Source organism: Piliocolobus tephrosceles, chromosome 7 (assembly GCF_002776525.5).
Source record: "Piliocolobus tephrosceles isolate RC106 chromosome 7, ASM277652v3, whole genome shotgun sequence".
NCBI classification, from domain to species: Eukaryota; Metazoa; Chordata; class Mammalia; order Primates; family Cercopithecidae; genus Piliocolobus; species Piliocolobus tephrosceles.
In genome coordinates, this window is record NC_045440.1 from 74,201,961 (window position 1) to 74,346,139 (window position 144,179).

Consider the following 144,179-nt stretch of genomic DNA (forward strand, 5'->3'; position numbering starts at 1 on the left):
CACACATTACCTCAGATTATACTTAGGCTTGTAGAGCTGTAGGAAAATTACAGACTGATGTCTCTTTAGTTTCAGATAAAAACACAGCACAAGCAAAACACTTTCAATAATCAAAAAGCATTCCTCTCTTTACACATCTATTTTGTGTAGATATCAACTTGTATTCCAAGAACTATAAATTGTGCCTGTAACCATGAACACATACATTTTCTCTGTTTAGCTTAATATTCTGGTGGGATCAGCAGGTACTGATGGCAATTTCTATACTTCTTTAAACATAAGCATCAATCAGGGTACAGACTGTAAGCACTTTGAAAATGCCATACATTAAGAGACAAGAACTGCTTGAAGAATCACAAATATTTATTCTAAAGCAGGTCTTAAATTCAGCTTTCTTCTGACTTGGGCTGTCTGCTGAAATCTGCCCTGCACTCAACACTTTAAGCCCATTCAATTAGAAGCCAGCTCTTCATAATTCCAGGTAGCAGTCCCCCTCATTTTCAAATGCAGAAAAATTCAGACAGAAAAGCCAGAGAAATGTTAAGCACTTGAAATTCTATGGCTGATTATATAAGTCCACAATGGACATAATGGAGGTTTGGAAAGTGTTCCTGACAGCAGCGCGCTGTGGAGAGCTGCCACCTAGAAACCACGTGACACCAAGGGAGCCCCTGGACTTAGGAACACACTTTTGTCTTTATTCACGAAATCACTCATATGTTTTCGGTTTTTTTAAATAAAAACAGCATATTCTTTATTTTGCATACTTTAAATTCAGAACAAAATGAACAAACAATAAAACCACAATACGTAACATCCAATCCTGTTGTCAGAGAAGGGAGGGAATGGGGCTTGAGGCCCTTGTTTCCTGCCTTAGTCACAAGGACAGGAGAGGAAAAAACACTAGACATTAGCAGAGGGAGCCAAATAGGACAAGGCACTCAAGGCTGTGGTGAGAACCGTGGGGACACTATATGAAGACCCAAGGTATAAACTCTTCATCTTCTTCGATGCGAGATGCATTCTCATTGCCCTCAAAACTGGAGAATCTCATCAGAAACTGCAGCACTGGGTTCCTCTGCTGCCACTTCATCCTCGATAGACCTAGCCTGATCCTGCAGTCGATCTAGTTGGAGTGAGTTTGGGGATCCTCAAGGAGGAAGCCAGAAGAGAGCAGCACGGTTTCAAACAGCAGCACCATCAGGTCCTTGACTGCCTTGCTGTTCCTGACAGCCTCAGCCTTCTGCTGCAGCATCTCCACAATGGGGTGGTTGGGGTTAATCTCCAGGTGCTTTTTGGCCATCATGTAGCCCATCGTAGAGTTGTCCCGAAGTGCCTGGGCTTTCATGATCTGCCCCATATTGGCTGTCCAGCCACAGGTGCTGGTCACAGTGCAACAGGGTGAAGACACAAGGCTATTGAAGATGGTCACCTTCTCAACCTTTTTATCTAAGATTTTTTTCATGAGCTTGCAGAGGTTCTCAAACTTTGCCTTGCTCTCTTCCATTTTCTTCTCCTCCTTATCCTCAGGTAGCTCCAGACTCTCCTTGGTGACTGAGACCAGGCTCTTCCCATCAAACTCCTTGAGCTGCTGCACACAGTACTCATCAGTGGACTCAGTCATAGAGACTACCTTGAAGTCCCGCTTCCACACTCAGTCCACAAAAGCAGAGTTGGCCACCTGCTCTTTGCTCTCACCAGAAAATTACCCATATGTTACACCCATGTGTAACTTCATTGTCCAAGGTTGAAATGAAATCATGTGATTTGAATGTTTCCCCTTCAAAATTCAGGTGCTGCCAGTGGGATAGTATTAAGAAGTGGAGCCTTTAAGAGGTGATGAGGCCATGGGGCTCCTCTCTTGTGAGATTAGGTGCCCTTACAAAAGAGATTGACAGAGGGAGTTCATCCCTTTTACCCTTCCACCTTCAGCCGTGTGGGGAAACAGCACTCCTCCCCTCTGGAGGAGACAAAAATGAGGTGCCATCTTGGAAGCACAGACCAGGCCCTCACCAGACACTGAAACTGCCAGCACCCTGATCTTGAACTTCTCAGCCTCCAGAACTGTGTGAAATAAATTCCTGTTTTTATGAATTAGCCAGTCTCAGGTATTTTGATGTAGTAGCATAAAACAGACTAAGACCATGATGGAAAACGTTTATTAAGCCATAAATAATTGTACAGATGCCAGTAATCACTAATATTTTAAACTATTACTTAGGGTTCTACAATATTTTAACCTATTTTCTGAGATATGGAAGCTAGACTTTTCCTCCTCTAAAACTTGAGGCCCTCAATGGGATGAGGAAAGGGAATTAGTGGCAATCAATTTTGTATCCACAGCACTAATTGAATGCCCAACACAAATAGCCCATTAATTATAGGCAAACCTCAGAGATATTGCAGGGTCAATTCCAGAACACCATGACAAAGTGAGTCACACAATTTTTTTTGGTTTCCCAGTCATATAAAAGTTATATTTACACTATACTATAGTATATTAAGTGTGTAAGAGCATGTCTTTAAAAGTGAACATACCTGTGATATTATTTGATACGGTTTGGCTCTGGGCCCCGCCCAAATCTCATGTTGAATTATAATTCCCAGTGTTGGGAAGGGACCTGGTGGGAGGTGACTGGATCATGGGGGCAGGTTTCCCCCATGCTGTTCTCATGATAGTGAATGAGTTCTCATGAGAGCTGATGGTTTAAAAGTGTGTGGCACTTTCCCCCTCGTTCTCTCTCTCTCCTGCCACCAAGTGAAGAGGTGCTTGTTTCCCCTTCACCTTCCACCATGATTGTAAGTTCCTGACACTATCTCGAGGTAGATAGTGTCAGAATTAAATCAGAGGACACTCAGTTCATATCTGCAGCAGAATTGATTGCTTATGTTTTGATGGGGAGAAATCCCCCACATTTGGTCACAGAAGTTTTTTGTGTTGATTGTTGTTGTGTTTTGAATGAGAAAAGAGGAAAAACATGGTTTGAATTGTTCCCTATCTTAATTAAAAACTTTTTTTGCTAAAAAATGATAATAATCATCTGAACCTTCAGTGTGTCATCATCTTTTTGCTGGTGGAAGTTCTTGCCTTGATGCTGACGGCTACTGACTGATCAGGGTGGTGTATAAGGTGAGAGTGACTATGGCAATTTCTTAAAATAAAACCACAATAAAGTTTTCGCATTGATTGACTATTCCTTGATTGAGTTCTCTGTAGCATGAGAATGCTATTTCATAGTATTTTCCCACAGGAGAAATTTTTCTTTTTTAAAAAAAAAATTGTTTCAGTTTTTTTATATTCCAGGGTACATGTGCAGAATGCAGGTTTGTTACACAGGTAAATGTGTGCCATGGTGGTTTACTGCATCTATCAACCCATCACCTAGGTATTAAGCCCAACATGCATTAGCTCTTTTCCCTGATGCTTTCCCCCACCCTCCCCTAATAGGCCCCAGTGTGTGTTGTTCCCCTCCCAGTGTCTATGTGTTCTCATTGTTCAGTTCCCACTTACAAGTGAGAACATGCCATGTTTGGTTTTTTATTTCTGCATTAGTTTGCTGAGGATATTGGCTTCCAGCTTTATCCACGTCTCTGCAAAGGACATGATCTCATTCCTTTTTACGACTGCATAGTATTCCATGGTGTATCATTGAAGGGCATTTGGGTTGATTCCATGTCTTTACTATTGTGAATAGTGCTGCAATGAACATATGAATGCATGTATCTTTATAATAGAATGACTTATATTTCTTTAGGTATATACCCAGTAATGGGATTGCTGGGTCAAATGCTATTTCCGGTTCTAGATCTTTGAGGAATCACCACACTGTCTTCCACAATGGTTGAACTAATTTGCATTCCCACCAACAGTGTAAAAGCATTCCTGTTTCTCCACAACCTCACCAGCATCTGTTGTTTCTTGATTTTTTAATAATCACCATTCTAATATGAAATGGTATCTCATTGTGGTTTTGATTTGCATTTCTCTAATGATCAGTTATGTTGACCTTTTATTCACATATTTGTTGGCTGCATATATGTCTTTTTTTAAAGTGTATCTGTTCATATCCTTTGCCCACTTTTTAATAGGGTTGTTCATTTTTTTCTTATGAATTTGTTTAAGTTTCTTGTAGATTTTGGATATTAGACCTTTGTCAGATGGATAGACTGCAAAAATTTTCTTCTATTCTGTAGGTTGTCTGTTCACTCTGATGATAGTTTCTTTTGCTGTGTAGAAGCTCTTTAGTTTAATTAGATTCCATTTGTCAATTTTTGCTTTTGTTGCAATTGCCTTTGGCAATTTCATTGTAAAATCTTTGACCATGTCTATGTCCTGAATGGTATTGCCTAGATTTGCTGCTAGGGTTTTTAATGGTTTTGTGTTTTACATTTAAGTGTTTAATCCATCTTGAGTTAATTTTTGTATAAGGTGTAAGGAAGGGATCCAGTTTCAGTTTTATGCATACGGCTAGCCAGTTCTCCCAGCACCATTTATTGAATAGGGAATCCTTTCCCCATTGCTTGTTTTTGTCAAATTCATCAAAGATCAGACAATTGTAGGTGTGTAGCCTTATTTCTGGGTTCTCTATTCTTTTCCATTGGTCTATGTGTCTGTTTTTGTACCAGTACCATGTTGTTTTGGTTACTGCAGCCTTGTAGTATAGTTTGAAGTTGGATAGCATGATGCCTCCAGCTTTGTTCTTTTTGCTTGGGATTGTCCTGGCTATATGAGCTCTTTTTTGGTTCCATGTGAATTTTTAAATAGTTTTTTTCTAGTTATGTGAATAATATCAATGGTAGTTTAATGGGAATAGCATTAATCTATAAATTGCTTTGGACAGTATGGCCATTTTCACAATATTGATTCTTCCTATCCATAAGCATGGAATGTTTGTCCATCTGCTTGTGTCCTCGCTGATTTTATTGAGCAGTGGTTTGTAGTTCTCCTTGAAAAGGTCCTTAACTTCCCTTGTTAGTTGCATTTCTAGGTATTTTATTCTCTTTGTGGGAATTGTGAATGGGAGTTCATTCATGATTTGGCTCTCTGCTTGTCTGTTGTTGGTGTACAGGAATGCTTGTGATTTCTGCACATTGATTTTGTATCCTTAGACTTTGCTGAAGTTGCTTATCAGCTTAAGAAGCTTTTGGGCTGAGTCGATGGGGTTTTCTAGATATAGAATCATGTCCTTTGCAAACAAAAACAATTTGACTTCCTCTCTTCCTATTTGAATACGCTTTATTTCTTTCCCTTGCCTGATTGCCCTCACCAGAACTTCCAATACGAAGTTGAATAAGAGTGGTGAGAGAGGGCATCCTTGTCTTGCGCCAGTTTTCAAAGGGAATGCTTCCAGTTTTTGCCCATTCAGTCTGATATCGGCAGAAGGTTTCTCCTAAATGGCTCTTATTATTTTGAGGTACGTTCCTTCAATACGTAGTTTATTGAGACTTTTTAACATAAAGGATGTTGAATTTTATAAAAGGCCTTTTCTGTAGCTATTGAGATAATTATGTGGTTTTTTGTCTTTAGATCTGTTTATGTGATGAATTATATTCATTTATTTGGGTATGTTGAACCAGCCTTGCATCCTGGGAATGAAGCCAACTTGATCGTAGTGGATAAGCTTTTTGATGTGCTGCTGGATTCAGTTTGCCAATATTTTATTGAGGATTTTTGCATCTATGTTCATCAGGGATATTGGCCTGAATTTTTCTTTTTTTGTTGTATCTCTGCCAGGTTTTGGTATCAAGATGATGCTGGCCTCATAAAATGAACTAGGAAGGAGTGGATCCTTTTCAATTGTTTGGAATAGTTTCAGGAGAAATGGTACCAGCTTCTCGTTATACCTCTGGTAAAATTCAGCTATAAATCCATCTGGACCCGGGCTAGGCTATTGGTTGGTAGGCTATTTATTACTGTCTCAATTTCAGAACTTGTTATTGTTATTAGTCTATTCAGGGATTCAACTTCTTCCTGGTTCAGTCTTAGGAGGGTGTATGTGTCCAGGAATTTATCCATTTCTTCTAGATTTTCCAGTTTATCTGCACAGAGGTGTTTATAGTATTTTTTGATGATTGTTCATATTTCTGTGGGGTCAGTGGTGGTATCCCTCTTATCATTTCTGATTGTAAGTAATTTGAATCTTCTCTCTTTTCTTCTTTATTAGTCTCATTAGCAATCTATCTATTTTATTGTGTGTTTCAGAAAACCAGCTCCTGGATTCGTTGATTTTTTGAAGGATTTTTCATTTCTGTATGTTCTTCAGTTTTGCTCTGAGCTTTCTTATTTCTTGTCTTCTGATAGCTCTGGGGTTTGTTTGCTTTTGGTTCCCTAGTTCTTTTAGTTGTGACGTTAGGGTATCAATTTGAGATCTTTTTAGCTTTTTGATGTGGGCATTTAGTGCTACAAAATTTCCATCTTAGCACTGCTTTAGCTATGTCCCAGAGATTTTCGTATGTTGTCTCTTTGTTAGGATAACTTTTTTCAAAATTTCAGTCAATTTTCTTAAATCTTGCTGCTGCTTTATCAACTAAGTTTATTGAACACTCTAAATTTTTAATTGTCATTTCAACAATGTTCACAGCATTTTTGACAGGTGTAGATTCCATCTCAAGAAACCACTTTCTTTGGTCATCTATAAAAAGCGACTCCTCATCCATTCAATTTTGTCATGAGATTGCTGCAATCTCATGACAAGTACCACATCTGCAGTTACTTCCTCCACTGAAGTCTTGATCCCCTCCAAGTTACCCTTGAGAGTGAAAATCAACTTCTTCCAAACTCCTGTTAATGTTGATAGTATGACCTCCTCTTGTGAATCATGACTGTTCTTAACAGTATCTAGAATGATGACTTTCTAGGAGCTTTCCAATGTACTCTGCCCAGATCCAACAAAGGAATCACAATCTATGGCAACCAAAACTTTACTAAATATATTTTTTAAATAATAAGACATAACTCAAAATTACTCCTTAATCCATAGGCTGCAGAATGGATGTTGTGTTAGCAGGCATGAAAACAATGCTTATTTCCCCATACACCTCCATCAGAACTCTTGGGTAACTAGGTGCATGGTCAATGAGCAGTAATATTTTGAAACAAATCTCTTTCTTTTTTTCTGAGGAGTAGGTCTCCATAGTGGACTTAAAAAATATTCACTAAACCATGCTGTAAACACGTGCTATCATCCAGACTTTGTTGTTCCATTTCTAGAGCACAGGTAGAACAGATTTAGTATAATTCTTAAGGGCTGTAGGATTTTCAGAATGGACAATGAACAATGGCTTCAGGTTAAAGTCACCACTATATCAGTGCCTAATAAGAGAATCAATCTGTGTGTTGAAGCTTTAAAGCCAGGCATATTAGGCTGTTCTTGTGTTGCTATAAAAAAAAAACATACCTGAGACCGGGCGCGGTGGCTCAAGCCTGTAATCCCAGCACTTTGGGAGGCCGAGACGGGCGGATCACGAGGTCAGGAGATCGAGACCATCCTGGCTAACACGGTGAAACCCCGTCTCTACTAAAAGATACAAAAAATATCTAGCCGGGTGAGGTGGCGGGAGCCTGTAGTCTCAACTACTTGGGAGGCTGAGGCAGGAGAATGCCGTGAACCTGGGAGGCGGAGCTTGCAGTGAGCTGAGATTCGGCCACTGTGCTCCAGCCTGGGCGACAGAGCGAGACTCCGTCTCATTAAAAAAAAAAAAAAAAATACCTGAGGTGGCTGGGCACGGTGGCTTACACCTGTAATCCCAACACTTTGGGAGGCCAAGGTGGGCGGATCATTTGAGGTCAGGATTTTGAGACAAGCCTGGCCAACATAGCAAAAAACCATCTCTACTAAAAATACAAAAATTAGCTAGGTGTGGTGGTGCCCATCTGTAATTCCAGCTACTTGGGAGGCTGAGGCAGGAGAATCACTTGAATCTGGGAGGTGGTGGCTGCAGCGAGCCGAGATTGCACCACTGCACTCCAGCCTGGGTGACAAAGCAAGACTCCATCTCAAAACAAAACAAAACAAAACAAAACAAAACAAAACAAAAACAAAACTGAGGCTGGGTAATTTATAAAGAAAGGAGGCCTAATTGGCTCACAGTTCTGCAGGCTTTATAGAAGCATGGTGCTGGCATCTGCTTGGCTTCTGGGGAGGCCTCAGAAAACTTAAATCGTGGCAGAAGGCAAAGCAGGAGACAGAGAAGGCAGGGGAGGTGCCACACATTTTTAAACAACCGGATCTCGTGAGAAATCCTTCACTATCACAGGGACAGTACCAAGGGTACGGCACTAAGCCATTCATGAGAAATACACCCCTATGATCCAATCACTTTCCACCAGGCCCCACCTCCAACACTGGGGATTACATTTCAATACGAGATTTGGGTGGGGGCAAATATCTAAACTATTTCACCAGACATCAACTTCTTATTTGTAGCTATGAAAGTCCTAGATGGCATCTTCTCACAACATATGGTTGTTTCATCTACACTGAAAAATTTGTTGCTTAGTGTAGCCACCTTCATCAATGATCTTAGCTAGATCTTCTGGATAACCTGCTGCCACTTCTCTGTCATCACTTGCTGCTTCACCTTGCACTTTCATGTTATGGGGATGGTTTCTTTCCTTAAATTTCATGAACCAACAACCTCTGCTAGCTTCACACTTTTCTTCTGCAGTTTCCTCACCTCTCTCAGCCCCTACAGAATTGAAGAGAGTTGGGCCTTGCTCTGGCTAGGCTTTGGCTTAAGGGAAGGTTGCAGCTTGTTTGATCGTTTATCCAGACGCTAAAACTTACTCTGTATTAGCAATAAGACTATTTCACGTTTTTACTGTTTGTGTGTTCAGTAGAATAGCACTTTTAATTTCCTTCAAGAACTTTTCCTTTGCATTCACAGCGGGGCTAACTGGTGCAAGACACCTAACTTTCTACTTATCTTGAGTTCCGACATGCCTTCCTCACTAAGCTTAAACATTTCTAGCTTTTGATGTAAAGTAATAGACATGTGATGCTTCTTTTCAGTTGAACACTTAGAAACTATTGTAGGGTTATTAATTGGCCTAATTTCAATATTGCTGTGTCTCAGGGAATAGGGAGTTTGAGGAGAGGGAGAGAGATGAGGAATGACTGATCAATGGAGCAGTTGGAACACACACAACTATCAATTAAGTTAACCCTCTTATGGGGGTGCAGTTGATGATGCCCCAAAACAATTACAATAGTAACATCAAAGATCACTGATCACAGATCACTGTAATAGAAATAATAATAAAGAGAAACTTTGAAATATTGCAAGAATCATCAAAATGTGACACAGAGACATGAAGTGAGTACATGCTGTTGGAAAAATGATGCCAATAGACTTGCCCAATGTAGGGTTGCCACAAACCTTCAGTGTGTAAAAACTGCAGTATCTGCAAGATGCAATAAAGCAAAGTGCCATAAAATGAGGTGTGCCTGTAAATGTTGCTGAGTGAATGAGTATGACTGGGGCAAGCAGAGACGTGCCCATGAATCAGGACTGCAGAAGAGCACTTTTTGCATGGAAAGGACATCAGAAATGAAATATTCAAAGAGAACTGCATTATGAAGGAGAAACTTGGATTTGGGATTCAGGCAAGTCCAGGTTCAAATCCTGGCTCTGCAATTTACCAGCTGTGGAAACTTGGGTAAGTTACTAACTGGCAATTTATTTACCTATAAAATGGGGGAAAAATTCCTTCATCTTACCAGTCACTGTGAGGATTAGAAATAATGCATGTAAACATTAGTTTTAAATTCCTAGAGTCACCAAAACCTACAAACATAAACTGGTTGGCTTAAAACAACAGGAATTTATTCTCTTGAAGTTCTGGAGGCCAAAAGTGTGAGATCAAGGGGACATGCTCCCTCTGAAGGCCATAGGAGAGAATCACTCCCCTCTTCCAGCTTCTGGTGGTTCAGATCCCTGGCTGGTAGTTGCATCACTTCAGTCTCTTTTCCTGTCTCCACATGGTCTTCTCCTCTTCTCCTGGATCCCTTTATCTATCTCTTACAAGGACACTATACTTGTCTTTGGATTTAGGGTCGACCCAGATAATCCAGGATGATCTCATTTTGAGATCCTTAACTTAATAATATTTGCTAAGGCCCTTTCTCTAGTAAGTTCACATTCATGGGTTCCAGGGGTTAGGATATAAACCTATCTTTTGGGAGGGCCACGATTCAAAGTCACAGTAGTACAGGTTGAGTATCCCTCATATTCAACCTGTGGAAATGAGTTGGGACCAGAAGTGTCTTGGATTTTGACTATGTTCAGATTTTGGAATATTTGCATTACCCTATGGATACCATGCAGCCTTTTCTGACATTTTCAACAATATCTTTATACCACAGAGCATAAGCCAAAAAACAGTGAGCAATGCACGTCAGCCTTAGCCCCACGTGGGGCATTGTGGGGAAGCTGCTGTTGGGGTGTCCGGCCTGCACACATACCATTTTATTACTTTTTGTGGCTGCGCTTGCATGGGGAAATTTGAGTCTGCACAGATATATTGCAGCTGAAGCGGACTGGGTCTTTTTTTCCTTGGGGACACCGAATACACTGTGTCACACACCTGTGTGTTGACTGTGATCCATCACATGAGGTCAGGTCTGGGATTTTCCACTTGTGAGATCATGTCAGTGCTCAAAAAGTTTTGGATTTTGTAGCACTTTCAGTTTTCCGATTAGGGATATTCAACATGCATTTAATATGTACCTGACATACGGTAGCCACAGAATAGATGAACCACTGCTCAATAATAGCCCACTAGAGTAATAATTATTATCACTATTTTTCATGTGGAAGGACAAGGCTTTTCTCCCTCACCCCCCCCTGCCCCCCCCCCCCCACCACCCATTTTTTGGCTCCTGCCCTCACCCTTGCTTGGAAGGAAGCTTCACTTGAATCATCAAAGAAGTGTGTGGGAGTGGCCTCATTTGCTAGGAGGGAAATGTGTTTGTCTTGTAGGTGGTCCACTGTGAAAAGTCTAAAAGACCAGGATTACCTCTAAGGAGAAGGACCGTTTACAAGCTGCTACCATCCCATCTCCTTGGGAAAAATAATCTCCAGAACTTTGATCTCCCCTGCCAAGGTGGGGGAGCAGGGAAGCTCAGAGGTTAAAAACAAAGGGAGGACACCAGGAAGACAGGATTCCTGGATGCCCAATTCACTCTGACTATATGAGTAAAGTCAAAAGCATTTTCCACTACCACTTGGGCTCCATAAGTGTTGAAGTGTTGATAACCGGATGCCCACAAGACATTTTTACGGTGACGGGCAGTGACACATGGCCTTTCCATAGGAAGATGTTGCTCCCCATCCAGCCCAACTCCTTACAGTAAAGGTTCCCTGCTCTCACCACTCCCTCTCCCTGCATTTCACAGGTTGTTCAGGCTGAATGGCACATCCAAGTTCACTAGTTCAGGTGCCCCTGGAAGGAAGATCTAGTCCTCCATCTGATGTCTGTGTTAGAGACCACAGCTAGAACCAAACAAAAACAACAGACTTGGTGGGACTGGAGGCAACGTCAAATGGCCTCAGGGTTTTGAGTGGGTTTCATTGAGTTTTTGCTTCCTTGGACATCATATTCTCCTCCATGTCTCTTTTCCCCTCAGTCCCTCCTACCTTCCCACCTGGGAACACTTAGCACGCCTACCACTCAAAATTGCCCTCAATTTTGCATTCAATCCTCACATTAGGGAACCACCCCGGACTCAGTCGCGCCCAGGCTCTACTTCAGCCTCAGTCTCAGTTAGTAGAAAACCCTGGAAGGCAGAGTAAAGTAGCATCTTAGACGCACCCCTGGCCCCTGGTTCTAATCGCTGTACTGCTTTTACCTTGTGATCTCTGCTGATCATTCTCCATCTCCTTACCCACATCCACTCTCTGTTCACCCTGCTCTGCACCCCAAGAAGCTGACTCCTGTGGAATGCAGGACCTCCATTATCAACAGACTGTGAACTGGGGTTGGCCACAGGAGGCACACAGGCAGGAGGTGGAAAGAGGGGGTAGAAAGAGTCAGGAACTTCCCTGCTCCCCATGCAGCACCATATCCGGCATCCTGCATAACCACAGCTCCTACCAGGCAGCGCTTCCGCAGTGCCTGTTCCTACTGACTCTGCGTTTGGCCCTTTAGCCCTAAGGATGGCAACAGCTTTTCACTGTGTTAGTCTCCAGGTACATCACAATCGTGTCTGCTTCTTTAACCCTGTCCATAAACAATCTTCATTTGAGCCACTTCTTAACAGGAGCCCTACCAATACATGGTCAAGCCATCTTCTTCTATTCCTGGGTGCTTATCTTCATTCCTACCTAATACGGTACTTCGGTTTCTCTGGGGAGAGGTGTAGTGCGTACTATAGTGTGCCATCCAGATTGCCCCCTGAGAGCTGCAGTACTTGCTCCTCAGTTGCTGAGAGTGTTCACAGGAGAGGCCCTCCTGAGAAATTTCCCTCAGCAGAAGAGATCCACCTTGCCCAGGGTCGCAGCCCACGATCCATGATCCCATGATCTTGTGACTGACCAGTGCAGGGAGGGGTGGAGTTTATAAAGGTGAAATCTCCTTGTCTCAGAGGAGGAAAACCCTGAAGGTCTTTTCCAGTTCCACAGATCCATGTGGGATTGGAGGAAGCCTTCACTGAGGCTGCACTGCAGTTCAAGTCCTCTGTCCAATCATTTTGCTGGCCCTCCCTCCTTGGAACTGTTACTGAAGGCGCACCCAGTAAAATTCTTGCACATGTATCTCCAATTTGGAGTCCCCTTCCCTGGGAACATGTCCGTAGGCAATGAGTTCCTGACTAAAGACCAGGAAGTGGTCTCTCAACTATATGCTGCTAGTCTTTGAAGACAGGGCCTGCCAGACTAGACTCAATTTCCTTCTTCCATCCGGTCCTACCCTATGTTTGCCACTTAGCTGTCCAGGTCTCCTATCTGTTCTCTACCCTTTGGAAATTCCATCCCATCTCCCTCACCTTACTCAGAGTCCAGCATCTCTGATCTGAACCATCTCATCACCAACTGACATCCTTTCTTGCAAAATAATAAAGACTCTTCTCAGTTCACACGAGGTGCTGGGGACAGTGCTAGGTACTAGGAGCAGAGAAATGAATAAGAAGTAGTTTCTGCCATGGAGGAGCTTGAATTTTGGCAGCTGTACACTTTGTTAAGGAGAATGAGAAGAAGTGGCTTGAAAAGTAAAAGGAGAAAGAAAATAATGCTCTGGAAGCCTCCTCAGGGAAGAGAGATCCACTGTGTCAAAAGGTGCTTGACAGGGCAAATAAGGACTGAGAATTATCACTGGCTTTGGTCACACGGAGGTTACCAGAAACCTTGACAAGAGCTCTTTTAGTACAGTAGTGACACCAACTGCCTAATTGGAGTGGGTTCAAGAGAACCAGGAAGTTGAGGAAGGAAGACTGAGTACAGGGCACTCTGGAGTTTTGCTGTAAAGGGAAGCAAAGAAATGAAGTAGCAGGTGACAAGGGGGATGCTTGTTCATTTAAGACAGATTTTGTAGCAAGTTTCTATGCTGGTGGAAATGATCAAATTAAGAGGAAAACTGTGATGGTTTGGGGATACATTGCTGCAGCAAGAGGAGATCAAGATGTATTTGGTGCACAAGTGAAGAGGTTGATCTTGGGAATGTGGGTGGTGCACGTCCAAGAACAGAAGCAGGTAAGGTTATAGATTAGCATTTGGGGTGCTGGAAGTTCTCTTCTGACTCCGTCTATTTAATATTTTCTTAATGAAATAAAGAGATAGGTCATAAGCTCAGAATAGGAGGCTGAGGGAAGGCACTGGTGATTTGAAAAGAAAAAGAGGTGCCTAATAGTCACCCAGGGGAATGGAGTAAGGATGAGTTGACTAGGAATTGTAAAGTTGGGTTGCTGGGAAGTTTCAACAAGATAGTAGATAAAAAGCATTTAGTGCAATGGCCTGTACATAATTCGCCTGCAAAAAACATTAGTTATTATTAAATCAACCCAGTGATGATCATGCTGCCTGTAAACAAAGTGTTCTGAGAACAGAGAAGCATCCACTTTAGGAAGAATTAGGAAACTATCCCCAGAGGCAGTGAGTTAAGAGCTGGTCTTGAAAAGAGGGAGGAGGACGATTACAATTACTTAAAGAACACCATGTGCTAAACATACTACTGCCACTGAGAATGAGTGAGCCAGCGGCTTGTTTTTGTAAATAACATGTTATTGGAACACAGTCATGCCCGTTAATTTACAGATTGTCTATAACCATTTTCATGCTACAATGTCAGAGTTAAGTAGCTTCAATAGAGACTATATGGTCAGCAAAGCCTAAAATATTTACCCTCTAGCCTTTTACCAAAAAAAAGTTTGCCAATCCCTGGACATAGAACTAAACAAAGACTGACTGTAGATCTAAGAAAATAAGTTGGACTCACAATATCATTACAGAATTAATAAATTAGAAACAGCAAGGAAGAAGAGTCACAACTAGAAACTGAACTGTTGACTTAGAAGAAATTGGCCCCTCAGTGTAGTGTACGGGTTGTGAGCACAGACTTTGGTGCCAGCTTGCTGGGTTCGAATCCTGACTTAGAAGAAATGCTAAGATAATCAATAGTGAATGCACCTGTGGGAGAAAAAAATTCCACAGATTCAAGGAATCAGAAAGAAAATAGAAAATATTGACAAATTCTTATTCTCCAGTTCTCTAGATATTTAGAACAGATGAAGATGATCCCAAATAAGGATATTTGGGGTTCCTGAAGTAGAGAACTCAAAAATATGGAACAGAAAGAGTAAGTATTCAAAGATTTAATAAAAGAAAAATTTCCAAAAAATGCAGAAAGAATTAACTCTACAGCCTTGAAAGAACACACCATGTTCCAGGACATTTTGAACTGGTACAACCTACAGTGAATCATACTCTATAATTCAGTTTCAAGAATCAAGAAAATCTTCAGAAACAGCAAATAATATACAAGGGATAAAACATGGTGAGGAATCAGATTTCTCCATGGTAACAATACCAGAAGACAACGGAAAACATCCATGCAGCTCTGAAGGGAAGAAAAACGAGACGGAGTTTCGTTCTTGTTGCCCAGGCTAGAGTGCAATGGCACGATCCTGGCGCACTGCAACCTCTGCGTCCCGGGTTCAGGCGATTCTCATGTCTCAGCCTCCTGGGTAGCTGGGATTACAGGCACCCGCCACTATGCCCAGCTAATTTTTGTATTTTTAGTAGAGGCAGAGTTTTGCCATGTTGGCCAGGCTGGTCGTGAGAAGAGCTTTTAAAAATAACTCCAGTTCAAAAGGCCACCCCAATCCAATTAGATCAGAATCTGTGGGGGTAGAACCTGGACAACGGTAATTTGCAGATGTTCGCCAGGTGATTTTGAGTGCAGATGATTCTCAAGCAGGTCTACGGAAAGTGTGGTCTGTGGACAGGCAGCATCAGCATCACCTGGGAGTTTGTGAGAAACGCAAGTTCTCAGACCCCGCTCCAGACCTACAAGAATTTGGATTTTAACAACCTCTCCAGGAGATCTGGAGACATGCTTCAATTTGAAAAGCCTTACAGAGGAATATTTAAGGAAAGAAGACCTAGATCTAGGTTTGGAGATAAATCTAAAAATTGATCTAAATATGAATTTATAATATAAATTTTAAAAGTAATAATATTTGAATTTAAGCAAGGTCACATTTTTACTGAAGTTTCTCTTACAGCAGAGTAAAAATTAAGTTGAATAACTTTTAAGTATAGCATACATAGAATCATCCCATTTTAAATGACATCTGATGTTATTTATGAGTGATGAGATGTGAGGTGCTTTTTAGACTTCTTTTTTATACTATTCCACATTGCTGAAATTCCTAAAAACATCTATTATTTTTCAAAATTACTAAAGTGATTTTTCTCATTAAAAAAAAAACCCCTCTATATGTTAATCTGATGAGGATGATCATGATCTGTGTATCAATTCATACCAACCAAATTCAGAGACTGTGAATCAGAATAGCAATTCATTAATTAACATACTCAATCCCAGATCTAAAACATGTCATGAAGAGAAAGCATCTGATTTTTAGTGGACATATGTACTCAAGAGTCTAAATTACACACTAGAAGGCTGCTTGGTAAGCAGAGAATTACAGAAAAGGAAATGAGTTTTCTTAGGAAATTTCTTTGAAACTATCACTACTAATGATTTGTCCTTCACCAAAGTAATTATTCTTTGTAAAGAACTGTTTTTCAGTCTAAGATCAGGAGTCCATCTTCCCATCCTAAATATTTATCATAAGGTACAGTTTCCCAAGGTTATGATTGATATTGCTTACACTGGAGGAATTTCTAAACCACAAATGCAGAAGAGTCATTGTGTTCCATCCCAAGGATGAACATCCACAGCAACTGCAATACCAGAAGTTGGCATCTCATGCTTATCTCTAAATCTTGAGTTTATCTTACTTGAGGGTGATTTGAGCTTTCTGTGAATAAAATATACACTGGTTTTTCGTAAAACTTCATGAGAAATGAAAAAAGTAAATGTGGGTAAGGAAGTAGAGCTTGTGGTTAAAAAAAAATAATAATGAAAAACATAAATCCAATCCCAAGGCTAAAAAGGTGATTAATTATTAATGTCAGCACATCCTGTTTATTAAAAAAGAAATAAACATTCCATAAACATTCCACTCCTTTCTTGAATTGGTTTCAGTTAACTCTTTCCTAGGGAAGATTAGGGCAGGGAGCAGACATAATTACTCATGTACACAATCCCTGCTTTCCATTCTACCAGTGTAAATGCTCCATGATGATGTGTTCGTGACAGGAACTCAGCTCAATCTTCAGATTTTTTTTTAAAGATAATCTCTCTCTGTCGCCCAGGCTGGAGTGCAGTGGCACAATCTTGGCTCACTGCAGCCTCTGCCTCCCAGGCTCAAGCAATTCTTGTGCCTCAGCCTCCTGAGTAGTTGGGATTACAGGCATGTGCCTGCATGCCTGGCTAATTTTTATGTATTTTTAGTAGGGACAGGGTTTCTCCATGTTGGCCAGGCTGGTCTCAAACTCCTGGCCTCAAAATGCTGGGATTACAGGCATGAGCCGCCTCCACCACCACCACCACCAGTCCCCGTGAGAGATATTTTTGTCTATGAAATGAAACTGACCCAATGGTCCCATAGGTAATTTTATTGTGGAAAAACATGGAAATTGATCCTTCTAGTCTTAAAACTTGAAAGTTACATTTGTTTTATCTGAATTCCTTTCTCAGGGAAGGACCTTCAGGCATCTCAAAACAGAAAGTATCAAAGAACCGAAACTCATCAGATCACCACATCCAGACAGTGAGTCTGGATCACTCATTCATGGTGATTGGTTCCATGCTCCTCCCTAGTTCCTAGTTTCTGTTTTCTTACACATTGTTACATTTCTTCCCTGCTATATACACCTCTAGTTTTAGTAGGTCAAGGAGATGGATTTGAGACTGAACTCCCGTCTCCTTGGCTGTAGCACCCTATTAAAGCCTTCTTCCTTCATGATAATTCTTGTCTCAGTGATTGGCTTTCTATGTGGCGAGTAGCAGGATCTAGACCAAACCCCTGGAGTTTCAGTAACAGAAGTACTATCTTGCACTAAATTTTAAGTTATTAAACCATTATTACATGCATCAGCTAGGTTTAAGGTTTTAACAATTATTATTCCATGGAGTTTATTATATGAGCTTTGAATCCTAATAGATTGAAATCCTAGTTCTCCCACTTTCTGGCTAGAGACCTAGTATAAAACACAGACTCCAAACTTACCTTATTTATGAAGCAGAAATAATATCACCTACTTATTTTTAGGGTTTTCATAAGATTTATAAATAATACTAAGAGTACATAGTAGGAGTTCAACATTAAATCCATCTGATAATCAAAGATGTTTAAGAGTGTTCATCCAAAAAATAGTTAAAATTTTCTTTGAAAATTTTCTCCTGCTTCCCATTTCTTAAATCATTGGCCACACTTGGAAGAGGTGATCAGAAGAGAGAAAGGTAAATCTAAATCATTCTTAACCAAAATTCAGATGTAAGCAGAAACATGTCCATTTAATTATTCTCCTAGGAGCTAATGTATCATAATGTATACAAACATATGTGTATTAATGCATTATGTATAAATTAATATAAAGCATGCAAGGACATAGAATACACTCATTCTCCTATATCTGTGATAGCTGCTGCTGCTTCTCCTTCTCCTTCCTTCTTCTTCTTCCCTTTCCCCCTCCCTCTTCTCCTCCTTTCTTTCTCTTCTGTCTTCTATGTCTTCTGTCTTCTTCCTATTTCCTCTCATCCCTCATGAATTTGGACTCCTTCTCTTTCTACATTTTTATCAGGGAAAACTCAGTCTTTGCTGTGCAAATGTTTCTCAGAGTTCTAACTCTAGTCAGTGTCTTTTTTCCATAACTATAGAGCTGCTTTTCAAATACCTGCTTGGCATCTCTATGTGGACATCCTGACGGCACCTTAAACCAAATATGTCTGAAGTTGCATTTATGCTCTTATTCCCCACCAAATTAGCATATCCTTCTGAGATTCTTATCTCTAAGATTGGAAACTTGAGCTACTTTTGATTCTTCCTTTCTTGATATTCTATAGCTAAACAATTAATCTTAAGTCCTCTCCCTTGATATCCTAATTATCCAGTCCCTCCTTCCCATTCCTGCTTCCCAATGGTTTCTCAACCTTCAACGTCTCCCCGTTACCATCTAGCCTACAAATGATGAACCTTCATCCTTAATCACAGAAGCAATAACTTACTTGCATTCTCAAAATCTCCCACTGGGAAAGATTAAATATAAATTCATGCCTGGCATCTGAGGCTCTCTACCACAGATGATCAAGTTATCTTTTGGGACCTATTGCCCTCTATTCCTTTGTCCCTGAGGTTGTGCATGAATCACCCCACAAAGCCAGATCTAGCTTGCATATATAATTTTCTTTGGGAAACACAATGGCTTTATAAATTTTGAATTAGTTGCTTATTTCAAATTAGTTGCTAACATTTATACATTGGAAGGTTTCATGTAGAAATCCAGATTCTGGCTTCTGGATCCCAACATGAAAAGCTGGGATGTCTGGCAACTTTGAACCTGCATGGCACAAAGGGCTGAGGCTAGCCAACTAGAGCCCTTTGAAAGGCAGAAATAGGCCCCAGTTCACTACAGCCTTCACCTGACTGGTGTCACTCAATCTGGTGCTGCCTTGGTGCCTGCAGGCACATGGATTTATGACACTTGCTCTAGAATACCTAGTGCTCCAGCCAAGTGTGACATTCCTGAATGCACAGCATCTTTACTTCTATTTCCCCTTCTTTCTGAAAATGCCCTCTTTCCTTCTTTCCTGTCTTTACAGCCCATTTCCAACACCATATCTTCCTTGGAGCTTTCTGTGAGCACCCTGCTGGATGTGACTTCCCATTTGTAAACCTCTGTAACATTCTGTGACTCTCTTATGGCCCAGAGCCCACCCTCCTTGGCATCACAGTCATATCTTTGCTTTCTCCCTGTGTCTCAGAAAGGGATAGAGATGTATACTTTTCCCCACTCCTCAGGCTTTTTCAAAGAGGGGTTTTCATCTTGACCTAGACTTTCGTTCTCCTCCCCATGGAGATGAAGAGCATTTGTCCCCACCTCCCTTTTCCCCTCAGGGACCTGCCTGTCTACACAGTGAAGAGGCCCTGTTATAGTTGGCAGTAAAGGAACTGATGTGCAGGTGAAACTGAGGGTGTTCACACTACCTGTGCGTGTTCATCTGCCCGAATCTGAAGGCCAGTAATGGGAAGCCCCCTTATTGCTACACATCTAAGACAGGGCTTCCTATCCTGCGTTGATCAGCAAACCAAGCTAAATTTTCATCGTCATCTGCTTGAATACTTATCTAGCAACTGTTTCCAAACTCAAGCAGGGAAAAAGAAGAAATTTTTCTGACCTCAATAGTAAGACCTCACTTCTTTAAAAATTATTATACTTTAAGTTCTAGGGTACATGTGCACAAGGTGCAGGTTTGATACATAGCTATACACGTGTCATGTTGGTTTGTTGCACCCATCAACTCGTCACTTACATTAGGTATTTCTCCTAATGCTATCCCTCTCCCAGCCCTCCATCCCCCAATAGACTCGTGTGTGATGTTCCCTGCCCACTGTGTCCAAGTGATCTCATTTTTCAATTCTCACCTATGAGTGAGAACACGCAGTGTTTGGTTTTCTGTCTTTGTGATAGTTTGCTGAGAATGATAGTTTCCAGCTTCACTGATGTCCCTGCAAAGGACATAAATTCATCCTTTTTTTATGGCTGCATAGTATTCCATGGTGTATATGTGCCACATTTTCTTAATTCAGTCTATCACTGATGGACATTTGGGTTTGTTCCAAGTCTTTGCCACTGTGAATAGTGCCACAATAAACATACCTGTGCATGTGTCTTTATAGTAGCATGATTTATAATCCTTTGGGTATATACTCAGTAATGGAATTGGTGGGTCAAACGGTATTTCTAGTTCTAGATCCTTGAGGAATTGCCACACTGTCTTCCACAATGGTTGAAATAGTTTACAGGCCCACCAACAGTGTAAAAGTGTTCCTATTTCTCCCTATCCTCTCTAGCATCTGTTGTTTCCCGACTTTTTAATGATCGCCATTCTAACTGGTGTGAGATGGTATCTCATTGTGGTTTTCATTTGCATTTCTCTTATGACCAGTGATGATGAGCCTTTTTTCATATTTCAAAATGTCTTCTTTTGAAAAGTATCTGTTCATATCCTTTGCCCACTGTTTGATAGGATTGTTTGTTTTTTCTTGTAAATTTCTTTGAGTTCTTTATAGATTCTGGATATTGGCCCTGTGTCAGATGGGTAGATTGCAAAAATTTTCTCCCATTCTGTAGGTTGCCTGTTCTCTCTGATGGTAGTTTCTTTTGCTGTGCAGAAGCTCTTTAGTTTAATTAGATCCTATTTGTCTATTTTGGCTTTTGTTGCCATTGGTTTTGGTGTTTTAGTCATGAAGTCCTTGCCCATGCCTATGTCCTGAATGGTATTGCCTAGGCTTTCTTCTAGGATTTTTAAGGTTTTAGGTCTAACATTTAAGTCTTTAATCCATCTTGAGTTCATTTTCGTATAAGGTGTAAGGAAGGGATCCAGTTTCAGTTTTCTACATATGGCTAGCCAGTTTTCCCACCACCATTTATTAAACAGGAAATCCTTTCCCCATTGCTTGTTTCTGTCAGGTTTGTCAAAGATCATATGGTTGTAGATGTGTGGTGTTATTTCTGAGGCCTCTGTTCTGTTCCATTGGTCTATATCTCTGTTTTGGTACCAGTACCATGCTGTTTTAGTTACTGTAGCCTTTTAGTATAGTTTGAAGTCAAGTAGCATGATGCCTCCAGCATTGTTCTTTTTGCTTAGGATTGTCTTGGCAATGTGGGCTCTTTTTTGATTCCATATGAACTTTAAATTAATTTTTTCCAATTCTGTGAAAAAAGCCATTGGTAGCTTGATGGTAGCTTGAATCTATAAATTACTTTAGGCAGTATAGCCATTTTCACGATATTGATTCTTCCTATCCATGAGCATGGAATGTTCTTCCATTTGTCTGTGTCTTCTTTAATTTTATTGAGCAGTGGTTTGTAGTTCTCCTTGAAGAGGCCTTTCACATCCCTTGTAAGCTGGATTCCTAGGTATTTTGTTATCTTTGTAGCAATTGTGAATGGGAGTTCACTCATGATTTGGCTGTTTGCCCCCTACAAGAATGCTTGTGATTTTTGCACATTGATTTTGTATCCTGAGACTTTGCTGAAGTTGCTTATCAGCTTAAGGAGATTTGGAGCTGAAAATGGGGTTTTCTAAATATACAATCATGTAATCTGCAAACAGGGGCAATTTGACTTCTTCTTTTCCTAATTGAATACCATTTATTTCTTTCTCTTGCCTGATTGCCCTGGCCAGAACTTCCAACACTATGTTGAATAGGAGTGGTGAGAGAGGGCATCCTTGTTTTGTGGTGGTTTTCAAAGGGAATACTTCCAGTTCTTGCCCATTCATTATGATATTGGCTATGGGTTTATCATAAATAGCTCTTATAATTTTGAGATACATTCCATCAATACCTAGTTTATTGAGAGTTTTTAGCACGAAGGGCTGTTGAATTTTGTCGAAGGCCTTTTCTGCATCTATTGAGATAATCGTGTGGTTTTTGTCATTGGTTCTGTTTATGTGATGGGTTATATTTATTGATTTGCATATGTTGAACCAGCCTTGCATCCCAGGGATGAAGCCAACTTGATCATGGTGGATAAGCTTTTTGATGTGCTGCTGGATTCGGTTTGCCAGTATTTTATTGAGGATTATTGCATCGATGTTCATCAGGGATATTGGTCTAAAAATTCTCTTTTTTTGTTGTGTCTCTGCCAGGATTTGCTATAAGAATGATGCTGGCCTCATAAAATGAGTTAGGGAGGATTCTCTCTTTTTCTATTGATTGGAATAGTTTCAGAAGGAATTGTACCAGCTCCTCTCTATACCTCTGGTAGAATTCAGCTGTGAACCCATCTGGTCCTGGACTTTTTTTGGTTGGTAGCCTATTAATTATTGCCTCAATTTCAGAGCCTGCTATTGTTCTATTCAGTGATTTAACTTCTTCCTAGTTTAGTCTTGGGAGAGTGTATGTGTCCAGAAATTTATCAATTTCTTCTAGATTTTCTACTTTATTTGCATAGAGGTGTTTATAGTATTCTATGATGGTAGTATGTATATCTGTGGTATCGGTGGTCTATCATTTTTTATTGCATCTATTTGATTCTTCTCTCTTTTCTTCTTCATTAGTCTTGCTAGTGGTCTATCAATTTTGTTGATCTTTTCAAAAAACCAGCTCCTGGATTCATTGATTTATTGAAGGGTTTTTTGTGTCTCTATCTCTTTCAGTTATGCTCTGATTGTAGTTATTTCTTGACTTCTGCTAGCTTTTGGATTTGTTTGCTCTTGCTTCTCTAGTTCTTTTAATTGTGGTGTTAGGGTATTGATTTTAGATCTTTCCTGCTTTTTTTTGTGGATATTTAGTGCTATAAATTTCCCTCTACACACTGCTTTAAATGCGTCCCAGAGATTCTGGTACGTTGTGTCTTTGGTCTCATTGGTTTCAAATAACATCTTTATATCTGCCTTAATTTTGTTCTTTACCCAGTAGTCATTCAGGAGCAAGTTGTTCAATTTCCATGTAGTTGTGTGGTTTTGAATGAGTTTTTTAATCCTGAGTTCTAATTTGATTGTACTGTGGTCTCAGAGACAGTTTTTTTTTTTTTATTTCTGTTCTTTTACATTTGCTGAGGAGTGCTTACTTCCAATTATGTCGTCGATTTTAGAATAAGTGTGATGTGGTGTTGAAAATGTATATTCTGTTGACTAGGGTGGAGAGTTCTGTAGATGTCTATTAGGTCTGCTTGGTGCAGAGTTGAGTTCAAGTCCTGGATATCCTTGTTAACCTTCTGTCTCATTGATCTGTCTAATATTGACAGTGGGGTGTTCAAGTCTCCCATTATTATTGTGTGGGAATCTAAGTCTCTTTGTAGGTCTCTAAGGACTCACTTTATGAATCTGGGTGTTCCTGTATTGGGTGCATATATATTTAGGTTAGCTCTTCTTGTTGAATTGATCCCTTTACCATTATGTAATGGCCTTCTTTATCTCTTTTGATCTTTGTTGGTTTAAAGTCTGTTCTATCAGAGACTAGGATCGCAACCCCTGCTTTTTTTTGCTTTCCATTTGCTTGGTAGATCTTCCTCCATCCCTTTATTTTGAGCCTATGTGTGTCTCTGCACATGAGATGGGTCTCCTGAATACAGCACACTGATGGGTCTTGACTCTTTATCCAATTTGTCAGTCTGTGTCTTTTAATTGGGGCATTTAGCCCATTTACATTTAAGGTTAATATTGTTATGTGTGAATTTGATCCTGTGATTATGATGTTTGCTGGTTATTTTGCCCATTAATTGATGCAGTTTCTTCATAGCATCGATGGTTTTTACTATTTGGCATGTTTTTGCAGTGGCTGGTACTGGTTGTTTATTTCCATGTTTAATGCTTCCTTCAGGAGCTCTTGTAAGGCAGGCCTGGTGGTGACAAAATCTCTCAGCATTTGCTTGTCTGTAAAGGATTTTATTTCTCCTTCACTGATGAAACTTAGTTTGGCTGGATATTAAATTCTGGGTTGAAAATTCTTTTCTTTAAGAATGGTGAATATTGGCCCCCACTCTCTTCTGGCTTGTAAGGTTTCCGCCAAGAGATCCACTGTTAGTCTGATGGGCTTCCCTTTGTGGGTAACTCAACCTTTCTCTCTGGCTGCCCTTAACATTTTTTCCTCCATTTCAACCTTGGTGAATCTGACAATTATGTGTCTTGGGGTTGCTCTTCTTGAGGAGTATCTTTGTGGTGTTCTCTGTATTTCCTGAATTTGAATGTTGGCCTCCCTTGCTAGGTTGGGGAAGTTCTCCTGGATAATATCCTGAAAAGTGTTTTCCAACTTGGTTCCATTCTCCCCATCACTTTCAGATACACCAATCAAACATAGATTTGGTGTTTTCACATAGTCCCATATTTCTTGGAGGTTTTGTTCATTTCTTTTTACCCTTTTTTCTCTAAACTTCTCTTCTTGCTTTATTTCATTAATTTGATCTTCAATCACTGATACCCTTTCTTCCACTTGATCAAATTGGCTATTGAAGCTTGTGCATGTGTCACGAAGTTCTCGTGCCATGGTTTTCAGCTCCATCAGGTCATTTAAGGTCTTCTCTACAGTTTATTCTAGTTAGCCATTTGTCTAACCTTTTTTCAAGGTTTTTAGCTTCCTTGCAATGGGTTTGAACATGCTCCTTTAGCTCGTAGAAGTTTGTTATTACCGACCTTCTGAAGCCTACTTCTGTCAACTCATCAAAATCATTCTGCATCCAGCTTTGTCCCATTGCTGGCAAGAAGTGGAGGAGAGGCACTCTGGTTTTTAGAATTTTCAGCTTTTCTACTCTGGTTTCTCCCCGTCTTTGTGGTTTAGTCTACCTTTGGTCTCTGATGTTGGTGACCTATAGATGGGGTTTTGGTGTAGATGTCCTTTCTGTTGATGTTGGTGCTATTCCTTTCTGTTTGTTAGTTTTCCTTCAAATAGTCAGGTCCCTCAGCTGCAGGTCTGTTGGGGTTTGCTGGAGGTCCAATCCAGACCCTGTTTGCCTGGGAGGTCCACTTCAGACCCTGTTCACCAGCGGAGGCTGCAGAACAGCTGCAATAGCTGCAGGTCTGTTGGAGTTGGCTGGAGATCCATTCCAGACCCTGTTTACCAGTGGAGGCTACAGAACAGCAAATATTGCAGAACAGCAAATATTGCTGCCTGATCCTTCCTCTGAAAGCTTAGTCCCAGAGGGGCACCTGCCTATGTGAGGTGTCTGTTGGCCCTTATTGGGAGGTGTCTCCCCGTTAGGTCACACAGGGGTCAGCGACCCACTTGAGAAGGCAGTCTTTCCATTCTCAGAGCTCAAACACCATGGTGGGAGAACCACTGCTATCTCCAGAGCTGTCAGACAGGTACATTTAAGTCTGCAGAAACTGTCTGCTGCCTTTTGTTCAGCTATGCCCTGTCCAAGAGGTGGAGTCTTTAGAGGCCTTGCTGAGCTGTGGTGGGCTCTGCTCAGTTTGAGCTTCCCAGCTGCTTTGTTTACCTACTCAAGCCTCAGCAATGGCAGACACCCCTCCTCCAGCCAGGCTGCATCTTACAGTTTCATCTCAGACTGCTGCCCTAGCAGTGAGCAAGGCTCCATGGGCATAGGACCCACTGAGCCGGGCACAGGAGAGAATCTTCTTGTCTGTCAGTTGCTAAGACTTTGGGAAAGCACGGTATTTGGGCAGGAGTGTCCCATTTTTCCAGGTACAGTCTGTCATGGCTTCCCTTGGCTAGGAAAGGGAAATCCCCCAACCCCTTGCACTTCCTGGGTGAGGCAATGCCCTGCCCTGCTTCGGTTCACCCCCCATGGGCTGCATCCACTGTTCAACCAGTCCCAGTGAGATGAACCATGTACCTCAGTTGGAAATGCAGAAATCACCCATCTCCTGCGTTGATCATGCTCGTTGCTGCAGACCGGAGCTGTTTCTATTCAGCCATCTTGCGCTGCCCTCAAGACCTCACGTTATCTTAAATCTTCCCTAGCAGCTAGCCAAGGTCATTGCACAAAATAGACACTCAAGAGTATCAAATTGAATCAAAACACACAATCAATGTATGTAAAACTCATGGAATAAAATTTATCTTATGCTTATTTTCCCATAAACCAAATTTATAGTCCTTCAACGTAAATAAGGAAAAAATATAACTTGTCTCTGTAATGTTAACAAAATACAATGACTCATCTATAACATATTTATTTCCTATTTACATTTCCATTTTTATATAAATCATTTTGCATCATATCACATAAAAAAAGAAAATCTAAAGCTTAAAAGTCACTGAAGAAAGCATCACACTGTACGACATTTCTCAGCAGTCTTGGAGCTCTCGTTTCTTGCCTTTTTTTGATTTTTTGGTTGTTTCCTGACGAATGGTATCATATTCCAATATGGCTATTTTGGAAAGTCTCTCTAAGTATTGAGATGGTGCTCCAGTGAGAGGATCACTGAAGCCAGAACCTGGAGGAGGAGGCGGGGAATCAGCTATTAAAATGAATTAAGCACACACGAATAATATTCTATTTAATATAATGTGACTGAAATATTTCTTCCACAAATGACTATTACACACTACCAGTTCTTACACTACTGAGGTATATCAACCCAGAAAAAGCATGGTACTGCCATAAAAACAGACACATAGACCAATGGAACAGAATAAACCATGCAGAAACAAATCTATACATCTATAGTGGATTCATTTTCAACAAAAGGGCCAAGAATAGAAACTAGGGAAAAGACAGTCTCATCAATAAATGGTGCTGGGAAAACTGGATATTATGGATATTATAAAACTGGATATTATGCAGAAAGATGAAACCACATCCCATCCCTCACCATATAAAAAAAATCAAATCAAAATGGATTAAAGACTTAAATCTAAGATCTCAAACTATGAATACTAAAAGAAAACATTGGGGAAACTCTCCAGGATATTGGAGGGGTCAAAGATTTCCTGAGTAATACCCTAGAAGCACAGGCAAACAAAGCAAAAACGGACAAATGGGATCACATCAAGTTATTAATAAAAAGCTTCTGTACAGCAAAGGAAACAACAAAACAAAAAGAACCTACAGAATGGGAGAAAATATTTGCAAACTACCCATCTTACAAGGGATTAACAAACAGAATATATAAGGAGCTTAAACAACTCTACAGGAAAAGTCTAATAATCCCATTTTAAAATGGACAAAAGGGCTGAGCAGCGTGGCTCATGTCTATAATCCCAGCACTTTGGGAGGCTGAGGTGAGCAGATCCCTTGAGCTCAGAAGTTCAAGACCAGCCTGGGCAACATAGCAAGACTCTGTCTCATTTAAACTCTCATGTTAATAAAAATTAATTAATTAATTAAGTGGGCAAAAGACTTGAATAGACATTTCCAAAAAGAAGATACGCAAACAGCAAACAGGCATATGAAAAGGTGGTCAACATCACTGATTATCAGAGACATCAAAACTACGATGAGATATCATTTAACCCCAATTAAAATGGCTTTTATCTAACAGACAGGAAATAACACATGCTGGTGAGGACATAGAGAAAAGAGAACCCTCATTCACTGTTAGTGGGAATGTAAATTACTACAACCACTGTGAAGAACAATTTGGAGGTTTCTCAGAAAACTAAAAATGGAGCTACCACATGGTCCAGCAATCCTATTGCTAGGTATATACCCAAAAGAAAGGAAATTAGTGTATCAAAGAGGTATCTGCACTCCTATGTTTACTGCAGCACTATTCACAATAACCAAGATTTGGAAGCAACTGAAATGTCCATCAACAGATGAATGGATGAAGAAAATGTGGTACATATACACAATGGAGTACTATTCAGCCATAAAAAAGAATGAGATCCTGTCATTTGCAACATTATGGATGGAACCGGAGATCATTGTGTTAGGTTAAATAAGCCAGGCACAGAAAGACAAATTTCACATATTCTCACTTATTTGTGGGTGCTAAAAACTAGAACAATTGAACTCATGGAGATAGAGAATAGAAGGATGGTTACCAGAGGCTGGGAAGGATAGTGGAGGAGAGATGGGGGTGGGGGGGAAGTGGGGATGGTTAATAGGTACAAAAAATACAAAGAATGAATAAGAACATGTATTTGATAGCACAATAGGGCAATTATAGCCAATAATAATCTAATTGTACATTTAAAAATAACTAAAAGAGTATAATTGGATTGTTTGTAACACAAAGGAGAAATGCCTGAGGGGATGGATACTCCATTCACCCATATGTGATTATTACACATTGTATGCCTGTATCAAAATATCTCAAATACCCCATAAACATATACACCCACTATGTATGCAGAAAATTAAAAAAAAACTACTAGTTTTTGATATAACACATATTTTGAATTAGAAATGCCATGTTTACTTTCTTTTTTTTTTCTTTTTTTGAAATGGAGGATGGAGTCTCGCTCTGTCGCCCAGGCTGGAGTGCAGTGGCCCAATCTCGGCTCACTGCAAGCTCCACCTCCCAGGTTCACACCATTCTCCCGGCTCAGGCCCCCAAGTAGCTGGGACTACCGGCGCCTGCCACCACGCCGGCTAATTTTTTGTATTTTTAGTAGAGACGGGGTTTCACAGTGTTAGCCAGCATGGTCTCAATCTCCTGACCTCGTGATCTACCCGCCTGGGCCTCTCAAAGTGCTGGGATTACAGGCGTGAGCCACTGCGCCCGGCCTATACAATACTTTTTAAAACATAGGACAACTGTGAGATTTATTTCAAAGCAAAAGGCATCATCTCCACAAATAATTAACTCATTTCATATTTTACATGCCTATCAAGTTATTTTATTCCAGTAAAAACATTTATCATAAATGCTAAGTGAAGTAAAATTGTAACGTAAAATAAACTTATTCACTTAACTGAAATAGCATTAAGCTTCTATCATAGGGTGGCAGTAATGCAACAGATAGCATTTGTTGAATGATCTTTGTCAAGTATTTTACATCTATTTTATCCATACAACACTACTATGAATGAGTCATCTGTACTATCTCCAGTTACAGATTTTAAAAAGACAATTTAAGGATGCTAAATAACTTGCCCAAGTGCACATACTTAGTAACTGTCAAAGTCAGGATTTGAACCCAGATTCATCAAAGTTCAAATCACTACATATTACCCCTAAATACATAAATATGTAGAAATACTTCTATTTAAAAACATATATGGAGCGTTGAAAATAATATACTGACCTATATTACTTTAAAATATTATTATTTAACTTCAGTTTCAAGTGTCAAAAAAAGCACTATCATCAATTCTCCAATGTAGTTGTTATTTTTCTGTTTGTTTTGTTTGCAGGGGTAATATGAGTGAGGAGTTCAGAGAGAAATAGCTGAGAGTTAAGAATATGATCAGGACTTCTGTTCTTAGCAGTACAATGGACTTGACACTTTAAAAGACCCTCTGGCAGCAAAATAACTAGATTGCAGGCATTAGGCAAACCTGAAAAAACTTCAAAGAATCAGTATCATACACACAAATGCAATTAAGTTGGAAGTTGTTAATAATAAGATAAATTTAAAATTCTGAAATATTTAGAAATGTATACACATGTGTTAGTCCATTTTTACACTGCTGATAAGGACACACTGAGACTGGGTAATTTGTAAAGAAAAAGAGGTTTAATGGACTCACAGTTCCGAAACCTGGCTGGGGAAGCCTCACAATCGCCAGAAGGCAAAAGACATGTCTTACATGGCGTTAGATAAGAGAGAATGAGAACCAAGCAAAAGGGGTTTCCTCTAATAAAACCAACGGGCGCGGTGGCTCACTCCTGTAATCCCAGCACTTTGGGAGGCCAAGACGGGCAGATCACGAGGTCAGGAGATTGAGACCATCCTGGCTAACACAGTGAATCCCTGTCTCTACTAAAAATACAAAAAATCAGCCGGGTGTGGTGGCGGGTGCCTGTAGTCCCAGCTACTCGGGAGGCTGAGGCAAGAGAATGGTGTGACCCCGAAGGTGGAGCTTACCCTGAGCAGAGATCGTGCCACTGCACTCCAGCCTGGGTGACAAAGCAAGACTCCATCTCAAAAAAAAAAAAAAAATCAGATCTCCTGAGAATTATTCACTACCATGAGAACGGTATGGGGGCACCACCCACATGATTCAATTATTTTCCTCTGAGTCCATCCCACAACACATGGGAACTATGGGTACAACAATTCAGGATGAGATTTCGGTGAGGACACAGTCAAACCATATCAACACACTTTCTAAATTATCAGTCAAAAAAGAAATCATAATAAATATAAAATATTTGTTGCTAAATGATAAATATCACAAAAGTTGTGTAATGGAGCAAAAGAGAGAGGTTTATATCCTAAAATGTCTATGTTAGAAAAGAAGGTTGAAAATTGAAAACATAGGTATTAGATACACATTAGGAAAAGAGTAAACCCAAAGAACATGAAGGAAAAAGATAATATAGGAAAGGGGAGAAATCAATGAAGTAGAAAACCAAGTTACAATAAAAGAGATTTTTTACAAAGACAAAAGCTCTTCATTGAAAAAACTAATAAAAAAGGAAAGCTTCTGGTGACATTACTCAAGACAATAAAAGAAGGCACAAATACATAATATTGGGAAAAGAGGAACAGAATTACAGATAAAGCAAAGACTAAACTTAATGCTAATAAATTTTTAAAACTTAAGACAAAATGCAAAAGTTTCTAGAAAATATAACTTTCCAAAACTGATTGAAAAATTAGAATACCTTAAGAGCCCTAAATTTAAAATGATTTAGCCAATATTAAAAGATTTCTCCCAAAGAAAACAAGTAACCCAGATGAATTTTACAAATGAATTTCCTCTAACTTTTGAGAGAAAAATCATTCCAATTTTAGGTCGTATCCTTCAGAGAGTAGAAAGAGAAGGAATAGTCCCCAATTCACTCCACAAGACCATTATAATGTGGACACTGAATCCAGACAAGGACAGAACAAAAAAGAAAATTCATGGCAATCTCACTCTCCTTACCAGTATAGGCAAAAACTCCCAAGGGAGATATTAGCAAATTAAATATGGCAGAACATAAACAAATAATAAATCACTTCTAAGTTGGGTGTATTTCAGGAATTCAAGAGAGACTTAACATTACAAAATCTGCAAATGTTATTCTTCACATTAAAATATTAAACAAAAAAATATGATCACCTCAATCAGTTCAGGGAAATTATTTAGTAAAATTCAACTTTCATTTAAAAGAAAAAAAACTCTTAGCAAATTAAAGGGAACTTCTTTAACTTCATTAAGCATATCTGTTCAAAACCCAAAGCAAGCATCATTCCTTTTTTTTTTTTTTTTTTTTTGAGATGGAGTCTCGCTCTGTCGCCCAGGCTGGACTGCAGTGGCTCAATCTCAGCTCACCGCAAGCTCCGCCTCCCGGGTTCACGCCATTTTCCTGCTTCAGCCTCCCGAGTAGCTGGAACTACTGGTGCCTACCACCACACCCGGCTAATTTTTTGTATTTTTTAGTAGAGACAGGATTTCACTGTGTTAGCCAGAATGGTCTCCGTCTTCTGACCTCGTGACCCATCCACCTCGGCCTCCCAAAGTGCTGGGATTACAGGCGTGAGCCACCGTGCCTGGTGGCAAGCATCATTCTTAATGAACAAACATTAAAGGGATTTTCTCTAAAATTAGAAACAAGCCAAAGATGCCTACTATTCACTTCTACTCAGCGTTGTTTTTGTGGTTCTAGCCAGCTTAGTAAAAGAAAGAAAGGCGCCGGGCGCGGTGGCTCAAGCCTGTAATCCCAGCACTTTGGGAGGCCTAGACGGGCGGATCACGAGGTCAGGAGAGCAAGACCATCCTGGCTAACACGGTGAAACCCCGTCTCTACTAAAAAAAATACAAAAAAAAAAAAACTAGCCGAGTGAGGTGGCGGGCGCCTGTAGTCCCAGCTACTTGGGAGGCTGAGGCAGGAGAATGGCGTAAACCCAGGAGGCGGAGCTTGCAGTGAGCTGAGATCCGGCCACTGCACTCCAGCCTGGGAAACAGAGTGAGACTCCGTCTCAAAAAAAAAAAAAAGAAAGAAAGAAAGAAAGAAAGAAAGGTATAGAATTTGGAAAGGAGGAAACAAAATTGACATTATTTATAGATGATTATGATAATCTACATAGATAATTCAAAATAATCTATTTAATAATTACAAGAAATAATGTGTCTTTGGCAAGGTAGATGACTGTAAGACCAAATGACAAAATTGCATTTCAAAATACCCATAATAGAAAGTTAGTCATTTTAATTTAAAAAGAATTGTGGCAAACTATTAATCAATCTCTTAAAACCTTTTACCTCTTCTTCCATAACAGAATTTTAACTGGGCACATGGTCATCCAGGTATAGATTACATTTCTCAGCTTGTTTTAGAGCTAATTATTGCCTTATTACTAAAGATACTAAATTTGTATTATTTATAAGCTACCCAGTTTACAGTATTTTGTTATAGCAGCACAGACTAAGATGCTCGTATTATTTATGGGTCTGCTTCTGTTGTCTGTTTCTCCTCTTACTTTTTGTTATTCTTCTATGCCTGTTAAGTTTTGACTGGATGCTAGACACTGTGTATGAAAACTTATAAGGCTCTGGTTCATCTTATAGTTCTCCAGAGAGAATTTCATTTTTTTCTGTCAGGAAGGTCAATTTAATCCAGTCAAGACTGGGTTTTAGTTTTTTTTTTTAAGCTAGTCTATTAAGTCAGGCATGGTGGCTCATGCCTGTAACCCCAGCACTATGGGAGGTCAAGGTGGGCAGATCACTTCAGGTCAGGAGTTTGAGACCAGCCTGGCCGTCTCAAACTCCTGGTTTCCCTTACCCTGCTCTATTTTGTTGTTGTAGGTATGTGGCCTTATTTCTGATCTCTCTATTGTGTTCCATTGATCTATGTGTCTGCTTTTGTACCAGTACCATGCTGTTTTGGTTACCACAGCCCTGTACCATGGTTTGAAGTCAGGTTGTGTGATACCTCAGCTTTGTTCTTTTTTTTTAGGTTTGCCTTGGCTATTTGGGCTCTTTTCTGGTTCCATATGAATTTTAAAATAGTTTTTTTCTAGTTCTATGAAGAATGTCATTGGTAGTTTAATAGGAATCACATTGAATCTACAAACTGCTTTGGGTAGCATAGTTATTTTAACTCTATTGAGTCTTCCTATCCATGAACATGGAATGTTTTTCCACTTGTTTGTGTCATCTCTGATTTCTTTGAGCAGTGTTTTATAGTTTCCTTGTAGAGATCTTTCACCTCCCTGGTTAGCTGTATTCCTAGGTATACTATTCTTTTTGTGCCACTTGTGAATGGGATTGTGTTCATGATTTGACTCTTGGCTTGACTGTTGTTGGTGTATAGGAATGCTATCAATTTTTGCACATTGATTTTGTATCCTGAAATTTTGCTGAAGTTATCAGCTTAAGGAGCTTTTGGGCCAAGACTACGGGGTTTTCTAGATATAGGATCATGTCATCTACAAACAGGGATACTTTGACTATTGAGGGAACCCGCCCCCAATATTTCAACGTAGGTTCTTTCTATTTTCCGTAAGTGTCAGCCGACTGAGAAATAAAGAGAGACAGTACAAAGAGAGAGGAATTTTACAGCTGGGCCATCTCATATAGGTAGAACCATGATGCCCACCTGAGCCTCAAACCAGCAAGTTTTTATTAAGGGTTTTAAAAAGGGGAGGGGGCATAAGAACAGGGAGTAGGTACAAAGATCACATGCTTCTGAGGGAACAGGACGAATTGCAAAAGCAGAACTACTGATAAGGGTTTATGTTCAGCGGTGCACATACTGTCTTGATAAACATCTTAAAGAACAGAAAACAGGGTTTGAGAGCAGAGAACCAGTCTGATTGTTTTGCAATCAATTTGTACAGTTAACACAATTATCACAGTGGTCCTGAGGTGAAGTACATCCTCAGCTTACGAAGATAACAGGATTAAGAGATTAAAGAAAAGACAGGCATAAGAAATAATAAAAGTATTATTTGGGAACTGATAAAAATCCATGAAATCACAATTTATGTTCCTCTGCTGTAGCTCCAGCCAGTCCCTCCATTTGGGGTCCTTGACTTCCTGCAACATTTGACTTTCTCTCTTCTTATTGGAATGCACTTTATTTCTCTCTCTTGACTGATTGCTATGGTCAGAACTTCCAATACTATGTTGAATAAGAGTGGTGAGTGTCTTGTGCTGGTTTTCAGGGGGAATGCGTCTAGCTTTTGCCCATTCAGTATGATGTTGGCTGTGGGTTTTTCATAGATGGCTCTTATTATTTTATGGTATGTCCTTCAATACCTAGTTTATTGAGAATTTTTAACATGAAAGGGTATTGAATTTTATCAAAAGCCTTTCTGCATCTGTTGAGATGATCATGTGGTTTTGTCTTTAGCTCTGTTTATGTGATGAATCCCCTTATTGATTTGGATATGTTGAACCAACCTTGCATTGCAGGGATCAAGCCTACTTAATTGTGGTGCATAAGCTTTTTGGTGTGCTGCTGGATTCAGCTTGCCAGTATTTTGTTGAGGATTTTTACATCAATGTTCATCAGGGATACTGATCAGAAGTTTTCTTTTTTTGTTGTATCTCTGCATATTTTGGTATCAGGATGATGCTGGTCTCATAGAATGAGTTACAGAGGAATCCCTCCTCCTCAAATTTTTAGATAGTTTCAGTGTGAATGGTACCCACTCTTCTTTGTACATCTAGTAGAATTCAGCTGTGAATCGGTCTGGTCCTGGCCTTTTCTCGGATGTTAGGCTATTTGTACTGATTCAATAAAAAGCTTAAGCTTTTAAGAAAATATTCGTTGCACATAGGGAAAGGATGAATCATTTGATAGACTGAAGGACAAATGGCAAATAAAATATACCTTAGTACCATAAACCCTTTTAGTCACCATGAACTTAGGAGTAAGTTGACTTAAGAGTAGTTTTTTGGGACCAAAACTGTTGGTATATAGATAAGTTTCTGTATGAGAAGTCATAAGTACACAGGATTCACAAAAATAGCAATTAGAAGATAAAGCTAGAAAGGAAAGCTGAGGGAAGATGGTAAAGGGTTCAATGTTAAGCTAAAGAGTTCATACTCAGTCTGTGGGTAATGAGGGAGTCACTGTTTTTGAAGAAGAGAGTAATGTGATTAGAAGTCAAAATTTTAGGCTTTTTTGTGGCATTGAAGGATTTCAAAGATCAGACATTCAAAACAAGAAGACCAGTTTGCAGGCACTAAATGGCCCAAGTGAGATATGATGAGGGCCTACCCTAGGGTCCTGAAATTATAAAAGTATGTTTATAACGGACCCAACATCCACTTAGTTTATAAAATAAACAAAGTGTAAAAGAAGTAGTAATAAAACAAAGAAAGTTAAATCAATGAAAAGAAAGGAATTTTATTTTTTTAAAAGATAAGATATATGACACCCAAGACAGGTGGTAGAAAAAAGGACGAGTCAGCTTACCTTTTGATTTCTCCCGAAGTGGTGCCACACTGCATGTCTCCTTAGTCTTCTTTAGCCTGATTATATATTATCATAAAATTACTTACATAAAAATTCAGGGTACAGTGAAACTCACTTGTTGAATAACATCACATGGACATTAAATAAATGTTAAGGAAAGGAAAGTGTTTCCATTATAACTAATTCCATCAGAAGCAGATATGAGCCAACCCAACATCTTGCTAGCAAATTTTACCAGTGGCTGAGTGCTAGGTCTAACTTCTCCCACAGACCTTTATCATACCTCTGACTAGTCATGACTCAAGCAATGCTAAGTGGGAGGGAATCAAGATAAACAGGCCATTTTGATATGTTGAATACCAACTATCACTTTTTTGTACACTTTTTACCTATCAATCACCTCTATCTGAATTTTGTCATAATTCTGTTCCCACTGAAATACATCTAGATAATAAGATTATTAGGGAAAATATATCATGATTGAATCTGCTGTGGGTGAAATAATCCATTATAAAAATCTCAAATTTCTTGTAACAATATTCTTTTTGAGACAAGGTCTCACTATCTCCCAGGCTGGAGTGGCACAATCATATAACTCACTGTAACTTTGAACTCTTAGGCTCAAGCAATTTTCCTGCCTCAGCTTCTTGAGTAGCTGGTATGGTAGGTGCATGTCACCACACAAGCTAATTAAAAAAAAAAAAAAAAAAAGTTTGTAAAGACGGGGTCTCACTATGTTGCCAAAGCTGGTCTCAAACTGCTGGCCTCAAACTGCTGGCCTCAAGCAATCCTCAAGCCTCAGCCTCCCAAAGTGCTGGGTTTCCAAGCTTGAGCCACCACGCCCAGCCTCTTGAAACTATTTTACACTTTAAAAGTCAGCAGCCACTTTTAAGTACTCCACCTCTAGGATTACTATTGTTATTTGTATTACTAGAGCGTGCTTTGAGAATCACTAAAAAATTTTGCTTACCAATAAGGAAATTTGAAAAACTATTACACTTTCAATCAAATATTCACACAAGGAGGGGAGAAAAGAGAGTAAGGGGTTGTACATAAAATGAACAAAAATGAGTATTTCTCTGCTTTGCCAAAACTGCTCCTTCACAGGGCGCTGTGCAATGTGCGCAGGAGAATAAAATACTTGCAGGCAATTTGACATGTTCTCACTACAACAGCTAAAATGAAGACACTTCAGTTAAAGGCAGGGAAAAGAACTAATGTTTATGTTTGCCAAGCACTTAATATATATTATGTCACTTAGCCATTACTATTCCACTTTATATATGAAGAACACTTGTCATAACATGAATAAAATATATTCAATTATCTTTCATTGACTTAAGTAAATTCACACTCAAATCAATGTAAAATGTTTAGAAATAATTTCACAGTCAAATCACAAATGAAAAACAGAAACAAACAAACAAAAACCTGAAATAGAGTGGAAACAATAAGAAGCAAAATAAAGACTCCAAATTTAGAGTCAGAAAGGGCTAATTCATGGGTGTTTTCCAGGCTTCCAGTATCTTTAAGATGATCATGTGTATCGAAGGAAGGGTATAACAAGACGGGTTCATACTGATACAAAGACCATCAGCACAGGCAATCCTACACACTCCTGCCCCCTCCCCAAAGGGCGCTGTGACCTTTGATAAAAATGACCTAAGTTGAGAGTCAGGGACACAAGTGTCTTGGTTACAATGTAACTGACTGCCCGTAGTAGCTTTATAGTCATGTTTCAAACAGTCCCTCCTTTTTCTGCATCCCCGCCATTTTCCACTTTGACTTAAGTTACCATCTAGTAGCGACTCCCTCTCTCTTCCATTTCTTTTTTTTTTTTTTTTTTTTTTTTTGAGACGGAGTCTTGCTTTGTCGCCCGGGGTTGGAGTGCTGTGGCCGGATCTCAGCTCACTGCAAGCTCCGCCTCCCGGGTTTACGCCATTCTCCTGCCTCAGCCTCCCGAGTAGCTGGGACTGCAGGCGCCCGCCACCTCGCCCGGCTAGTTTTTTTTTTTGTATTTTTAGTAGAGACGGGGTTTCACCGTGTTAGCCAGGATGGTCTCGATCTCCTGACCTCGTGATCCGCCCGTCTCGGCCTCCCAAAGTGCTGGGATTACAGGCTTGAGCCACCGCGCCCGGCTCTCTCTTCCATTTCTAATCCTACCTTATTTTATTCTAACCTTACTTGAGAAAGAACAATTCTGCGTTTTATATTTTTATAGCTTGAAAATCTTTCTTCAGATAATATTAAAAATGATGAGAAAAGCTATATGTATGATATTGTTTATTGTGGTGTTACTTAAAAACCAAAAAATCAAAGCATTTAAAAAATCCAACAATAGGAAGTGATTAAGTAAACTGTGGATCCATCAGTGAAATATAATGTGGTTGGTAAGACTGTTTAAAGAACATATAGTGGCATGATGAAATGCATATACATAAAATTTTTAAAAAGGCAGGATAAAAATTTTAAGTACACTAAAATCACCACGAAAATGAAATCCATAAAAGAGAATTTTTTCTTTCTTTTGAAAGAAGGGAATATCCAACAATAAAAATGGATATGTTATGATGGGTAGATTATCAAATAATTATTTTCCTTTTTTTCTGCAAAGTTCTTATTCTTATTTTCATAATTTAAATAAAAATTATCAACTTTTCATTTTAACCTGTTCCAGCTCTCTATCTATATTACCAGAATTTATTTCAAGAGTACTTAAAAAGAACAACAGTATTAGCTGGAAAACTCAAGAAACATGTTTTGAAACTTCAATCTTGTGTGCTAGGCATGACTGGATGACTTTAAAGTTCATTATAATAGGAAGATAATATAAAAATGTAAATCCTTCCCTAAAGAGAGTTGCAACTCAGAATGCTATAAGTGCTTCACCTTTTTAAATACTACCAGAGTGAATAAGAACTAGACATTCATCTGGGCGCGGTGGCTCACGCCTGTAATCCCAGCATTTTGGGAGGCCGAGGCGGGAGGATTACGAGGTCAGGAGATCGAGACCATCTTGGCTAACATGGTGAAACCCCGTCTCTACTAAAAAAATACAAAAAATTAGCCGGGCGTGATGGCGGGTGCCTGTAGTCCCAGCTACTCAGGAGGCTGAGGCGCGAGAATTGCTTGAACCCGGGAGGCGGAGCTTGCAGTGAGCCGAGATCACACCACTGCACTCCAGCCTGGGCGACAGAGTGAGACTCTGTCTCAAAAAAAGAAAAAAAACTAGACATTCAACAAATATCTGAAGAACAAATAAATGAACCAAAGCAGAAGCTGAGTAGAATGTGAGACTATCTTATTAACTTACAGATCTCTTTGGAGAGTTTTAATGGTATGTCATTCAGTCTGATTTCTAGCAGGAAAAGTATTCGTAATAATGTTTCCAAATGTCAGTGTTCAAAGTCAGGGAGACTTTTCTGGCTGAAAAATTCATTTCTGATAGTCAATGCAGGATGTTAATTAGGCCAACATCTCATTCAGAATCTCCCTTCACATTACTTCAGTCAGACCAGAAATGAAGTACAAGGTTGTATATACAGGGTACAGAAACTTTTTAATATTGCAGAGAGTTAATTTTTTTTTTCTTTCTAATACTAAATATTCCATTGTTCTCATGGGGATGATTTAGGCTAGGGCAATCAAGATTTTTTAAAATGCCCTTAAATCGGGGCCAGGTGCCGTGGCTCACGCCTGTAATCCCAGCACTTTGGGAAGTCAAGGCAGGTGGATCACGATGTCAAGAGATCGAGACCATCCTGGCCAACTTGGTGATACCCCATCTCTACTAAAAATACAAAAATTAGCCGGACATGGTGGTGGGCGCCTGTAATCCCAGCTACTCAAGAGGCTGAGGCAGGAGAACACTGGAATCCGGGAGGCGGAGGTTGCAGAGAGCCGAGATCATACCACTGCACTCCAGCCTGGCTAGAGAGTGAGACTGTGTCCAAAAAAAGAAAAGAAAAAAGAAGCCTTAAATCTTTTCTGGTAACAACATCCGAAAACAGAAAAGCACCGAGTTGTCAAACTGAATAAAATGGCTTCGATTTTAAAAATTAAATCCTTTATGTAAAAAAAGAAACACAAAAACCGGCAACAATGAATTCAATTCACTGGCCAGAAAAACCTCTACATTCAGCAGTATTACTACAAATACACATTCAACACATGATAATTAAATAGCAATGATCTACCTGATCGCAGACACCTCGGCATCAGCACGTGGCAGTCTTTTAGGAACCTCTAGTGGAGTTGAACTTACACTTTTTTGGTAACTTTGTAGTCCTGGTAAATATGGCATTTTGATACATTCTTTGAGCTCTCCTAGACCAAATGCTGTGGTATATTCTGGTTAAAAATATATAAGAATCATCTTGATTAAATGTATACTACTTGTTTTACTACATACTAAAATACATAATAAAATACACAAAATCAGTTATTAAGTAAAGAAAATTAAGCAACTGTAATTTATCTAGCTTCTTTCCCAGGAGAATGGCTTTCATTCTACATCCTGACTATAGGGACTGCAAGAAGGAGTCGATTAAGAGGCTAAGAGTGGAATAAGGAAAAAGAACAGCTTCACAGATCTTCCACAGTCGTCACTATCCTCTGCCTTTATTATTTTATTTAGTTCGAATGCCCAGAATATTAGATACCTTCACACTGAAATAAAAGGCACTTTCAAGAGTCTGATATTATCTAGCACTTAGAGTCTTTCCATTTTCCTGCTTTTATGTAAATAAGAGGTGCAAACACATGATCATCTGAGCTAGCAATGAGAGTCAAAGAATTCTACTTGAGGCACTGATTTTAATTTTGTGTCCACAAAATTCCAGACCAAATCTGTAAACCGTAACATTGAAGCACCAAGATTGTTTCTTCTACTAGCCTCACATATCCATTGCACAGAGAGATGGTCAAATTATTTTTTAAAAATTTCAAGGCATTAAATGAAAAGAAAAAGGAGATTAAGAGGTTAAAGGTTTGGGTGTTCTTTGAACTAAACATAGTGAATTTTTTTAAAAAAATATTCTCTACAAAGCAAATGTACAGCAACAAAAATGGTATTCAATGGGACTAAAATTATTATATTGAATGTTCAAAATGTTATTTTCTAACTTTTGATTTTTTCCTCTTTTGGAAAAAATAGTTTCTCTTGGTCAAAAAGCATATAGACTCTCTTTTCATCTATTAGATTTGGGGAGTAGAAGGGTGGATAAACTGTTGTCTGAGTACCTTTAATGGGAACCTGGTAAGAAAGTTGAAAAAAATATATAGCAACACATTCAAAGCCAAAGAGGGACAAATCATTGAGTAGTTTGCATTTTACTATTTTCAAGAATTACTGGCTGGGCGTGGTGGCTTACGCCTATAATCCCAGCACTTTGGGAGGCCAAGGTGGGTGGAGCACAAGATCAGGAGATCAAGACCATCCTGGCCAACATGGTGAAAACCCATCTCTACTAAAAATACAAAAACGTGCTGGGCATGGCAGCACGTGCCTGCAATCCCTGCTGCTCAGGAGGCTGAGGCAGGAGAATCACTTGAACCCGGGAGGCAGAGGTTGCAGTGAGCCAAGATCGCACCACTGCACTCTAGCCTGGTGACAACGCTAGACTCCATCTCAAGAAAAAAAAAAAAAAATTATTATTTCTCCATTAATAAAGGTGGAAGCAAATTCAGAATAAACAAGAAAATATCATTAACTTGAAAGTTAGGGGGAATAACTATTAATATATTCATCTACATGTCAAAAGTTCTCAAACTAGTCTTCATTGAGCAACTATGGGATTTAAGATACTCTCCACATAACTCACTCAAAAATAAAGTTTTGGTTAGAATTTTTTTTTTTTTTTTTTTTTTTTTGAGACAGGGTATTACTTTGTTGCCCAGACTGAAATACAGTGGCATGATCATGGCTCACTGCAGCCTCACCCTCCCCAGGCTCAGGTGATCCTCCTACCCTCAGTCTCTGAGTAGCTGGGACCACAGGCGCGCAGCAACATGCTCAGCTAATTTTTGTGTTTTTTGTAGAGATGGAGTATCACCATGTTGCCCAGGCTGTCCTCTAACTCCTGGGCTCAAGCCATCCACCTGCCTTGGCCTCCCAAAGTACTCAGATTACAGGCTAAGCCACTGCGCCTGGCTTTGGTTAGAATTATTAATATATAAAAGCATTGTTAAAGATTTGGATGTCTTAAAATATAAAAATCACCTTGAGTTATTTTAAGGAAAATGCCATTTATAAAATGGAGTGCGATTCAACAGAGACAGTACTGCAATGGATATTAAGAAATGCAGTTTTTTCAGACAAATTTGAGTTTAAAAAGAAGAAATGCAGCTCTTTACAATTTGTTTCCATCATGAGTCACAGAATTGCATTAATTAAATCAATTTTAGTTTGCTTCCATTTTTCATTTTCATCAACTTAAGATATAATTCTTATATAAATGTCACAGAAAATGTCTCTTGCCTGATGAAAAATATACATGTAAATTCAAGGCACTATTTGTATTTTCTTAAAGAAAATAATAACAATAAAATTACCTTTCTCAATCTTTTGTGTCTCTAAAACTGCTTTCTTCCAACTACTCTCAAAAATGAAACAACTGCCAAAGGAACTTCTGGTGACTTTAGAAGTCTCACATTTGATTTCAGGAGATGGCACTGACATGCTGTCTTCTTTCAACAGTGCTGCTGAGAGGGAGATGCTGCTGCAGAGACAGGACACAAAATACAAAGAAAACAAGGCACGTCCGAGGCAAGGCAAACAAATGTGTCAGAAAGTTTCTCTTTCAAACTGTGAACATTTTAATGAATTCTTTCAAACTCCAGGTTACAGATATTGGGTAATATTTTAAAAAGTAAAGTCCAATAGCAAGTTATCACCTACAAGACAACGGAATACTTGGATTGTCTCAAAAACATTATCATTATAAAATGCATTTCCGCCTAAAAAAAAAAAAACAGACAAATTTAATGCTCCATGGAAAATAAACATGTTCTCTAGATAATCATCACCTTTATTCTAAACATGGACACAGAAGGAAAATCATGTACCCTGCTTACTTAATATATTAAACACATATTCAATTCAGTCATATACATTACCTATCACAAGCAAGGCATGACTACATCCAAAGAGTACAACCATGAGCAACTCTGAGGAGTCCCATGGGAATGGTGAGGAGTGACACCACCATGACAGCTACCATTTATGAAATGTCTATTTTTCCAGGATCCTTGCTGGGCATTTTGCATCCATTTTTTCCAGTGATCACAACAAAGAATTAGAGATAGCCAGATTCAGCTATGCTTATTCATTCATGCAAAATAAATTATTATTATTATTATTATTATTATTATTATTTTGAGACAGAGTCTCGCTCTGCCGCCCAGGCTGGAGTGCAGTGACCGGATCTCAGCTCACTGCAAGCTCCACCTCCCGGGTTTACGCCATTCTCCTGCCTCAGCCTCCAGAGTAGCTAGGACTACAGGCGCCCACCACTTCGCCCGGCTAGTTTTTTGTTTTTGTATTTTTTAGTAGAGACGGGGTTTCACTGTGTTAGCCAGGATGGTCTCGATCTCCTGACCTCGTGATCCGCCCGTCTTGGCCTCCCAAAGTGCTGGGATTACAGGCTTGAGCCACCACGCCCGGCCCCAAAATAAATTATTTACTGAGTGCTGATTTTATGCCAAGAATTACACAAAACCTTAGAGAAATATGCTAATCAAAGCAGTCCCTGCCCTTGAGGAGCTTGGAATCTAGTAAAAGAAACACAGATAAGAAAATGGATAATACAGTTTTAGTAAGTGCTATGATGGGGGGCAAAAAATAAGGGTGCCATGGGAGCACACAGGAGGGATTCCCACCCCAGTCTTGGGCATCAGGGAAGCCTTTCTGGAGGAAGCCAACAAAGCAAGGATGTGGGAGAGCAGGAAGAAGAGATGGCTTCCAGCAGAGGAAGAGCATTGTGATGGTTAATATTGAGTGTCAACTTGATTGGATTGAAGGATGCAAAGTATTTTTCTTGGGTGTGTCTGTGAGGGTGTTGTCAAAGGAGATAAACATTTAAGACAGTGGACTGGGAGATGCAGATTCTCCCTTAATCTGGGTAGGCACCATCTAATCAGTTGCCAGCATAGTTAGAATAAAGCAGGCAGAACTTGGAAGGACTTGACCTGTTGAGTCTTCTGGCCTTCATCTTTCTCCCATGTTGGATGTTTCCTGCCCTCGAACATTAGACTCCAAGTTCTTCAGATTTTGGACTCTTTGACTTACACCCAGTGATTTGTCAGAGGTTCTCGGTACTGTCAGTTTCCCTATTTTTTGTCAGGCCTCTGAGCCCAAGCTAAGCCATCATATCCCCTGTGACCTACACTTATACATCCAGAGGGCCAACTGAAGATCCACAAAAGAAGTGAAAATAGCCTTAGCTGATGATATTCCACCATTATGATTCGTTTCTTCCCCACCCTAACTGATCGATGTACTTTATAATCTCCCCCAGCCTTAAGAAGGTTCTTTGTAATTCTCCCCACCCTTGAAAATGTACTTTGTGAGATCCACCCACTACCTGCAAAACATTGCTCCTAACTCCACTGCCTATCCCCAAACCTATAAGAACTAATGGTAATCCCACCACCCTTTGCTGACTCTCTTTTCGGACTAAGTCCACTTACACCCAGGTGAAATAAATAGCCTTGTTGCTCACACAAAGCCTGTTTGGTGGTCTCTTCACATGGACGTGTGTGACATTTGGTGCTGAAGACTCGGGTCAGAGGGACTCCTTCGGGAGACCAGCCCCCTGTCCTCACCCTCACTCTGTGAAGAGATCCACCTATGACCTTGGGTCTTCAGACCAACCACCCCAAGGAACATCTCAGCAGTTTCAAATCAGGTAAGCGGTCTTTTCACTCTCTTCTCCAGCCTCTCTCGCTACCCTGTCCTTCCAATTCCCATTCTTTTTCCTCTCTAGTAGAGACAAAGAAGACACATTTTATCCGTGGACCCAAAACCCTGGCGCCGGTCACGGACTCGGGAAGACAGTCTTCCCTTGGTGTCTGATCACTGCAGGGACACCTGCCTTGGTCATTCACCCACATTCCCTTGGTGGCAAGTCAATTGTGGGAACTCCTGCTTTGGTTGCTCACCCACATTGCAGCTCAGGGCTGCTCCCCACCCCACTTCTTCGTGTCCCTACCCTTCTCTTTAAACTTGCCTCCTTCACTATGGGCAACCTTCCACCCTTCATTCCTCCTTCTTCTCCCTTAGCCTGTGTTCTCAAGAACTTAAAACCTCTTCAACTCTCGCCTGACCTAAAATCTAAGCATCTTATTTTCTTCTGCAACACTGCTTGGCCCCAATACAAACACGACAATGGTTCTAAATGGCCAAAAAATGACACTTTTGACTTTTCCATCCTACAAGACCTAGATAATTTTTGTCGAAAAATGGGCAGATGGTCTGAGGTGCCTTATGTCCAGACATTTTTCACACTTCGTTCCCTCCCTAGTCTCTGTTTCCAATGCAACTCGTCCCAAATCCTCCTTCTTTCCCTCCCGCCTGTCCCTTCAGTCCCAACCCCAAGTATTGCTGAGTCTTGTGAATCTTCCTTTTCTACTGAACCATCTGACCTCTCACCTCCTCCCCAGACTGCTCCTCCTCAGGTCACTCCCCGCTAGGCTGAATCAGGCTCCAACTCTTATTTAGCCTGTGCTCCCCCACCCTATAACCCTTCTATTACCTCCCCTCCCCACACCCTGTCCGGTTTACAGTTTCGTCCTGCGACTAGCTCTCCCCAATCTGCCCAACAATTTCCTTTTAGAGAGGTGGCTGGAGCTGAAGGCATAGTCAGTGTACATGTACCTTTTTCTCTATTAGACCTTTCCCAAATCAGCCAGCGTTTAGGCTCTTTCTCATCAGATCCCACTAAACATATACAGGAATTCTGATATCTAATTCTGTCCTACAATTTAACCTGGAGTGATTTAAATGTCATCCTAACTTCTACCCTCTCCCCAGATGAACGGGAAAGAGTTTTTTCTCTAGCCCAATCTCATGCTGATAACCACTGGCTTCATGAGCCAGACCTCCAGGAAGGCATTAGAGCAGTTCCCGAGAAGATCCCCAATGGAACTATCAGGCAGATTCCCCAGGTATAGGTAGGCAAGATTATATGGTTTCCTGCCTAGGTGAAGGTTTTAAAAAGGCAGCTTACAAAGTCGTTAATTATGACAAACTTAAAGAAACTACCCAAGGTAAAGACGAAAACCCAGCCCAGTTCATGGCCCACTTAGCAGCAACCCTTAGATGCTTTACCGCCCTAGACCCAGAGGGGCCAGAAGGCTGCCTTATTCTTAATATGCATCTTATCACCCAGTCAGCTCCTGATATTAGAAAAAAGCTTCAAAAATTGGAATCCGGCCCTCACACCCCACAACAGGAATTAATCAACCTCGCCTTCAAGGTGCACAATAGAGAGGAGGTAGCCAGACAGCAACACATCTCTGAATTACAGCTACTTGCTTCTGCTGTAAGACAACCCACAACCATGTCTCCAGCATTCAAAAACTTCACAACATCCAAGCCACAGCTCCCAGGGGCTCCTTCAAAACATCCTCGTGGACCTTTCTTCAAATGCCAAAAGCCTGGCCACTGGGGATCAGAATGCCCACAGCCCAGGATTCCTCCTAAGCCATGCCCTGTCTGTGCGGGCTTCCACTGGAAGTCAGACTGTCCAATCCACATCACCGCTGCTCCTAAAGCCCCTGGAGCCCAAACCCAACGTTCCTTGGCAGACTGCTTCCCAGATCTCCTCAGCTTAGCAGCTGAAGACTGATGCTGCCCGCTGGCCTCGGAAGCCCCCTGGACCATCCATGATGCCAAGCTTCAGATAACTCTTACAATGGAGGGTAAGTCCATCCCTATTTAATTGACATGACATGGGGGTACCCACTCCACATTACCTTCTTTTCAAGGGCCTGTTTCCCTCGCCCCCATAACTATTGTGGGTATGGATGGCCAAGCTTCAAAACCCCTTAAAACTCCACCACTCTGGTGCCAACTTGGACAACATTATTTTGTGCACTCCTTTTTAGTTATCCCCACCTGCCCAGTTCCCTTATTAGGCTGAGACATTTTAACCAAATTATCTACTTCCCTGATTATTCCTGGACTATAGCCACATCTCATTACCACCCTTCTTCCCAACCCCAAGCCTCCTTCACGTCTTCCTCTCGTATGCCCCCACCTTAACCCACAAGTATGGGACACCTCCACTGCCTCCCTGGCAATGGATCACACGCCCATTACTATCCCATTAAAACCTAATCACCCTTACCCCACTCAATGCCAGTATTCCATCCCACAACAGACTTTAAGGGGATTAAAGCCTGTTATCACTCACCTGCTACAGCATGGGCTTCTAAAACCTATAAACTCTCCTTACAATTCTCCCATTTTACCTGTTCAAAAACCGGACAAGTCTTACAGGTTAGTTCAGGATCTGCACCTTATCAACCAAATTGTTTTGTCTGTCCACCCTATGGTGCCCAACCCATACACTCTTTTGTCCTCAATACCTTCCTCCACAACTCACTATACCGTTCTTGATCTTAAAGATGCTTTTTTCACTATTCCCCTACAACCCTCATCCCAGCCTCTCTTTGCTTTTACCTGGACTGACCCTGATACCCACCAGTCCCAGCAGCTGACCTGGGCTATGCTGCCTCAAGACTTTAGGGACAGCATTCATTACTTCAGCCAAGCTCTTTCTCATGATTTACTTTCTTTCCACGCCTCCGCTTCTCACCTCATTCAATATATTGATGACTTTCTACTTTATAGCGCCCCTCCTTTGAATCTTCTCAACAAGACACTCTCCTGCTCCTTCAACATTTATTCTCCAAGTGATATCAGGTATGCCCCTCCAAAGCTCAAATTTCTTCTCCATCTGTTACCTCCTTGGCATAATTCTTCATAAAAACACACATGCTGTCCCTGCCAATCATGTCCGACTGATCTCTCAAACCCCAATCCCTTCTACAAAACAACTCCTTTCCTTCCTGGGCATAGTTGGATACTTTCGCCTTTGGATACCTGGTTTTGCCATCCCAACACAACCGTTATATAAACTCACAAAAGGAAACCTAGCTGACCCCAAAGATCCTAAATCCTTTCCCCACTCCTCTTTCCGTTCCTTGAAGACAGCTTTAGAGACTGCTCCCACACTAACTCATCCCAACCATTTTCATTACACAGAGCTGAAGTGCAGGGCTGTGCAGTTGGAATTCTTATACAAGGACTGGGACTGCGCTCTGTAGCCTTTTTGTCCAAACAACTTGACCTTACTGTTTTAGGCTGGCCATCATGTGTCTGTGCGGCAGCCGCCCCCACTCTAATACTTTTAGAGGCCCTCAAAATCACAAACTATGCTCAACTCACTCTCTACAGTTCTCATAACTTCCAAAATCTATTTTCTTCCTCACACCTGACACATATACTTTCTGCCCCCTGGCTCCTTCAGCTATGCTCACTCTTTGTTGAGTCTCCCACAGTTACCATCGTTCCTAGTCTGGACTTCAGTCCAGCCTCCCACTTTATTCCTTATACCACACCTGACCCCCATGACTGTGTCTCTCTGATACACCTGACATTCATTCCATTTCCCTATATTTCCTTCTTTCCTGTTCCTCACCCTGATCACACCTAGTTTATTGATGGCAGTTCCACCAGGCCTAATCACCACTCACCAGCAAAGGCAGGCTATGCTATATTATCTTCCACATCTATCATTGAGGCTACCGCTCTGCCCCCCTCCACTACCTCTCAGCAAGCTGAACTCATTGCCTTAACTTGAGCCCTCACTCTTGCAAAGGAATTACGCATCAATATTTATACTGACTCTAAATATGCCTTCCATATCCTGCACCACCATGCTGTTATATGGGCTGAAAGAGGTTTCCTCACTAGGCAAGGGTCCTTCATCATTAATGCCTCTTTAATAAAAATTCTTCTCAAGGCTACTTTACTTCCAAGGGAAGCTGGAGTCATACATTTCAAGGGCCACCAAAAGGCATCAGATCCCATCGCTCAGGGCAATGCTTATGCTGATAAGGCAGCTAAAGAAGCAGCTACCATTCCAACTTCTGTCCCTTATGGCCAGTTTTTCTCCTTCTCATTGGTCACTCCCACCTACTCTCCCACTGAAACTTCCACCTATCAATCTCTTCCCACACTAGGCAAATGGTTCTTGGACCAAGGAAAATATCTCCTTCCAACCTCACAGGCCCATTCTATTCTATTGTCATTTCATAACCTCTTCCATGTAGGTTACAAGCCGCTAGCCTGCCTCTTAGAACCTCTCATTTCCTTTACATTGTGGAAATCTATCCTCAAGGAAATCACTTCTCAGTGTTCCATGTGCTATTCTACTACTCCTCAGGGATTGTTCAGGCCCCCTCCCTTCCCTACACATCAAGCTCAGGGATTTGCCCCTGCCCAGGACTGTCAAATTGACTTGACTCACATGCCTCAAGTCAGGAAACTAAAATACCTCTTGGTCTGGGTAGACACTTTCACTGGATGGATAGAGGACTTTTACACAGGGTCTGAGAAGGCCACTGCAGTCATTTATTCCCTTCTGTCAGACATAATTCCTCAGTTTGGCCTTCCCACCTCTATACAGTCCGATTAACAGACTGGCCTTTATTAGTCAAATCACCCAAGCGGTTTCTCAGGCTCTTGGTATTCAGTGGAATCTTCATACCCCTTACCACCCTCAATCTTCAGGAAAGGTAGAGCAGACTAATGGTCTTTTAAAGACACACCTCACCAAGCTCAGCCTTCAACTTAAAAAGGACTGGACAGTACTTTTACCTCATTCCTTTCTCAGAATTAGAGCCTGTCCTTGAGATGCTACAGGGTACAGTCCATTTGAACTTTTATATGGATGCACTTTCTTACTCAGCTCCAACCTCGTCCCAGACACCAGCCCTCTAGGTGACTATCTTCCAGTCCTCCAGCAGCCTAGACAGGAAATTCACCGGGCTAGTAATCTTCTCTTGCCTACTCCAGACTCCCAGCCATATGAAGACACCCTAGCTGGATGATTAGTTCTTGTTAAGAATCTGACCCCTCAAACTACAACCTCAATGGACCAGACCCTACTTAGTCATCTACAGTACCTCAACCACCGTCTGCCTGCAGGACCTTCCCCATTGGGTTAACCGTTCCAGAAAAAAGTTGTGTCCATCAGCCAGTCAGCCTGATATCTCCACTTCCTCCTGGAAGTTGCAAGTACTCTCCCCTACTTCCCTTAAACTCACTGGCATTTCTGAAGAACAATAATAACCCTTATGAGCCTAATACATCCCTTCATTCTATTAAGTCTATCCATCCTTAGCCTACTCTTTGCAACAGGGCTTTACACAGTCACCACCACTACTTGGACTGTGCCCCCAAAATTTGTCATCCCTACTATCTTCTATCTAGTCATACTCCTATTCACCATTCTCAACAACTCATAAATGACCTGCTTGTTTACACTGCCAGTTTACATTGTTTCTCCAAGACATCACAGCTGATATCTCCTGGGGCTATCCCCAAACTGCCACTCTTGACTCCCTCTTGGAGTGGATAGACGATCTTTGCTGACAAGGCACCCTCCAATACTTCCACCCTGATGAAGCTCTATTCTTTATTTTATACTCACTCTTATTCTCATTCCCACTCTTATGCCACTCTCTACCTCTCCCTAGTTACCTCCAGCATACTATCAATCTCACCCACTCTCTCCTCACTGCCTCCAATCCTTCTCTAGCAAAGAATTGTTGGCTATGCATTTCCCTTTCTTCCTGCTCTTACACAGCCATCCCCACTCTATAGGCTGACTGGGCTACATCTCCCGTCTCCCTGCACCTCAGAACTTTCTTTAATAGCCCTCATCTTTACCCGCCTGAGGAACTTCTTTACATTCTAGACAGACTTGATGAGAACTCCCCAGACATTTCACACCAACAAGCTGCCACACTTCTCTACATCTACTTATGGCACCTTTCTCCTTGTGTCACTTCCACCCCCCACCGTATTTGGACCCCTAACCACACAAACAACTATTCCTGTTGCTGTTCCTTTATGCATCTCCCAACAACAGCCTACTGGAATCCCTTTAGGCAACCTTCCACTGTCCAAATGTTCCTTTACTCTTTATCTCCAGAACCTAGCCATATACATTACCAAACAGATGGGAGCATTCCAACTTCATATTACTGATAAGCCCTCTATCATTACTGACAAACTAGAAAACATTGGCAGTCACTATTGTTTAGGAAGACACCTACGCTGCATCTCACTCCACCCTTGGCTACCCTCCCGCTGCTCGTCTGAATCTCCTCCTAGCCCCTCCTCTTGCATGCTTATACCCAGACCCATGAATAGCAGTGAAAGGTTACTTGTAGACACTATGTGCTTTCTCATACACCATGAAAAACAAACCCCTCCCTCTATGCAGTTGCACCATCAATCCCCATTACAACCTCTAACAACTGCTGCCCTTGCTGGATCTCTAGGATTTTGGGTGCAGGACTCCTCTCAGTACACCCTCTCACTTTTTTACTTTACATTTCCAGTTCTGCCTGACACAAGGTCTCTTCTTTCTATGTCACTCTTCCTACATGTGCCTTCCTGCCAACTGGATGGGCACATGTACTCTAGTCTTCCTTACCCCCAAAATCCAGTTCACAGATGGGAATGAACAACTACCTGTCTCCCTCATGACACCAACATGACAAAAGAATCATCCCACTAATCCCTTTACTTGTGAGTCTAGGGCTTTCTGCCTCCACTGTTGCACTTGGAACTGGAATAGCAGGCATCTCAACCTCTGTCACAACATTCTGCAGCCTCTCTAATGACTTCTCTGCTAGCATTACAGACACATCACAAACTTTATCTCTTCTCCAAGCCCAGGTTGACTCTTTAGCTGCAGTTGTCCTCCAGAACTGCCCAGGCCTCGATTTACTCACTGCTGAAAAAGGAGGACTCTGTATATTTTTAAATGAAAGGTGTTGTTTTTACCTATATCAATCTGGCCTGGTATATGACAACATGAAAAAACTCAAGAATAGAGCCCAAAAACTTGCCAACCAAGCAAACAATAACGTTGAACCCCCTTGGACACTCTCTAATTGGATGTCCTCCCAATTCTTAGTCCTTTAATACCTATTTTTCTCCTTCTTTTATTGGGACCTTGTGTCTTTTGTTTAGTTTCTCAATTCATACAAAACTGCATCCAGGCCATCACCAATAATGCTATATGACAAATGCTCCTTCTAACAACCCCACAATATCACCCCTTACCCCAAAATCTTTCTTCAGTTGAATCTCTCCCACTGTAAGTTCCCACACCGCCCCTAATCTTGCGCAAAGCAGCCCTGGGAAACATCACCCATTATCTCTCCATACCACCCCCAAAATCTTCCCCATTCCAACACTTCACCACTATTTTGTTTTGCTTTTCTTATTAATATAAGAAGACAAGAATGTCAGGCCTCTGAGCCCAAGCTAAGCCATCATATCCCCTATGACCTGCACTTATACATCCAGATGGCCTGAAGCAACTGAAGATCCACAAAAGAAGTGAAAATAGCCTTAGCTGATGACAGTCCACCATTGTGATTTGTTTCTGCCCCACCCTAACTGATCAATGTACTTTGTAATCTCCCCAACCCTTAAGAAGGTTCTTTGTAATTCTCCCCACCCTTGAGAATGTACTTTGTGAGATCCACCCACTGCCTACAAAACATTACTCCTAACTCGACTGCCTATTCCAAAACCTATAAGACCGAATGCTAATCCCACCACCCTTTGCTGACTCTTCAAAGCCTGCCTGCACCCAGGTGAAATAAACAGCCTTGTTGCTCACACAAAGCCTGTATGGTGGTCTCTTCACATAGATGCGTGTGACACATCTATCCTATTAGTTCTGTCCCTCTAGAGAACCCTAATACAAGCACATAAAAAGCATGACTCCGCAGGGCGCAGTGGCTCAAGCCTGTAGTCCCAGCACTTTGGGAGGCGGAGAAGGGCGGATCACAAGGTCAGGAGATCGAGACCATCCTGGCTAATACGGTGAAACCCTGTCTCTACTAAAGAATACAAAAAACTAGCGGGGCGATGAGGCGGGCGCCTGTAGTCCCAGCTACTTGGGAGGCGGAGGCAGGAGAATGGCGTAAACCTGGGAGGCGGAGCTTGCAGTGAGCTGAGATCGGGCCACCGCACTCCAGCCTGGGCACTCCAGCCTGGGCGACAGAGCCAGACTCCATCTCAAAAAAAAAAAAAAAAAAAGCATGCCTCTCTCAGGTGAGAGACAACAGGGCTCCAGAATGTAGTTTAACACAGCCGTAGTGTGTGTGCTGCACACCAGCAGGCAGGGAAGGCGAAAAACAAGAATGTGGCCCAGAACGTGGGGAGAGAGGGCAAATGGTGAGGGCAAAGAGGAGAAGAGAAAGAGGGAAAAGGAGAAAGAGGGAGAAGGGGAGGAAAGAGAGGAGGGCGAGACACAAAGGTAGCCTCAGCAATGGAGGAGTAGGGAGAGGCAAACCCTCTCCAAGAAGCTGCTCCTAAGGGCCCACTGACTTGGATCCTGGAAAGTTATTTATTACAAAGTGAGAAATTAGCTAAAAATAAATGAGGGAAAGTCTTTAGATTTTGTGATGAGATCTTGCACATGCTTTTTACACTGCTTGAAATGGCAGTGTTGGGAGTTAAAAGTGAGGATGGAGACCAGACAGTAAGGAGCTACAGAGCACAGGTGAAGAGCATTAGGAAATATAGTCAGGGACAGCAAAGGGAAGAGGAGAATCCAGCTCAGCACTGGTTCCAAAGCCCCGTTTTGGCAGCTGTGACCCGACCTGCCAGGTCCTCTGGGCCCAGCCCCCGCTTCCTTCCCTGCAGCAAGACTCCAGGCTTGTTCTCTAATGCTGCCACCACCCTCTCTATTCTTGGAGTTGATCCTCTTTCCAAGCAACAAAGAAAGAAGAGTGGCTCCTTTCTTTGATGTTCTTGAAGACAAGTTCTTTTGATTTCACAGGATTTGTTGCTAAAGACTTGAGAAAACAAATAAGACAATTATAAAGGCAACAATAATCATGAAAATGACAACAAAACTAAACAAAAATATGGAGTAAATTATAATTTCCAGTCTTAAAGAACTCGGAATCACAATCCAGACTCTATTCTAAGAGCTTCTTTCTCATTTTATTTCTAAAGGTGAAGATGACCAGACAACTTTCTTTCAGCTTTTTTTTTTTTTTTTTTTTTTTGAGACGGAGTCTCGCTCTGTCACCCAGGCTGGAGTACAGTGGCCGGCTCTCAGCTCACTGCAAGCTCCGCCTCCCGGGTTCACGCCATTCTCCTGCCTCAGCCTCCCGGGACTACAGGTGCCGCCACCTCGCCCGGCTAGTTTTTTGTAGTTTTTAGTAGAGACGGGGTTTCACCGTGTTAGCCAGGATGGTCTCGATTTCTTGACCTCGTGATCCGCCCGTCTGAGCCTCCCAAAGTGCTGGGATTACAGGCTTGAGCCACCGCGCCCGGCCTCTTTCAGCTTTAAGTCAGCCTTCTCTCTCTCTTCGAAGCCCCTCTTCTAGGACAGAAGAGGCCATCAGGAACTAACAATAAATGCCTCATACCCTCCAGTGGACTTCTGCATTTCTGAACCTTCCAGACCAAGGTTACACCAAAGAACAACCCTCTTAGGGGCATTTTATTCTATCAGACCAAGATAAAGCTTTCTTAAAACTGGCTTTTCAGTAAAAGTTCACATGACAAATACACATTCATTATACTATTGTTATCTTTACACTTTTGTGTGTATCTGACATTTTCCAAAATAAAAAAAAATTATTTTAAGCCACAGCTGGCTGGGCATAATGGCTCACAAACGTAATCCCAGCACTTTGAGAGGCTGAGGCAGGAGGATCACTTGAGGACAGAAATTTAAGACCAACCCAGGTAACATAGTGAGACCCTCTAATATACAAAAACTTTTAAAAACAGCCAAGCATAGTGGCATACATCTGTAGTCCTAGCTACTGAGAAGGATGAGGCGGTAGGACTGCTTAAGCCCAGGAGTTCTAAGCTGCAGTGAGCCATGATCATGCCACTGTATTCTAGCTTGGGCAACAGAGTAAGATCCTGGCTCAAAAAAAAAAAAAAAAAAAAAAAAAAAAAAAAAAAAAAAAAAAAAAAGAAAAGAAAAAATTGAAAAAATCAAAATCAAAGAGCCACATCTGCAAGAATATATAACTTAAGGAATATGCTGAAATCATGAAAAACCAAATGTTTTTGATGTGATGTTTCATGTAAACACGGTCTCTACCTAATACTAGTGGAAAGAGAAAAATTAAGGATACTTTACAGAACTAATAAAAAGGCTATTTAAAACACACACACACACACACAGAGGAAGAGATAATAAAAAGAACAAAGTACTTATGTTCTAGGGCAAGCAATTAAAAACTCACTGAAAAAATGCTTTCTCAAATTACCAGTAAAGAGAATTAGTGTCGAGATAAACTAATTGTTTAAAACTAACAGCTGTGAAAAAATTACTGTATTTTTAAGGCACCCCCAAATATGAGTGTATTTAAACATTTCAAAAATATTTCAGCTGGGGATGGTGGCTAACACCTGTAATCCCAACAATTTGGGAGGCTGAGGTGGGTGGATCAGTTGAGGCCAGGAGTTCAAGACCAGTCTGGTCAACATGGCAAAACCTCATCTGTATTAAAAATACAAAAAAATTAGCCATGTGTGGTGGTGCACACCTGTAATCCCAGCTACTGAGAAACTGAGGCATGAGAATTGCTTGAACCTAAGAGGTAGAGCTTGCAGTGAGTCGAGATCATACAGCTGCACTCCAGCCTGGGTGACAGAGAGAGGCTTCATCTCAAAAAATAATAATAAAATAAAATCTTTCAAATATTTTTAAATTAAGATTTCCTTTTATCACCTAGCTTAGAACTCAAAGGAAATGTTAAATATTGGCTCACATTTTTATTATTCATCTACCCATTTGTTCACTCACTTAGCAAAATGTATTGAACATCTGTCATGTCAGGCATGGAAGATGTAATAGTGAACCCAAGGACATAAGGTCCCTGCTCTCCTGAAGCTCAGTTGGGGGACTCAGACAATAGGTAAGTAAATGAATGAACCAAGTTTATTTCAGATAAAGTACAAAAAAAGTAGAGTTCTATATTGGTGATGATTAATTTCTATAAAATCACTGTGAACACTGAATTAGCAAATACTAAACCATTGTTCCTAGAGGGAATTATAAGTCTAGGTTCCTATGAGCCTCTGGTCCCAACATTTTTATCAACCAATCCATACATCACTTTGTTATATTTGTGTTTCTGTTTAAAGACACCTTATTTAATATATACATTATTGATTCATTAATATGAAACTCATGGTCAAAAAAGTTAATCTCACACACGTATTTTCTCCACAAGATACATCACAGCCTTCTTGTGCTGAGGAACACTGAACAGCACTTCAGTGTAACTACACTTGGGGGTTTTCTTAAATAGAAAAATCACCAACAAAAAGGACAGAAATGCAAAGAACATCGTACTAAATAGTGAAAAAGACACTTGTTTACAGTATGGGAGCTAAAACAAGAAGGCAGAGCATTGCCTTGTTCGACTTCAGCTGGGAAAATATATGTCTGGTGAATTTTTCACTGCTCTGCATATGTCCACAGGAGACCAGGAAAGCATCATAAGTATTGACTTTGGGGTTACAAATACATTTTAGTGAGCAGATAAATCTGTAAAGGCAGAATCTGTGAATAATGAGGGTTGACTTGGCAATGTGCTGAGGGGCAAGAAGGGCTTCAGACTGCGTGGCTAAGGAAAGTCTCATTGACAAAGTGATCTTTTCTTTTCTTTTTTTTTTTTTTTGAGAAGGAGTTTCACTCTTGTTGCCCAAGCTGGAGTGCAGTGGTACGATCTCAGCTCACTGCAACCTCCACCTCCCGGGTTCATGTGATTCTCCTGCCTCTGCCTCCTGAGGAGCTGGGATTACAGGTACCCACTACTACACCTGGCTAATTTTTGTATTTTTAGTAGAGACAGTGTTTTGCCATGTTGACCAGGCTGGTCTCAAACTCCTGACCTCAAGTGATCCACCTGCCTCAGCCTCCCAAAGTGCTGGGATTACAGGCGTGAGCCACCACACCTGGCAATGAGGTGATCTTGAGCTGAGATCTCAATGGACCAGAGTGGCCACAGATATCTGGGGGAGTGTCTAAAAATGAAGAGCACTCTTCACAAAGAGAACAGTGAGTGCAAAGGCTATAAAACCAGAATGAGGTTGGCACGTTCTATAAGCAGACAAGCTCTGTGTATCACAGCTATGGTATCCAATATGGTAGACCCTAGTCACAGGTAGCTACTGAGCACTTAAAGTGTGCTAGTCAGAACTGTGATGTGCTGTATGTGTAAAATACACATCCGATTGCAAACACTTCTTGTGGGAAAAAAAAGGGAATCTAAAATAGCTCATTAATAATTTATATGCTGTATTGATTTTATATTGAAATGATACTAGTTTGGATACATTGGATTAAATAAGTTTATTTACATTAATTTCACCTGTCTCTTTTTATGTTTTTAATGTGGCTTTCAAAAATTTTTAAATTATATATGAAGCTAGCAAAGGGGAGAGGAGAATAAGATAAGGTTGGAAAGATAGCAGATATCAGGTGTTTTAGGGCTTTATAAGTCATAACAGAGTTTGGATTTTATTCTAAGTGCATCAAAAATCCATCAGAAGGCTTTGAATAGGAAGAAACATCTTAGAGTTGGGTTAAAAGCAAATCTCTGGTTTAAAAGCACACAAAGGACACTGTGGAATACAAAGAAGGGAGTTGTTAATTCTCAGGAAAGGCTTTAAGGAGATGACCCCCTAAGCTAAGTCCAGGTTGGAGGAGTGGTCAGACCTCTTTATAGAGTCGTCGCTGGGCAATGACACAGAGATATCAAAAGAACTGCTCTGTTCAAGGAATGCAAGCAGTTAAATATGGCTAGCATGGTGATCTCTCCCATGCCATTCTTCAAAGAATCCTAAATCTGTATCTTCAGGCGTCTCTTCTGGGCAATCAGCATATAAAAAGAACTGCTTATTACAGAGCTTTACCTGGATATCTCAAGGGCATCTCAAATTAAAAATGCCCCCAAACTAGCCACGTTTTCCAACTGAAGTATGTTTCCTTCCATATTCCCTAACAGTACCTGAAATCATCATGCTCCAGTAACACAAGCTAGAAACCTGGATGCCAACATGGACACCTCTCTTTCCTCTTAAATCTAGTCATTCAACAAGAGCTGTTGGTTTTATCTCTTACATATTTCTTAATCTGTGTACTTCTCTCCATCTCCACCCTACTCCAAGCTACCGTCATTTCATGCCTGGGTTGTTGCATTAGGATTTAACTGATCTCCTCATATCCAATCACATTCCCACAGTCTAAAATTTGAATTTCAAAACACTAATGAAGGTATCTTAACTTTTAAAAAATGATTCTTACCTTTTCTTGTATCTCCATTCATCTGGAGAACAGAAAAGAAACTGATAAGGAGGGAGACAGAAGAGTGAAAAATCTTTGGCCACTGCTGGCTGATTTAGGATGACTGTGGAGCTGGTAGGCAGCCTTCTGGGCTTTTCAGTGAGTGAATGGACCTGCTCATGGTCCCTCACAGAACTCTGAGATGAAGCAATCCATGAAGCCCTTCTATCTTGGGGTAGATTGCTCAAAGCTTCTATCCACTCATTTGAGGTGTCATCATGACATAGGAAATGATGGCTGGAATATGAACGGCTTACACAAGAATATTTCTCCCATAAAAAAGCCTGGCCAGATCCCTCAGGGCTGGTGCCAGGGTGTCAGGGAGCTAGACTACTTCTATCTTACTGCTCTACCTCCTGAATATACAGGATCTATCTTACGGTTCAAGGAGGCTTTTCAGTAAGTGAATGTTTGTATGGTGCTGATGGCAACCAAGGTTTCCAGTGTTGCAGAAAAGATAAAGAGTTAAGATCAATAAGATTAATTGAAAACTCCCAAGGTCCTAAACACGAATTGGAAGTGTCATTATACTGGCTTTTATTTAAAATAACCATGAAAAAATGTTTCCTAGCACTGTCCACTGAACAGCAGGGGCCCAGAAACAATCACCAAACCAGGAGCATTAAAAACCCCTAATAACCAGGCTGTGATCTCATTCCTGAAAACAAAACAAAACAAAAACAAAACTAGGGCCCCTGGAAGAAGTAGCTGATTCCAGGTCTGTGGTAAGAAATACACAAAACGAACCTGTAATAACTTGTCATTCCAGAAGTCTAGGAATCTACCAAAGACAACTACAATCATGGCAGTCGCCAATGTAATGAGGTGCCAACTGACCAAAGATAGGACTATAAACATTAATAAGGATATTAACTTTAATGGATTAAAATATGTTAAGCATGTAGAATACATAAATGTGTGAATATACAGTAATCCCCGCTTATCCCTGGGGAATACAGCTCAAGACTTCCAGAGTGTGCCTGAAACTGTGGATAGTACTGAACCCTATATATACTATGTTTTTTCCTATATATACATACCTATGATAATTTATAAATTAGGCACAGTAAGAGATTAACCCCAATAGCTAATAATAAAATAGAACAATAACAATGTACTATAATAAAAGTTACGTGAATGTGCCCTTTCTCTTTCTCTCAAAATATTTTATTGTACATAATATTTTCTGACCTCAGTTGATGATGGATAACTGAAATCACAAAAAGTGAAACTGAGGATGAAGGGGAACTGCTGTACAGCACTGAAAAACAAAACAACAACAGAAACAAACGAAAACCTTACTCATCTTTGGAGGATACTAAAGAATCAACTTAATTTGAAAGCCAACACATATCAGGAAATAACCAAGCATTTATAGAAATAAATGATAGGAAAGTTTCTCACAGTATCTCAACTAATAAATGAAGGAATTAGAGTATTATTATAAAATATTACCATTTTGCAAACCTTAATTAATAAATGGAGCTTGGCAATTATGAGGATTAATGTTTTGTTTCAGCTTGGTTAGGCTATATAGTACCTAGTTATCTAATTAAACAGTACTCTAGGTGTTGCTGGGACAGTATTTTGTAGATGTAGTTACCATCTACAGTCAGTTTACTTTAAGTACAGGAGATTTTCCTCAATAATCTGAGTAGGTTTTATCTAATTAGTTGAAAGTCCATGGAGAAAAACTGATGATTCCTTGAGGAAGGAAATTCTACCTCAACACTGCAGTACTAACTCCTGCTGGAGATGTGTATCCTGGCAGAACACCACCATTTATATAGTATTCTTGCCAGAAAAAAGTTAAACCCAACTCTGATGAAGCCTTTAGATCTAACTCCTGATTTAGAGGAATAGAGAGACAAAACAACATATTAAACGGCATCGCGGGGATACAATCAGCAAAATCAGACTGCGGTTTTGACCTGAGACAAATAAACTGTTTATTTCCACAAATAAATTACAATGAATCAGTCAATCAATCAGTAGGGGGGGAAGGGATAATATATAGATTAAAAGAGATTTAAGGAACATAGCAGGCTGGGCACGATGCCTTATGCCTGTAATCCCAGCACTTTGGGAGGCTGAGGTAGGCAGATCACAAGGTCAGGAGTTTGAGACCAGCCTAGCCGAAATGGTGAAACCCTGTCTCTACTAAAGATAAAAAAAACTAGCCAGGTGTGGTGACATGCACCTGTAATCCCAGCTACTCAGGAGGCTGGGGCAGAACTGCTTGAACCTGGGAGGCAGAAGTTGCAGTGAGCCGAGATCGCGCCTTTGCACTCCAGCCTGGGTGACAAGGCAAAAAAAAAAAAAAACACAGAAACATAGCAAACAATTGCAGTGTATGAACTTTGCATGAATTGCTTTTTAAAAGATACTCTATGAGACCATCAGGGTAATCTGAGCACTGACAGGATATTTGATAACATTAAAGAATTATGATTTTTTGTTAAGACGGCATAATGATTTGTGTTTTCAAAAGAACTCTCATCTTTCCTGATACATATGGAAATATTTATGGATAAAATGATACAATGTTTGTGATTTGTTTCCATATAATGGGCATGGGAGGGAGAGGGTAGTGGTGAGAGTATGAGTTAAACCAGATCAGCCATGAGCTGCTAATTGTTGCAACTGAGTGACTGGTACATTGGGCCTTATTATATAATTCTTTCTACTTTGGGATGTTCTGAGCATATTTCACAATTGAAAAACGAAACAAAACAGTTTGAGCTCCTGCCTATAGGAAGAAGTAAGGGAGAGACATTCTCCTTCCGTTTAAGGTCACTTTCCAGAAGTCATATAGAGTTTTGATTATATCCTATTGATTAGAACTTAGCCATGTGGTCACACCAAGCTGCAAAAGAAGGTGGAAGATGCAAACTTTAATGTGGGGATCAAGTATCCAGCAAAAATGTCAGGAATCTTTTTACTTAAAAAAAAAGAAGGAACAGGTACTGTGAGAAAACTTTAGCAATCCCTGCTACACTGGCTAGGGCAAAATCTCTATTTAAAAATTACTCTAAACAAGTCATCCTCTCCCTTTATGTCTCATAATATAATACAGGGAATATTTAATAATGGTCCTGTAGAATTTGAGGAAAAGTGACTTCTTTTATACTCAAGTATAAAATATATTTTGTTGTTACGCCACAATCTCCCCAAAAACTGACAATAAGTTTTTGCTCTCCTAAAATGAAAAGACGAAAACCTCTCAGTTAACCACCACGGTCATAAATCACATTGAAACAATAGTCTCTCCTCTAATACAGAATTTTTCCAAACCTAATACAATAGAAAACTTTGAACAATTCATTACAGTCTGATCTGCACTGGGTGAGAAGCAAAGGCAGATGCAGTGTTCTTTTCCATTAGCAGAACCACCAACCCCTACAGGGACTCTGGGCTGCCTCAGGATAAATTCACCCACCCAGCAAACCTTCAAAGCACTTAATATATGCAGGCAGATTTAAGCAATCATCTATTCAGCATTCCTGCAGGCTGTGCACTAAGATACTACTGTCTGCCTCCTCCAATAATACAACACAAACCCCAGCTCCTTAGGGGTTCCCATGACATAATAACTCAATATAGTATGTGAAACAGAGTAAGCTTCGAAAAGCTGTAGCTTTCACTGTTATTTTAAAAATCAGCACTACTCAGCACTTGCCACATATTGTTTCAAAAGCAGAATTCTTAAACAAAAATTTTAAAATGTATTAAAAGGTGACCTCAACATAGAGATCTGGTTATATTTATCTGTATTTTTGAAGATATTAAGAAGGTAAGGGGTTCCTGTTTACAGAGATTAAACTCACTGAAGCAACACTAGTATGTTAATGGAAAGTTGTTCCTGTTAATAAAAGAACAGGACTTATAACTAAAAACTTATAATTGCAAGAACAATCTTTAATTACTTAGTGAAAGAGAATAGAATCATTGAGTGAAATGAAAAACAGCAGTTTTTTTTTTCCAAATTTTCACTTTTAAAACCTCAGTCATTAGAATAAAAATTTATTCTGTGCAAGATTTCTAGAATTAGAATTGCCCATGCACCCCCATCCCAATACCAAACATCTAAAAATAAGCAAGGAGATAAATGAAAGTCATTGAAAATTTAATAGAGTAATAATCAATTTTTCAAAGTCAGGTCTACATATCTGTATAAAAAGAATATCTAACTCCTGTCTGCATTGAGATCCTTACTTGAAAATTAACAGAATGGTTCAACAGAAATCACTGATTAAGAGACCTGTAAGATATCTAATCCCCTAATTTTTAAGTTAAACAAACTGAGATTTGAGGAGGTTAAATGGTTTGCATCAAATGTTACACAACAGAAAACAAAACAAAACAAAAACTATTACTTTTATCAAATTATCCTTCAGGAAGGAGGGGAGATGGCTGAAGCAATACAACTAAAGAGGAAATATTAAAATGAAACTCTAACAAAATTAAAAAAATAGTCCAGATGTGGTGGCTTACACCTGTAATCCCAGCACTTTGGGAGGCCAGGGCAAGCGGATCACTTGAGCCCAGGAGTTTGAGCCCAGCCTGAGAAACATAGTCTCTAATGGTCTCTAATCTTATAAATAAATAAATAAAAATTAACAAAATAAGCAGCATTCAGAAAAATTAGGAAAAACACTTGCAAAGTGCTTACCTGAACAAAAGTATTTCCCACTTCCAAAATCTGAAAGCAATTAATTTGCTTATTTGTGTCTAAATATTCAATTTACAGGAAAAGTTACATTTAAGCTTTCCCCAAATAAAGTTCTATGAAATAAAACTTCACAGCCTGTGAATCAGGAAGTGAAGAAATGAATGAATATAGATGCAATGGTGAGTGATATCTACATCCCCATCCATGCCACCTCAAAGCCCTTTGCCAGTCCCCCATTCCTGCCACCCATTCCTGGATAAGGAAGCCACTTATTTTCATGTCAACCTGTCTATGGCTCAGTCTCCCAGTCTTGGGAACTAGCACACTCTGCCTTACACAGTTATTGTGAAGTTTAAAGGTAACTTAAGGAAAACACCTGCTGTGGCTTGAATATGGTTTGTTCCCTTCCCAAATCTCATGTTGACTTTTACCCCCAGTGTGGTGGTGGTGGGAGGTGAGGCCTAGTGGGAGGTGTTTGGGTCATGGGAGTGGATTTCTCACGAATGGCTGGGTGCCTCTTCTCCTGGCAGTGAGTGAGCTCTCACTCTCATGAGTCTGGATTGATTCTGGGGAAATGGATTACATCTCAGGAGAGGGAGTTGTGATAAAGCCAGGATGCCCCTTGTGTTAGGTCCCTCTTTGCACGTGCCCACTTCCCCTTAGACTTTCTCTGCCATTTTTTGATGCAACACAAAAGCCCTTGCCAGAAGCCAACCAGATGCCAGAGCCACACTTCTTGTACAGCTTGCATAAACATGAGTGAAATAAACTACTTTCCTTTATAAATTACCCAACCTCAGGTATTCTTTAATAGCAACACTAAACGTACTTAAGACAGCACCTAACTAAAGGCCTAGTGTATTAGTCCATTTTCATGCTGCTGATAAAGACATACCTGAAACTGTGCAATTTACAAAAGAAAGAGGATTATTGGGTTTACAATTCCACGTGGCTGGACAGGCCTCACAATCATGGTGGAAGGTGAAAAGCACATCTCATATGGTGGCAGCAAGAGAGAGAATGAGAACCAAGTGAAACAGCTTTCCCCTTATCAAACCATGAGACCTTGATATCAAACCGTGAGACTTACTCACAACCATGAGAACAGTATGGGGGAAACCATCTCCATGATTCAATTATCTCCCACCAGGTCCCTCCCACAACATGCGGGAATTATGGAAGAACAAGTCAAGATCAGATGTGGATGGGGACACAGAGCCAAACCATATAACCTAGTACACTGCTTTAATTCTCAAGCAAGAATCTTCATTTCAGACCACAGTAAGGGATCCTTCTTATGCACAGAAACAAATGATAGCTGCAATTATTATCATAATCATCATGACTATTATTAAAAGGCAAGAATCAACTAGTGGCTGGGGTAGGGGAGGTATAGCTTGACTCAATGCCTCTTCCCCTTTCCTTTCAGGGTGAAGCTACAAACTTAGATCTCTACCTTTTCCCCCTTTGCCACTGGCAATTCAAATAATTCCTAATGAGAGAAGCATATCTTTCTTGCAGATTCAGAAACATTTTCTAAGTTCCTTTTTCCTTTCTCCTCTCTCCCTCCCTTGACCAGTTAACTCAGGAAAATTGCCCATTTCTATGCCCATTTGTGAAAGGACCTAATCAGGGCTTAATATACTTATTATTGTAATCATAATAAAATTAAAACATCTAACATTCCTTAAATACTCACCATCCAAGCACTATGACATGTACATTATACCAGCCCACTTAATTCTTGTGAAGTATTAATATTGAGCCTACCTTGGAGGATGGCACTATTATTATTATCATCTCTATTTTACATTGAGAAACCTGGGGTTTAGATAACAAAATCCCATAGCTACTAATTGTTTGAGATGGAAATCTAACTCAGGCCATCTTCCCAACTGCAAAGATGAGGCTCTTAATCTCTCTCCTATATAATGCCAAGGAAAAAGGCAAGTAAAATCAGAGAAATTAGGAGTCTCAAAAGTTTTCAGAATTTTGTTCAAAACTTCTGATGGCAGTGGCAGCCGGTCTGGAGTGGTCACTGCCATGATGCCAGCTGCAGTGGGGGAGGTGCAGCCAGGGCTGCATGCTCCACGGAGCCAGTGGGAGCCAGGAACAGGCAGAAGCCATTCCCCTTTTTGAGTTGACAGGGCAGCAGCCCCGTGCTTCTGGGCCCAGCTGCATTCGCCCAGCCATGGCTGCAGACCTGGGCATCCCTGTACTCTCAGGGCCCTGGAAACCACTTGCCCCTTTAGGCTTGAAAGTGCTTGCTTCCCCTGCCTGGCCTCTCCCAGCTCCCAGCGCCCACTCTGATTTTAGACCAAATTATGGCCGAGGCGGGGCACTGTCACAACCTGGCTGGGCATGCACTGGCTCAGGGCAGCACTAACATGCCAGCTGCCTGCCACCTTGGCCCTCTCCAGACTGTGGTCACTGATGAGCACAGGAGGGAGGCCGAGGTGGGGCTGAGGGCAGCTCAGTTTGGCCCTGCAGGAACCCCTCTGCATGAATAGCCTGGGCACCATAGGCACCATGGACGGCAGGTTGATGGCGGCAGGAGCCAGACAGGCTCCTGGGTGATAAGGGGCCAGTGAAGCCTGAAGCCTGGGGCCAGGACTGTCAGTTCCATGTTAAGTTGGCGCCCAGCGTGAGAACTTGCAGTGCTTTTTCTAGGCCCACTCATGGCCACCCATGGACCAATCAGCATGCATTTCCACCCCTCTGAAGCCCATAAAAAACCCCTGACTCAGCCAGATTTGGGCAGACAATAGGATAACCAGCTTGCAGAGTGGAGCTATCCATGGTGGGTCTCCTCTCTGCTGAGTACGGTACACTCATCAGGACGATCTGCCTGCCAATAGAAGTTACTGACTCCAGGTCTCCTTCCCACTGAGGGCTGCACAGACATTGGGACACGCTGCCTGAGGATAGGGGCCACCCACTCTGGGTCTCCTCTCCACTGAGGGCTGCACAGATGTTGGGATGACCTGCCTGTGGGAGAAAGCTATCCACTTTGGTTGGGTCTCCCTTCTGCTGAGAGCTGGACACGCCTTGGGATGACCTGCGTGCAGAAAGGAGTTACCCACTTTGGGTCTCCTGAGACCTATGCTGCCGCTCAGTGAAGCTCCTCTCCACCTCGCTCACCCTCCAGTTGTTTGCGTACCTCATTCTTCCTGGATACAGGACAAGAACTTGGAATCCGCTGAATGGCTGGACTAGAAGAAATGTAATAAACAGGGCTGAAACACACCTCACCCCCACTTGCCACATTGCAGGCGATGTTGCAGGTGATAAGGAGAGAAGAGTTGTGACCCTTTGGGGAGCCCAGAGCTAGAAGCTCCCCGAGCCAGAGCTGTGACACCCTATTTGGGTGTCTGCGGTTCCTGGCATTTCCAACCTTCCAGGTACCACCACATTCCCCTTGTCCAGACACAGGTGCCTGCAGCAGAAGCTGCATGCAGTACATCTGGTTCAGCCACAGCCTTGCACAGAGTCAGTGCCGGCCACACTGCAGCAGCCAACATGGCAGCTAGATGCAGTGGCTGGACCCCATGCTCAATCACTCATACACCCCTGGCCACTCCACATCTGGCTCACACTTGGCAGGTGTGGGATCTGGGCTGGTAGCATGAGCCTAGTTGGCTACTTGGCTCATGCCGGGCCAAGTAGGCGGAATGAGCCCAGCAGGCACCAGCAATACTCAGGCAGAAGGTACAGCCAGCCAAAGAGGTTTCTGGATGACAAAGTGAAATCCTAAGGATTCCATGACATTTTCACTACTGAAACTTTCTTGCTGTAGGGAAAGGACCATGGGTAAAGAAGTGAATAACATGGGAGCTAAAAGGACTGTTTGACTGCACTGAGGTTCTAGTTGATGTTAGATGGTCTAAAACTTTAGTAAAATCAATGAATAACTATATGTTAAAAATGTCAAATAGTTCCACACGAGGAGTGGGGATTTATTCTGTATGTAGACTTTATTTTAACATGTTATATTTCTAAATCTTGATAAGCAGAAAGTATGAAATTTCATGAGCTAGGAGGAAATTTGCAGTTTTGTTGGTGATGCTAGTTTTTTTTTTTTTCTGAAAGATACTTCAAACTTCAAATTTTAAATGGGAGATTGATACATAAGATGGTCTTCTTAATATCCAACTATTTATCTTGCTTAACCTTGGTAACTATATGAATGTATTCTAATTATTTTATTTCTTAGTTAAGTTTATTTTATGACTCTTAAAACTACTAAATAGAACTAAGAAATACCATTAAAAGGTTAAAATGTTATATTTTGTAATGACATATCATCCAAATTATGCTTTTCTGAAACGTTCATCTAATTTTTTTTTACCACCTTGAGATAACTGTTAACTATTTTCTCTTTTATATTATATTGCTTGTCAAAAGGACTTTTTTTGGTGGGGGGAGAGAGGTGCTTACCTGACACCATAATATTATTTAGTATACAGCAGACCATATTTCATCTTTTTTTTTTTTTTTTTTTTTGGAGACGGAGTCTCACTCTGTCACCCAGGCTGGAGTGCAGTGGCCGGATCTCAGCTCACTGCAAGCTCCGCCTCCCGGATTCACGCCATTCTCCTGCCTTAGCCTCCCAAGTAGCTGGACTACAGGCGCCCGCCACCTCGCCCAGCTAGTTTTTTGTATTTTTTTAGTAGAGACGGGGTTTCACCGTGTTAGCCAGGATGGTCTCGATCTCCTGACCTCGTGATCCGCCCATCTCGGCCTCCCAAAGTGCTGGGATTACAGGCTTGAGCCACCGCGCCCGGCTCCTCATTAGTTTTTTAGATTTTTGTTGGCCTTGTTTTGGGGCTATTTTGCCTTACTAGGCCTAAGCAGAATATTAAAATACATTAATAATCCATACTGAGAATAGAGTATAAATGGGTTTCTCACTCCTCAGGGACATAAGTGGAAACAACACATCCCATGAACACAGATGAATGCCCCTGGTTATCCCTGAGCTGGGCAGTTTCACACAATCATTTTTCTCTGAGGCTAAAGTCTGTGGTTTGATCATCTCAGCAGCTTCCCGAACCAGACAAAGCAGATTTACTTTGTCTCCAAATTATTTTTCTCAGTGCTCGAGAAGAATCCCCAAGTTTCCTGATCCCACCACGAAAACGTCCTTGAGGATGAAGGCTTCTCCTTCCAGGTTTCCAGAGAAGCCTCCATTCCAGGCTCAGAAGAAGTACCACAATCCCAGATGGATAAATCCCATAAATATCATCTTCCGCCTTTGTGGACCACAGAACTTTTTCTTTTCATCCAGGAAGATTTCTCCTTTGAAATAAGGCTGGAAATCCTTCACTTCAGTCCTGATGTGCTCCTTTACCACTGCAAAGAGGGGGACACCCAGCTCGTCCAATATGGGTTTCAGGGAGGACAGATCCGCAGCTTCCTCTCAACAGAGGAAACAGCCTGGCCTCCGCACAGCCATAATCACAGCTCTATTCCCCGCCCCCCACTCCCCATAGTTCCTTTGCTTCCAAAGTCCTTGGTTCCTTCTCCAGAGTTTTCAGGTCTATATCCTCCAGGTACTCCAGCGCCGCTTTCTGGGACTTAGACAGAACATATCTGTGTTGGCCAGCAGCAATGCCAAGGCAGAGGCCCCCGGGGCTCCTGCACCAATGGACCACAAGCCCACGGTGAAGAAACTTGGGTCCTGGAGGAAAGACATTTCTGCCTCAGTCTCCAGCTCTCAGCTCTGCTCCGTGGGGTGTGTGTCTGCCTGGTTCTGGCCCAGCCCTACTCTCAAATGCCAGATTCAGAAACCTCTGAATACACGCTTACAAAAAGTGCCATAAATATGATGTATAATTCTTTCTCATTTCTAGAACAATGATTACCCTCAAAACGTTATTTGTACACAGAACGGAGAGTTTTCTGATGAATGAGTATGGTAAGGAGTCAGGGTTTGCAGTCAGAATCCCCATTCTCATTCTCCAAGGCTGGGCCCAAGCAGGAGCATTCAAGACTATTCAAGCTGACTCCTTCACAATGCTTTTCAAAATAAATCCTCATTATTTTCTTTTTAAAAACCACCACAAGTGCCTCCTTTCTGCTGGCCTTCTCCTACCCTGACACCCGGGCACTGAGGGGCCAAACCACCTGGCCCCAAGGGTCCCAGGGGCAGGCCCCCGGAAGTAAAATTTTTTAAGAAACTGTGTGCCTGAAATTTTTCTACATTTCATCCCCATACTTATTGATAACTTGGGATGAGAACAGAATCTCAGATTATAAATTATTTTTCCAAAAATGTTGAAGGGACTATTCCATAATCTACATGTTTTGATTCTTATTGTTGAGAAGCCCAACACTGTTCTGATTCCAGCTTCCAAATTTTGTTGATACTATCTCTATTATTCTCTAAGACCTTATAAATCCATGCTATTTAAAAAATGTTTTAAACCATTTCCTATCATTTCAATAGAATTTTAAAAGGAAGTGAGTTAATGAGTATGTTCAGTGACTATCTTTAACTATAGTCATTTTAGTGATACATAACTCCCACTACTTTCTATACTGAGAGTCTCAACCCAAGCATCTTAGGTAGGACAATTCTTTTATTCATTCTTTTTTTCCTCCTTTTTTATTCTCATTTTAGCTACCCTGTTAACTAAAAGGACAATTCTTTGCTGTCCCAAACTGTCCTAAGTATTACAGGACATTTTCCCAGTCCTTCTGCTCTTCTTCATTGGTCCTGTTCTTGTCTTATGGTTTCCATTCCTTCACCTTCTTGAATATGAAAAATTTAAATTTTTTTCTATGCCATTCTATTTAGTTTTAGGGTACAAATCTCCTGTTTGCAGCATCTGCCAAGTCTGCTTCCTTGAAGTTAATTTCCTTACATATTCTGTAATCTTTGCAAACTCATCTATGGAGAAATCAATATCTACAGAAGTCAAGGATTCCTTGAATTATGGGAACTTTGCTATACAGAGAGGTTTTCCATTGATCTTTGCCTGGCCCTGGGTTTTGGAGGTACCAGACCAGCTAAAATATCAATTTCTTGGACTGCGGTCCTGACCATGTAGTAATATGAATTCAGACCCCAGACTTGAGCTAGTATGGACCATTAATCTCTAATCTCTAGCAGCTGACCCTTTTCTTACCATAGTTCAAGTAGATGGCAAGCTTCCTTCTAGCCTCCTCAGGTCAATGAGGGGATGTTTTTCTAGTTATCATCTTAGGGTCAAAGGGTTCTTGTGGTAGATTTTATTTTTCAAAGGTAGGTGTACTAATGCATATCCAGTCCCACATGCTCTTCCTTCACTGTGATGTTCCTCCTCTCCTCCATCAAGAGGTGAGATCTGTGTTTCTTTTCCTGAAACCAACTTCCTCAGCCAATCAAAAAACAAACAAACAAACAAAACAGCAGAAACCACACTATGTGATTTCCAAAGCTAGGTCATAAAAGTGATATGACTTCCACTTGGCTCTCAGGACACTCGCCTTTGAAATCCAGCTACCATTTTGTGAGGAAGCCAGGTGACATGGAGAGGCCACATATAAAGATTACAGCTGACATCTACAGCTAAGGTCTCAGCCAAGAGCCAGTATCAACCACCAGACATGTGAGTGAATAAACCTTCAGGAGATTCCAGTACTGAGCCTTCAAATCTTCCAGCTGAGGCTCCAGACATCCTGAAGCAGAGCCAAGCTGTCCTTGCTGTGCACTGTCCGAATTCCTGACCCACAGAATCCATGAGCACAATAAATGGTTGTTTTATACCACTAAGTTTTGGAGAAATTTGTTATGAAGTCATAGTAACTGGAACAGTACTTCTTTGTGACTCCCAGTTTTCAGCAGATGGCTCAACGGTGGCTTTCTCTGTGAACATTCCTTCATTTCAGGCACCTGGGGATTTCCTTTTCTTTGTTCCTAGCTTAGCCACATTTCTATAAATTATATTTACTCAGCATTTGAAATATACTGAAGCAGAATGGGGACCCTTCCATGCCGGCTCAGTCTGCCACATTGCCCAGAACTTCCCAGAATAGCTTTATAAATAATGACATAAAGAACTGAATAATTTATTTTTTGTTTGGTTTTTTTTGAAACAGAGTCTCACTCTGTTGCCTAGGCTGGAGTGCAGTGGCGTGATCTCGGCTCACTGCAACCTCCACCTCCCAGGTTCAAGTAGTTCTCCTGCCTCAGCCTCCTGAGTAGCTGGGATTACAGGCACATGGCCCCAGGCCCAGCTAAATTTTTTTTGCATTTTTAGTAGAGATAGGGTTTCACCATGTTGGCCAGGCTGGTCTCGAATGCCTGACCTCAGGTAATCCACCCACCTCGGCCTCCCAAAGTGCTGGGGTTACATGCCTGGCCAGTAATTTATTTTATATATATACATCTTAAAAAAGGAAAGAAAAATAATCCTATCGAGAGTGCATTTATTAAATACCAGGTAACTTGTTGCAGAGAAAATACACTCAATAAAAAATTCATTCTCTCTAGTACTCAAATAAAAGGCAGATAATATAATGAACTACTACTTTCACCAATCAAAATGGCAGGGATTTTTTTCTTTACTATTAATAGAGTAAGATGAAGTGCAAGGAAATAGGCACTCTCATAAGGTTTCAGTGGGAGTATATATTGGTGTAATATTCCCAGCAAATGATCTAGTAATATATATGTTCTTATAATTGTATATATTTTTGACCCAGCAATTCTACTTCTGGGAATTTATCCTAAAGAAATAATCACTGGCCAGGTATGGTGGCTCACGTCTGTCATCCTAGCACTTTAGAAGGCAGAGGCAGAAGGATCTCTTGAGCCCAGGAGTTTGAGACCAGCCTGGGCAACATAGTGAGACCCTGTCTCCACAAAAAGAAAAAAAAAAAAAAAAAAGAAATAATCATTGATACATGAATATCAATTCCTGTATTTCTTATAATAGAAAAGAGAATGAAAATAACTCAAATGTCCAACAGCAGGTGGCAAAATCATCTTTAATTTTAGGGTTGTTTGTACCAAAATAATCACCAAGTGAACATAAAGAAAGATGAGTTATAGATTCATTGAGAAAAATATTTATTTATTAATAATGTCATGCATTGTGCTAGGAGTCGTAATACAACGAGGATTAAAGATAAAGCATACAGTCTATGGGAAGGGGTAGGGAGGAGTGATTAGTTCATTATGGTAAAGCTATGTTCAAATTCTATGGCACGACAGAACTTTTGCTGACCTTAACCAGACTGGAGAAGTATGAGGGTTTTTTTTTTTTTTTTTTTTTTTTTTTTGCTTTTTGACAAGTGATGTTCAAGCTAAGTGCCAGAGGTTTTCACAAGTAGAAATTAACTATGGGAGAGAAGCTTGGATGTCCCCTAAAATCCTGGCTCCTCCTTCAGAGAACAGTGTTTGTTCTAGGAAGTGGCCGCCTCCCTGTGATTGGAATGTGAGTGAATGTAATGTGTAACACTGCAAGAAGCTTCTAGGAAGCTAAGCAAGTATGCTTTCTCCATACTTTCTCCTTGCCTTTCTGCTGACTGGATTTAGACAAGAGTGAAATGCTGACGAATGGCAGAGTCTGGGTCCTTCTACCAAGTGAAAGCAAGCCGCTTGCTGACCAGGGACGCCTACCTTGAAATTGTTACGCGAGCAAGAAATAACTTTTCCACGTTAAATCAAGAAAATGTTGGGATCTGTTTGTCACTACAGCTAGCAATAGGCTAATACATGTGACTTTTTATTCTAAAATAATGTAGTAACTCACTTAAATATATTCACTAAGCATGTACGATATACACATCAATGTGTCAAGTGCACAAAAAACACAAAAATAACTAAAGAGATTCTGCCTGCACAGAATTTCCAGTCCAGAAGAAAAAACAGTAGCCACTTCTACAACTCTAATACAAAGCAGTGTGTATAAATTAAATCCTTAGGAGATATATATAGTAGTAGAGGAGTTAAAAGGAGGGAGATATTACTTTCAGGGGGAGGTTCAAAAAATACTTTAAAGAAATTAGAAAATGGCATTTCAACAGGATTTAGATGGCAGAAATGTAGGTAGAGGCATTCCAGAAAAAGATATAGATGGGAAAGATGTCACAGAGAATGTAATATAAATACTATGGATTGCCTGGAGGGAGGGGTTCAGATAAAGGCAGTGTGAGAAATAATGAAATGATAAATTGGATGAGATTACAGACAAATCTGAATGCTGGACAAAGTGGTCTATATTTCCTTGAGTAATGCAGTACCACAGAACAGACGTATGGTATATATTCTGAACAGAGGTATGGTTTCTATTCACAGTTATGCTTTAGAACAATTAATATGGCAGAGACTGGAACCCAAAAGAGAAATTACAAGGCAATCATAATAGTCCAGAGTACTTAAGAGTGGTCATAGTGAAAATGCAAGATTCATTATTGAATTTGGGAGATTCGGCAGCAAAAAAGGAGTCAAAGCTGACTGAGGCTGGGAATTGAGGTAACTAAGAGGATTATGGAACCATGAATTAAATTCAAAGAGGACATGCTAATCTGGAGGTAGAGGGCAACAAGGAGCTCTGTTTTAGAAAAAAGTGAGTACAGAACATCCAATGGAGATATATAATCTGGACCTAGGCAGTAGGAATTGAGGTGCACAGGTCTGAAGATGTAAATGTTAAGAGTTATCTATTTACACGTGAGCAATAAGGCCAGAGACTGTAATAAAGTTGGCAAAGGAGATTTGAGAGAAAGAAGAAAAGCCAGAGATTTCCTTAAAATATATGCAAAAAAAAAAAAAAAAAAAAAAAAGCCGGAAGAACAAACAGCAGAGAAGGAATGGAGAGGCAGACAGTTCAGGGGAACTAGCATCATAGGAAGCATTGGACCATGTCCAATTCTACAAGTTATTGGAGAAGGGAATTATTAATAACATTACTGTAACAGCAAATACACAATCCAATTTAATCCTCAAGTCACCCAATGAAACACAGATTCCAGTCAATGACTGAGCAGGGATTCAGACCCTGCAAAGAACCCAGGCACTGAAGTAAAATGAACTTGGATTCTAATTTTTTTTTTTTTTTTTTTTTTTTTGAGACGGAGTCTCGCTCTGTCGCCCAGGCTGGAGTGCAGTGGCCGAATCTCAGCTCACTGCAAGCTCCGCCTCCCGGGTTTACGCCATTCTCCTGCCTCAGCCTCCCGAGTAGCTGGGACTACAGGCACCAGCCACCTCGCCCGGCTAGCTTTTTGTATTTTTCAGTAGAGACGGGGTTTCATCGTGTTAGCCAGGATGGTCTCGAACTCCTGACCTCATGATCCGCCCGTCTTGGCCTCCCAAAGTGCTGGGATTACAGGCTTGAGCCACCACGCCTGGCCAGATTCTAATCTTAAATGTGCTCCCCAAAAGCTGCAGAACCACAGGGTCAAGAAGAAAATAATCCTGCCTCTGACTCTCATAAGGTGAGGATTAAATTTTAAAATGCATGTGAAGTGTTCAGCACAGTACCTGACATTATAAACACTAAGTGGAAGCTATTCTCCTCTTTTAAAGAATAAATACAGATTTTTCTCAATACAGTCTGTTGAAAAAAGGATAAATCATTCAAGATTCTTAAAGGCAAGATTCTATCAAAATTTTTAAATGTGCATACATCTGACTTAGCACTCCTGCTTTAAGGAATTTATTCTGTAGAACTGTTCCCATGTGTAAGAATGTCTACTGTGGCTGGGCGTGGTGGCTCATACCTGTAATCCCAGCACTTTGGGAGCCCGAGGCAGGCGGATCACCTGACGTCAGGAGTTAGACCACCCTGGCCAACAGGGTGAAACCCCATCTCTATTAAAAATACAAAAAAAATTAATTACCCGGGCGTGGTGGCACACGCCTATAATCCCAGCTACTCGGGAGGCTGAGGCAGGAGAACTGCTTGAACCCAGGAGGCGGAGGTTGCAGTAAGTTGGGACTGCACCACTGCACTCCAGCCTGGGCAACAAGAATGAAACTCTGTCTTGAAAAAAATAAAAGAAAAAAAAAAGATTGTCTATTGTTTCATTGTTTGTAACAGGGAAAAACTGAAACCAATCTCAATGAGGAATGGTCACATAAACTGATACATCTGTACTATGAAATACTCTGAATGGTACTCTCCATCATATCTTTTTTTTTTTTTTTTTGAGACTGAGTCTCACTGTCACTCAGGCTGGAGTGCAGTGGTACGATCTTGGCTCACTGCAATCTCCGCCTCCCAGTTTCAAGCGATTCTTCTGCCTCAGCCTCCTGAGTAGCTTGGATTACAGGTGCACGCCACCACGCCCAGCTAATTTTTGTATTTTTAGTGGAGATGGGGTTTCGCCACGTTGGTCAGGCTGGTCTCAAAACTCCTGACCTCGTGATCCGCCCACCTCGGCCTCTCAAAGTGCTGGGATTACAGGCGTGTGCCACCACGCCTGGCCCTCTCCATAAGTGAAAAAAGACATTTCTCGAAATAATTCATATATGATTCCATTATGACCAAAAAACATAGGGAAAAAATGGAAGAATGAACACCAAATTAATTCTAACAAGGATTAAAAAGTAAAGAAAGGCATAGACCTCTCCTTTCCAACTCCATATACTTCTGTACTGTTTCAATAAGTACTAATACATTATAATGTAATTTGAAAAATTTACAGAAGAACTTAAAAAAGGAAATGTCAGAGCATTTCTGAAGAAACACCAACGTAACAAGAGATTTTAACTCATTAACAATGTACATAACAAGTTAATAAAGAGGAGCAAGAATTCTTCTGCTTCAGGGATTATAATACCCTAAAAGTGCTCACAAAATTGTTTGCATTTGTCTGGAGAGAAGTTCCAGTTTTTATGATGTCTATGACCCCAAAAAGGTTGTATGGGAAAATGACCAGTACAATAGAAAAGACTACCTATGTCACACAAATAATTTCTAGTATTTTGAACTCCTGGTGAGAAAAGTAACACACACACAAACTATACGTAAATCAGAAATGGTTCAAAGTAAAGTTGGCAACAGAAACAGGGTTGTAACAATCTAACTGGGTTAGTTTCCCATGTCCCACTGCATGGCTGGGTGCAAGTGTGGGAGAAGGGAGACACAGGGGTAGGCAAGGGAAGAAAAGTAAACACATTCCCCCTCACTCCAGTTTAAGCCTGGGAGGGTCAATCTGTAAGGGTGTGTCCACTTAAGGGATAGATCTAAGTACTTACTTACCAGAAGTAAGGGGCTGGGGTGCAGAAAGAATACACCGATCCGGCAGGCAGACCCGCTTCCCTCAATCTCATCCCCCAACCCCGCCTGGTAGCCTTCCTCAGGTCCTTATGCCCAGGCCTTTCCGCCGGGTCCCATCATAAAGTGCATCTAGAGCATCCTCAGAGTGACCCACGTGCCTCTCTGAGCCTCAGTGTCCCCTTCGTGGGAGGGAGTGGGACTAGATGACCTGCGGACCCGACCTCCCATCCAGCCCTGACCTGGCAAGTCCCCTGGCCCTCCCGCTCCTTGGCCAGGGCTCGTCCTGAGACGGGCCAGCCGTCCGCACTCACTGTGCCCGCTGCTGCACCGAGGGGAGGGACTTCTTTGCGATCCTGGCCCTTGGGGCCCAGGTCGGAGGCTCCGGCAGCAGGGGTGGCTGGGGAAGCGGGCACAGCGGGCAGTGTGGGAGCCAGCGGCAGGCCGGCGCCCACCCAAGCCCCCGGCCCAGTCCGGCCTTGTCGCGGGGCTGGACAGGCGGTGCAGGTGGCCGCGAGCTCCCACGTTCACCGCTCCTGTGGTGAGCATGCCCCGCAGCCAGCAGCCCGGCGACGCTGGGCCCGGCCCGGCCAGCGTCTCCCGAGGCTGCAGCCCTGCCTGCCCGACGCGCACCAGTTGCTAGGCGCCCGGGGACTCGGGCCTCGGTTCCATGGGGCAAGGGGCCTATGTTAGGGTTCAGGGCCATGATGGCTGCTTGGACAACTTGGGCAGCGGAAGCCACCGGGACTCCTCGACCAGCACTAGTGCCTCTGCCTTCAGGTCACTGCTGCGGGAGATGGGGGTGAGGTGGGGGAGCGAGCTGAATCAAGACTGCGTGAACACTGGTCAGTGGTGACACAAGGTGAGGTGCACAATGGCAAACAGCACCAGGCAGCATGTGTAGGGCACGGAGGGGGCCGTTGGGCAAGTTTGGTGTAATTCAATTTTCTGGGTTGTTTGCACATCAGCTTGTGTCAAAGACTTATTTTTCAGGTTCAAAATAACCAGGCTTTCCAGAGTACTGATGAGCTGTACCTTTCAAATGTTAGCCAGTTAATACCTGACTAGCTCAAAAATTACAGGTAAATGACAAGGACGAGTTCCCTCACCAGTGGGCCAAATTCCATGTTCTGACTCCTTTGTTTTGTTTCCTTTGTAAAAGGTTAGGTGTGTGTGCCCTCTCTGGCTTGGACATCTAGCACCTTTTGCACAGTGGGTCTTAGCATCTGTACTCTTGCCAGATAGTTATCATATAAAGCCTCTACCTTCATGACTTGACTCCCCACTAGAGCTGCAAGCTTATCCCTGGTAATGTGGTTTCAGATCCCACAAAAACTCCTGAAACTGCTCTCAACACACTTTTCTCCATTCTTATTAAGCGCTACAATAACCTTTCCTAGGTCATTTGGTTACTTTTTTAACACTCAAATTAGGCCTGGAATTGTAACACTGGCCCCACTATTAGTTATGTGATCCTGGGTGAGGGAAAGTTAACCCACCTAACAATAACTAGGCTGCATATTAAAAATCACATGGAGTACTTAATTAGAAAAAAGTCTAGGGCTCACCCCAAAACCAACTACGAATTCAGTTCTGGGGTTGCAATCGAAGTGGAGAAACACTAACCTAGGATTATGTGGATCAAGTGATACATTGGCACTCAGCAAGTGATCAAATGTTTATTAAACGGTCTCCTCTTTAGTTTTGCTATCACACCCCTACCTGACACTTCAGGTGACCAAATTCTACCTCTTCTGTGAAACTTTCCAACCTTTACAGCATGAAATATCTCCTGTACTCTCCTAACATGGTTTTCTAATATTACAAATCGTTATTCATACAAAATGCAATTTCTGAGTCCTCCAAAGTAAATTATATATACAGATATATATCCATAAATCCACTCTACCCCATTCCTCCTTTTGCCATCCCCCATCACCAAATACTCAAGGACTACAATATGCCAGCAACTGAAGTCTCCAGATTTTAAATGGCTATTTCCCTGATGAGGTTAGATTCCCTTAAAAAAGTGAAGTACCTACAATGCACCAGGTATTGTTCTAAGTGCCAGAAAAGAGAAAGCTAAGACTCAAACCTTACATTGGAGAACAGCTGGGAAAAGCAAGTCAACAGTTTCAGATAGTAATTAATGCTATGAAAAAAGGTGATATAGTAAGACGTGTCAGAAAAGACCTTTTTCCAGAATGAGAAAGCCAAGTACCCAGACCTGGAGGCTGAAGTCACTTTTGAACATAGAATATAACTGGAGAGCCAGAAATAAAATATCGAATGGGCCTCCCCGTTTCCATGCCCTAATTACAGGGACCTGTAAATATGTTACCTTATGTAGCAACAAAAGGGACTTTGTAGATGTGCTTAAGTTAAGGATTTTGAGAAGGGGAGATTATCCTCAATTATTCAAGTAGCCCAATGTAATCAAAACAGTTTTTATATTGAGGGACACAGGAGGAAGATCAGACGATGTAAGCAGAGATGCCACGAGCCAAGAAATGCAAGGGGCTCCTAGAACTGGAAAAGGCAAAGAAAAGTTTCTCTAGCCTTCAGAAGGAGCACAGGCCTGCCGACCCCTTGATTTGGCTGTGAAACCTGTTTTAGATTTCTGACCTCCAGAAAAGTTAAAACAAATTAAGTCATTTAAGTTTATGGTGATTTGGCGCCTGTAGTCCCAGCTACTTGGGAGGCTGAGGCAGGAGAATGGCGTGAACCCGGGAGGCGGAGCCTGCAGTGAGCCGAGAGCGCGCCACTGCACTCCAGCCTGGGCGACAGATCGAGACTCCGTCTCAAAAAAAAAAAAAAAAAAAAAAAAGTTTATGGTGATTTGTTACAGCAGCAAAAGAAAACTAACACATTCATTTAACAGTGAGTGCCTACTACATGTCAGCAAATGGGCAATTAAAAGGCCTGGCCTTAAAATTTACTACCTAACAGAAGGGAGGCACACGTATGAGAGGAATGTGTTAGCTCGTTGACACCAACTCTGTAAGGAAAAACAGTGGGAGCGGAAAGCTGTCATCTTCCCATGGAGGTGGGCCCAAAGACACCAGACACCCGCAAGAGGCTCTATCACATCCTATACATCCCCAAGGCATTCATTTCACTGTATCTGTTGCCTGTCTTCCCACTAGACCCACACCTGAAAGCAGAGGCTATTTTCCATAATTCACTGTTGTATGCCCACATTAAGTGCTGAAGCTATACTGCACAGCAGCATTGAGCACTTTCGAGCTAGGCACTGCTCTAAGCATTTTACATGACCATTAACATTTAATCTTCATTAAAATCCTATGAAATTAGGCACAATTATCTCCATTTTGCTGATATGGAAACCGAGACAGAGATAATTTATTGGCCCAAGCTAACAAATAAGTGGAGACTGAATATGAACCCAAGCAGTCTGGCTCCAAAGCCAACACTCCTAATCCAGCCAACCACAAATGAACCTTCAAAGAAGTTACTAGGTTAACACTGGTTAAAGGCCACTGAGTCCAAGAAAACTTTACAAAAAATGAGATAGCTAGGGGACGATCCACTAGAGAAAGCCAGACCTTAGAAGGATAAACAACAAACATATATGAGGTGAAATCTTGTAGAACCTACTGGGTGCCCAGACCCCTAAGGTTGGTTAGGCCTTCCAGAGGATCCCTTGAAAGCAATGACATTTATAAGAGGTGAGTTTCCCAATCAGGTGAATCTGCTTTTGAACAGGTTCCACCAGCTCATGAACATTTTCATACCTATTACTGTTCCTCACAATCCTCTTATAAAAGCAGATTGGTTATCCCACTTTACTCTCAAGAGTTCTGTGTGGGAATCCCGGTTCTCTGCAACCTCTCCCACATTTCCCCATCCTCTCTGGCCCCAGGCCACACAGGCTATACAGTCAATACTTTGCCCACTTTATTTTAGGTATTCCTACACAATCTTAGCCCTCCCTGACCAGCTGAAACAGTTTTACTACTTTGGGTGATAATGTATCAACGTAGGTCAATTGACTGTAACAAATGTACCACTGTGGTGGTGAGGAGTCAACAGGAGGAGGTTGGGCACACAACTGGACATGCGGGTTGGGCGACACTGGGCATATGGGAACCTTCTCTACTTTCCAGATTTACTGTGAAATGGAAACTGCTTTAAAAAGTAAAGACCATCAATTTAAAAAAAAAAAAAAAAAAAAGCTTTGCTAAGTATCACTCTGTACATGAAGTGCTTATTCCTATCCCAATGAAGACTTGCCACATTTCATGCACCCACCCATCTGCACCTAGATTAAGTAAGCAATATGCCATCTGTACAACTTCATCCCATCATTAGTCTTAATTCTGACCCTGCAGAGGCCACTGATGAAGAACTCAAAGAAACTCTATTTGTCTAGCAACTTTTGAATATTAAAAAACAATAAATAACTGTGGTGCAGTAGTACCAAAATAATTACTAAGGGAGTTGTTTCACAGTGCATCAGACCTTTGACACAACTAAAAGAGGACCACAAAAATTTTTACTTTCATTCTATATACTTCATGTTACACTCTACATTGTTCACTAATCTAGATGAGACAATACATGAAATATAAAGGAGTTATTTATAAAATACCAAAACCTTTCAAGTTTTTGCCCATTAATTTTACCAGATGCTCTGAAACAATCTGTATTCCTGGGCACAAATTTCATTTTTTCCTTCATAATAGCCACAGTGTGTAACAACTATTAGTAATTCACGGAAGTATGGCAAAAGATGCAAAACAAGAACACAAAAATGGAAGGCAAAAGAAAAACACATTTATATGGTAGTTTATAAACAAGCAAAGGCCCAAGAAATAAATTTTAGAAACTGAATTCAATTTTTTCCATAAACCAAAGTTGGATTACCGTACCAACAAATTACGTGCAAATGCTTGTGAAACAGGCTTAGAATAAACCCATTTTGAATCAGTCAGCACAGTTAAAAACAAAATCTTTTGTAGAGAAAAGCCTTTTAAAAACCTAAGAGAGATGTTTTTCACAGACTCAACCCTGATTTTGCACAAAACGGGCAGTTGATTTGGCTTAATTTTATCACACACCAGACTTACCACAATAGTTATGGGAAGACAGAGGCAGGCTAACAACAACAAAAAAATCACAAATACAACAACATATTTCATTTTGAGAGCAGGTACTGTTTATTAAGCTGAGGAGACTCGAAAAATAATCATGGTAGACACCTGAAAGGAAAAAAATAAAACCATTAGAAAACACTTTAGCCAGCTAACAATTAACACAGACAGTTAAAAAGTAACTATTGAGTTTACATTTTTAAGGTCACCCAATTTCCATCTATAAAGACTCCCCCAAACAGGCTTTTCCTTTCCTCCAGAAAGGTCCTCAAAAGCTAACCAACTGTAATCATTAAGTAACAAACCAAATGTAATCATTAAGATAGTTGATCCTGCTCCCCACAAAAGCACTGATTAAAATTCAGACCTCCCTCAATATTTAATGGGAAAAGTATTCAAGATTACCAGCACTTGCACTCTAACGTTAACTCGACCTTTCTCAGGATGAGGTCTCTCACCTTAGTTCATTCTTCTAATAAGCCTGTTGATCTGGTCCTCCCTGTTGCCAGCATCTCCACCTTCTACAAAATGGGTGGTCTTTTTCTTCATCCCACCTCGTGGAGAAGATAATTTGAAGGGCCACAGGAAGTTATTTGCCTCTTTGAAGCGTTTTCCAACAGTATAGATCTCATGAATCAGATCCTCCATGCAGATGATGCCATATTTACCTAAATATTTTAAGGTTAAGATTATTACAGTTGCAAAAAGTTTTGAATTAATTGTTAGACTTTAGGACACCCAACAAGAGCAACTGTAGGCTGTGAAATAAAAACACACCAGGAATAAACAAGGTAAATGCATGGCTTTACGAAGATAAGGTTTAAGCTAATAAAACCATGCCTTACGTTTTCTTTAAGCTTAATCAAGAATCACAGTGAAAATTCACAATAGTGAGAAATGTACAGCCACAAGAGGATAGGAAGTTATCGCATGGTCAAACTTTCCCCCAAACAGAACTTACCAAGAGATCGAGCAATCAAAGCGTTATCTGTCAAAGCAATTCGCTTCTTATTGATTTTGCCATAACCACGCTTGTAGATTAGCTCATTTACTGACTTCAGATTGGGGTACCTGAAGTGAAAAAGCAAACATAAATAAGGTGATCACTGTTAAAACATCTAAAATTCATGTTGACACATAGCCAATTCACCAAACAGAAATCAAAGGAGAAAAGAGACTTACCCCCATGCAATATATGGTTCCACAATCCTCAGCATGTTAATCGAAGCCTTGTTGAGCTTCACAAAGGTTCCATTGAAGATTTGACGAAGGCGAAGAAGCTGCAATACCTTTCGGACCTTTGGGCTCACGCCATTGATACTATGGTGAAAAGGGACCAGAAATGCATTTGCCTTTCATCGAAGTTTTTATTAATACTAACCATTATAGTTTGGAATAGCGAGTCCTACCTACAGATAGGAATCCTCTCACATTACACACTGAACTTCTGTATTCGATTAAGAGAAGGGATAGGAGCTTGGGGAACATGGCTTGCAACTAAACCATGAGTGATCACCACCCTCCTTGTTTTAGCTTCCCCTAAAATATTGTTACTCCAGTGTTTCAGAATCAGGGCTCCCAGAATTAATGTGAAGTCTTTTTTTTTTTTTAACCGGTGCTAACTCTCCCTTTGAAACCTGAATGCAGTAAAACTGAATTTACCCTCTGATCCTGATGACAAATGCCAATTTGGGTTCAGCAGGTACATAGAAGTTGCCAGCTTTTCTTGCCATCCTCGCCATTCGAATTTCAGTTCTGTACATCTGCCTATATTCCTTGTGATAGTGCTTCGCTTTTTCATAGATAAGCTTCCTCCTTGCCTTTCGAAGCTGAAAACCAATCATCAGTTATTCATGATTTTTAGCTCTCAATTACAATTAGCAATGCTAGTTACTAAAAAGAAAATGAAAACACGTTTCCTTTAAATCTTTTCTTGCCGCAGTAGGCAATTACATCCCCCATCACCTTCAGATTGTAACATTAGGAAGCTAAGCAATTACTGGGCACAGTTAGGAAGTAAACCTTGCCAAGAACATTCACCTCATTCTCAATCCCAACAAGGCGTCTCCTTATGTGCTAGTGCCTCAAAAAGTTTACTTACCATCTTTTGGGCAAACTTCTTTCTCAGGCGCTTGATCTTCAGCTCTGCAAAATTCCTTCGCTTTTTCTTAAGGGTTTCTGGCACAGCAGGAACCTTCTTCTTCTTCTCTCTAACGTTAACAAACAAAAACGTTATCAACAGCTCAAAAGGCTCACAGTGCTGTATTACTCCCGTACTGAGCAATGTTGTTTAACAGAAATGCTGTCACTGACTTTAGTCACTCGTATAACTTTACTTGCTCCGGCATGCTACAGTGTAGGATGCACATTTTAGCTCCATGTCAATAACCTTTAACACCAACCACGTTGCCTAAAACCCAATCACAAATATGACACAATAGCAATACGCTTTTACCTATTTCAACCAAGAGGCCCGGCCTCCGACGATTAAGAAAAAACAAAAAACACACCAACAGCCGAATAACAAAATGTACTAGCTTAAAGACTGCTGCAAGGCACTGATCCCCGGACTTCAAGCGCAAAAATAAAAATAAAAATAAAAATAAAAATAAAAATAAAAATAAAAATAAAAGGCAAGCCACCACCACCCTGGTTCAATCAGGATCCACATGTTGAAAGCAAAGGCCTGGCGGCAGGGAGGCCTGAGCCAAGCACCAGCTGATTCAGAACCCAATTCAGAGATTCTGCGTCTACCCCGAAAGACCCTCTACCGAGGACCGGGCCGTCAGCCAACCAACGGGTTCCACACACATTCCAACTCGACATCTCGTTCCCGGGATCTCCAAAACCTCTGTCCTAAAGCCGCCTGCATTCCCATCCTAGCCTCGGGTCCCCACTGGTGTCACAAAGCGTCACAAACAAGCAGGAAGGTGGGCAAAGGTGCAAGCTACGGCCAGAGAGAGAAAAAGTGACTCAAAACGTATCTGGCTCTGGAGATGGAGAAGGATTCTCCAGAGGACGTGAAACTTACTCGGCACCCTCCATGGTTCCAGCCGGAAAAAAGAGGAAGTTGGCGCATGCGCACTGTCCACTTAAAGACTTCGAAAGAGAAGCCCCACGACTCATAGGTGTCTTAGAATAAGCCGGAAAAGAATCCAGAACTAAAAAGCCGCCTTGCAGACGCAAAATTAAGAACTCCCTGATTTAGCCTCTTTCAACCAACTTTCGGGTAAAACTTGTTTGAAGAAAATATATGCATTTGATTACACTTTTTAATCAATTCAAGAGCAAAGGATGCTGACACCTCGGCAACTCCGGGTCCTAATCTCCAGGCTGAGCTGACAACATTAGGCTCGGGTTCCTCCCCTTAGTGTTCCCAGGACGAGCCTCATGGGGACGAACTACAAATCCCAGCATGCACCACTCCTCGCCCGCCCGGCGGGAGGGCAACGCCTGACCCGGACCGCAGGCAAGCATCGCGGCGGCAGTTCCAGCCAGGAAAATGAGAGCCTTTCGGGCCACGTTCCAAACGGCTAGCTGCAATTCGAAGTCACTTTTGGCCGCCCTCCCAACTCCCTGCCGCTGTAGTAGCAGACTACACCCCTTTCGCCGCGCCGCGAGGTCCTTGTCGTCTCGCCAGCCCACAGGGCTGTCTTCTGCAGCGCCTGATCGCAGGCGGGGCGGTCCGGAGTGCCCTGGTTAACGAAAAGTGGCGAGCCAGGGAGCAGCGGGGACTGGACGGCAGGAGGAAGATGGCCGGGGCTGTGCTGACTGCCGAGATCGACAGGCGGAGGCCGGGACACCCCACGGGAGGGGGCGTGAGCTGCGAAGGGAGGTGCGAGGAGGGCTGAGGTTGCGGCCACGGCCGTGTGAGATGGGCTACCCCGCTCGGCTCTGCGGACGGCTGGCGGGCGGGGGGCTGGGCCGGGGGCGGGGTGCGCCCGGGGGCGGGGAGGCCGGGCGGAGGGAGGGCCGATGCCGAGGCTGGCGCGGGCTCTTCCCGGTCGTGGGGTTATATAGCGCGGAGTGTGGAGCCCGCTCAGAGCCGGCCCGGAGCGCTCCGACTTGCAAGCGGGCTGCGCTGCGGAGCCCGGTGCCCGAGTGACAGCCGTGGGGAGTGCAGGGCCGGAGGACGCGAGCCCTCAGGGGCAGCTGCAAGGCGTTGGGCAGCGCTCGCCTGCGCCGAGCGAGTCTTCTCTTTCTGGCGCTCCGCCGCCCCGCACCCCACTCTTCCACCCTCTCGCAACTTGGGTCGAGTTGACAACTCCCGTGGCGACCCGCTGGCCCGTGCCGCCTCCGCTGCGCACCCCTCCCCCGGGGTGAGAGAGAGCAGGCTCGCCGGCTCCGAGGACGCTCGGGCGGCAGCGGCTTGGCCATGAGGGCAGCGCGAGTCGTCTAACTCGCGGCTGTCACCGCCACTGCAGCGGAGCCGGCCGGCCGGGCGCTGCGGGACAGGCGGGCGGCTGCCGGCAGGAGGCGCCGAGCCGGGTGACTGCCGCGGCGGGCACAGTCCGGGGCCACAGCGCCGAGCCCGGGCGGGAGTGGCCCCGCGCAGGCGGGGAGCGGCGCCGCGCACTCCAACCCGGCGGGCACCTCGGGGGCGGGCGCGGGGCGCAGCCTTCTCGTCCCGGCCTCTGTGACAAGTGCGCCGGGGCCGGGAGCCCGACTGCCGGGCTCCGGGTGGGCGCGGACGCAGGCACTGGGCTCGTGCGGGGCCCCGGGCGTCGCGATGAACATCGTGGTGGAGTTCTTCGTGGTCACTTTCAAAGTGCTCTGGGCGTTCGTGCTGGCCGCGGCGCGCTGGCTGGTGCGGCCCAAGGAGAAGAGCGTGGCGGGCCAGGTGTGCTTGATCACCGGCGCCGGCAGCGGCCTGGGCCGCCTCTTCGCGCTGGAGTTCGCCCGGCGCCGGGCGCTGCTGGTGCTGTGGGACATCAACACGCAGAGCAACGAGGAGACGGCTGGCATGGTGCGCCACATCTACCGCGACCTGGAGGCGGCCGACGCCGCCGCGCTGCAAGGTAACCCGGACCCGCGCGGGAGCATTGTTGGGTCAAGCCTCTTTCCACCCCGCGCCCTACCACGGCAGGCCCCGAAACCCCGCTGTCGGGTCAGCCCCGCTGCGCAGGAAAGGAGCACCCCACCGGTCTTTTGGGAGACGAGTGGAATTTGCTCCGTGATAAAGGAACGCGATCACCTCTGTATTACCAGGGAGAAGGTGCCCAGTCCTTGCGGAGGTTCGGTCTCTTTGGGGACCACGGAGGCAGGGGCGGGTTCCTAAGCCCTTTGGGGTAGGGAAGGTGGAGGGAACTTGTTACCACAGGTTTGGATCCCAAAGAAATGTCTCGCTCCGACTTAGAAGCGGCGCGATGGGAAACTGAAGCGTCTTTGGGAAGTTCTGACTCGACTGAAGAAGTGTCTGTGTTACTGTGGTCTGAACCCCTTAAACGAGGGCAGTATTGACGATTTCACTATAAGTTTAGCCTGAGGAACATAATTACATTGTTTCGCCAGCGATAAGTGCTTTAGTTACATTCCCTGAGCGTGACTGAAAGACGCCTTCCTTCCTAAGAGAAAGCTCTTGGAGAATTTAGGCTTCGTTGTAAATTTCTTGCATGTTTTTGGTCACCCCAGGAAATCTGCATTTCTGAATACTTATTAACTAACCTGAATCTGAGATTTTTTTTTTTTTAAGCCAAAGCAAAGTCCATAACCAACCATAAATATTGGTCCAGGAAATTTGATAATGGCTCTTGCTTTTTAACAAAATTTTTCATTTTTAGGGAAAACATTTACCTGTACGGAGAAAATTGACTTGGGCACTTCTCCCCTGTATTGATAATTTATCACCAAACTTATTGATACCTGCGTTTTTAATTTAAGGGTGAAAAGGTACCATTTTCATTGGTGGTATGGAGGGTAGCAAATACAGATTTTTGTGCTCCCTGCCAAAACCTAAAAGATAAGGGTATTCATTCTCCAGAATACCGATTTTGGTTTTTAAATTGTCAAGTTCTTATGTGGTACAATTGCATATTTACCTGTAACTTGATTTGTGAGAGTACTTCTTAGAGGAGTCAGCTAGCCCAGTTAGAACAAGTCAGTGACCCCTACTTCTTCATTAAAAATTGTGGATTCATTTCTTGGCTTTGGATGAATTTAGATTATGAATTGCAGTTTTGGTTTGTGAGTCTTGAAGTGAGTTTCCATTTTGAGGGTTCTCATACTAAAGACTAAGAGCTGTTTCTCCTGGGCCACTGTTTCCCCAAAAAAGAGGAGTGTGTAGTGTGTGTGTGTGTTGTTCTCTGAGCTCTGGGCTGAGATCAGTTCTTTGCAGGTGTCTTTAGCTCCAGCAAGCTGATCCCATGTGGTCTACTTGTATTGGGCTTGTCACAATTACATGACTTTCCCCTAAGCAAAGTTATCCAGTAAATTGCTGTAATTCCCAAAGACTTCATGGGAGGAAGGCAGCTGTAAAGCTCAGTCGTTGGCAAGCCTTGCAGCGTTAGAAATTTGAAGCTCACTGTAGTATTTTTGTTTTGTGTGATCTTTGTCCTACTGATCGCCATGTGACTCACTTTCTGCACTCCCTTCTCTTTTGCATGTTTTCTCCTCATCTGGACTTCTGAGGACAGCTGGGAATGGTGAGGAAGAAATTCTGCCCCACTGTAACTTGCAGGTTTTTACCTACACCTGTGATGTGGGGAAGAGGGAGAATGTCTACCTGACGGCTGAAAGAGTCCGCAAGGAGGTTGGCGAAGTCTCAGTCCTGGTCAATAATGCTGGTGTGGTCTCTGGTCATCACCTTCTGGAATGTCCTGATGAGCTCATTGAGAGAACCATGATGGTCAATTGCCATGCACACTTCTGGGTAAATATAAACATCCTTGTTTTCTTTGCTGGGCCCTCCTCAATGAGAAGGTTGGGAAGGAGAGAGACTTCAGTGCCAGCCTAAAAGCAACCTGTACTCTTTCACCACAAGATCTCCTTAGCTCTTACCTATGGTAAACTGCAGTGTATGCTGGTTACTATTAGTCATTTTGTCTCCCCCGCCCCCCCCGCCCCCGCCGCCACCCCCCAACTCAGTGTTTTTGAGAGGGCAGAGGATTGAACATTTTGAACTAGTTTGAAAGATTGCCATAAAAATAACAAGAGGGAGCGTAAAACCCTGGGTTTGTTTATTTTACTTTCTGTTGAGTTTATAAAACATTGGTTGTTCTTATGAATTCCTAAAGTCAGGATTTAGGCTTCCAAATTACTGCTCAGCCACATTTTGGAAAGTGCCAAAGATTCTGAAATCAACATTTGTGCTCTGTTGGGAGTGGCCAGGCCACCCTGGCAGTCACTTCGCATCCCCTGACCATCCACAGGGTCCAGGGCATCTTCCTGTTGGAGGACGCCTCAGGACTCTCTTGGGTTAGACAGTGCCTCGCGAATATCACCCTGATAGGACCCTAGAGAGGGAAGTGAGGTGGTGAAACCTGGTAAGCTGGAGATTTAAACAATGTCCACTTCTCGTCATTAAACAATGTCAGGATCTACGGAGGGGAGCAGGGCCTTCTGCTGCTCTAGGGGCAAAGGTAACCCCAGTGTTTCAGTTCAACTTGTCTTCAGTAAAGGTAGGTGTGACTCTCTTCCCTATAACTGCACACTGCTGACCCACTTTATGCTCTTTTTCCTCACGGTATTTTCTCTTTACTTTTGTAGACAAATAAGATTCAATAAAGAAGGAGTAAAGAAATAGGATTCTACTTTTTTTTTTCCATAGGCGGATTAGCCTTCTAATAGAACACAACAAAGAACTGTTTCTCCTAAATAGGTCACATTAAACCTCATTAGTTTTTTAGCAACTGCTTAAAAACTTAATCTGGCTTTAGAAGTACTTATTCAAATGTTGCACCTCAAACATCAAACCTTTTCTCTGCTCTTGGAGAAGCTTATTTTGATGTTTTATTTTTAAACATGAACTTTATTTATTTATTTATTTATTTATTGAGTTGGAGTCTCACTCTGTTGCCCAGGTTGGAGTGCAGTGGCGCAATCTTGGCTCACTGCAACCTCTGCCTCCCAAGTTCAAGCAATTCTCCTGCCTCAGCCTCTCAAGTAGCTGGGACTACAGGCACATGCCGCCACACCTGGCTAATTTTTTGTATTTTAGTAGAGATGGGGTTTCATGGTGTTGCCCAGGCTGGTCGCGAACTCCTGAACTCAGGCAATCCACCCACCTCAGCCTCCCAAAGTGCTGGGATTACAGGCGTGAGCCACTGCACCCGGCCTATTTATTTATTTTGAGATGGAATTTTGCTCTTGTTGCCCAGGCTGGAGTGCAATGGCGTGATCTCAACTCACTGCAACCTCCACCTCCCGGGTTCAAGCAGTTCTCCTGTCTCAGTCTCCCGAGGAGCTGGGATTGCAGGCATGCGCCACCACGCCAGGCTAATTTTGTATTTTTAGTAGAAGTGGGGTTTCACCACATTGATCAGGCTGGTCACGAACTCCTGAACTCAGGTGATCCACCCACCTCAGCCTTCCAAAGTGCTGGGATTACAGGTGTAAGCCACTGCACCCGGCCAACATGAACTTTATTTAATTCATTTACAAACTTCTAGAAATGAATATATAAATGACCTGAGCTTATATATGTTTTGAACAAGTAAGGAGATCACCAAATACAGTTGGGGGAACTTCAGCTTGCCTGTAGGTGTGTGTTGTGTTCAGTGGGGGTGGGGAACTGAATTAAAGTCCTGGCTGTGGCTGGGTCCCCAGGAACAGGCAGCAGGTGTCAAAGGGACGGGTTAGATGAATAAAAGGCAGACCAACCAAATAAACTTGACATAGAATTTATCAAGAATCTTGTGTGTTTATGACTACTCCTGAGTAAAACAACTACCATTTGAAATAAAAGACATACATAAGTGGGAGGTGGAGTGTCATTTTCATATTTGAAGAATGATAAAGATGAAGCTGCCGTAAAAACTGCAGTTGATTTAAGTCAGCCCTAAACAGTTACAGCACTATCAGTAGGTTCATTATGAACCGCAGACACTGACTGGGATTGTTTTCTTCAATCATCTTTGAGTAAGATGATGCAAGATTACATAACTGTAAACTTTTACCTACACAAGGTATTCTAAAGTTTAGTCATCTTGGCTACTTTCTCTGCATGATTATTTTGCTTAATTGTAAAATTTCAAATGTAATCAGGTTTTTAAGAAGCCCCATGCAATCTGCAGTTAAATATTTAAAACAAGGAACCAGCTCCAGGAAGGCATCCAATAAAATGAGTACTGATTTAGTGTGTGTAAAGCACGGAAAATTTCATAGCTTTAGCTTTGAAAATGCACATAAATTGATATACCGTCTTTCTAGTATTAGGCTACTTTTTAACATAAGGAGGAAGTCAAATCAAATCTCTAAATAGGAAAATTATTCTGGACCTGAATCTGTATACCAAGAAGGAGCATAGCACCTTCCTAGAGTCATCACTGTGCTTTGAGATGTTGCTTAACCACACAATTTAGGGAGTTCTTGGAAGCCGTGATGGTAATGACATCATTTTGTATTAAAGTATGGGAGGCTCCTGAATTCTCCAGCTGTTTTTCCCCTAAGCATCTAAACTTAAGAATTTATTTTCAATATTGAGTCAGAAAATTCATTTTAGAGTTGGAATTTCTGACTTCTTGCTAAAATTTACAAATCTTTTGAGAAGTTCTGATTCAGCAACTAAAATTTAAAGGAAAACTCAGTATAATTTTTACAGTGAAATTTTTAACAGGGGTTAAAGAGCGTCACAAGAGCCACCTGAATTCAGCTTCCCTTCCAGTAGTCCTCTTAGGCGAAGCATTGGTGGCAACTTTCCAAACGTGTTGACATTGGCATGTGCTGTTTTCCTTCCAGAAAAAATAATGAGTGTGTCTTTTTACTGTATCTGGGTGCGGAAGTTGCCCCATACATTTTTAAAAGTCCATCAGCGGAGAAAAGAACTGTTCAGTCATTTGAACAGACCATCCTGAGCCAGACGTTTAAGTAACAGTTAATATCTGTTTTCATAAATAACAAATAGTATTTTGATCCTGACTCAGAGCAAAAGTGAGTGAAATAGAAAACCATGTGGACTTTCACTGAAGAGCTGTGGGCACTCCCAAACCAGGCTGCATACTATTCCCCCTACCTGAAACACCCTCTTCCTCCATTCCACGTGTCTTAAGGTGTAGCTCAAGTCTCAATATAACCTTTCCTCCCCACTGCAGCACTTCTGGCCTTTTTGGATATTAGAGTTGCAAGAATCCAGAGACCTTCTTGTTCAACCCTTTGTTTTCCAGTGAAGCAGGGGTTAAATGACTCATCTGAGGTTTTTCTTTTCTTTCCATTAATCTCTCACAGCATTTGTTATTCTCCTAAAGTAGATGGCAAGCTGTCTGAAGGCAGTTTGTTATATACATCTTTCATCTTCCTCTGCCTGGAACAAAACTCTATTCTTAAGTCACTCAATAAATATTTGATAATAATAGGCTTAAATATTTAGAAGATAACCTATTCAGAGAATACTCACATGGATCTATGTTCTGAAGTTTTAAAAGGTAAGCATTATGGGACGGGCACGGTGGCTCACACCTGTAATCCCAGCACTTTAGGAGGCCAAGACAGGCGGATCACTTGATGTCAGGAGTTTGAGACCAGCCTGGTCAACATGGAGAAACCCTGTCTCTACTAAAAATACAAAAAACTTAGATGGGCATGGTGGTGCTAGCCTGTAATCCCAGCTACTCAGGAGGCTGAGGCAGGAGAATTGTTTGAACCCGGGAGGCCAAGGTTGCAGTGAGCAGACATGGTGCCACTGCATTCCAGCCTGGGTGACAGAACAACATTCCATCTCAAAAAAAGAAAGAAAAAGGTGAACACTGTGTTGGACTAAAGCTGTGTGAAACCATTAGTGCAAAACAGGGCTGTCTTACCCTTGTTATCACTTACATTTTCTTTTGCTTTCCTACATAACTTTCCATTCTCCCTGTCCCACATGTGTTCTGATTTTTACTATTTTTCGTTAGAACTCTGCTCATTGGTGTGCGGCTAGTGACTTGAGAAGGCTGGTGTTGGTATGCCTATTTGAATCAAGCTCACATTGAATGTGTAACTGCCATTCATATTTACCAATGATCAATCCTCAAAAAGAGGACCCCCGTAGCAATTCTTTCCTTCCCTCTTAACCATGTACCATTTCTGTACCCTTTGGAAGCCTTTCCTCAGCCTGGCATAATTCTGTACAGCCTTCCAGTCTGCTGTGACACTTCATCTTCCAATGTTGTTCCATCACCAGTAGCTCTCCAAGGAACCTCCTGGTCACCAGTCAAGTGATAGATTTGGGGTAGGTTCAAGTCAGCGTAATCTACTGTGAAACACCCGGTACAAGACCATGGAAAATGAATGCACTATCATGCACTTTAACACTAGCAAAGAAATTATTCATGTGGGCTGTCTGTATCTGGGTGAGATGTAAAAACTTGAAAGATACCTCTCTTGGTCAGGGTGCAGTGACTCGAGCCTGTAATCCCAACACTTTGGGAGGCCGAGGAGGGTGGATTGCTTGAACCCAGGAGTTCAAGACCAGGGTTGGCAACATGGTGAAACCCCGTCTCTACCACAATACAAAAATTAGCTGGGTGTGGTGGCATGTGCCTGTAGTCCCAGCTCCTCAGGAGGCTGAGGTAGGAGGATGGCTTGAGCCCAGGGGTTGTAGACTGCAGTGAGCTGAGATCGCAGCACTGCACTCCATCTTGGGTGACGAGAACCAGACTCTGTCTCAAGAAAAGGAAAAGAAAAATACCTCTCTGTATTCTACTTTGAAATATGGAAAGTTGGTCTCCATACAAACCCATGTTTCCCTCAAAATACTAACATTGCTTTACTTGTGTATTTTTTAAGAGGAACAGAATCTTACCTTGCTATTTCTAAAAGCCAAAGTTTATCTGTAGATCCTTTTTGACCAAAGAGCTGCATTTGGCCTTTATACGTGAGCAGCAAATTGATCCCTGATTAACCAAAAGGGGGAAGCAAAAGCATTTAACTCCAGGCCTTTTATATTCTGAAGAATTTTTGCATGGTAAAGGACTAAATCTGTCAAATAGCTAGTAGGTAATTTACTTCTATTGATATGGTAGTCAGACAAGATAATTGGTAGTTAATTAATAGACCACTTAACTTAAAAGGTTTCACAGTTTTAAAATACTAATTACTGAATTAAGCATTTATCTGTATCCAAATGTCTAAAGTCTATTTAGTTAAAATCTATCCAGGAAAAGTAAAAGCCCACCAGCTAGATCTGAGTAATGTAGCACTTAAAGACATTAGTGCTGCGGTTGTACCTAATATCTCATGAATGGTCCCTCATCATTAATGTTTAGGTTCTTATGTGATTTACTGGTTTTTAATCTCACATACTGCATTCCTCTGTTCTCTGGTTACAGAAACCTAGTTTTGTTCAAGGCTTCTTATATTCATTTCTAAAGTATTCATAAAAATATTTGGCCAGTATTTCTTCTTCCTTACCATAATAGGTGTAAGACTAAGTAGTTTATAGAGAGTATTGATTTCCTATCTTAAGATAGCTACTAAACACTTGGAATTCATGGCCTATTTTTAAAAGTCTTCACTAGAACTGGTTTCTGTTATTAAATATATGTCATATGTATAAAAATGTTTGAACTTTAGAAGTACTTTCAATGTCTTAAACAGAGTTGTAAATTGACCTGGGGTCAATTTTATCTTATTTTTGTAGTCACAGTTGAAAACTGAGTAAAACATCTCTTTTGATAGGAACTGCTTGGTACCTGGGACTGTATACCTGTATACACAAAATAGGATCACATGCTCATTGAACGTTGAGTTTCTGTATTTGATACATTACATGCTGGGCCCAAATCTGTTGCTACTAGAAATAAAAATCTATAACATGATAAAATATCACTTTACGTAGCTGGTGTGAATAGGGAACCAGACGTTACATCAGATAAAAAGTTCTCCAACATCTTCAATATGTTCTAATCTGTATCTATTTTTCTGTTGTTTAAAAAATACTCCTAAATAACCAATGTCATCATTTCTAACCTAAATGAAGAAAACAGCAGCACTCCCCTCATTGCCAAATCCAGTGTGCAGCTTCGTCTTTCTACAGAATGTGACCCTCTTGACCGTGTCCTTGAAACTCAAGTGCTTTAGCTTCCATGATAAGCCCACTTTGTTGTGCTTCTCTGTGTGCCTTCCGAATCCTTTTAGCCTCCCCACCTCCAACTTGTAATGACTGTTTAGTCTTGTATGCTCAGACCTCTTCTCAGAACCTCCATCTAGCTGGGTAATCTATTTCAGTGGCTTCAACTGTGATCTCTAGGATAGTTCCCAAGTTCACACAACTACCTTGACTGCGCCACACATTCTCTTAAAGCAGCATGTCACAAAACTGAACAAACTCCTCTTTGCTCCTTCTTGCATTCTCTGGTCACCAGACTTAGAAACATCAGCATTATCTTCACCTCTCCAGCCTGCACACATTCATGGGTCCCTAAATCCTGACCATTCTCTTGGGCCCCTGTGCTTTGATTGATCCCCCCTTTCCTTTCCTACTTCCTCCTGTGTGCCTCCATCACCTCTTGTGTGGACTCTTGAAAGTGCCTCTGATCTTCTTTTCCTGTGTTCACTTTTGGGTTTCCAAGCTAGGATCATCTAAGCAGCCTTGATTTGGTTATTTGCCTGCTTAAAACCCTTGTATGACCATATTGCTCACAGCATGAAGTCCAGGCTCATTAGCATGGCATCCTGGGCCTTCCAAAGCTGATTTCCACCTGCTTTTCCAGGTCAACACCTATTTTATCCCCTCATCTACTGTAAACTTCAGATGGGCTGGACTCCTCACTGTGCCTGGAGAGAGCCTTGCACACACTTATGCTTCACACAAGAGCCTCTGCTTGGCTGTTCTGCCATTTGAGTCCTGTTTTACTTGAAGACGACAGAAGTTAAATAGTTTAGAAAAAAAATCTGTCACTATTCCTGAGAAAAACAAATTCAAAATATTTTCATGTTCACTTAATAATATTTTTATATATTAAGGTGGCAGTCCCTGTAAAATAGTCATGAAATTCTCAGCTCAGGGAATGGCCCTTGTTTGATCATGGAGTGAGTTGTGCTATTTATCTCAATTCCTGGAAGGAAGCAAAGTTGGTATTTGTTGTTTTCTGCTTCATTATTTCTACATCCCAGGCTTTATCCATTATCTGCCCAAATAAAAATTAATCTATAGGATATGTCAAAGTGGAAGCATTGTGTAGCCTGTGCTAATGCTAACACTAACACTGACTGAATAGCTTTCTCAAAAAGGCTGAATGCAGAGTGCCCCGGCAGAGTCCTTAGCTATTCATTGCAGGGTTGGGTCACTACGAACCCTATAGTTTAATACTTAACTGCTCTTACTCTGCTTATTCTCTTCTCTTACATTTGTTTTTACTCTGATCATGCTTCAGATTTTCGAGATCTTTGGCAAATTCTAGTGAATCGATTTTAGTAACTTGAATATATCTAAGCCATGACAATTTGAGAAAATTTAATAGCCTCACTTGAGAGTTAGAAGAATTTTAAGTAGGAAACCCCTTTACATTTAAGTTTTGTCTTGAGTTGAGAAATATTAATAGCAAATTCATCTAAACTTTCTGCTTTAGTTTTTTCAGAAACTAAAATTAAGCCTGTTTCAATGATAATAAGTAGTCTATTTGCATGTGTCTAATTCAGATATCTGCCTATATGGATGAATGTGCAGATGACATGCTATGTTTGCTTGCTTGCTTGTTTTCGTATGCTCAGTAATAAGTAGAAGACATTATTATGGTGGAGTTACAGCCACTGGACCTGGGAAAGTCCTAAATACCTGGGATGTTTTTGGACCCCTAAATTGTACTATGCTGAAGTTCCACTAGGGGGTGTACTGGCAGGGTGGATTTGTATCTTATTTCCTGCACATGGAACCAGTATTTTCCTGAGAGAAAGGGTCTTTTGTAACTAATCTTTGGAGTATGACAAAATCTAATAGTCCTTAAATAGAGAACTATTTCCTGCCTCAGCTGAATGGGTTAAGTTCAATGTTTTGAGCCTGTAACTCCAGAGATCAGATTAAAATGTGTTAATCTTTCATATCAGAAGACAGTATAGTAGTTAGGTATTCAAAGAACTAACACTTATAGATTCTATCAACTGACCTAGAAGCTCCTTTAGGCTGAGACCCCATATAGACATAATTGGGAAATAACTCAGAAGATGGGGGTTTCTGATTCTTTCTAAAGCATACAGCTGGTCCCCATAATAGGTAGCCTTCGGAAGCTTCCCTGTATTGTGAATTATCGTTCTGTTAAGATACCATTGTTCAGAGCCTAGGCTGGCAGAGCATGGCCTTGGGATTCAGTCACATTTGCCTTGACATACCTGGCTGGCTAGTTTCAGTCACCTGCATCCCTGGGTTTATACAAGCCTATGCCATCCCCGTACTGGAGGGGATGCGAGGGGATGCACACCTTTTCATGTGGTCTGAAGGAATGCTAACATTTTTCACTTGAAGAGCTTCCCCAGTGTATTTCATTCTTGAATTTTTTTTTTTTTTTTTGTCTTTTTTACTTTATTTGTCAATTCTCTTAAAACTGAAGTTCACACCTGTCAGGGACCATTTTCCTAAATGCTCTGAAACTAAAATGAAGTGAGCCACAGGGGGAAAAAAATGAATATCCTCTTATAATCATCGTAAAACTTTCAACACTGCAGCAAATGCTGCTAGAATATTTAACAAGTAAGGGCAATTACTGCCACAACCTTGAGTGCTGTCAAATTAGCCCCTTACAATGACAAGCCATTTACAATGAATTCACATTTGGAAACAAAACATTACTTGGTCTGTGAAACTTTCAAAGATCACACAAAAATGTGTGAAAAGTGGCAGTGGTGTTAACATTGTATTTTTTGGTTTGGAAAAAAACCACAGGTATTTCTTATATGCTGCTTGCATAAAATGTGAATTTCTTGCCTTTCCTTCAAATAGGTTAGTACTGGAATTTTTGAATATTAACATAATGCAGCTTCTTAGTGTTATCCTAAACAATAGGGCTCAAAATAACATGTGTTACTTATGTAAACACAGGGGTATTTTGAGAACAAATGAAACTTAAAATTCAAAGCCTGAATTTTCCCACCTGTAAGTTGTAATTAACATACTGCCCCCTACTGATTTCTTAAGGGTTTTTTACATGGGCTAGTCCTACAGTCTCTTTGGAAAGATAAGCATAAGGTGTAATGAATTATTTTTAAATGATTTTGTATTGTATTTGTATTATGTTTGCTGGACTGTTAAAGTGTTGCAATTTTTATTTATAACAGTCATTTTTTGCCTATAGTAAAATGGGACTGAATAAGAAGAATTAGAAAGGAGGTGGTGTTGGAAAGTTTTGTTGTTTCCCAGCGTCATCTAGGACTCGGGATAAAAGGGACTAGGCAGCTGAAGCAACTGCTTAGCAATGTTTTTGAGACTTCTTTTCTTAGGTCAGATACTGTGTTTTAACCGAAAGTATGGTCTGGCACTGCATGGAGGGCAGGAAGGACTGGGAGCCATACATAGTAAGAACCAGGACTTGCAGGAACTTGAGGAAACCTAACCAAAAATAGATAGCACTTATAACAAAAATAGTCTGTAAATATATGCTTAATGAGCCTTGTGTACATTTACTGAACTTTTTTATAGCACTTAAATTTACAAAGCCTTTTCATAAACACTTCTCTCATTTGAGCCTCACAGCAACTCTGAATTAAGTAGAGCCACTATCCTCATGTTTATGGACGAGGAAACAAACCCAGAGAGGTGAAGGGACTTCCCTAAGGTCACTGCCAGGGAAGGAAGAAGCTAGGACCCAAACCCTCAGCCTAGGCTTCCAGGTTAAAGCCTGTACAAATACTTAGCTGTGGGCTACAAGTTCAAAGCTCCTGGTACAGTAGGTAGATTTTCCTATGAGTCACTTATGGGTTTTGCCCTGTGGTATAAGAATTAGTCTTCAAATGTTGATTTTTTTGTTAGCATGGTTAGTTTAGCAATAACTGATTAACCCTAGCTTAATATCCCCAGAAAGCTTGCTCTGTAGATTAGACAAGCATGTAAAATTCAAGCCTGAAGAACCAATACTGTACTAGAATTTTATTACCAAAGCCCAACTTGTGTGTTTCTGGGCCTTTTCTGTACTTTTCCATAGCTTGTATTGGAGAGAGTTATTTCCTTGAGAATAGTGTAGTGCATCCTTGGTCACCCAGCTTCCTTCTTTCTCTTCCTAGTTTGCATATCAGTATTGACAAACTGGACACAGAAATAGTCACGAATGGAAAGAGCTCTTCTACAAGGACTGGCTGAACAAAGTTCTATTAACAATTGGTACCAAAATATCAGTTAAGTGTGGTTTTAGCTTAGATCATTTCATTAGCTTATCTCCTAACAAAATGTAAAACCTTTATTCTGTTATATAATATTCTTCTGGGATCAGAATTCCAGATAGCTTCATAAGCTTTGCCTTTGAAATGTTAATCATGAATTTTCAAAATTGTGCACTTTGGGCCACTGGTAGTGTCCAAACTTATGGTCCAAGCATGTGATCTATAAAGGGGTAACTTTTCCCTAAATGAGGCTTACCAGAGTATAAAAGCCACTATGGTTCACTTGTCCAAGGTACAGTTGGAAAGCTAGTGAGGGAAGTGCTGAGGATGATGGAGTCTACAGTCCCTGTCTTGAAAGATAAGCTTTCAAAGCCTCTGTGGATGTGGTGGGGAGGATTTGAAGTCTTTTAGGTTTCTTCTTTATAAACTTTGTTCTAATGGGATTGGGTGGCTTGCTCATGCTAAAAGTGGATCCAAGGCAAATAGACATAGAGTCAGTCTACAAAGTCCCATGGTCATTCATACTAGGGGCTCTTGGAGTTGATTTGAACCAGACTTTACCTGATAAATGCTCAGGCTCACTCTAGAATCTTGTGCTTGGCTTGTGGTCCCAAGCAGCCACAGCAGCACAACCTAACTACTGAATCGGAGTCTGCATTTGATTCAGAGCCCAGGTGATTCCTACGTGCATATGTGTCAAAGTTTGAAGAGGAACTACTCTTCCCACTTTTTCAATGTTCCATCTCCCCCCTACCCACACACACACACGCACACACAATTTTTTTTTTTCCTGAGCTAACCAGCCCTTTAGGAATCTTGTACCTAGGAAGATGTCAGACTGCGCACTCTGGGGCCCACTCTGATCTAGGTTTATTTTTTAAATTTTGATTCAGGTCCAGTGTCTGAAAGGAAGAGTCCAGGTGCCCTTTAGCTCATGCTTCCTCTTGGTTGCTCTGCCCAGGGTGGAGTTTTCACAGCTGTCCTAAGCACCGCAGCAGAAAGTCAGGGCTAGCCAGTGAAGAACTGTGTGGTATTGCTGGATAATGGAAGGAATGGTGTCTCATGTATATTTGTTGTCCTTAAAAGGAAGTTTTCTTTTTTCAATTCTCATAATTTAGTAATAATATCTTAGGTGGTTTAACCAGAGTTGTGATTGGTAAGTGATTGGTGTGATCTTCTATTACATTTCAATATTGTTCCTCTGTGAGGTAGCTAGAATATATCAGACTTGTTGGATCAGTATTATTGTCCTTAATTTCATGGTGGAGTGGTGGTTTGAAGTACAGAAACTGCAAGTGATGAAGTTTTGAGTCCAGATTTAAGTTGTTGGCTTTTTTTTTGTTTTCAATTTTCAGCCCCAAATATATTCCAAACCTAGGAAAATGTCATTACAATATGAGAATGAAAGCTTAAGGGAAAATCATCACTGGAGTATATGGGACTTCCTTTCCTAATGTACATGTTCTTTCTAGTGAGCAGTTCTCAAGTGGGTGATTTTGCCCCCAGGGGACATTGGTAACATCTGGAGACATTTTTCTTGTCAGACTGGTAGAGCTGCTACTGGCATCTAGTGGAGCGAGGTCAGGGATGCTTAAACATCCTTCCATGCATAGGGCAATCCTATGGCTTAAAATTACCCAGCCCCAAATGTAATGGTGCTGAGATTGAGAAACACTGTTCTTTTTTTTTTTTTTTTTTTTTTTTATTTGAGACGGAGTCTCGCTCTGTCGCCCAGGCTGGAGTGCAGTGGCCGGATCTCAGCTCACTGCAAGTTCCACCTCCCGGGTTTACGCCATCCTCCTGCCTCAGCCTCCCGAGTAGCTGGGACTACAGGTGCCCGCCAACTCGCCCGGCTAGTTTTTTGTATTTTTTAGTAGAGACGGGGTTTCGCTGTGTTAGCCAGGATGGTCTCGATCTTCTGACCTCGTGATCCGCCCGTCTCGGCCTCCCAAAGTGCTGGGATTACAGGCTTGAGCCACCGCGCCCGGCCGAGAAACGCTGTTCTAGAGCACTGGTTCTCAAACTCAGCTACCAAATGGGAACCACCTGAGGGACGTTGCCTCCTGATGCCTGATTCTCCCATTGGAGATTCTGGTATAACTGGTCTGAGATGCGTCCTGAACACCAGGAGGAAAAGCTCCCTAGGTGATTCTAATGTAGCAAACCACTGATTTATAGGAAAGTTGCCATCTGCAATCTTTAAAATCCTTTAAGAGGTTCACAAATATTTATTTTTGTTTTTTAACAATGCCTATCCCAATGTAGGTACCTCATAGACCCTAATACACGTTGAGTGAATTCTGAGTTCTAGCAGTGCATGTTTAAAAACAGAATAATCTCTTGAATATATTTACCCTTCATTTAGGTAAAGATTTAAATTTTTTTAAAGATTTCACAGTAAGCAAACTAGAAAGCAGGGAAGAATTTAAACTATTTACAGTTAGGAATTATAGGGGTTGATGATCATGGGCACATTGAGAACCATGCTGTTGGAACAGGGGCTAGGAAGTCTGCCACTGCAGATGGCCTGAGCAGTGGCTAAGCTCACATGCATGTGTTTATGCGTCATGGAAGTAGTTAACTGGTCACTAGAGCAGAACCGAAGCCTCTGCCCTTTGGAAGATCTGTCTTTATTACAATTTCTAAGATGCAATTTGAGTTTGGGGCAAAGCAAAGAGATTAATGACAGCCTGTTGTTTGGCAAGCTATTTGGCTGCAATTTTGTGGGTTATTTTCATTATTCCATAAAGAGTTATTAAATAGGGGGAGGGGCCTGAGGCTTAAGGAGATCATTGAACACTCATTTGATCATCTAGGGCCCGGCAGGGGAAAGATCGGGGAAAACAGCATTTCAGAAACAGTGCCGAGCATTCATTGTTTAACACATTGAGCCTCCATGGACTCAAGTAAAACACAGAAAAAGGATGATTGTTTCAAACAAATAATTTGTAATTTTTTTAATAGATAAGAGGCATACATTCAAGTTATGTTAAAAGGCACAGCCGTGACATCATAGAAATACTCAATGAGATTTTTGCTGATCACTCAATGCTGGCCACTGCACTAATGGAGTTGATCCCTTATTGAGTCATTTACGAGAGTCTTAGGCAAATAATACCTCAGCGTGACCTCAGTATTTGGGGTGTGTGGTAGGAGTTGGAAAAATAATTGTTGAATATAAATCGTAACATATTTGAGATGAAAAAACTTTGGAGATCTCCTCTTTTGTCTCACAAATGAATTCAGTCAAGATCCAGAGAGGTCAAGTAACAAAAGGAAGGTTAAGTAATGGCAGTCAGGACCAAGTGGGTTTCTGGATTCCAAAGGCCAGTGTATTTTACAGACAAATTGAGTTTTAAGTCACCTTATTTCTGGTATTTCTGCATAGTGAGCTCTAAAATGTAAGGGAATGTTGATATCTGAGTTGCTGCCTTGAGGTAAATTCATCCTATCCTTTAACAGTGTGAAGACAAGTTAATGAAGCATTTATTTTTGCTGAATAATTAATGGTGTCATCATCGAGGTGTTCATTTGAAAAGCCTGGCTCTTTTATTAGCTTCTTGGTTGCAGGGCAACTGTAGGAGTATTCTTGTGCATGGGTGTTGAGTACTAACTGTTGATTCTGTTCAAATGTTACGCTAATCCCTGGTGGCCTCACAATAATACATGTTTTTAAAAGGATAGATTTAACATTGGCGCAAATTTGACTATTATGACATGTTCTTTAGTCTCTCCTGTATTATCTAAAGAGTGAATGTTTTGTCTCAGTGTGATAGAAATTAAGATGAACATTTTGTTAAGTCTGAGAGAGTAGTTCCAGGCTTAATATCTTGGGGCTCTGTTGCACAATTGGTCAGGAGACCTTTCTGTCTCTACAAACATACCCAAGTAGGAAAAAGAGGCTATTATGCAACAACATATGCATGTTAGAATTTCTGTTGTCAGCTTCAGCTAGAATATTTAAAGTTGGTACTGCTAGCAAATACAGATGTAGGTTTTACTTCCTAATTAAAGATACAATTTTGTAATGAAGATTTTTTTTTCAAATAATACTTTCTACGGTCAAAGTAAAATGTCTAAAGTTTGGTCAGTATACTTAATAAATAGATACCTTTAGAGGTACTTTAGCCATATTTTCCTTACCCAGGTGAGCTGGTAGTATGTCACCATTTTACATTTTTGAACACACGAATGATGTATCCTGTTAACTTTAACACAGCTCACTGTATTTTAAGCACCTTCAGGCCATGATAGGATGTATGGTCTCCTTTGGAAGTGAATGCCTACTCTTTCTTGGATGTTCAAATAAAAGATAAACACTTCAAAACGATTCTTTTAAAAGATGGCTTTTTTGAATTGATCACAGGACAATGAATAAAACATTGTGAGGCTACAGGGACTAGTGGAACATTTCAGCAACATCAGCAGTTAGTACTTACCACACGCACAAGAATACTCCTACAGTTGCCCCGCAAAAGTTTGTGTTTTTGAATCATTTTCCAGGAACAGTGACTGAGTTCTCAGAGAAGAGCGCCACCAGATGTCATTTTAGCCTTGTAAATAAGTGGGAGAGTGTTCCTTTGTGATTCTGATGAAGATAAGTTAACCCTAGCAGCTGCGCAGGCAGAAGGGGTGGAACAGTAGAGGAAAGTTGCCCAGCCATGTGATGGGTGCCGTAAGCATTTCCGGTCAGACGTTCTTTGTTCAGTGGAGTCTTGATGGTGTTCTTTTTTATTCAAAGTTTATATCATGCTAATATTTGGAAATTCTGAAAAAACTTAAGCATACGTGAGAAAACTGTACTGTGCTGGTGGTGGTGACCTTTCTCCCAGCGTTATATGATTTATGGTCCTCTTTGGAAATGAATGTCTACTCTCTTTCTTGGATTTCAAATGAGACATAAACATTTCAATGAAACCATTCTTTTAAAAGATACCTTCTCTTGAATTGATCACAGGACAGTCGTGTATGTGCACAAAAATAATGAGGCCTTCTCCTATGGTGAGAAATTAACTTTCCTTTTCTCTTAGTGCTCAGGAACCTAGAATTGCTTACAAATATGGAAAACACATTCTGTTGTACCTACACCTTTAAAATGTCATCAATCTCAGAATTTCAAAAGTCAGACTTTGCCGGATACCACATTTCTTCACATTGACTTTTGTTCCACTTTAGGCTAATTTGTCCTGACACTGCAGCTGCAGGCTCTGGGCTGCACAGTCTGTCATTAAGAGTACCAGTAATGGTCTGGAGAGTCGGAGCTGTTGGAAGTTAATTTGGCGTAAACTTTACTTTAAAAGATTTCTCGAGCTATGACATGTCACGTCTATGTGCAGTTACTTACCCGTCTGTTTAAGAAGTTCTTGCTTATATCACAAATGTGACCTTTACAGTTATCTTTCAACGTGCCCAGTGCTTTGAAGAGGAGCCCTGAGGAGCTAAGGAGATATTAGACTTGTTAAGCATATTTCATAGGAATGTCAGTGTCCGTTTGAATGTCCTTCCTTTTTTTTTCTTTTTTTTTAATCACACAGCAACCCCGTCAGCTGGTAGCAGATTATGATATTGGAATCTTGTGATCAAATTAATCATGGTAATCAAAGTTCTAGCTCCACACTTAATAGACAAAGTCAGTTATTAAAAGTTTTCTCTTTTGCAGATAAGAAAATCCTTAGGCCCCTTCCAACTCTAAATTCTGTAGACTTCTTGGTTCACATATTGGTTACTGACTTTGAGACCCCCCCCTAGATCAAGAGTCAACCATATTTTCCTGCAGAAGAACTTGATGTCATCTTCTGTTTTTTAGACAGGCAAGAGGATGCTGCAATAGAGTGCAATTCTCTGACTTACAGTTAGCATCTAGCAAACCTTGCCAACCAGCATGGGTACCAGCTCACTCTGGAGACTGATCACATGTACTGCATTTGGAGACCCCTTTACTAGATGATAACTCCTAATCTATCCATCCTTATAGTTGGTATAACTCAGCAGTCCTATTGGTCAGCAAATTATCTGTGCTGCCCTCTCAGATCCGCCCATGCCTCACAGGCATTAATTTATACTGAAGCCGTTTGGCTGTGTGTTTCAGATTTGCCCTTTGTGTTCTTCTGACGACTCTTTGAGACAAAGTTAAAGATTATGAACCTTAGCTTGAACTGACTGGTGTCATGGCAACTAGCACTTCACCTTTTGCTGGTCTCTACCTCATACATGCTACAATATTTGTGCACATTAATAATTCATTGCAAAGTGCCAGATTTCTTTGTGCTGTCAAGCAGTGTCAAGGACAGAATATGCTGTGCTATCTCAAATGTCATCTACCAGACTGTTGAGGGCAAGAGTAATTAGAAAAGAAAACTAGTCAGGTTACTTGGGAAAATTCCTGAAAATGTGATGCTTTCTAGTCACCCAACTATAGCATTTTTCTTGCAAAGTATGGAATAGAATTCATGTTGATCAAAGTTTGTTTAACAATGCGCCCCAGACATAAGGCAGGAGTTTGGAGTAATTGCTCGCCTCTATTCAGGCAGCAAAGGAAATGATTAACAGCCTTCGTGCTCAGTCACGTGTACTGGGCTCCACGGGAACCTGAGCACAGGCTTAAAAGAAACCCGAGTGGTCCTCATGTGGGTGCTCCTACCCCAAGCCTGCCTTTGCCCGACACAGAGCAGAGCTGAGTAAATGTTTGACACCAGCTTTAGAAACAAGCTGTCTGGGATCTCAGGCTGATTAGCGGCCCTAGATAGCTTTCTTCACCTCTCAGTTCCCTCCGCGCAGCTCTTTGGTGGTTGTTGACGCTGTGAGTGGTTGTTATAGTAATTGCAGTGTTGCCTATAATTAATGAGCCTTTCAAATAAAGAATATGGATCTTTGTCTTAAAATGTAGAAAATGCAAAGATACATTGGATTTAATTTATACAGAAGGCCAAACTTGTCCTTGATTAGGCAAAGAAATCACGTTTTAAACTGAACATTGACCCACCTGTGCTTTACAAAGCAAAGCAATCTCCCTTTCAAAAGAAAGCTTCATATTACAACAAGCCAATCTGTGTCATACTTTACTCTTTAAAACTGGAATGTATTTCCCCAAATGTTTATAGCCCACAATTGGAGAAGATTTTTTTCACATAGCCATATCTGGATTGTTTGGTTTCTCTTTCTCTTCCTTCTTCTCTCTTCCCTCCTCCTCTCTTTCTCTCTCTCTCTGTCCCCCTTGCCCTTTTTTGTTTCCTTTTCCTTTAAACCAGTAGCTTAACTCTTCTTCAAACAATTTGGGGGTGGGGGGAGGGTCCCACAGGGGGAAATGTGTCCCCAAATCACATTTTTTAGAATATGCAGCCATAGTACCCTCCTTATGGAGAAACTGGAACTATTTTATATAACTTAATACCACCGGATTCATTTCAGGGCAAGATGGGTAGGGGACATTAATCAGTTTCAAAACCTTGCAACAAATTACACTTAAAGAACAGTTAGGAACTTGTTAATCTTCTGTCACCTACCTTGATGTGGTGCTGGGGATCTGGATTAGTCATTTAACACCTGCAGGCAAGACCAGAGCACGTGAATACAGGGAAGTCATTAGAGCCAACCTGCTATGATGTCTGAGTTTCTAGTCAGACCCAGCCGCTGGCTCGAGTTAGAGTGGACATGTGAGTGAGTGATTCAGATTTGTCAGGTAACCAAGTACATGCCCGGCTAACTTTTTGTATTTTTTGTAGAGTCAGGGTTTCCCAGTGTTTCCTAGGGTGGTCTTGAACTCCTGGGCTCAAGTGAACCTCCTGCCTTAGCCTCCTGCAAAGCTTGGGGATTACAAGTTTCAGCCACTGTGCCCAGCTGTTTTCTAGTTTAGATTGGAATACATAAACTCCATTGTGATGTTACTTTTTTTCAATTCTGTGATATAATACCCATGTATAAATTATAGAGCCTAAAGTTGAACCCATAATAACCTGAAGTACCAGTTTTTTACTTTTTTTGGTAACAGATCAAAATAATAATTACTGTCATAATTACTCTTTCTGTTTTTACTACTACAAAGAAATACAATCAAGCTGAAACATGTGTCTCTCTTCCTCAGCACTGTACTTGGGCAATGCAGTAATAAGGAGTGGGTTCACTTGCTGTATTAGTCTGTTCTCATACTGCCATACAGAAATACGTGAGACTGGGTAATTTACAAAGAAAAGAAGTCTAATTGGCTCATGGTTCTGCAGTCTGTACAGGAAGCATAGAGGCTTCTGCTCCATTTCTGGGGAAGCCTCGGGGAGCTTTCAATCATCGTAGAAGGCAAAGGGGGTACAGCAGTAAACACTGCGGAAGCAGGAGGAAGTGAGGGGGTATGTGGGGGTGGGGGCTGCACACATTTTAACAACCCGATCTCACAAGAACTCACTCATTATCACTAGAGCAGCACCAGGAAATGGTCCTGAACCATACATGAAAGATCACTCCCATGGTCCACTTACCTCCCACCAGGCCATACCTCTGACACTGGGGATTATAGTTGACATCAGATTTGGGTAAGGGCACAGATCCAAACCGTATCACTAGCTCTCCTCCACAGTGCCTGTCTCTGTGTAGCAAAGTAATTTTCCCTTAATATTTGGAAGATTGATCTGGGTCTTCCAGCTTAGTCTGGAACAGTCAGACAAATAAGTATAAGACAATCAAAATCAAAACACTATAAAACATACAATCGTATTAAGGTGAATGGTACTGACTATACGTCTTTTTTTTTTTTTTTTTTTTTTTTTTTTTTTTTTTTGAGACGGAGTCTTGCTCTGTCCCCGGGGCTGGAGTGCGGTGGCCGGATCTCAGCTCACTGCAAGCTACGCCTCCTGGGTTTACGCCATTCTCCTGCCTCAGCCTCCGGAGTAGCTGGGACTACAGGCGCCCACCACCTCGCCCGGCTAGTTTTTTTTTTTTTGTATTTTTAGTAGAGACGGGGTTTCACCGTGTTAGCCAGGATGGTCTCGATCTCCTGACCCCGTGATCCGCCCGTCTCGGCCTCCCAAAGTGCTGGGATTACAGGCTTGAGCCACCACGCCCAGCCCCTGACTTATACGTCTTACAGAAATATAGACAAAGTCAGGCTGACCTAGAATAATATTAGATAAAGGTTTAACACCCTAACTACCTTCAATAAAGAATTATTAGGAGACTCCAGTGACATAAAGCACTTTGAAAAGTATGAGACTATATAAATATGTGGTGAATATTACACTTTGATTTACATAGGAAGGGTCTGGGATAGATTATCAGAAGAGTTCCTGGGTCAAATGACACAGGTGAGAATAAGCATTTCATGGGTACTGATGAGGAAACTCAAACGGTGTGAGTTGGCACTGGGGTGCTGCATGATGACTGGGGAAGACCTTGGGATACTTCACAAAAATTCATGTGGCATCTCTATGAATAATTGATGGGAGCATAGAAAAACATCAGAATTAATGGAATTGCTGTTTTCAATCTTTACACACAAAAATTATAACAAATTAGATAGGGTCAAAGGCAGTGGCTCATGCCTGTAATCCCAGTACTTTAGGAGGCCGAGATGGGAGGATCACTTGAGCCCAGGAGTTCAAGACTGGCCTGGGCAACATAGTGAGATCCCTTCTCTACAAAAAATTAAAAATTAGCTGGGCATGGTGACATGCATCTGTAGTCCCAGCTACTCGGGAGGCTGAGGCAGAAGGATCACTTGAGCCCAGGAGTTTGAGGCTATGATTATGCCATTGCACTCCAACCTGGGCAACACTGCAAAACCCTGTCCCCCTACCCCACCCCCCCCCCCCCCAAAAAAACCCACAAACCCAAATTAGGTTTCATGCAAAAACTCAGTGATACCTTAGCCAGTAAATCCTCTGAGAAGGGAATGCAGCTCTTCCTTAAGTCTGTTCTGTTTGGTTGTGTGGGTTTTTTTAACTTCATAAATCATGGGAAGCTGTGCTGGCAGTAGGAGATAACTCAGCAGTAGACAGATTGCTCTTCGCTGCTTTCTTTTAAGAAGCAGGTTATAAAACTGTTGGGAGCCTGGTAGAGTAGTTAATAGATCATTGTAAGCAATTTGAAGTAATTTTTTTTTTGTCTGATACAGCCTTGCATTTTGAAGACAAGCGAGCTAGAAAGAAAAGAGTTTAGTGAGTAAGAAATCAGCGCCGCCTCTGATTTTGTGCCACTTCTGGCACACGTTCCAGGGCCTCTGGGTCCCCCACCCTGGAACATGTGCCACACTCTGCCTCACTGTGTGGCCAGTCACCTGCATCTGTGGCAGAGTCCTTGCAATGAAACCCACGTTGGAATGTGACTGTTCAGAATGATACACGTTCTTGTCAGTGTACAGTTGGCATTATAATATGTTTTTCACAAAAATAGTTCTATAATTTACCCTGTTTTTTACATCCTAAAATACTTTGTCTCCTGCTAGTTCACTTTGGTGGTAAGCCTTGGGATTCCAGAGCACACTGCTGGAGTATCTCTTCATTGATGGGTCTACTACTATGTAGACATCACCACAAGGCACACATTAATACAAGGCAATGTTTGTAGTAGGCTGTGGTCCCTTCCAAACCATGAGATAGCTGCATTGAAGTGTCATGAGCAGAAACAAATCTCTGGCTTGGGAGTACTTTAAATTAGCAGATAACTGTCACTTGAAAGGTGATTAAGAACCTTCTGCCAATGGCTCTCTTTTCATCTCTAGACACTGTCCACAAAAGCTCTTACATTACAGTCTTGTCGGTCATGACTTATAATAGGGCTGCCATGCTGATGATACAGTGCTAAGCTAACCAGACAATTAAAAGATCTTTTTGATAAATGTAAAATATTTGTAAAGGAATTGGGAAATGTAACATCATGTGAATAAAAATTTGTTTTGTGATCTTGGATTGGGTTTTAGATGAAATTCATGATGTCAGTTCTAAAACTTGAATCTAACTTTGTTTCAGACCACTAAGGCTTTTCTTCCTACGATGCTGGAGATTAATCATGGTCATATTGTGACAGTTGCAAGTTCCTTGGGATTGTTCAGTACGGCCGGAGTTGAGGTTTGTCAGATATATAGCATTTCTTTCATTCAATCTGTTTATCCTGTGATAAGTACATCAGAACCTCCAGGAGAGCACCTGCTGCCCCTCCATTCATGAAAGCTGCACAAAAGCACTCTGCATGTGTGCTGCGTGCAGGATGTTCCGCAGGAACCCAGGGCCAGCCACCGGAAGGGAATTCTAAGTCAGGTGTGGTGGCACACACCTGTAGTCCTAGCTACTTGGGAGGCTGAGGTGGGAGAATCGCTTGAGCCCAGGTGTTCAAGACTGCAGTGAGCTATGATGGCACCACTGCACTTCAGCCTGGGAGACAGAACAAGACCCTGTCTCTAAAACAAAATGAAAAAAGGGAATGGACTTCTGCCTCTTCTGCCATAAAATCTCTTATACTAGTTTGACAAAGCAGCAGCAACAAGAAAAGTATATGGGCCAGCCCTCAGTGTGCCCATTTTTATTAGCAGCTTCGCTTGACGATGACAGGAGGCACAGGGCCAAGAATAGAACCATGAAAGGCTGCGGGGAACAGAAGAATGAGGCCAGAGGTTCACATTTGGTTGTGGTCACCTTGCCAAAACTGAGCTATCTTGTATTAATTAGCCCATCAGATGAGGTGGTCAGGTATCCTGCATTGTAAGTTTGTAGAATTGTAGAACTGGATTTCATCAAACCCTGTTCTTCATGATATTCAGATGATAAAGCATGAGTATGTATATTGTTCTATCCTGTTTGTCCTCTGCATGCTTGTAAAACTGAAAACATCACTCCATGCAAATATGCAAAAGGACACATTATTTAAATTGCACCCATATCAAGGGATTCCATTTCTAAAGTTGGGCCATGGACAATAACTTTTTTCCTATATTGTGTGCCCTTAGGTTAAGTTCTAGTTTAAGATTACGAGGCATGGTTATCATTTTCATTTTAACTTCACCATACAAAGAAAGTCAAATCATAACAATTTATAGGCTAAGCTAGATTTGCCTTTATTCTTCTTGCATTAATTTAAACAAACTGGTTTTTCTTTCTCCTTTACTGAACAAGAGACCATTTGTAAATTTTCCAGACACTTCAAAGTGAACCTCTCTCCATTTTAACTTCAGCTTTGTTAGCTTGTTAGCTTTCATAGAATCCTTTATGGTAACTTCCCCAAAGTAATATGATACTTAGTTGATGTGACAAAAAGCATTCATCTGTTTCTGCTGTTGCTTTGAAAATATTATTTCTGCACTGAACCACATCAGGTATCTGTCTTTGTTTTTTTTTTCTTTCTTTTTTTTTTTGAGATGGAGTCTCACTCCTATCGCGCAGGCTGGAGTGCAGTGGCATGATCTCGGCTAATTACAACCTCCACCTCCCAGGTTCAAGCAATTCTCCTGCCTCAGCCTCCTGAGTAGCTGGGACTACAGGCACATGCCCACCATGCCCAGCTAATTTTTGTATTTTTAGTAGAGGCGGGGTTTTACCATTTTGGCCAGGCTGGTCTTGAACTCCTGACCTCAAATGATCCAGCCACCTTGGCCTCCCAAAGTGCTGGGATTACAGGCGTGAGCCACCGCGCCCAGCCAGGTATCTGTTTTTTAAAATGATTTCCTTTTCTTTGTGTAGTCACCTGTAACCCTATGTATTAGACATCCAACCATAGTAATAGGACCAGGGAGGCTTCAGTTTGGTTGGGGATAGGGCATATGCTTAGTATTTCTTTCTCCCCTCTTTAACTCAGGATTACTGTGCCAGTAAATTTGGAGTTGTGGGTTTTCATGAATCCCTGAGCCATGAACTAAAGGCTGCTGAAAAGGATGGAATTAAAACAACTTTGGTTTGCCCTTATCTTGTAGACACTGGCATGTTCCGAGGCTGCCGAATCAGGTCAGTGAGAACCTATATTATTACTGATAAAAAGAATAATATTGGGAGAATATGTGGAATTGGACTTTCAAATATAGCCTTGTATTTTAACTATCATTTGACAATCTGTGGCTTTCATTGGTCAAGATTCAGTTTGTAAAATTGGTATATAAGATTGGCAAGGGAGAGACTGGTGCCACACTGATACTAATTTGCAGAAATTAATCCAGAATTATCAGATAGGAAATGGTTTCTTTGTAAAGAGAAAACATAGATATCCAGTCTTTTCCTTAGAAGCTCATCTTTTGGAGTTACTTTGTTTCTTTAATATTGGTATTGGTAAATAGGGATTCCAGAAGAAAATTCTTTCATGTGACTTGGGTCTGGATGTGAAACAATGTCACTGTCACAGAGATTAACGTGCCTTTCTTCTGAAAAGACCATTGAATATTACACTCCAGATTTGGAAACGTCCTTTTTGCAGCAAGCGTATGTAACTAGATTCACTCTGGCAGAATGAGAAGAACCATTTAGATGTACTGAAAAATGAAATAAAATACCCACACACATAGAAAGGAGGCATGTGGGAATATAAATGTCAAGTTACATCTGACTTGAGCTCAGCAGAATAAACAAAACCGTGAATCATTAAGAGGATGCTTGTGAAGACATGCTTACTTTGAAATCTTTGCTTGGGTGAATTTGAAAGGCAAAGGAAGATAACCAAACCAGTTCCCTGTTGGTTGGGGGCCATTCTTAACGTGTACTGAACTGAACAAGCAGCAAAATAGGTGGAAGGTGATTTGAATCACTCCAAAGTCAGGGTGACTCCAAGTCTGAACTGGAAAATGGACTCCAGTTCTGCCTCTTATCCCACACACGTGTGTGTTTGTGTGAACATGTGTGTGTGTGTGTTGGTGGTTTGTTATGTTTTGTTTTGTTTTCCTCTTATGTACTTGGGAAACAGTTGCTGAGGGTCTTGCAGAGCTCTGTTTCCTCCAGTGTAGCATAGCAGCAGGTGCAGGGGTCCAAAACTATGGTCGCAAAATGAAGAATGAAAGGAATAAATTGCACACCATCATTCCAACATGTAACCTAGTGAATTAAACTGAAGGTAGGATGTCTATACCTTAGACATCCCTCTTATATATACCTTAATATACCTTAGCTTTCCCTCTTCCAGCATCCTGGAAAGTAGATACCTGGCCTTCCTTTCACTTTGAAAGCTTACGCCCTCATTTTGACTACACCTAATACTAAAAGCTTGGCATCTTGCTTGGGATTAGTGTTTGCTATGCCAAACACCCTCTCCTCTTTCTATTGAAAGCAAAACATAGGAAAATAATTTGAAATACATTTTAAGGCATCTTAAAAACATGACTTTTTCATCTTATGGAAAAGCAGACCAATTTTACTTTTTTTCCCCCAACTTGTTTTCTAGACTGTGCTAATAAAATGTGTTCATAGTAGGAAAATTTGGAAAATACAGAAAAGCACTATGAAGAAAACAAAATGTACCCAAAATCCCATCACTCAGATAACGTCACTGTTAATGTTTTGATATGTATTTCCAGTCTTTTCTATTGTGTTAATTCTTCATTTTGTTTTTGAATAAATAACTTTCAGGAAAGAAATTGAGCCTTTTCTGCCACCTCTGAAGCCTGATTACTGTGTGAAGCAGGCCATGAAGGCCATCCTCACTGACCAGCCCATGATCTGCACCCCTCGCCTCATGTACATCGTGACCTTCATGAAGAGGTAACTGGGAGGGTTCCTTCACTGACCGGGTCTCTCCATGCCTGCCCGATGTCTTAGTTGAAACTTCAAGTTTGCTAACAGCTGTGACTTTCCTTTTTCAGCATCCTCCCATTTGAGGCAGTTGTGTGCATGTATCGGTTCCTAGGAGCGGACAAGTGTATGTACCCCTTTATTGCTCAAAGAAAGCAAGCCACAAACAATAATGAAGCAAAAAATGGAATCTAAGAATCTTTTTGTATGGAATATTACTTCTATCAGAAGATGATCCAGATGTTTCAGTCCAGTGCACATCAGCATTGCTGACATTTTATGGATTCTAAACTTGTGTTGTTTCTTTTTTTAATCAACTTTTTAAAAAAATAAAGTGTAAATTAACCGACTAGAGTACTTGGAAAATGTGATCAGTAAAAGTGAACTTAGGTTGTTGCCAACAGGGTCCTTTTAGGCAGAACCCAAAAACCAGTCAAATCTTTAGAGAAGCACTGTGTGACATCTTCAGGTTACCTTTATTTTTTTAATGAGCAGGAAGTCTAGAAATGATAACTAGACTGTATATTTCATGTGTGTGATTTTTCAGAATTCCTATAGAGTTTACTCATTCTTGTTATTAAACTGCAGCCAGTTGACATCTTCGCAATTTCAAGGACTGATAGTGCTATATTTTCTCATGTTTTCTAAGTTTCCGTTTTGCAAGGCCTAGGTGGCTTTTTCATGGTGTTTGTACGTTTAGCTCTTTTGAAAAGGAATTTTGAAATCTGCATCAACTGAAGTAAACGATGTCTGAGTATTACAGTAAAGGTGACCAAGTCTCTTTCTTAAAGTCACAATGACTAAAGTATTAGCTGAATTTTTCTTTCTTTTTTTTTTTTTTTTTTTTTGAGAGAGAGTCTTGCTCTGTACCAGGCTGGAGTGCAGTAGTACAATCTCGGCTCACTGCAGTCTCTGCCTTGCGGGTTCAAGTGATTCTCCTGCCTCAGCCTCCCGAGTAGCTGGGACTACAGGCACGCGCCACCACGCCCAGCTAATTTTTATATTTTTAGTAGAGATGGAGTTTCACCGTGTTGGTCACGATTGTCTCCATCTCTTGACATCGTGATCCGTCCGCCTCAGCCTCCCAAAGTGCTGGGATTACAGGCATGAGCCACTGCACCCAGCCTTGAATTTTTAGTTTTATCTCTAAAATACTTCATTAAGTGTCTGGAGACCTAATTATCCTAAAAGATCATCCATTTTCTACCTATGAATTTTGCTGCATACAGAAAGTGCCCTTTCCTCAGGAAGTTGCTGTGTTTCGTTTCTTTGGATGGACTCTTACCTAGAATACATAGCAGCTCTGCAAAGAAACAGTTTTTAAAAATGGGAACTTCTACATTGAAAAGTCCCCATTTTTGTGCCAACTATGATGAGTGAGAGGGAGAAATCTTATTCTATGGCATATGTATGGAAAGGTGTAAAGATTCTTTTGAAAGTTTTATTCACGTTGTAGAACAGCAAATGACATTTTTACAGTATTTTTTTGTAAAGCAAACTATTTTGTGCCTTGAATTTGGTATATGTGTATTAGTGAAACATTGTAAAAGTGAACTTCTACCTCTGTATCTAAATGTATACCATCCACTTGTAAATTACTATAAACTATTATGTGATTGCTTTTTTTTTTTTTTAGAATGTCTTCTTTAAATAGTGGCCAATGTTTAAGGCTATTAAAATAAGCCAACTTTTACTAATTGGGGAGTTTTATAAATGACTGATTAAATTTAAAGAATTAACTTACATGCAACTGTGTGATTATTAGTTATCAGCAGTGTTGTAAGGAAAATTATTGTGTTCTTTTTTAATGATCATTATCCCACTTTAGGTAAAGAAAAATGTTGGAATGGAATAGTGTTGGGAAACAGACATTAACAACCTAGGGTGCCTGCACTTAAATAGCCAATGTTACCGTCCCTAGATTAGATACTTGATTAAGGGCTTGTTCGTACCAAAAGTGGGGAAACACTCATGACCTGTGTTTTAGTTTGGCTGTACCACAGATCAAATCTGCACTGTGTCTACATAGGAAAGGTCCTGCTGTGTGCTAATGTTCCCAATGCAGGACTTGAGGAAGAGCTCTGTTATATGTTTCCATTTCTCTTTATAAAAGATAACCAAATCTTGTGGCCTTTATAACCATGGAGGCACTGGCTGCCTCTTAATTTTCAATCATGGACCTAAATAAGTACTCTGAAGTAGTCTCAGCAGTGCCAGGTGGGGACAGATATACTCAGAGGTTATCCAGGGCTGCCTCCCAGCGAGCCTGGAGTACAACAGACCCTCCTAGAGAAATCTGTTGTAATTTAACAACCCACTTATCCACCTTAAAACTGAGGAAAGTCTTCTTTACATCTAATTTTATTCTTGTGTGTTTTAACTTAAACCTTTGTCTATTTTTGTTTATTGTTGCCCTTATAAAGGTGTCTATCTCCAAGTTCAATAAACGTAATTCATTTAACTTTTTTGTAGAAGTCTTACATTCCCATGTCCCAGTCCAGTTCAGTCACTTCTGTGGCACTTCCTTGAATGTTGTCCAAATTCTCCCTCCCATCTTTAGCTGTGGAGTTTGGAAAGGGATACAGTTAATGCAGGTTTAGAACTATGGAATTCCTGCAAGTTGCATTTCTTCATCCCAATATCATGTTCTTACTAATGCTATGTTGCTGATTGTGTGTGTGATTATTTCTAAACATGAAATCTCTTCTAGACAAGTCTGCCTGTTTGTGTTGATCACTTATGTAATTGCCAAGGTTGCTTTTCTGGCTGGTTATTTATCTACACCTACCCCCACCCCTTAACATGAATGCTGACTCTGAATATATTCTCTTTTTTGTCGTCTGGCCCATTCATGTGGGCATTCAGGGCCACTGGACTCAAGGCTGATCCCCTAAGGAGCACCACCCCCAGCTTATACTGGCACTCTCCCTTTCTCTAACTTTTCAACCAATTTAATGATAATTACATTGAGTGGGACCCAGAACTCCAAAGTTTCGAAGCCAGCAAAGATAAATTCCAACTATTGTTTCCCCCTTGATCTACCAGGTCTGCTGCTCTGTCACAAAAGATTAGCCTGACAGGATTGAGCTACGTAAAGCCAGGCTGGGTTTGTATGTGTGTGGTGGGGAGGGGGGGCAGTGCGTGTGGTGCATGTATGCGTTTGGTATCCTGTTTCCTTAGAAGGCTATAGCTTTCAAATTTTCTCAAAATGTTTTCCAACTGGCAGAAACAATTCTAAATTGACGTTGACCTGAATCTTGGAAATTTGCTTTTGCCTCCAACAAAGTATAAAATCAGTAGGGGTTGGGGGAACAGGGTCATTCTTTCTATGCCAAATGTATTGCCTGTGCCTGAATCAGAAGAGTAGGGAAAGCAAGGATGTAATGGTTCCGAAGTGGTGAGATGTGGACCCTGCATTTGCATAGTCAGCATTTGCACACCAGGCATCTGCTAGGCCGAAGCGCCCATCCCAGGGACTCAAGGAGCCTGCAGGTAACTCACAAGTATACATGTATGTATCTGTGTGCACATGCCACAAATGCAGCCCCAGAGTATGATGACATCTCATCTCAGTACAGAGGGAAAGGTGGCCTGGAAGGTTGGTGATGCAGTAGATGAATTCGGGAATGGGAGTTTGGGGATTCCAGGGAACAGATTCTCCGGAAAGGCCTAAAGATAAAAAAAGTTAATTATACTCACGACTGAAGCATAGAACATGGGAAGAGAATGACATGCATTCCCTAAGGAGATCCTATCTTGAGAATGGCCTTCCTTCCAGGCTGAGGAATGGACCCTTCATTTGATACGGAAGAGAGAAGCCCTAGAAAGTTTCTTTTAGCAGGAAAGTAACAGGAGCAGAGCTGTGAGTTAATAGGATCAATGAAGCCGCTGTGAAGAATTTCAAGGCACAAGAAGCAGGGAGCAGTGAGGAGGGCAGCTATTGCAGTAGTCCACGGGGAGGTGGTAGGAATGCGCCCACAAGAGAGGGGGACAGGGAATGGAGGGAGAAACCCAGGCTGAGCAACTCTTCCCACAGGAGGTTGAACTTGCAAGCCCAGGTGACTGAAGATAGCTTATCCCTCGAGATGAGCCAAGTGGTTTTAAATGGGAAGAACAGAATTCACCAACAGTGAATCTGATTTAGAAATGTTGCATTTGAGATGCTGGGTGACAATAGCTGGTGGACAGGTGGATATTAACTCTGGTCCTCAGGAAACAGGTTGGTACTGGGATCCAGAAGTCATCTACATAGAAGCTGTGAAGTGAGCAAACCTGGGAGGGGGAAAGCACAGAATGAGTGGAGATCCAAGGACCCAGCTTGGGGAGTGCGGGGGAGCAGCAGCAGAAGGTGTAAAAGGTGACGGAGTAAAGTTAGAAGGGAACTTCCTCCTCCCAAGGAGAAACCAGACTAGAAACAATTATCTTCTCTGCTTGGACCTAATCCCCAGGCTGAGTCACACTTGAGAAACCTCAGTCTGGCCCAAGAAAAAGAGTCTGTGTGGCCAGCCCTGGGGCAGAGGTCCAAAAGGTGAAGGGCAGTGTTAACAGATAGCACATGGAGGCTTCGACCGTGCACTCAGGTTTCTAGTAACTGAATCCATTGTTAAAAGAACCAAAGGAAAATTTCTTCCTAAGTGAACCCTGGAAACTGTTGTTCTTTGGCGATTTTCTTTGCTTGGCCTCAGAAGCATGACTCGCTTAAATGCGCAGGCAATGTTTCATCAGAACCCTGGGGAGAAACAAAATGCACTTCCAGTATCACCAGCTGGAAACATGTTAGTGCAAATGAACTATTTTTATATGCCAAAAAGATGAGACAGGACTAGCTTCTATCAGGGTGCTGAAAAAGACGGGTTCCTATCTGGTCCTCGAAGCACTAAACTCACGGTGGGCCAAGAACCTTTCAGGCAGGTCCTGGATCAAGGTGAACATGCAGTGACTCCCAGCTTTCCCAGGAAATGTCACGGCAGAGCAGTGTGGAACCACAGTCTTGCTACTGTTTATTATGACGCTTTCTGGGGATTGCCGTTCCTACATTACAATAGCTATACCAAAGAATTTACACACTTCACAACTCATCTGTTATTTGGGGGAAAGCATTGACAACACACAGCCACACAGGCCAGAGAATCCTGCTCATTGAGTAATTATTTCTCATTTAACTTGCTCCGTTGCTGTAGAGAACTTACACAATGTCTTTCAGGAGCTCCTCACAGGCTTTTGAGCTGTGACTGTTGAAACCTTTCTTACCACTAGCAAAATGCGAGAGAATAGATTAGCAAGAAAAACAAAGCATCTTCAGCCCAGATTCTAAGTTTGAGGTTTTCCTGTCAAGGTGATTGAAACCATGCTGCAGGGAGAAATGTGTGTGCATAGCAGCTATGAAGACTGCCCCTCTCCTTGTCCATACCTCATGGGTGGTCCACCTGAATGCCACTCAGCAGGCATCCCCTCCCCCTAGGGAGGAACCCCAGCCTGGCTTCTCCACCCCAGCCCTCTGCTAGCAGGTGGCCATCTCCTGGCCAGCACAGCTCATCGAGGGCCTGAGTGGTCCAGGAGGCTAATGAGCAGATGGGAGTCCTGCCTGGATACAGGCATACTTACGTATGTTGACAGCACAGTATCCGGCAACCACAGAGTTCCTGCTTAAGAGCTCAGTGTTGTGGATTGGATCATGTCCCCTCAGAAGATATGTTGAAATCCTAACCCCTAGTCCCTGCAAATGTGTCCTTATTTGGAAACAGGGTATTTGCAGATGTAATCAAGATGAGATCATTTTGGCTAGGCTCAGTGGCTCATGCCTGTAATCCCAGCACTTTGGGAGGCTGAGGTGGGAGGATCACTTGAGTCCAAGAGTTCGAGACCAGCCTGGATGACATAGTGAGACCCCATGTATACAACAAATGAGAAAATCAGCTGGGTGTGGTGGTGCACACCTGTAGTCCGGAGAATCGCTTAAGCCCAGGAGTTTGAGGTTGCAGTGAGCCGTGATCATGCCACTGCACTCCAGCATGGGAGACAGAGGGAGTCCCTCTCTCAACAATGAAAAGAGATGAGGTCATTTTCGATTAGAATAAGCCATAAATCTCATCACTGGTGTGTTCTTATACAAAGAGACACAGACACACACACAGAAAACATGCCATGTAACAATAGGCAGATATTGGACTGATGTAGCTGCAAGCCATGGAATGCCAAGGAATTGTATCAAGGACCAGCAGCTAGAAAAGAGGCATGCAGCAGACCCTTCCTCAGTGCCTCCAAAAAGGAACCAACCCTGCTGACACCTTGATTTCAGACACATAGCCTATAGAACTGCGAGAGCATAGATTTCTGTTATTTTAAGTATCACCCAGTTTGTGACGGTTTGGTACAGCAGCCCTAGCAAATGAATACACTCAAGGTCTGTTGTCAAACAGACTGAGTGCGAGTCCAGCTCTGCATCTCCCTAGCCATGGATTCCAGGTCTTTGTCTTAACCCTCATAAGTCTCAGTCTCCTCAGGGGTACACTGGGAATAACAGCGGTACCTATATCAAGAGCATCGTGAGGAATGTGGGAGGACACAGGTAAAGCACTTAGGACTGTGCCTACTACACCTTGGAGGTGTGCAATAGATTGCATTAGGTTGAATCATATGAAATTGCTGTGACTGAACTCTTTTGACCTACAAAAAAGACACTTTTATCTTGTTCAACTAACAGTGATGATGGGGGATAGATAGTGACAGTACTTAGATCAGAGTCTCTATTTATAGTACTGTTTTGTGTTTCCAACAATTCTCACTTCCTGACACCCACTGGATGTCCTACAGTTCAGTCCAATTCTGACACTCCCCAGAGTTAGTGCAGGTCCCACAGGTTAAGGTCTTGATCCCACAAGACTGCCTCCACTTCAGACACCAGCCAGAGAATCGCAAATGGGGTCCCCAGGCTACCCATGCTTCTGCCCAGCTAACTACAAATTCAGGGGTTCCCAAGACCTCTGCTCAGGTTTGATAATTCACTAGAATGATCCAGAACTCAGGAAAACACTATGCAGTCCTTAATTACAGTTTATTAGAAAGGGTGGCACAGGCACAGCCAGACGGAAGTGATACACAGAGCAAGCCATGTGGGAAGGGTGCAGGCTTCCCATGCCTTCCCCAGGAGCCACCCTCCCAGCACCTCCATGTGTTCACCAACCCCAAAGTTCTCCAAACCTCCTCGGTAAAGAGTTTTTACTGAAGTTTTATTATGTAGACATGATTGATCAAACCATTGGCCACTGGTGAATCAATTCAGTCTCTACCCCTTTTTCTCTCCCCAGAAGTGTTTGAAACTTCAACTCCTCCCTTGAAACTCTTAAGGGCCCACCCTGCCCACCTCATTAGCATAGACTCAGGTAGGATGGAAAGAGGCTGGTTATGAATAACAAAAGACACTCGTGTCACTCTGGAAATTCCAAGGGTCTTAGGAGCTCTGTGCCAGAAACTAGGGACAAAGACCACATACAGTCTTCACTCTACCGCAAGTACCTAGCGTGTTGCAATTAGTTATTGGTACATCTGAAGACAAGTGTCCTGTTCTATTGATCTCGGTAGTCTTAGTTCCAATACCTCACATAGACCCAAGCACACAGTAGATGCTCAATAAATGTTGATCTTCATGGCTCTTTGTGCGCTTCAAATACTTGGTGGTCTATGAAATAGGAATACCCAAGAAAGCGGCTTTCCCAAGTCTGTGCACTAAAGAATTTTTTTTTCCTGCCCTGTTACTTCTAAACAGCTATGAGGACATAGGAATTCACTACTTACATGCTCTTTGAGACTTCGCTTTGAGCAACCTCACCTGTATGCCAGAGGTTACCAAAAGCCAGAAAAGTCTGTAAGGCAACAGCACAGATGCTCCTTCTACCAAAATTAAACAAGCCCTCAGAATATCTGGCCAGTCTTGGAAAGTTCAGAGAGTAAAACAAGTTAGCCAGGTTCTGAATAGGACAAACATTGAGGCAGATGCAAACAGAGAGAACTTCCATCTGACCCCTATAAACACCATTTTCTTCTGGCTTGCAGTGACAATGGAAAGCTTATCCTTTCGGGGGGAAGGAAAAAAAAGAATAAATAGTGGTCTGTATTCTCCAGAAGCCACCTTTATTTTCTGCCCTTTTCTCTGACTTTGGCGATGGCTTGGCATTGTCAGATTTCCTCAGACTCACTGCAGTACGCTGAGGGGGTCTTTGAAACACCCCCAGAAGGGGACCTGAGATGCTTTTCTCACCACCACTCTGGGAGCCCAATCTACTGCCCTGTGCGCTCCTGAAGCGGAGGCCCTTGAGGACTGAGAGCCGGGAAATGCAGAATCTGGCCAGGGAGTGAAGAAATGAATAGGCTGTCAGGGAAGGAAGTAGATGGAGCAAAAGCTGCAGCCCTGGGGGAGATTCCCTAACCACAGTTCCTCCAGCTGCTCCAACTTCCTGCTTCACCGCCGCCTGGAGTCTGTCCCTGAAGACCTCCCCACAGCCAGCTGAAAGCCCAGGAACCATTTCTCCTTACCTGCTACAGAGGCCATAGGGAACTGAGCACATTCTGGAGAAGAAGGATCCGCCAGATTTCCCTCTCTGGGACTGGGCTTTTGGGAATGAGTTTCACTTGTACCTCAGGGTTTTAGCTCAGTGAGCCACGCATAAGAAATTTGTGCAATGTGGGTGCTTCTGGCTTATTCTTCATGAGGAAATGTCAGTTTGAAATGATTTATCTTAGAAAGGAAGAAGTATTTTATGTATAAGAAAAAGAATTTAAGTAACTTCAGAGATCAGTTAAATGTCAGCTTAAAAGGAAAAGGAGAGGTTCTGGTGGACTAGAGAGAAAAATGCACAAAATTGCAAGGTTCACCAGGCCAGTTTGCTTTGCTTTCCCTGGCAGTGGAGGCTTGCAGGCTGAAGTTGATTTCTTTATCAGCCTTGGGGTTTCTAGTGTTTTTTCATTGTATCAGGCCCCTAAAATTAGATCCATTTGCAATCAAAATTATTGACATACTGGAAATTTTGGGAAGCAGAAAGTTGTAAGAGACGCAGAAAAGAAAACGGTCTATATTTCCAACTTTAAGTGAAACCTATTTAGAGAACACACTCTACTCTTACAAGAGCTATTTAAAAAACTAGAACCCCTGGGTACTTTTGGAGGGAATGTAAGATGGTGCCGCCGCTGTAAAAAATAGTATGGCAGTTCCTCAAAAAATTAAACCTTGGACGTGCCATATGATTTAGCAATTCCACTTTGGTGTATATATCCAAGGGATTGCAAGCAGAGTCTTGAAGAGATCATTCATACACCCATCTTTATAGCAACACTATTCACAGTAACTAAAAGGTGGGACCACCACATAGATCCACTGATGCATGAACGGCTTAAACAAGATATGACATACACTTACTGTGAAATATTATTCACCCTTAGAAAAGAAAGACATTCTTACACATACCACAACAAGGATGAATCTTGAGGAGATTATACTAAGTGAAATAAACCAGTCATAAAAGGGTATCATGAGATTCCACTTATATGAAGTATTCAGAGTAGTCAAAATCACAGACACAGAAAGTAGAATGGTTATTGCCAAGAACGGGTGGGAAAGGGGGAATGGGGAGCTACTGTTTAATGGGTACAAAGTTTCAGCTTTGCAAGATGAAAAAATTCTGGAGATTGGTTGCACAACAGTGTAAATATACTTAACTCTGCAGAACTATACACTTTAAAATGATCCAGATGGTATATTTTATGTTATGGGTATTTTACCGCAGTTTTTCTTTTTTTAAGAAAAGACTAGAATGACCTGGCCTTTGGAGCCACTATTGAGAAGACAGCTTTCCATCTATAAGTAGCTGCAGCAGATGGTCTCTTAACTCTATGTCATGCTTGTCTATGACAAGAGAGGATAGATCACAGAACAAACACGATTAGCTGATGCCACTTGCTGGGGACTGAAAACCCAAAGGGGGCCAGGACACAGAAGTCCCCTGTTCTCAGGGCACCAAAGGCCAAAATATTTAGATGAAATAATTTCCCTATGAACAGTACAAAGGCTTTTGCTATTTGTACATCCTAAGTCATCTAGCAATGTCTTCCCTGGCTTCCATGGTTTCTCCAGCTCCCCTGACCACTCCTAGGCTGCACCTGTTACAGGTAGTTAGACAGGCATGAGCAGACCAGGAGAGGACCCTCCCCCGCCCCAGGAATGCCAAGTGACGGTTTCGAAATTATTGCTTTGCCTCTGTAAAAGGGATACACTTGCAGCCGGGGCTAGGGAGAGGGCATTTCCTGATGGTCCACACCTATTACACTAAAGTGTTAACTGAATGCAGCTGCCAGGGAGAAGCAACTTCCTGGGCATGTGCGTTAAGGGACAAAATGGCAGCATATGACCTTCTAGGGCATTCCACTGGAAAAGGGAAGAAAGCCTCAAATGGGCATGCGTGCAACTTCCTAAACACACTGCACATGCTCACTTTCCAAGGGTAAAGAGGGCACTGCGCATGTGGGCAGCCCACTCTAAGGGAAGAAGTATGGGAAAGGGGCCAGCCTATCAAGTCCTAGGATCAAGGTTAAATATCCCACTTGACCTCTGTGTCCTGCTTGGGTTTCTTCCAAGTGTATTTTCCTTTCTTTCTTGTTCTAAAGCCATTTTAAATAAACTTCCACTCCTGCTCTGAAACTTGCCTCAGTCTCCTTTTCTGCCTTATCCCCTCAGTCGAATTATTTCTTCTGAAGAGGTAAGAACTGAGGTTACTGCAGACCTGTGTGGATTCACTACTGGTAACTCAGATACCTTAAAACTGGTAACACACCCAGACATAAGGTCAAGCATGTACAAGAGGCCACAAGGCACCATTTCCCAAGTGTGTCACTTGGAGCATTGGTCTCATGAGATACTACTAGAAAAGCACTCCATGGGCCAGGCGCCATGGCTCACGCCTGTAATCCCAGCACTTTGGGAGGCCCAGACGGGTGGATCACCTGAGGTCAGGAGTTCGAGACCAACCTGGCCAACATGGTGAAACCCCATCTCTACTAAAAATACAAAAATTAGCCAGGCATGGTGGTGTACACCTGTAATCCCAGCTACTCGGGAGGCTGAGGTAGGAGAATCACTTGAACCCGGGAGGCGGAGGTCGCAAAGAGCCAAAATCACACCATTGCATTCCAGCCTGGACGACAGAGCGAGACTCTCTCAAAAAAAGAGAAGACAAGCACTCCATGGCCAAAGACTGTTCCCAGTCGCACCGTGAACACCCCTCAGTGCTGAGGGGCACTCGTGTACAGGCTAAAGTAACTGCATCTTGGATGCTGATCCGCCATGTTGACTTCTAATTAACCCCTGTTCCAGGAATACCTCTAAGGTTTCTATTGTGTCTAGAGTTCCTTGTGTAAGAGCATGTACTTACTGTAAATCCTTCCCTTAGGTCAAAACAACGTTAACCATAAATCCTGCCCTTGGGCAGATTCACATGGCATTCTTGCTTTTCCCTGAGGTGTCAGCTTCAGCTTCTTTTTCTATGGTATATATAGGTTTTGAGTTTGAGAGGTAATGCCAAGCAGATCCACCATCTTGTCACAGACATGGTTTCTGTTTCTAAGTCCTTATTAAATGTTACCTTCTGAGAAATGGATATGTCAGCCTCTTACTTGGGCCTCTCAGTTTCCTCAGACTTTGAGGTAGGTTTGCTTAGACCTGCCCACTGGAACAACTCCACGCTGAGCAACGCTGGGAATGCAGCTTTTATACTTCCTGGTGTGTTTGATCCTGGCTGGACTGGGTAACCTTTTGGAGTCAGGGTGAAATCTTGCTTTCCTTCCTCCCCTTGGGGTGCTTGGTACCCAGTAGGTATTCAGGGCACATGAGCTATTGTCCTCCACGCCTGTCTTCCTGCCAAGATAAGGAAGGAGTTTACCCAGTTGGAAATTAGCTCTCTGACTGGCCTGGGGTGGAAAGTAATGAAGCCGGGCTGGCTTTTTCCACAAGTTTTCTGGTCCTTCACCTCTGTGGGTGAAGATGTGTAGATGACTTGAGGTTTGACAAAGAGCCGTGAGGCTGAAGCACTGCTGGGGAACCGACAGCGCAAAGGCAGCTAGCAGAGCCAGCTGTGGCTCCAGAAAAGCTGAATAGAGACCCCGGAGACAGGGAGTGATGCCATACTAACCATTCTAGGCCTTGCAAACCAGCCCAGCTATTAATGCAGACACTCCCTAGTAAGAAACAGGACACCTTTGGGCTCCAAGGTCACTGGGCCACCTTTTCTTGGGCATACTCATATACTTTAGTGTAACAACCCAATCACAGTTCAGTACAACCCACTTGTTGCTATATCTACAGGCAATTCTTGGCACCTTGTTACTCATGATCCAGGCACTTATGGTCATCAGGCAAAACTTCCCGTTCATTTTTTTCCTTTTTGGTAGTTTTACCTTGTCTTTTATTTACTTTTTTTTACAAACAAGGTCTTGCTTTGTTGCCCAGGCTGGAGGGCAGTGGTCATTCACAGGCACCACCACAGTACACACTGTAGCCTCAAACTCCTGCTCACCTCAGCCTCCTAAGTAACTGAAGCTACAGGCTACAGCCTCACCCATCTCCCTGTCAATTTATTTATTTATTTATTTTTATTACTTTTTTTTAGACAGAGTCTTGCTCTGTCACCCAGGATGGAGTGCAGTGACACGATCTCAGCTCACTGCAGCCTCCACCTCCAAGATTCAAGCAATCATTCTGCCTCAGCCTCCGGAGTAACTGGGATTACAGGAGTGCATCACCATACCCAGCTAATTTTTGTATTTTTTTTTTTAGTAGAGACAAGGTTTCACCATGTTGGCCAGGCTGGTCTCGAACTCCTGACCTCAGGTGATCCACCCACCTTGCCCTCCCAAAGTGCTGGGATTACAGGCGTGAGCCACGGCGTCTGGCCTCCCTGTCAATTTTTAACTGTGTATCATCTCATTTATGCATTTTCCTGTATCCATGTGCCTTCCTCCACCTCCACACTTGACATCCTCTTGGATTCACTGTCCCCCTGGGGATCCCTGGGCTCTGACCAGGCATTCCTACTGCTTTCCCACCTCCAACACTGGCTCCCAAGTTCACTCAGCTCCCATTTCCCTGGGCCCAGCTCAGGCCCTACTCCTTCCGCAGAGTCCCAGAATTGGCCAGGTGGAAGTGCCATCTCCTTCCCTCCACTGACCTCTCAGCGTGCAGGGTCCCTTACTAGAGTCACTCACTGTGCACATGACAGCTGAAGGCAGCTGCGAGACAGGGGCTGTACCTTACTCATCTTTGCATTCCTCCTCCCAAGTGCCACAGCCCCATGCCCGGCACACAATTTGTGCTCAGAAAATGTTAACTGAAGGATGCATGCCACCCAACAACAAAAATTCAAATGGCCCGATTAGAAGGTTGGCAGAAGACTTGAATATATATTTCTCCAAAGGAGATATATAAATGGCTAAAAAGCATGTGAAAAGATGCTCAACATCATTAATCATTAGAAAAATACAAACCAAAACTACAGTGAGATACCACTTCACACCCACTAAGGTAGTTATAATAATATTTTTTGAAAAACAGAAAATAAGTGTTGGCAAGGATGTGGAGAAATTGGAACACTAGTTCATTGGTGATGGGAATGTAAAATGGTGCATCTGCTGTGGAATCTGTTTGGTAGTGCCTCAAAAAGTTAAACACAGAATTATCAAATGATCCAGCAATTCCACTCCTAGCTATATACCCAAAAGAATTAAAAATACATATTCGAACAAAAGCCTGTACACAAATGTTAGTAGCAGCATTATTCACAATAGTTAAAAGGTGGAAACAATCCAAATGTCTGTCAGTGGATGAATAGATAAAGAAAATGTGGTACATCCATACAGTGGGATATTATTTAGCCATAAAAAGGAATGAAGTACTATACCTGCTACAGCATGAATGAGCCTTGAAAACATTATGCTTAATGAAAGAAGTCAGACACAAAAGACCTTATATTATGTACAATTCCGTTTATATGAAATGTTCAGAATAGGTGAAACCTATAGAGACAGAAAGAAGATCAGTGGTTATGCAGGACTGGACGTGGGAAGATGGGAGTGTGATAGCTGAAGGGTATGGGGTTCCTCTTTGGGGTGATAAAATTGTTGTGAAATTGACTGTGGTGATGGTTGCACATATCTGTGACTATACTAAAAATAATGGACTCACACTCCTTAAATGGGTAAATTGTATGGTATGTAAATTATATTCCGATAGAGCATTTTCTTAAAGACAGAATGAATGAATATGTTTAATAAACATTCAAGTTTTAGCATTCATGTCTAAGAATATGCATGTAATACCCCAGAGTTCTATGATATGCCATCATTTAAAATTGCTGAGGTCCAATTTGAATTCCATAAGCCAAGAGGCTGCCATATTCTAGGGAGTCCCTGGGCCAAGTGGGAAGACTGGATGCCAGCTATATTCCTTCACCCATGTGCTTTATAAATTAAGATGAAAGAGCAGAGATAGAAACTCTAATACTACTTTTTTTTCCGTTTTTTGTTTTGTTTTGTTTTGTTTTGTTTTTTTGAGATGGAGTCTCACTATGTCGCCCAAGCTGGAGTGCAGTGGTGCTATCTTGGCTCACTGCAACCTCTGCCTCTCAGGTTTAAGCGATCCTCCTGCCTCAGCCTTCCAAGTAGCTAGGATTACAAGAATGCACCACCATGCCTGGCTGATTTTTGTATTTTTAGTAGAGATGGGGTTTCACCATATTGGCCAGGATGGTCTCAAACTCCTGACCTCAGGTGATCCACCCGTCTCAGCCTCCCAAAGTGCTGGGATTACAGGCATGAGCCACCGGGCCCGACCTCTAATACCACTTTCTTTTCGGGGAAAAAATGGTCCTGATTGGGGTGAGAGGAAGACAGCCATAACGTCAGTAAGTATAAACAGATGATGTTGTTCACTATTTTAGAGTTTCATGAAAGTCTTTGAGTTTTCATGTGAAATATTGAGATTCTAATATTTAGAACCCTGGCTTTTAGAGAAGGGAGGAAGACATCATGATTCTAGAGGCAGAATGTCAAGATTTGCAGTGCTCATTCCAGGAGAGTAACTCCAAGTTAGTATTAGAACACCAACAAAGCACACTGGCTGGAGATAAAGACTTTTCCAGGCAGGTAGCAAGCCTTTGGGGCCAAGGATAGCCAGTCCTAGGCAACTGAACCTCACCTTTGGCACTGGAGTTGCTTAGGGAGAAATAGGGGAATGAGACTTTGCTGGTGAAGGCAGTGCAGAATTGATCAAGCAAGATTGGTAGACAAGGAAATATGACAGCAATGGCACATGGATTCTCTTGCACTTATAGCCAACCACCACACGTTTACAGAATAACAAAATGAACTATTCTTTCTTGGTATGGTTGCTGAAACTATTAGTTCTTTCCCAAACCTGTTTCACATCCCCCACCTCTTTAAAACAGTTGAGCGAGAGGCCACAGACTAGAAAACTGCAGTAAAAGATCAATAAACAAATGTTCACCCTCATTAGAAACTGAAGTAATCAGGGGGATGCAATTTAAAACCACAAAAGAGGCTGGGTGCAGGGGCTCATGCCTGTAATCTCAAAAGTTTGGGAGGCCGAGGCAAGGGGATCACTTGAGGCTGGAGTTCAAGACCAGCCTAGGCAATATAGTGAGACTTTGTCTCTACAAAGAAAAAAACATTGTTTTAAGAAAAAATAAATTTAAAAAATTAAAAACAAACACAAAGAGATACCATTTCATGGCTATCAGATTGCAAAAGTGAACCCCAGCAATACAAATAGTCGTCTGGGGTATAGAGCAACAAGAACTCTCATAATTGCTGGAGAGAGCATATAACCTCTGACACCCAACAAAACTGAAGACAGCACACGCTGAATCATCCAACAGCCTACCCCTATACGGAAAGCCTAGAGAAATCCTCACATGTGGGCACAGGGGATGTCAACAAGAATGCCACTGTAGCATGTTTACATAAATAAACTGGAAATAACCTAAATGTCTATTAACAGGAGTTTGAATACATTGTGATATGTTCATTCAATTAATTGTTGCAAAACAATGAAAAAAGGATTGAACTATTGGTATATGCACCAACATGGATACACCTCAAAAGGTACTGTTGTTGTTTTACAAAACCTATTATTGGATACAAAAAGTAAACTGCAGAAGGACACATTATACAATATCATGTATTTACAGTTTAAAAGATGCAAAACTGGCTCACGCCTGTAATCCCAGCAGTTTGGGAGGCCGAGGCAGGCGGATCTCCTGAGGTTGCGAATTCGAGAGCAGCCTTACCAACATGGAGAAACCCCATCTCTACCAAAAACACAAAATTAGTTGGGCATGGTGGCGCATGACTGTAATCCCAGCTACTCGGGAGGCTGAGGCAGGAGAATCGCTTGAACCCGGGAGGCAGAGGTTGCGATGAGCCGAGATCACATCATTGCACTCCAGCCTGGGCAACAAGAGCGAAACTCCATCTCAAAAATATAAAATAAAAATCAATAAATAAAAATTAGTAGGGCGTGGTGGCATGTGCCTGTAATTCCAGCTACTTGGGAGGCTGAGGCACAAGAATTGCTTGAACCCAGGAAGCAGAGGTTGCAGTGAGCCAAGATTGCACCATTGCACTCCAGCCTGGGTGACAGAGCAAGACTGTCTCAAAAAAGAAAAAAAATATGCAAAACTATTTTATGTTGATTTATGGATGCACATATTAAATAAGAGTAGAAAAGCATACTCAAAATGCTAAGCACCAAAGGTCAGGTAGTGCTTACCTCCTTAGAGGAAAAAGAATAAGATCAGATGAGAGACGAGTATACAGGGGCTTCCACTGTATAATGCTTTGTGTTTCCTTTTTAAAGTATGTGTAGCTGAAGCAAATATGGCAAAATGCTAAGCTTGAACAGACTGGGTGATGAATAGCTGGGTTTTCTTTATATTAACTTTTATTCTTTCTTGCATGCTTGAAATACTTCATAGTTTTCTAAAAGTAAAAAGGTAAAAAGAAGGGAAAAGGAAGGGAGAGGAAGAAGAGAGAGAGAGGAAGAAGAGAGAGAGGAAGAAAGAGAATAGGAAGGAAAGAAGGAAGGAAGGAAAGAATGAAGGAAGGAAGGGAGAAAGAAAGAAGGAAGGAAGGAAAAAGAGAAAGAAGGAAGGAAAGCAAGCAAGAGAGAAAGGAAGAAAAGAAAGAAAAGAAAGGAAGGAAGGAAGGAAGGGAAAAGAAAGAAAGAAGGAAGGAAGAAAGGAAGGAAAGAAGGAAGGAAGGAAAGAGAGAGAAAGAAAAAGAAAGAAAGACAAAGAAAGAAAAGAGAGAGGAAGGAAGAAAGGAGAGGAAGAAAGAGAGAGAAGGAAAATAAAGAAAGAAATGAAGAAAGGAAGGAAAGAAAGAGAGAAATGAATCTCTTCCTAGTGTTTGCTTTCTAAACCCTGAGTACTTGACTCCTTAGAGAAAGGGGACACATAGACAAAGTTCTTGGGTTCAGGGGGTTTAAGGAAGATAAAGTGATCCTACTCATCCCTGACACTATGAAAATATGCAAATATACACAGGGCTAGCAGATGAAGAGAAGAAAGTCAGAGAGGAGTCGTCAAAAAAAAATATGGATTTTTGTGGTTTCCAAATAAAGAGCCCCTGTCCCTGCCCTCGCCCCGTGCAGAGCCCTGGGGAAGTGGCAACAGCCAAGGCAATTTTTTGGAATTTGAGCATAGAAGAGACCCGTACCCCTCTCCCAGGGACATTGTTTGGGCTACCTGCTGCCTTAGAGGGCACAGAGGCGGTAAACAACTCCTGGGCCTCCAGTCAGTTCTCCAGCAAGATTTGTGTTCTGAGTGTGGAGCTGAACAAAGTCATTAGAGAAGTGCAGAATCCAACCGGGTGTCATTAAATAGCTGAGAGTTGTTGTCCCAGTAGACAGGAAGGATATACGGGGATGGGATACACTTGCAGGGAATTCTGAACAGAATCAGGCAATAAATAAAGCGAAGCAACCTAGGTATAAGGAGCTAGAAACTCAAACCTGATGGGAGACTTAGGCAATAGAATCACGTAAATGCTAGAGATTCCAGCCCCCCTCTGCAGGCAAGGAGTTCCTGTTACGATCGTTCAACTTCCCTGTCAGTGTCGTGAGGAAAACTGGATCTTGGTCCACAGCAAAATCTGCTGTATCACCTCAGTCCACTGAGATGGAAACTGCAACTTGCTTACTGTTCAAGTTGTTGAATGTTTCCTCCATGAGTGTCTGTTGACCTTGGGAAGGGTTCAGATTGTATCAATGCTTTTCTATTAGGTTTAGCAAAGATCTGTTTATATTGGGCATTTTGAGGGTTTGTAATGTTTAAAAGGAGTCGGCATTAAATACTCTAATATATTAGCCTCATGATTCCAATTTCAAAAGTGTTATTGAGTAATTGTTTAGATTTGTGATTTTACTAGGTTTGTAAACAATACTGGAATGTTCATGAGAACTTGAGACGCACTGTATTTTAAAGTTCAATTTATTATACTTATTAGAATTGTTTAAGTGTTTGGGAATGTTCTGATTGTTAAGGATTTCAAGTGTTTATAAATGAATTCAAATATACTAAATTTATAAGTTCAGTTTAAAATATATAAGGGGATTTCATTAACTAAGAGGTAAAAAGCCCCCTTAAAAGTGATTGTTAAAATTTATTAGATTTATAAATAAAATAATGAGAGTTGTCAGTTGACACTAACAGCTTATAGAAAACGAGGGTTCTTTTCAATGTATTAAATAAATTGAATATAATTTTTGAAAAATAGCTACAAATAGAATCTCTCCTTTCACACACAAAGCTCCCCTCAAGGAGATTTAAACAATCAACTCACGGTGCCCACAGCACCTTACAGAAGTAGCACAGGGGCTGCCAAGGGGGCATGTGCATGAGAAAGAGGGACACCTGGAGACAAGTTGACATCAAGGCCAGGTGTTCCTGTCCTTAATCCTTGCTGTGCACAGGCACAGAAACTCCCTGGATTTTTTTTTCCCACCTTCTTATGAATATTTCCAAATATGCAAAATCTTGAAAAAACAGTACAATGAACATCCATTTATCCACCACCTAGATTCAACAGTGGTAAACTTTTTGTCACAGTGGGTTTATTTACTTGTAACTAGCTCTATCGGTCTATCTATCTATCTATCTATCTATCTATCTATCTATCTATCTATCTACATATAGAACTATTTCAATCACTGGCAGATATCATGACTTTTTTTTTAGATGGAATCTCACTCTATCATCCAGGCTGGAGTGCAGTGGTGTGATCTCAGCTCACTGCAACCTCTGCCTTGTAGGTTCAAGCATTTCTCCTGCCTCAGCCTCCCGAGTAGCTGGGACTGCAGGTGTACACCACCATGCCCAGATAATTTTTGTGTTTTTAGTAGAGACAGGATTTCACCATGTTGACCAGGCTGGTCTCGAACTCCTTACCTCAGGTTATCTCATGACATTTTATCTCAAAGTGCTTCAGTATAAATCTTCTGGATGTTTTATTTTGTAATCATAATGTTACATCACACCTGACAATGGTAACAATTTCCTAACGTCATCTAAATCCCAGTTCCCATTCAGATGTGTCCAAATGATGGGTTTCTTCTTCTTTTGAGTCTGGTTTATTTAATTCATGTTACGTTTTTGAGATACATTTATGTCATATAGTACATCCTGTTTCATAGCTGTCTAATATTTCATTGTATAATATACATGTTTATAGATCCATTCAACTGATTATCTATATTATTGTTGTTTCTAGTTTTTGCCTACTCAAATGATTTTTTCTAACAACATTCCAAGCAAATCATTATGCATCACATGTATCTTTATATCATTTTAATCTAAAACAATCCTTCACCTTTATAATTATTTTTCTGAAACTAATCTGTGTGCAGTGGCTAGGCCAGTTGTCATGAAAAATGTCCTAAATTCTGAATTTGTCAGCTTTTCCTTCATAGCATTGTTTTAACATGTTTCTGTTTCTGGTTTTCTTGTAAACTAACAAAAGGCTTGTTTAGGTTCAGGTTAAATATTTTTGGCAAGAATACTTCCTAAGTGACGGTGTGTACTAAATATTGAATCACATTAGGAGACGCCTAATAATAGGCTCCCTCACTACAACTCAGTTAAGCTGGCGATGCATTTGGTAAGTGCCCGGAACACAGCAAACACAAAATAAATATGATCTATTATTAACCTCACTCCACAGATGAGAAAACTGAGACTCCCACACTTTCAGCTAACTTTCTTCAGGTAATCTGGTTTTCAAGTGACAAAGCTGGAACTCAAACCCGGGCCCTCTGATTCAAGATCCAATATTCCAGCTTCTTAAAGCTAATGGATACCTTACAAGTCATTCATTCCCTTATTGTTCATCTAGCAAATATTTAATGAAAGCCCACTATGAGACAGATGGTTAGGGACCATCTCAGGCACTGGGGGTACAGTGGTGACAAACCAAGTTCCCAGGGAACTATGCTGTACTAGAGAGAGAAGGGCAGAAAACACAAGAAATAAGACAATTATAGAAGATGTTACATGACTTGGAGGGAAATACAGTAGGGTCAGGGGATGGAATGGGTGTCATTGAAAAGGTAACTTCAAAGCAAAGGCTTGCAGGAGGTAAGAGTGTAAGCCATGGAGAAGTCTGGGGGAGAGTGTTCTAAGCAAAGGAAACTGCCAGTGCAAAGGCCCCGAGGCAGGAGCATAGCAGCCATATTTGAGGAACTTCGAGGAGTAGACCCTCCAGCCCCCAGCCCTGAGCTTATCCAACAGAAGGGTCATCTCACAGCTGACTACAGTATGGAGACAGAGGGACATATTCCTTCGCTTCTTTAGAGTCCATGGATGGGTCCCCACTCACACACGCACAGGCACATTTGTGTCTCCCTCTCGTCAACCTGTCCCAAGGATCCTCCCAAGGCCCAATCACATGGTGTGGGATTCTTTGTACCTCTACAAAGAGAAGATGAGGGAAGAGCGGTGCACAGATTTGGAGGCTGCAAGCATTTGTGTCAGAGTTTAAGGCCAATGCCATGTATGGAGCTGGAGCACCACCTCTTCCCTTCCCTTCTCTGAGGCCTTCAGGCTTCCCCGAAGCCCCCAGGTGATGGCATCAATTTGCCCCAACTCAGTCTGCAACCTCTTATTGGTAATTCTTTTCTTTTCTTTTTTTTTTTGAGTTGGAGTCTCATTCTGTCACCCAGGCTGGAGTGCAGTGGCATGATCTCAGCTCACTGCAGCCTCCACCTCCTGGGTTCAAGTGATTCTCATGCCTCAGCCTCCTGAATAGCTGAGGTTACAGGTGCCTGCCACCACACTGGCTAATTTTTGCACTTTTAGTAGAGATGGGGTTTCACCATGATGGTCAGGCTGGTCTCAAACTCCTGGCCTCAAGTGATCCACCCACCTTGGCCTCCCAAAATGTTGGGATTACAGGCGTGAGCCACCGTAATTCTTGAAAGATAACATGAGGAGTGCAGTGACTAGCAGGCTGAATGATCCACTAGTTTAAATCGATAAGTAGATAGAGGCGAATGCTCATAGAGGAACTTGGATTTGAAGCTGCGGGAAACTTGAGCTTCCAGTCACTGCAGACCTGCACCCTTAGCGTGCCACAATGGAGCCTGGTAGATTCCGTGGCACATGCTGGGAGGCAGCTCTGGAACTCCTCAGAGGAGACTAGGGAGCCTATGTGTGTCTTGAGCCTGCCCTGGAAGTGCCCAGGAATCTTCCTGTGTTGGGTCTGGGTTTTCAGGATGGATTTCTACACATATCTGTGGAACTGAGAGCGTGGACTAGACTGCCTTGGGTCAGTCATTGAAGAGTCAGATTAAAGGCCAATGCGTGCATTAGACCCCACTATTACAAACAAGGACAAAGTTACAAGTAGGTAGCTGGGATTTGGACCAGAGCCCTTGCTTTCACGGCCTGCCTAGCTCCAGGAGCTAGCTGAAAGGGATCCCTAGGTGGTGAACCTACTCTGCTGTGAGCATGAAGGGCACCCAGACAATTTTTTAGACCAGACCTGGTGACACAGCCCTGGGCAACTCCCCCTGCCCTCCGTCTCCCACTTCATTCAGTACCTTGCTTCCTCTGCCCAGCAAGAATGTGCTCCACCGTCTCAAACAGCTGTTGCTCATTGTAGTCAGGAAAAAAAGGCTGCAAAAGGGATAAAGTAGAAGTTCAAAGTGATTTTCTTCTCTTCCTACAAAGTAAGTTTTCCTGCCTAAGATTTCTTTTCTTTTTTTCCCAGCTTTTAAATTTGGGAGTACATGTGCAGGATGTGCAGGTTTGTTACACAGGTAAATGTGTGCCTTGGCGATTAGCTGTACAGATCATCCCACCACCCAGGTATTAAGCCCAGTGTCCACTATTCTTCCTGATCCTCTCCATCCTCCCACCCCTAACACATGCTTAAGAATTTTGAGGCCCAAAATGAGGGTGTGAGTAATCAAGAGAGCTGAAGGAATCACGGATGCGGCAGAGGAAGCCCTCCTTAGGAGAGGCTCATGGCGGATATCTCTAGAAGCATTTCCTGGGATGTTTGGATTAGGTTGGCTAAGCTGCATGCTGAAGGGACTGGGGCAGGATTCAGAGATAAAGCAGGGAGGCCTGTGCTGGAGGAAGAAGCAGATTTTCCCCTCTGTCCTGCAGTGCCCAGGCAGCTGTGGTCTGGGGGGTTACACTGGCCTTTCAATTTGACTTCTCCCATTCTGTGTTCCAGGCCTATGTCTGATGATCAGAGGTGCACAGTTTTTAAAGGGTTTTATCAAAGTCTTGCTTGGACACAAGATGAGCTATTAAATGAGACCATGCTCTTTTTGCTTTGAAGACTGGTACAGACAAATAGCAGATAAGAGAGTTCTTATGTAGTTCAAATGGAAGACGGTCCATAAAGAACACTGAGGAGGCTTTTGGGCAGAACAAACATGAACTTGATAGCCCGTGTCCACCCGAAGCTGAAATACGAAATGCTGGGGATAATGATAACCAACCCTGACTGAGTGTTGGCTTTCAGATATTAACTCATCCAGTCTTCACGACAACCCTGCGAGGCGGTTACTATTATTAAACTCAGTTACAGACATGAAACTGAGGCAGAGACATTGACTCATGTAGCCCAAGGTCATAGTTAGACAAGGTAGAGCCAGGACTGGGATGCCAGTCGTCTGGTTTCAGTCTGTACCCTTAGTTACTCCCATATCTCATGTGCTATCCCTCTGAGCCAGGTACCACTGTCCCTGTGTAACAGATGGGGGCGGTCTCCAATTCCTGGGCCCACGTGGAGGTAAAATAGGACCCAGGAAGCCAATCCCATGCCCTGGTATGAAGGAAAAACCAAGGGGGAAACATGGAATTCTCCAAATGCATTTCCTGCCCCTGGTTCAACAACACACAGTGTATGAAAAGATGCTTAACATCATTAGTCATGAGAGAAATAAAAATTAAAACCACAAAGAGCTACGTCTTCACACCCACGTGTATGGTTAGAATCAAAAAACCAGAAAATAACAAGTGTTGGTCAGGATGTGGAGAAATTGGAACCCTCATATGTTGCTGATAGGAATGTAAAATGGTACAGCCACACTGAAAAACAGTCTGCCAGTGCCTCAAAAAGTTAAATATAGAGTTACCATATGACTCAGCAATTCCACTCCGAGAGATATACCCAAAAGAACTGAAAACAGGTATTCCAGCAAAACTTTGTATGCAAATGTTCACAGCAGCATTTCTGTGACAGTCCCAAAGTGGAAACAACCCACATGTTCCATCAAAGGATAAATGAATAAAAAAGATATGGTGTCTACCTACCATGGAAAATGACTTAGCCCTAAAAAGAAAAAGGACTGACGCATGCTACAATGCAGACAAACCCTGAAAACGTGATGCTAAGTGAAAAATGCCAGACACAATTGGTCACATATTTGTACAATCCTATTTATATGAAATAGCCAGAATAGGTAACTCTATAGAGACAGAAAATAGATGAGTGGATTTCCAGGGGCTGGGGGAAGGGAGACTGGGGAATGGGTACCTAACAGGTAGTTACTAGGTGTGGGGATACCTTTTGGAGCGAGGAAAGGTTTTGGAACTAGATAGAAGTGGGGTTGCACCACATTGTGAATGTACTCAATGCCACTGAACTGTACACTTGAAAGAGGTTCATTTTGTGTTGTGTAAATTTTGCTCTGATTTTTAAAACTTACTTGTTTGTTTGTTTATTTGAATCAGAGTCTTGCTTTGTGACTCAAGCTGGGGGTACAGCGGCACAATCACAGATCACGGCAAGCTTGACCTCTCTGGCTCAAGTGATCCTCCTGCCTCAGCCCCCAAGTAGCTATAATAGAACCTCAGGCACGTACCGCTACACTTGGCTAATTTAAAAAAATTTTTTTGTAGAGACGGGTCTCACTATGTTGCTTAGGCTCATCTCAAACCTCTGGGTTCAAGCAGTCCTCCTGCCTCGGCCTCCCAAAGTGCTGGGATAATAGCTGTGAGCCACTATGCCCAGCCTGGTTTTTAAATTCTATTTAAAAAATTTTTTTGTGATAAAATTTAAAAAATAGAGACAGGGTCTCTCTATGTTCACCAGGTTGGTCTTGAACTCTTGGCCTCAAGGAGTCTCCCACTTCGGCCTCCCAAAGTGGTAGGATTACAGGCATGAGCCACTGCACCTGGCCTCTTTTAAAAAAGAAAAAGAAAAAAGAAAAAAGAAAAAAAAAAAAAAACAGAAGTGGCAGAAGAAGTAGAAATGATATTTTGTTATTTGCTCTTTTGAAAACTTGAGCACTTTTACTGAGTGTGCCTTGGTATAGTCCACAAGTGCCATCAGCCGACTCTGACACGTGCAGGGTTTCCTCTGCCTGGGCCCTGATGCATGGACTTCACGACGATTCACCACTGACTCTTGCAACACCACAAAGGCCAGGCCTAGAGGCTGTGCCATGGACTGTGCAGGTAGAAAAGGGAAGAACTGGGACTTGAACCTAGGCACTGTGCTCTGGAGCTCATGCTCCAACCCAAATGACTCTGCTTTGCCATGGTGATATGATAATGTTAAGAGTCTCAACCGCCACCGTTTAGTGGGTACCAACTGTGTGTCAGGTGTGTGCTAAGTAGTTTGTTTATTCACACACTCATTTCATAAATATTATTGAGACCTCACATGTGCCAGTTGCTTTTTCAGACACTGGGTCACACCAGTGAAGGAGGCAGACCAGGTGCCTGTGCTCAGGAAGCTTACATTCCAGAAGGGAGAAACGATACACGAATAGTAGTGAATACCATGTCATGTGCGTGGAAGGGCTCATCCAGAAGGAAAGGCAAGCAGGTAGGGAGGGGCTAGGAGGGCAGGAGGAAGCTAGTTTAGAAGGGAGATCCCGGAGGCCACTCTGAGGAGGTGACATTGAACAGAGACCTGAATGATGTGAGGGAGAAAGATTTGCAAAGACCTGGGCAAGAACAGCTCCAAGGTGCGAGCTCTGAGATGACAATAAGCTTGCAGGAACAGCAGAGTCCTGGGGGGCTGAGAGGAGGACAGGGGTAGCTGGGGGCAGGCGGGCGGCCATCTAAGTTCAGAGTATATGGAGACTCACCAGGCTACCATGAGAAATTTGAAGTTATTCTAAGAAGAAGCCATCTACTATCTTAATTAACACTCACCAACAACCCGATGAGGCATGTGCTATTATTATCCCTGTTTTGTTATCCTCTGAATCTGAAGCTCAGAGTGGTTAGGTAACAAATTCATGATTCCACAGCTAGTAATTCTGGAGCTGGGACTTGTCCCTGGTCCTGCGAACTCAGAGCTGACAGCCTTAAACAACGAAACTGCTCAGATCCCTTACCAAAGCCATCTCAGCCTCGGGCTGCACCAGTTCAAGCTCCCCGCAGTAGTACCCCCACGCTGCCTACACCCAGCATGGGAAGCAGAGCCTTGGGAAACCGGGAGATGCCCAGAGGAAAAGCCGGATAGTGATGCTGGCTCTGGGCACACATGAGCTCAGCTTAATCCTCATGACAACCTGTGAGCTGGTATGATTAATAGACCCGTTTTACCAATGAGGAAAACCCAGACGCAGTCTTAAAGTTCCCAGAAGTCCTAAGGGAGTCAGGTGGCAGAACTGGAATTGAACCCAGACAGCCTGCAACAAGACCCAAGGTGTTTATCCCCAGAACCCCATGACCTTTATTATGGATCCGTGACCTTCCCACCACCCTGCTTCTCTCCCTGCATCCCTCTTCTCAGGGCAGGCTGAACCCTCAGAGCTTTCTTTCCACCCTGCCCCTGGCATTGCCTATTGCCCGATCCTGCCAGGCTGCCTGGGACCCGTCCATTCCCTCTTCACACCCAGTGCCCCATTCACTCCTTCATTCTTTCACTCACAAACTAGGAACGCAAAGATGATCAGATGTGGCTCCACCCTCAAAGAGTTTACTTTCCAGTGGGCAGAAAGATGAGTAGACAATTAATAGGCAGTGAATAACTCCACGGGAAAGGAAAGCACAGGGTTACACCTGAAAGTGGTGGTGGCAGAGGATAGTCATCTCGAAAACCTGAGTAAGTCGGGGAAGGCTTCCTGGAGGAGATGATACCTGAACTGAGACCTGCAGAACAGAAGGGACAATAGACACTAGTCAGAGACAATAGGTGCTTCCACCTCATTCACATCCTTCTGCAGTCTTGATCTCCAAATAATCGTGTACCATGCACACTCTCTGCCCTTCAACTTTCATTCAAGCAGTAATTGGATGAGTACGAAACAAATGCTTTTATTTTGCCAGACCTGGGTTCGAACCTCCATTGTGGCACTAGTTAGCAGTCTTGGGCTAGTTGTTCAGCCTCTCTAAGCCTTCCTTTCCTCAGCTGTAGAAGCATGAGACTAGAAACTACCATGTGTAGCTCTGTTGGCGGAATTAGCAACACCACCAATTAACCTGGCACATGACAGTTATTTAATCAGCAGTTGCTCTTAATGTTATACTGTTTGTGTTGCCTGAAATACCTTTTCCCCTGAAATCTCTAATTTTTTTTTTTTTTTTTTTTGAGACAGAGTCTTGCTCTGTCTCCCAGGCTAGAGTGCACTGGCACAAACTTGGCTCACTGCAATCTCCGTCTCTCAGGTTCAAACAATTCCCCTGCCTCAGCCTCCCAAGTAGCTGCGACTATAGGCGCGTGTCACCACGCCTGGCTAATTTTTTGTATTTTAGTAGAAATGGGGTTTTACCATGTTGGTCAGGATGGTCTCAATCTCCTGACCTTGTGATCTGCCCACCCCAACTTCCCAAAAGTATTGGGATTACAGGCGTGAGCCACCGTACTCAGCCATCTCTATTTTTTTAAAAAAGAAATCATCTGAGATCCAAGAGTTGAAATTCCTATCTCCTCCTCCATTCCCATCTCAGTTCTATTAGAGGGCATCTGAGAGCATTGGTGATGACGGGCATGTCTGAATCTCCTACCAGATGCTCAGCTCCTGAGAACGACTGTGTTTTATTTTATTTTATTTTTTTAGATGAGGTCTCACTCTGTCACCCAGGCTGGAGTGCAGTGGCACAATCTCGGCTCACTCTAACCTCTGCCTCCTGGGTTTAAGTGATTCTCCCGCCTCAGCCTCCTGAGTAACTAGGACTACAGCACGTGCCACCACCATGCACAGCTAATTTTTTTGTTTATTTGGAGAGACGAGGTTTTGCCATGTCACCTAGGCTTGTCTTGAACTCCTAGGCTCAAATTGTCTGCCTGCCTCAGCTTCCCAAAGTGCTGGGATTATAGGCATGAGCCACCATACCCAGCTGTTTTATTCATTTTTAACCACTTCAGTATTCAGCCTCAATGGCTCATTGAGGTTTTCGGCCAGTGTTTATAAGGTTGAAATATGAATCAAATCCTATCCTGAGGAGTGTCTGAGGCAATTGAGGGTATAGAGGGGAGGATCATCCTGGCCTTGAGCTACGGCAGGGACAAGCCAGGGGCCCAAGACCAGGCTGAATAGGTGCAACGGAGGGAAAATGACACAGGTCATGTTCAGAAAGTGAAAGTGAGAAAAAACAGAAAAGAGAAAGTGGAAATGAATAAAACCGACATGCCTCAAACAGTCTGACCTCGTAAATTCAAGTCATTTTGTTTTACATTAAAAGATGTCATCCACAAATAGGCAATACCCAAAAAAGAAATTTAGGGACCTTAAACATATGAAAAAACTTAATAGAAGTCAAAAATGACACTTAGAAAAAGATACAAGAGCTCAGAGTACTAAAGACAAAAAAGAATGTGTGTACCCCATTGGTGGTTCTCCCGTCCATTGCCAGCAACGTGTAGATTATAGCTGGGCCCAGTGGCATGCACCTGTAGTTCCAGCTACTTGGGAGGCTGAGATGAGAAAATTGTTTGAGCCCAGGAGTTCGAGACCAGCCTGGGCAAAATAGAGTTCAAGACCAGCCTGGGCAAAATAGAGAGACCCCCCATCTCTTTTTTAAAAAAGTGAATTTAAAAAAATGTAAATTGATCCAATATTAAAATGTGCATACGCTTCAATCCGATAATCTTCCAGGAAATTCTCTTAAGGAAGTTATCAAGTCCTGGCACTGTAATCCTAACACTTTGGGAGGATCACTTGAAGCAGGACTTTAAGACGAGCGTGGGCAACATAGGATGACCCCTGTCTCTACAAAAAATAAAAATAATTAGCCATATATAGTGGCATGCACCTGTACTTGCAGCTACTCTGGAAGTTAAGGCAGAAGAATCACTTGAGCCCAAAAGTTCAAGGCTGCAGTGAGCTATGATTATGCCACTGCACTCCAGACTAGGCAACAGAGTGAGACCCTGTCTTAAAAAGAAAAGAAAAGAAAATGGTCAGAGAAATGTATGCTAGTATGTACAAGATTTTATTACAGCATTGCCTATAATAATAATAATAATAAATGGTAAACAACTAAATGGTTAATGATAGGGTGCTATTAAATAAATTATGATATACCCATCCAATCGTATTATGTAGACATAAAAAATAATGTGAAAATTCTGTATTTTTGACATTGAAAGATGTTTATGATATAGAAAAAGTGAAAAAAATCAGGTTACAAAATTATCATATAATCCCATTCTTGTATTTGTATGTTGTTATAGGCTGAATGTTTGCATACTCTCAAAATTCATATGTTGAAATCCTAACCCCCAATGTGATGATATGTGGGGCCTTGGAAGGTCATTAGGTCATATGGGTGGAACCCTCATGAATGGGATTAGTGCCCTTATAAAAGTGACACCAGAGAGATTTTTTGCCTTTTCTGCCATGTGAGGTTACAACAGTCTGTGTGGAAGCAAGACCCTCACCAGACAGTGAATTTATTAACACCTTGGTCTTGGGCTTTCCAGCTTCCAGAACTGTGAGAAATAAATTTCAGTTGTTTAAAAGCCATAGTAGTTTTGTTATAGCAACCAAAATGGACTAAGATGCATGTATATTGATAAATACATAGAGAATTTTCAAAAGTCTGGAGGAATGTCTGCTGCATATGGTGGTTATGCATGCATGCTTTCACTTTTCCTCAGTAAAACAAAATAAATTTTATATTCCATGTGAACTATCCATGACCTGGCAGTCGGATGAATGAGTTAGCTGCCTCTCTTCATGCACTGAATATCTGTCCACTTTGGCCATGGCCTGAGATTCCAGGTACGTGGTCCCCATCAGGACATGAGTCTAAAGCCATTAGCAGAGAAACTCTTCCCAGACCAGAGCAGGTCACACAGGGCAGGTGGCCTTTTTTTCTGTCTTGCTTGCAAGAGTGGAAGAGGAAGAAACTACTCCTCAGATGGGCAGGTTCATGAGGACAAAGGTGGTGACTGTCCCCAGTAGCTCTGCTCTGGAATTAGGGCACTCAGGTGAGAGCTGGGACAGCCTGAATGAAGTCCTACTCCACAAAGCAGTGGTAGATGGGCAGTGGGGAGGAGGAATGTAAGACCCTTTCCCCAAGGGGTCACTAAGTCCAGACCTAATTGTCATGCCTCCTCACTCAGGCACATCCCTGAGCAAATGGGTTGCAAAGCAGCTAGCTCCAGGCACCAGCACATATTTGAAGTAAACACTTGCACTTGAGTGTGGCCCAGGCTAAAGAAAAGCAAAAACCTCTCTGGATGAATGGAGAAGCAAACAGGAGGGAGTTTGAGCAAAAGTCAGGACAGTCCCTAGAGGTAGGTCCTACTTTATCTGAGAGTCCACCAGAACTTTTTCTTCTGTTATTTACTGACACTTTTAGCTGGGTGCTATCATCATTGCATGTCTTTTCAGGCATTTCATATTTTACCTCCCTTATTATTAGGCCGGCCATGCCCTGAGGAAAGGCTAGTTTCACAGATCTCATCCCACCTCTTTAGTACCAAGTATGGGGCCTTGTGCAGTGAGATCATTACTTTGATATGTAGTAATTGAGGGCCTACTACATGCCAGGCACCACGATAGGCATTGGAGAGTCTGTAGTGACCAGGACAGACGGGCCTCCTAACTCACTGTATGCACAGTCTAGAGGATGAACACCACACACTGTATAAATAAGTAAACAAGAGAATATGAAACTGAACGCAAGCAAGTCCACCTGCCATTTGACTCAATGAGCCCAGTCCAGAGAGA

The 144,179-nt window shown here is 42.0% G+C and overlaps 3 protein-coding genes and 2 pseudogenes across 3 annotated transcripts; 1 reads left to right on the forward strand and 4 right to left on the reverse strand.

Moving 5' to 3' along the window:
• Window positions 1-970: 970 nt before the first annotated feature.
• On the reverse strand, window positions 971-12,382 carry LOC111520980 (annotated as a pseudogene).
• Window positions 12,383-26,504: 14,122 nt separating this feature from the next.
• Window positions 26,505-42,433, reverse strand: C7H8orf89 (chromosome 7 C8orf89 homolog). Its single transcript, XM_023184113.1, has 4 exons — window positions 42,269-42,433; window positions 39,913-40,066; window positions 35,717-35,772; window positions 26,505-26,686 (listed from the first exon to the last, which is right to left on the reverse strand). The coding sequence occupies exons 1-4, from the start codon at window positions 42,393-42,395 to the stop codon at window positions 26,538-26,540; spliced, it is 486 nt and encodes a 161-aa protein (XP_023039881.1). The 5' UTR covers window positions 42,396-42,433; the 3' UTR covers window positions 26,505-26,537.
• A 25,453-nt stretch (window positions 42,434-67,886) lies between these two features.
• LOC111520981 lies at window positions 67,887-68,723 on the reverse strand (annotated as a pseudogene).
• A 12,669-nt stretch (window positions 68,724-81,392) lies between these two features.
• RPL7 (ribosomal protein L7) lies at window positions 81,393-84,669 on the reverse strand. Its single transcript, XM_023184051.3, has 7 exons — window positions 84,382-84,669; window positions 83,452-83,560; window positions 83,013-83,179; window positions 82,533-82,670; window positions 82,312-82,421; window positions 81,809-82,018; window positions 81,393-81,458 (listed from the first exon to the last, which is right to left on the reverse strand). Exons 1-6 carry the CDS (start codon window positions 84,474-84,476, stop codon window positions 81,810-81,812), a joined length of 828 nt encoding a protein of 275 aa, XP_023039819.1. The 5' UTR covers window positions 84,477-84,669; the 3' UTR covers window positions 81,393-81,458; window position 81,809.
• A 613-nt stretch (window positions 84,670-85,282) lies between these two features.
• RDH10 (retinol dehydrogenase 10) lies at window positions 85,283-115,934 on the forward strand. Its single transcript, XM_023184050.3, has 6 exons — window positions 85,283-86,368; window positions 87,983-88,218; window positions 109,742-109,840; window positions 111,561-111,706; window positions 113,312-113,443; window positions 113,545-115,934. Exons 1-6 carry the CDS (start codon window positions 86,080-86,082, stop codon window positions 113,666-113,668), a joined length of 1,026 nt encoding a protein of 341 aa, XP_023039818.1. The 5' UTR covers window positions 85,283-86,079; the 3' UTR covers window positions 113,669-115,934.
• Window positions 115,935-144,179: the final 28,245 nt, after the last annotated feature.

What these genes read in the sequence shown, in the direction of transcription:
- RDH10 (XM_023184050.3), top strand. Translation starts at nt 86,080, where the DNA reads ATGAACATCGTGGTGGAGTTCTTCGTGGTCACTTTCAAAGTGCTCTGG. An exon ending in ATTGCCATGCACACTTCTGG is followed by an intron (nt 88,219 to 109,741) that starts GTAAATATAAAC and finishes ACTTTGTTTCAG; the next exon opens with ACCACTAAGGCTTTTCTTCC. An exon ending in ATCGTGACCTTCATGAAGAG is followed by an intron (nt 113,444 to 113,544) that starts GTAACTGGGAGG and finishes TTCCTTTTTCAG; the next exon opens with CATCCTCCCATTTGAGGCAG.
- RPL7 (XM_023184051.3), bottom strand. Translation starts at nt 84,476, where the DNA reads ATGAGTCGTGGGGCTTCTCTTTCGAAGTCTTTAAGTGGACAGTGCGCA. An exon ending in AGAAGTTTGCCCAAAAGATG is followed by an intron (nt 83,180 to 83,451) that starts GTAAGTAAACTT and finishes ATTGGTTTTCAG; the next exon opens with CTTCGAAAGGCAAGGAGGAA. An exon ending in TTTGTCATCAGGATCAGAGG is followed by an intron (nt 82,671 to 83,012) that starts GTAAATTCAGTT and finishes TTTTCACCATAG; the next exon opens with TATCAATGGCGTGAGCCCAA.
- C7H8orf89 (XM_023184113.1), bottom strand. Translation starts at nt 42,395, where the DNA reads ATGTCAGTGCCATCTCCTGAAATCAAATGTGAGACTTCTAAAGTCACC. An exon ending in GACACAAAAGATTGAGAAAG is followed by an intron (nt 40,067 to 42,268) that starts GTAATTTTATTG and finishes ATTTTTAACCAG; the next exon opens with AATATACCACAGCATTTGGT. An exon ending in GCCGAGGTGTCTGCGATCAG is followed by an intron (nt 35,773 to 39,912) that starts GTAGATCATTGC and finishes ATATATAATCAG; the next exon opens with GCTAAAGAAGACTAAGGAGA.